Consider the following 121,896-nt stretch of genomic DNA (forward strand, 5'->3'; position numbering starts at 1 on the left):
GCTCTTCTCCTTAAATAGTGTCCAATTTAATGTGCTGAGCTGAAGAGAAGCAGGACTTTAGTCAAGGCTTGTGCCAGTAGGGATGTTAGTATTAAATTAAATGTTACTTGGTCTGAGTCTCCTGTTCTTTAGAATAAACAGCCACACTGTTCAGACCCTGTAAGTTCATGGGAAACAGCGTCCCCTTTTGGAGAGCAACAGCACAGCTTTAAGGAGCGGCCCCCATTAAAGTGATTTGTGACCTTGCACTCAATTACTGTATATGTATTATGTCCTGCAGTCATGAAGTTTAACTTTGTATGATTGTATTTTAGTTTCTTGATTGTCACATTTTTTGAGAGTGGACTAATTGCCCCGCTCTTAATTGTCCCTTCCTTTGCTCAAAATATTATACAACACCCCAGTGAAGACAGCTGAGACTGAGCTTTCTATTGTTCCTCTCGTCTCTTGTCGCCGCCGCAGCTCCTCAGTCTCCTTTACACTCCCTGGGCATCGCATAGCCAGCAGATTAATTAGACGAGTGATAGCAATGTTCTCTCTTAGTGCTGGCCCACTGAGTTTTGTTTTTCTTTTTCACTTCTTGTAAGCCTCTAATTTCTCTCTTTACATTAATGGAGCTTACTCGGTGTGCTGACCCATGGGAGAGGAAAATTAAGTCTCTTTTTCCCTCTGAGGAGGGGGGGGGGCTGCAGTTTATTCCAGAACTAGTTTGTTTCATGCATTTGGAGAGGAAACATATTTTACCACAGTATTATGTAGGATCGTAGACATCCTGAATTTAAAAACAAACAAACAAACAAACAAACAAACAAACAAACAAAAAAACGAATATCAACCATCTATAAGAACAAGCATATTGTATTTTGTGAAAGCGGGCTCTGTTTTAATGCTCCTCCATTCAATGTCTGTCAACCCTCTCTGGACAAGGGTCCTGGTTGGTTGCCTTGGAAACGAGCATATGACTATTCTGAGAGTGAGAGACGAAGCGAGTGTAGTAAAGGTAAGTCACTCAAGGACCCTCTGGTCAACCTGATAAAGTGTGATGAAAATCAAAGGCCACAACTCAGCAACGCCTGCGATTCAGCAGAGAAAGAAGAGAGCGAGCGAGAGGAATAAAAAGTTGTTTCTTTCCTGAAAGATTTGAAAAGAAGCGAGCACAATGGAGCAAATATTGCACCGCTTTGAGAAACATGTTTTATAAAGTGTAGGAATCAATAGGAAAAGATCTTCTTTTTCATCCCATGTACGAACACAGTCAGCGCTGTCATGTGTGACCGACTCTCTGTCACTTATTTTCCTATGCACATTTCTTACATACGTCTCTGCACAATATGTGCATTCATTACACGTGTTTGGAGTTCAAGCCACCCTCTTTACACTAAACCGTTATGTATGAGTCCAGGTCTCAGGCTCCAATGCTTTTTATTCATGTTCTTTGAGGAGGCTGTCAGGCATAATTACGACAACATGCTTCCAACCAGCATGTTTGGAGAGCCTCTGCTTCCCAGCCCCCTCCTCCTCACACTTCGCTCTCTGCTTGAATTTGCTGCTGCTAATGCACATGTTAGTATGTATCACAAAGCGCATGTAAATGGATGGTAACAGTGACTACAGTGCTGTGGTTTTAGTTAAGGCAACACAAAGCAGGAAACTGTTACGTGTTGCACTTGTTAACGCCTCACATCTTATTTAGTGAACAGCAGTGCAAGGATTTAATAGCATAAAACCCATCTGAGAACTTGTTGCAGCTCTCCTACTATGCCTCGTGTATGAGTAAGATAAAGTGAATCAAGGTTGCGGTGAAAAAATAGAGCAAGAATAAAAAACAGGATGAAAGAAAGGATACTCTATTACTTTTGTCATAGTAGCCATTCCTGCTGCATGTCATGGAGTTATACACATGCGTATACAAAGCTGCCATGAGGTCAGCGTTTGCTTTCCGCCTTTTGTCTTCATCTTCCTTCTACCCTTGTGATCCAAGGTGACAGTGCAGGGCCAGGGTGAAGAGGGAGAGCGAGCAAGTGCAGTGCAAGGGCAGAGAGACTGGCCTGGGCAGCTTGGATTGGGAAACGTGGGGCCTGTTGGTGACAGCTCAGTATCTAGATGGGGGGCCGATAGAGCCACTCCAGAGGGCATAATTCAATCGCAACTTAACCATGATAAAGACAGAGAGACAGAGTTGGGGGAATAAACCGAGAGAGAGTTGGAGGCAGAAGAGTAGAGAGCAGATAGAGTCATGAGTAGAAAGAATCAGATTACCATGCTTTTAAATGGGAGGGCTCGATGACACTCATCCGACCTGATTTAAACGACAGAAGCGTAAGGAATGAAGTCTTCAGCTTGTCTGTCCCCTGACCCTGCCGGCGAGCGATGAGAGCGCGAGAGGGGAGCAAAAGAATCGCTCATGCTTGGAGTGAGATGGTGCCTAATCGTCCAGTGGCTGGGACTGAGTAACTGTGACTGGATGCATGCACCGTGGACGACGGGCAGGGACGATCTGAAAAGCTAAAAAGTCCTAATCAGGTTTTTTACGCAAATGGGCGATCTGCACGCGGACCGCTCGGGGCTATATGTGATGAGGCCGTCAGCTGCTAGTGGTCCACAGACATGACACAAGTCATTTCACCTCAGCTCCGCTCAGCTCATGCACATTCACAGGATGCTAATCGTGCCCTGCTTTCCCCGGCTGATGCTGTCTGTGTGAATGTAGCCAGTCTGTGTAGCTGGTTGGCTGGATTGAGGGCTTTTAGTCTTCTTATCTGAAAATATATATTTTTTCCCATTTCACCCTCAGTTCCAGACGCTCTTTGCTTTTGGGCTATCTATTTTTACCTGTCCTCAACAATCAGGTATCAAATACTGTGAGAAACAGTTTTGCCCCTACAGTAAGAGCCCCTGTGATTATAGTTGAAGGGCCTGGATATTTTCCTTCAAGGTGTGCGGTGTGTGCGTTTGCCTGAGTTTATGTCAGTGTGCGTGCGTTTATGCCTGCACATGTTTGTCTTAGACTATTGATCTGGCCAGCACACAGCAGGCATTAAATGAGAAGAGGCTGTGGCCGACAGATAAAGAGGGAAAGAGTGATGGGTGGCAATAAAAGAAGGGGATCTGTAGGCAGGGAGAAAAAAAATCACCTTTTTTGAATTAAAAAAAGCTTTAAAGATATAACTTTGAATTTTTTTCTCTTTATTTCTTTTTTTTTCTTTGCAGTTTTCCATGTTCCTGGATTCTCACTGTGGTTCCTGCATCAAGCTCAGTCACACCTGCACAAAGTTACGAGCTGTGGACAATGATATGGTACATGACAAAAACAGTTTCTCATAAACCCTCCATAGTCTTTACAAGCACACAAAATGTGTACCCCTCAACAAACACATAATGAATGTGCTCTTATAAATCAATTTGGCTCCACGATACAACCGGATCTTGGCAAGTGGCTCGGAAATATCAAAACAACCTTGGGGACTTTGGGTTCACTATGAATGTTGTGTGCCTCCACTATGTGTGCTCTTTATATCTGCTCTTTATTCAATCAATCTGCTCCCTACTCTTTCATCCATTAATTTGGCCTCTCTCTCTCTCTCTCCTTCTCTTTCTCCATCCATTATTTCTGTCATTGTGCTGTTTGTCCTGTTCAGTGGGCATCATAAAGCAGTCAGGAAGACTAACTTGCATGTGATGCTCGCAGAGCAGGCAGTGGAAATGTCACAGTATTTCAGGTACCGAGGCTTATTAACGAGGGGACAGGAAATGAGCAGGTTCTCCTTAACTGCTATCGTAAAGATGATAGATGTGTGATTCCACTTAGAAATGCATGGAAAAACATGCATGCATGGAGAAACCTTTATAGCTGGGGTTCTCAAACTTAGCAAACAGCCTCTAAAGCCAGAAAAAATGAACTCAAAGCCAAACTCTGTCTGTTCACATGAAAAGAGAGACATGTTTGTCAGTTGTTTGCAGCTTATTCGTACAATGTACTTCACTCACGGGAGGTCAAGAGCACCATCTGTGCATGTTCAATTCTTAATTAGATTCACAACAACTGAATAATGTATTTGTGCGACCAAAATAGATTTGAGGTGGGGAATACCTGAGATTACGATAGGAGTCTGTTTTTGGCACATTTCCTCATTGACATCTTGGAAGTCGTCGTGTTTATTTTTTTCTATTTCAGGCACAGCTTGTCACGTGTCAAGCCAATTAGTCGATCTCATTAACCAATGCTGTCAACCAGAAGACTGCGGTTTGAGTCTTGTTTGTGAGTTCTGTTTCTTGCATTCTCTTTTTTATCCCCTCACAGTTTACTTTATATTCACATTCTGTTTGGTTAGCTATAGGCATCAAATATACTTGGTTAGTTTTAATGAAATATCACAGTTTGGGTAAAGCTTCAAAACTCCCACCGACAAATGATGGCCAAGCAAAGATATGTGGCCATTTTCCAGTGGTCCGGTTCATTTAACTCAAAGGTTTGCATGATATTAAAGTGATTTTCCCCACAAAATGTATTCCCTCTCTCATGCACACCCTCTCTTATTGTGGATTTAGCTATGATAGCTAATGACCGGAGTGTGTTTACACTGGAGTAACCCTGTTGTGGCTGCCTTGTTCACCCATTGACTTCTCATTGGCACTCACACAGTATCTTTTTGGCATTAACATGCACTTTAGTCCAACAGAGTTCAATAGAAGCTTCTTTACATCTGAAATATGTAGCTGTGACAAGTCTGTGGGCAAAAAAGTGGTCTGCTGTTTTCCTCTCTGTCATAGATGCCACACTGTGGTAAACAAGGGAACCTTTTTAATGTGTAGTTAAACTGAGCAGACTTAGTTCCAAAATCTAACCCCACAGTGAAAACAAACAAGTTTACTAAAATAAACGACATGAAAAAGTACAAATATATAAATATTTTTTATAAAGAGTTGCCATTATACAATATTGTACCATCATTCCTTATACCTAGTGTTAGGAAGGTTGTTGCTACAGTCGCACTAGAAGAAAACAGCGGCTGAGACCAATTTATTGCCTTTATGATGGAACCAGGTGTGAGAGCGCCCACAGTTAGCTGCTATGCTCAGAGACAGTGATAAAACAGCAACAATCGCATTGGTCTGCTATCAGTCTGTGATAACATGGAGATTAAGATAAGATAAGATAAGATAAGATAGAACTTTATTAATCCCTCGGGTAGGTTCCTCTGGGAAATTTGTTTTCCAAAAAGCACAGCACCGACAGAAGTTACAGAGTCAAGAATATTATATATATATATATATATATATATATATATATATATATATATATATACACACACACACACACATATATATAAATACAAAGACATATATAGATAAAATATACAAAGGGGATAAATAGAATAAATAGGAATAAAAATAAAAATAAAAATAAAAATACAAGTGAATTGCACATTTCAAGTATGATTGTTAACAAAAAGTATTGCACAAAGGTATTACACAGTGAAGTGGAGAGACACTACAGCTTAGTTGTTCCCCCCTCCTTTGTCCTCCTGTTTCCCCTCCCTCTCCCCTCCAGAGAGGAGTTAAACAGTTTGATGGCGTGTGGGACAAAGGAGTTTTTGAGTCTGTTGGTTCTTGTCTTTGGGAGAAGCAACCTGTCACTGAACAGACTCTTCTGGTTGTTTATGGCCGTGTGCAGAGGATGCCCAGCATTGTCCATAATATCCAGCAGCTTCTTTAGTGTCCTTTTCTCTGCCACTGTCACCAGAGTGTCCAGCTTCATGCCAACCACAGAGCCAGCCTTCCTGATCAGTTTTTCCAGCCTGGATGAGTCCTTCTTTGCTGTGCTGCTCCCCCAGCACACCACAGCATAGAAAAGTACTCCAGCAACCACCGACTGGTAAAACATCCTCAGGAGCTTCGTGCAGATGTTAAAAGACCTCAGCCTCCTGAGGAAGTACAGTCGGCTTTGGGCTTTTTTGTACAGGTGCTTTGTGTTGCATGACCAGTCCAGTTTATTGTCCACCCACAGCCCGAGGTACTTGTACTTGTTGACCACCTCCACCTCCTCCCCCTCTATCTGAACCGGCAGTGGACCTTCTCTGGACCTCCCAAAGTCCACAACCAGTTCCTTAGTCTTTGAGGTGTTGAGTTGCAGGTGGTTTGTGTGACTCCATGTGACAAAGTTCCTCACCAGACTTCTGTACTCCTCTTCCTGATCATCCCAGATACACCCCATGATGGCTGTGTCGTCTGCAAACTTCTGAATGTGACATAATTCAGAGTTGTAGCAGAAGTCAGAGGTGTACAGGGTGAAGAGAAGAGGGGACAGCACAGTTCCCTGTGGTGCTCCTGTGCTGCTGACCACAGTGTCAGACGTGATAACTGTGATAAATCACTGAAAATTGCAAGTCTGCTGTCAGACTTAAGATAAGGTACGCTAATCAGCACAGAGTGTCTGCGTTTATAAATTAGGAGGAAATTATTGGTAAACCTTGACTAATTTGTCTGAGACTCCACTCAATCTGAGTCAGACTGCAGTTGTTTGGAGGTTGCCTCCCACCAGGTGACCTGTGCAATCGCCCTTGCATCGTAAAATGGTCATGCAGAAGTTTCTGAGCGCTTCCACGCTCAACCTCTGGGTGACCAGCTGGTCAGTTCAGCAACTTGCAATCAGCTGCCAAATGCAAAAAAATTCAGATTCAGATGACTTCATTAATCTACAAAAAGGGCAATGTGTTTGCAGCTTACCTACACAACCTACAGCCTTTAAACACCAAAGACAAACACTGTTACATGTGAGGTCGAGGAAAGAAAAAATAAATTAAAAATAAATTTTAGTTGCAAGGAGGTTGCCGTTCTTATTTAATTATTTAAGTGTGACATGTCCATATAATACATGCCTTTTTTGTTGTTTTTCTGTTTGTTACCGAGAAAAGAGTTAAAATGGACTGTGATGCAGGAGGACTTTAAAGGAATCGGAAATCTAAAGTGTGAAATTTGAGCTAGTTAAAGCTCCCCACAGCTGCTCATTTCAGTCAATGAGATTAAAACCACCTCTTCAGCCTGCAAAGGGGCGCTGTTTTTACTGACTTACACCACATTTGCCACTTAATACTTGATCACTTGCCGTCATTATGCATCTGACAGATGGCAGAAGATGACTAATGACTATTTGCACATTAATGCTTTTTGTGTGATGAAGAAGTTGATTCATCGCTACCAAAGTCATAGTGTGTCACAGAGTGTAAGCGCAGGTTATGTAAAAAGTGTGTCAGCTTTGCATCTGTTCTAAACTGCATGCAAAACAATGCCGAGCTGTGCAGCAAACAGATATTGTACCAAAATTCAAAAAGGAGGAGCTTTGTAATGCCGGTGTATCTCCTCGCTGTCAGCGCTGACACGCTCATAAAACACAAGGCCTCATTTTAAGTCAAACAGGAAATAGCCTGCACAATCCTGGGAACAAACAAGAGAGGACAGCGTTGCGGTTTGATTGGACCGTGAACGGTCGCTGTCGTTACAAAGCACCACTGTAAGCTCCATCGATTATCAAAGGGCTCCGAGCTCAGACGGGGAGTCTACTGATCTTTCCCAAGCTCAGACATGAAAAGCCCCCGGTGACAGCTCATAGCCTGGGCTAGATCATACCGCTGAGCTGAGGAGGGAGGGGGCTTCTGTGTTGCCTGTTTTCTAACCACCTGCTCCACAGGCCGTGGCTGTGTTTTCTTGTTTTCTCTCTCTTAACGCTCCGCTTTGTCAGAGGCGACGAGGATGCGCTTTCATGCGAACTCGGGGCCAGCAATGACATCGGCGTGTGAGAGACACTTGGTACAACAACGAAAGGCAACCTTTTATTACGGCTATGCCTCATTACTTTTTAACCAGCGTAATCGTATGTGCTGCTCCTCATGAATTATTCACAGGTGAGCTCTCGTCACAAAATGACAGGGGGAGATGGCAGAGAGCTGCAAATGAAAAAAACAACAACCAGAAAACAAGCATGAAAATAGGAGATGGTATATGTCAAGAACGTGAGGCTCCGATACGTTTCCTCATGCTTGCCATTAACTTTCTTTGCAGAGGTGTGAGCTCACAACACTGTAGAAAACATACAGACACGGGTTTCACAATATGGATCACATGCTAAGAGTTTGTTTGTTGCTTTCAAATGAAACAAACCAATCTGAAAAGTGGTATGAGGCTTTAGCTCCAGTGTGTTCGCCTTTCATCAGCAGCAGCTTGGCAGCGAATGGAAAATATAAAAAGAAAGAAGGAGTTTCCGCCAGTGCCTGTCTACACAGAGACTGCTCCCTAATAGTGCCAGCGTGCAGCAATTCATCTACGGCGCACTTGCGGGATAGTCTTCAGTGAGTAGGAGTGAATGGAGCTGCAACAGCTGAAAAAATTATTTACACCTTATTATTTTATGTTTTTACAAATATAGTACATCAAATTTTCAAATTCAAAATTGAGTTTAGCAAAGCACTTATGTGTTTTTGTTTTCCCCCACAGAGAGGCCGCTGTTCATTAGCATTACGCTAATGTATGCTGATTGGTCGGTCAGCATTCACTTCAACTGTGAATTGATGGCTTCAATCAAAACAAACGCGCGCGCGCGCGTGTGTATGAAGCAGACAGCTGTGGTGATCAAATTTGCCGACGGCTGAAATTCTATTGCGGGGCTAAAGAAAGGTCAGAAGATCACCTGAGGTGCTCAGGTAAAGAGTTTTTAGCAGTGTTGAGGAGTTTGTGTGTGTTTGAGAGAAAAGGAAAGCTGAAAGCAGTCAAACCCTCCATCACTGCTCTCTCAGTCAGCTTCCCCTCATAATTTATTGTTCTTCTCACTCCTTTAACTTCCACATCTTCTAAGTCCTTGGATCAGATCTTGCAAAAAAAAGCTCTTTATGAATCCCTCTAATAAAAAAAAGTGAAACTGGAGTTTCTGCAACTTTATTAACTGAACAAAAATCTGAAATGTAAGACATGTTAAAGTTGCCTGAGCTGTTTTTTGTACAGCTGTGTGGGGCAATATTCATAGACTTTCGCTGACTCTGAGGCACCCCTGAGCGTCTGCTGGTGCTATCACACACACCCCTGAGGATCACAGCTTTCTAAAACATCCATGATCAATTAGACACCAATTAAACAACGTGTTAATGAGCTGCCTAATGACTTAACAGCCATATTTCCTCTGTGAGCTTTCTCTGCACAGGCTTAGGATGCCTCCCTTGTGGGCAAAGACCGAGTGCCAGGAGTCATAGAGTGGCTTAATTTTGGTGTTATTACATCTTATTCTCTTCACCCCCTCTCTCCATTATGTTTTGGTAGAAGATGCCGTTTGATCCCTTTAATCGTGTGTCGGCTGTTTGAAATGTCTTAAAGTGCTTGGTGGAATGGCTCGCGAAGGATCTGAGGAGCATACTGTAAAGATTTGTAGTAGCACAGGAATAACATATTGGCGTTTCTTACATAATGTGGCCTACTGCTAAATTCGATCCTGCATGACTTGCAATGTGCAATATTGGAGCTCCGCATTAGTCGTTCTACTGACCAGCAGTGCCCACGTGGGTTAGCGCAGCCAGGGCTACACACAAGCTGCCGTGACTCAGAACTCAAAAGTGTGAGAAAGTACAATAAAATTAAAGGTGAGTTCTGAAACCTCTAGTTCACCCGTGCTATTCTCTCGCTCCACTCCTCCACTCCTCTGAGTCAACCGCCTGCTTTTCAAGGCTTTTATCCACAGAATGCAGAGTGAATCACTCCGTTTATATCATTAGATTTTTTTTTTTTTTTTTTTTTTGGCCAAACTTTGTTTTAAAAAGTTGAAAATGCTAATGTTATGTAGGGGAGTGAGAAAAGAAAAGGAGCTCAGAGGGAGATGACCCACTTAGTGTAATTATCACTAACGAAGAGATGGGAAAGTTGCGAGCTGGGGAAAAACACCCGGGCCTAAATGCGTTAAATTAATCCAGATAATTCAATAGGCGATGATGAAAGGCCACAATCAAGCCCCTTCTGGCTGTGGTGTTTGACTAATAGTGCACTCGCCTGTTTTATGCAAATAGTTTTCTATAACCTTCCTCTTGTTCTCTGTGTCAGGTGGTGTGGCTGTGGTCACTGCTGCTGGGGTGTGCCACACCACAAGCGCATTTACATCAACGTATTAACACGCGCGCACGCACAAGGATAAGCACACCACCGTATATTGTCACCCTCGGACATTTCCGGAGCCTCATGTGAGATTCATACAATGCGTTCAACCGTGGCTTTCCCCCCGGGGATATGCAAGTGCAGCGTCTTGAGGTTTAGTAACAAGATCATTAAAATAATCAAATTATGATAAGAGAAAGTCATTCGTGCTGAAACTAGTTGTTTTGAGTCCATCAGAAGCGATGCTGTTAGTGCGCAGAGCGACGACCGAGGAGAGGGCATCATCAACATTAGCTGACAGCATGGGAAAAAGCCTGCGGTGGGTCTGAGCAATAATAGCATTACCAGCGCTTTCTCACAATAATAACGTCGCAGGAATAAAAGAAAAGTTCCCCTTTTTTTGTAAGTTAAGTGTCCCACTTTTAAGCCTTGGAGCAAAACAATCTTCACTCATCAGATCCTGTCTTAATATCTTGTCAGAGGAGATGTCTGACTGGCTCACCTCCTGTTAGCAGGCTGCTGGTCTCTTTCTGGAGGCAATGCAAAACAAAAGCGTCTCTTCTTAATTCTTCAGCGCGAAAACAGAGAGGGGAAGGAGGCGAGACTCGCGAGTGTCTGCACCTTTATCTCCACTGCAAATATTTGCCTAATGAGAAACATATTATTCCACCTTTAATTACAAATGTGCCTTTCCCTTCTGCTTACAAACATCTCCTTTGAGACGTTGTCTTATTACAATTGCTGTTTAATCTGAGACGGAATTAAAGCAGCAGTAATTAGTTTATAGAGGAGTCTAATTGTCTTACTGTGCCTTTAAAAAAAACATTGCTTCATCTCCTCAGGAACTTTGAAAGTAGGATAGTGTCTCCCCGCTTGCAACCCCGCCACCTCCCCCCAATTCAACTTCTTTACTGCAGCTGTGCAACAAAACTATTAATTTAAACCAATAATCTCTAAGTCATTACCACTTATCAAAAGGGCTGCAAATTAATTATGTTAACTGCTGGAATTTTTCATTAGATCTTTAAATGTGTGCACTTCATCAGTTCTGAGAACTCAGCAATTTGATTACAGTTGATTTCTCTCCATTTAATGAAGCGAGCGTTTTGTTTTTTTTTCCCCGCTGTCCTTTTTGTCCGTCTCCCTCTTTTTTTTTCATTAATTGGATTATGATCAATGCGAGCTTTAATGTTATGGAAAACTTAGCCAAAGCCTCTATCTGCTATGACACAGTTTCCCGCCAGAAGATTAGAGAATGCCGTATCTTCGGTCGTCAAATATCAAACTGTCTTTCCTTAACGATGTAAGAGTGAAACGTTGCTAATCACTGCTGACGAACGCACACTGCTGTTCTACAAAGATAATGAGTCTGCCAGAGTCAAGGGGAGAAACAAACAGCCGAAAGAGAGAGGAGAGGAGATGGGGAGAGACGAAATGTGACAGATCAACAAAACACAGATACTACAAGTGCAAGCGCAGACTGACAACTCATGTGTACAAAAACACAGAAGGAAATGAAATAAAGGGAGATATGTAAAAGGGTGTGAGGTGTTGGTGGGGGGAGAGACCGTCACATTGTTTCAGGTTAGAGAGCTGACCTAAATGAAGCTGTGAGACAGAGCTGGAGAGACAGAGTCAGAGACATTACTGAGACATGTGTCAACCACCAGGGGATGTAAGGTGTGAAAGAGAGAAACAGAGTGAAGAAGGGTGAGAAAAGGGGGGAAAACTGAGGGAAGAGGAGGGCGAAGCGGCAGCCGTAAGGGATGAAGACCGACTCTGAAATCGTTGGCGAGAAAGAAGAGAGCCAAGTGAGCCTTCTCTTTTGTGTCCACTTTTGAGAACTTTTTTGCATCAGTCGAGACCTAAATAGAGGATTTCCCACATGAATCGCTGAATTTAATTACACCTGCTCGTCACTGCTTTGGTTTGGCTGTAAAATCAAACCGCCGATCCACACCAGCTAAGAACTTTAAAGTCCTGATGATCTGTACACGTTTCACATCCCCACAACTCGCACAAAGTTGATTTATAGACTTGTGAAATGCACCTGTGTGCTTTAGCCTCCTCCACCCTGGACCCGAAATGTCACCCGGACGCATAAACACACACAGACACACATGAGCGGACGCATCTACACACATGCACAGGTGCTGCCGGGTGGACCGTGGGGAAGAGGTGAGAGCGCTCTCGCTCCACTGAGTGGAAAACCTGATCTTCTTACCTCAGCAACTTCAGATGGAGCAACTCAGTGGAGAGACATCTGTGTGAGCGCGAGTGTGTGTTGCGCGAAGGGGAGCAAGGGCTGAGGAATAAACAGAGCGATTGAGGAGGAAGTGAGAGATAGGCAGACGGAGCTGGAGACACTGGGCCCTCAGCTGTTGTCATAGCAACACATTAGCGAGCCTTAGGGTAAACAGGTGTCTCCTTTTAACTTAATAAGTCCAGCTAAATGAGCTAATCAGCACTTGTGATATGAGCCGCAGGCCTGAGGAGGAGCTGAAAAACTCCTTGAGCCTCCCTGAACCCAACCTTGTTTCTCACCAGCGTGTCCGGCGGCCAGCCTGTCCGGGGTCAAATGGATTTACACAGCAGCCCGCCATTCAATTGAGTCAGCACTGAACCACCAGCTACTGCTGTTTCTGTGTATGACCACCCACTACTGTCATTAGCATCAGAGAGAGAGAGAGTACCAGTTTGTGTGGATTATCATTGCTACGCGTGCCATTATCATAACAGTTACGATAGCTACGCCTTGTTGAATGGATAATCAGCAAGGTATTATGTGCTGGGATAATAGCACCATGTGAAAATGGGAGATGCACTCCCGGCTAACGTGCACAACCGTACCAATTATTACGAGCAGGGTTCATGCTGCATTTCGTTAAAGCTGTATATCAGCGCAGATCTGATTACGATAACAACAGAGTGTCCTGTGAAGATGGTTATTAGGATCGTTGCGGCAATGATGAGGGTGTTATTTCAAGGGAGGAACTTACCTTTGTGAGTTCAACAGCTTTGCGTGTATGTCTGTGTGTGTCTTACCCACTGAAAATCATTGTGAATCTGTCACAAGACCAGCATTATCGTTTGAACAAAACACTTTGTCTGAATGGTTGAATTATTTAGTTTAAATAAAGTCCTTCTCCAAGCAAGTTTTCACACTCAGCCACCATCTTAGCAAAACCGTTATTTAATGTTAACAAAGACCAAGCTCCTTACTAAATGGGGGACATGTGGCACTTGTGGCACAAAAATGAATGTATACAACTACCAGTTAAATCTGGTGAAAACTGCATTAAACATTTGGTAAGTGTGAATGCCGCAGTTTAGATGATTGAATTGAATTTGATTACATTTGATTTATATAGCGCCAAATCACAACAATGGTCACCTCAAGGTGCTTTATATTGTCAGGTAAAGACCTACAATAACACCGAGAAAATCCCAACAATCAGGCAAAACCTGTGTGCAAGCATATGGTGACAGCGGGAAGAAAAAACTCCCTTTTAACAGGAAGAAACTTGCAGCAGCACCAGGCTCAGGGAGGGGCGGCCATCTGCCACGGCCAGTTCATGGTGAGGGGAGGGAGACAAGACAAAAGTCTTTTTTCCCCCCTTCCCCTTCTTCCACAGGTGAGACATAGCAAAGAACAAATGCTTTCTGTTACTGTGCTTAAGTAGAAAATTCAAGTATCATGTTTTTGTTTTTTTTTACTTTTATTTCTTACTCCCTAATACTAATATCTCTACTTTCTGCTCTTTATATTTTCAGTCCAGTTTAAGTTTAAGAATGATTATTTCTCATCATATTTCTCAGATATCTAATTTATTTGAATCTAAATGGAGGGAACAACAGCAGATAAATCTTATTGGTGTATCCATCATCAGAGCTTATTGCACAAGAAAAGATGAAAGAGACAAAAATGTAATTTATGCATCATTTTTGGCACTATACTTAGTGGTTTACATGGTCAAAATGATTCAGAACAGCATTTATGGTGCAGATGTCCATAAATTGTGGTGGCGGTACCTCAGCATCTAGCTGGATTATTGCACCATATTTACAGTACACATCATCTGGCCTAAGTGAAGGAAAAGCTTAAGCTTAAAAAAAAAAGAAAAAACAACTGCAGGGGGGAAAGAAAAAAAATAATCAGGAATCTCCAACTTAAACATGACACCCATCTCAGTGGCAGTACAGCCACTGAAACCGTGATCCAACTATTAATACCTCTCAGGAGGAGCTGCAACTCCCGTCAGTTGATCCTCCCCCTCCAGGAAATAACAATTAACCAACTAAACCACACCAGTGCTCAATCTATCACTGAAAATACAACTTCAACAGTGAACAGTGGCAAAATTGATGTAGTTATATTAAGAGAAAGTACTCAATATGTAACACCTTAAAATCAACACATCCTTCAAACCTCAGAGAACAGTCTTCCTGCTTCATACCACACCTGGCACGTCCCAGAAACTTCACCATAAAAGATGTCCTAAAGGACCTGGACTGGTTTGGCACTTCCTGAGTCTGAAGTCCAGGTGCAGTCTGAAGAACAGTTGAAAAACAAATAAATTACTCAAACACAAACATTAAAACAAGCAATTTTAGTAAGACTCTATTTAGCATTTCTTGTTTCTTGTTGATTTGATGCACAGGCATACAGCACAGCTCGGTTAAAACCATTATGTATTGTGCATAGAGGTCTCAGGCTTCCCCATGGCAGTGATTTCTGCACAATAAGACAAAGGTTTAGTATATTAGATATTGGATTTGTGTTAGTTTGCATAGGTATTTGCCTATGCAGAGTCTACACAGAGGGGTATACATCCAGTGTAAACATGTTTGCGTGCAGTTCTCCAGTTGCTTGACGTTGATGACGCAGTGCATAGGTCAAAATCTGATTGGATTAAAAGTGGAACGGTAAAATAAAAAGCAACAGAGTTCACGTGAACTGGATAAGCAACAAACAGCTACTACAGTGGTCTGCACAGCTTTCTGTAGAGCTTATATACGCTATTCTAGTTTCTGTCCACTGAGGTTCACTTGGGTCAGAGTGATGGAGATTTTGTAAACCTGACTGTGATGTCTCCAGGTCATGTCCCCAAAAGAGTATAACTGTCATTTATGGTTTAAGGAATTTCCTTGTGTACTTAAGTTAATCACTCACATAATTAATATATATCTATCTATATATACACAACCATCCTAACGCCACCATTTTTTTGAAATTCTCCCATAGATTTCCCATTCAGGAACCTCCAAGCGTCATGACTAAAACCTCATAATTTCTTGTGTTCTCACTTTGCAAAGTCCATAAAATCTGTTTGTGCGTGAGACGCCTGCATCTGTGGGACTTGTAACTATTGTTAGCAGCTGTCATTAGGAGAGACTTTGCCTTAATTATCTCATCACTGTCTGCCTCATGGGATTTGCATATATCCTGCAAAAGCTAAGAAAGCCAAAGGAGGGGGGGGGGGGGGGGGATTCATAGCCATTTCAGTTCTTTATTGGCTTTAATTTTCAACACAAAGGTGCAGACACGTGATGACAAAAATATGATACTGAACAAAAGCGTTTGGCAGGTGAAATCACAGACTTGCTGTTTTTCAGTTGAATCTGCTGAAACGGGAGGTTCACTCTTCTCATCTCATTTTAAGAGGGCAGCATTTTTGTTGCCTTATATCTTGCCGCCTCTGTGGGCATGTACACATTATTAAGCTGCTCAGGCCTCTCACCAGCACCAGGCCTCCACCCCTCTACCCCGCCATCACTCTCCTACCCAGGTCCCCAGAGATAATCACGGTATTACAAATGAAAAGTCAGAGCCATAAATCAGTACTCCTCCACCCCCGGCCCACCTCACAACACCACCGCAGGTTCTCCGCATTCCTCCCCATCTCCCTCACTCTCCTCTCCAGCCTTCATTTAACCTGGGAAATTGCCGGCTTCGCCCGTTTTATTGTTGCAAAAAAGAAACACACACAAAACCAGAGAAAGGAAAGAGGGACGGATTGGGGGCTGGGAGGGCTGAGTAATCCGGGATTTCCACTGTGTGACTTCAGCAGTTGGCCCATGGTATCCATCAAACTCGCATCTGTGTCACATCCATCCCTGTGTGTGTGTGTGTGTGTGTGTGTGTGTGTGTGTGTGTGTGTGTGTGTGTGTGTGTGTGTGTGTGTGTGTGTGTATAAGTGTGAGAGAGTGTGAGAGTGTGAGTGAGTAAAAGAGAGAGAGCTTTGCAATCCTGCATGACTCAGATGCAGCTGGTCTGCTGAAGTGGATGTGCAGGGACAGTCGAGGGTGGAAAAATACACAAAAAAATATAAACCAATTTTAGGAATCTAATGTCCTGTGTGGAAATCACGCATCAGACTAATACGATTTTAGATTTAGACAAAAGAAGAACAAATGGCACAGATCGGGAGAAATCAGTGCATCATAGATAATAATATACTCTTGTTTTATTCACGCCTTTAACAACCCGTGTTGTAAAAAGTGCCAAATGAAGACACCTTTCTTCCCAGCTAGTAGCACTCTAGACACAAGTTGATGAAAAACTGATGTAGAACGGTTGAAGGCGTCAGACGTCGCTGGCTACAGATGAAAAGTTGCTGCTGTTGTATCAAACAAATGAGGACAGAGGGACTGACATGCAGGCTGATCCAGGTGTCAGGCTGTGCAGTACAGCAGCTAATAGCAAGAGAGAAGGAGAGAACAAGAAAGGCAAGGAAGAATAGATAGCAGGAGGGAGGGATGTCTCCCCCCCCTCCCCAGCTTGTCAGTCAGTCACAGAGGGGGAGAACGACAGGCCACAATGGGGCCCTTCAACGGCTGGCTGAAAGTTGTAATTTAGCATGAAGAGCCATCGAGGGGCGAGCCTAAATATAGCTCCACATATACATTGTGTCTTGTAGAGAGAATAGCAATTAACAGCCAATTAAATGAATGACTGGGGTCAGCAGCAGCAGCAAACTAATGGTGGGTGTGTTGCTGCGCTACCGGATAATCCGAAGAGACAAAGAGAGAGGTTTGGGAGTGAGAGAGGGCGCGTTTCTCAACATTTTCTTTTGAGCAAGGCAGCATAATGAGATTTGAAGGGTTCCAGTAATGCGTCACCTGTGCATCAAAATAAATTGCGTGCTTGTATAAAGAACTCATATAATAACTACTTTATGCATGTCATCCTATATGCATGCACTCAGACATCAATGCACTGTGAACTGGGACTTGCAATGGAAATGCAGGGCCTCCAGCTCCAGCAGTAGCTTTTGCAAGTCGAGGGTCTTTATTGGTAACAAAAGACCTTTAATCAGGTGTAGCAGAGCTAATGTCATATTCAACTAAGGAGGTTGATTCAACAGAGGACCTAGCGTTGATTTGATTTGAGCATGATCACTTAGTTCATTATATTGCCCCACACTGGGCTGTTTTATTCTATACTGTTGTTTTAGGAGCAGTAGATCATTATTTAGTGTGGTTTTTAAAAATTAATAGAACTCGGTGTGACAACACTTGCACAGGTTACTTTGACTATTATAATTACCTTGTCCTGGGTGACACACATAGGGTACAAAAGCATGTATGTGATCTTCATTCAGATTACAAAGAGGTCGTATGCTCATGTGTCAGTGTACTCATAGCCTGTATATAAAAGATAGAGACCGCCTACTTACTGGTTTCTGGACTCTACATTACAGAGTTTTGGTTTCTTTATACCTTTATACCTTATAAAACTAATGAGTGATGTGGCAAGTTAGCATGTTCCAAAAAAAGCATAGAAACACAGTAGCCACATTCAGGTATCACTAGCAAAACCAAGTATTTTTGTCTTTTGCACTTAAAAACAGGTCTGCAGCACATTCAAGGATAGAGTCTGGTCAGTGCTCTATGCATGGCTTATTTTAAGAATCACAAATACACATCAATAGCAGTACAGAGTTTACGTGGATGGTGGCAGTACAGAGTGCCACCATCTTGGATTGCTAACCCGGGGTATTCGACAAAAACACATCTTAGTGGGAACTGGAATTTCCAGGAAAGCACCATTATCCGGAGCAGAAGATACCATATTTGAACAAAAATATTAAAAACAGCATTATTCAATTTAGGTTTAGTTGTATAGCATCAAGTCACGCAAAAAGATTCTACAGTGTTCATGGAAAAAGCCCCAAGGATCAGATGGTCTCCTGTGAGCAGCACTTTGCAACACTGGGGAGGAAAAACTTGCTTTTAACAGGTTTTAAGAAACCTGTGGGAGAGCCAGGGTCAGGGTGGGGCAGCTGTTTGCCCCTTTCAATCTTTTCAAGGTGAGACGATAAAGCAGAGGAAAGACAGGGATACGGAGCAGAACATGCACTGTGGGAGAGAGAAGACGAGTGTTAACAACTTGCAGTGGTGGTGTGTAAACATGTGGGGACTGAAAAAAGCTGAGTGGAGAAGATATACTCAGCGCACCACAGTGTATCAGCTAAGCAAGCTTAGTTACACCCTATAGTTAATAAAATCCAAATGGGTAAGTTATAAACATTCACTCATGGCATGCAGTCGCTATGAAGGGATAAACTGTCCACTGAGACCAGACTGTGCTGTGAAGTTGGGCTTTTTAATGTTACAGTCTACAGGGATTGAGCAGCTTGTTGAACAAGCCTCAAGTGGCCATTAGAGGAACTGGTTAACGAATGAGTGGAGGACACATGATGACTCATAAGAATCTGTAATTTTTTTTTAATTAATTTAATTTTGGGCATCTGTGTTATCATTTCCATAACTCTCCATTTCTGTCTGTCGAAGCTAATGCACAATCCCAGAGTTTTAAGGATCCTGAAAATGGTGGACTAACGTGGAGTCCAGGATTAACACATCAAAAGCTACGGGTTTACGAAAAAACATATTTGTGTGGACGTGGCTCGAGTCACTGCGGTAGCCGAAGAACATCGAAACAAGTCCCCCTCTAATTGCTTCGCCTTTGAAAAGGCAACTACTTGCTTCAAAAAAACAAGGCAAGTCATTAACGCTGTTCTGGCAGCAATCCCACCTCCCCTCCTCATCCCCACTTCTCCTGCTCTCTCTCTCCGCTGCAGCTGATAACACCTTGTTCAGAGCCAGTGATCAAGGCAGAATCATCTCCTTCTCACCCCCATCTTTTCTGCAACTCCACCTGCGTAATTGCCGCACCTAACCTTTTCAGCGCTGCCTCCGCTGGGAGTCAGCCAGCCAGCCCAATTGGGCTGCGGGTATTAATAGAATCTCATTTCATGCCTCCATCGGATAAAACAAAGGTTGGGTTTCACCGAGCAAGTTTGATCTTTTTACTGCGACTGTTGAAAAGGTAACTGCGCAGTGTGGATTCAGAAAAGCGTGTTCTCCTGTGTGTGTGTGAGAGAGGGAGAAAGTCGGCAGGGCCACGTTGGGGTTTGGCGCGGGCAGCTGGGTGGGCAGGAGGGTTAGCCAACAAAGTGTATAATCATGGTAAAAATCCATCAACAACTCCTGCAGATTACATGATAAGATACATAATTTGCTCTTGCCCTCTAGAATGACACCGAGTCTGGTATTTGCTTTTGCCTTTCTCTCTTCCTACTCCTGAAAAACAAATCTGTTTAGGCACAAAAACAACTTGGTTAGACGATTCTGGCAAAACGAATTCATAATTATGGCGACAGAATCACAGCATCTAGGGATTCTCAAGGGAAATCACCTCAACATCAGGGATTACAGTGACTTAAATGTAAACAGGGGACCTCATATAAACTTAGTTCATGAATAAAAGTATCACTGACTGGTATTTGTACAATGTGGTACACAACCAGCCTTTTGTCTCATTCCTACAGTCCAATTATAATGTAGTCACCTGTTTTCATTGCTTTTACAGCTGCTTTGTTGCCTCTTATATTATTGTGGGCATTTTTAAAATATATATATTCTCCCATTTTGCAGTACATATCAATAATGTCTGATTGTGAGGAGAAACTGCTGTCTGGGCACTCGTGCAGTCATAGCGTTGCCCACGCTGTACTCTGTGGAGCAACCATAGTTAGTCCTTCAGTTTGACTGTCAGCCTCATTATCTTTAAATATATATATACATATATATATATATATATATATATATATATATATGGTGTATATATATTACACCTCCTGGATGAATCCACACTTTGTCACACATGTTTGTATATGGTCTAATTATGCCTTTTGCCCTTTGTGGTTTTAATATCCTGGATTGCCACAGTGGTTGAAAATGGATCTGTATGTTATTTCATGGTGAAATGGACCCAGGCTGAAGTTTCTGACCTTTCTGTGCTGAAGTTAAATGAAACTCATTAGTGGCTAAATACTCCATGACGTATTCTCTGTGTTAACACATTCTTCTTTTATTTATTTATTTATTTTCACTGAGCTTCTTCAATGTGACTTCTTTTAATTAAGCTCCAAATTAGGGCTGGATTGTCTAGTTTGTAATTATGCCACAAAAAGCCGTTCCTGCTCACAAATCATATGATTTTTCCAAAGATCACGGCATAATCAGCGGTGTTTAAAGGTGCTCTAAAGGATATTTCAGGTTGCGTGACATGTCGTTTTTTTTCTTAGCTTAATATGAGGTTGCTTAAATGGCCTTTATTTAACACAGAGCCCTTTGACAAACCATATTGTAACAGTATTGTCCTCCTATTTAGAGATCAATGCAGCCTCACCACGCACACTCTGATGTGAGCTGCTTGTGCCTGAGATGCATCTTGGGAAATCTCTTTAATGAACAAACAAAGCGATCAGCAGAACAAGCTTTCTGGTTAGCAGTCACATTACTAACATACTGAGGAATGCGTGCCCACATCACCATTTAAAACCTTTGCCTTTTATCATTAGTCTCTTTCTGTCTTTTTCCCTGCTTTTTCTTCTTGTTTCTTGCTGCTTTGTGTCTTTCAGCCCTGTAACCAAGGCTGTGGCAGACACTTTGCGGGCTGTTTTTTCCAGCCTTAATAATGCATAGATGTTGTGGATGATGTGGCAAAGACATCTTTGTTCAGGGAATCCCTGGTGTGACACAAATTGATGGAGATCTATGAGAATCCAGCTTGTTACGAGGGAGCCAGGGCTATTTATGAGGTGGGTGTTAGTGGGGAGGGGTGTAAGGGGGCAGATACAAGGCAGAGGAGAAGGAAGGGCGCAGCAGGTCTCCGAAGACCAGGCAGCGACTCTCATTTAAAAAGCGATCGAGAACGAGCAAAAAGTTTGCTTTCATCCAGGAACAGAGTAGAAATCATTATACGACATAAGCATACACCCTATGCGCGATTCACACACAAACACACACGCGTGCACGGTCGCACAGTTCAGTGAGTCTGCTATCCTCAGCTCAAAGCTCAGTAAATTAAAAGTCTGACCAGAAAAAGGATTTATGTGCAATATGTGCAATAAGGAGGTGTGTGGGTGGGTGGGCTGCTGTCTTAATTGGGAATTAATGAGGGGGACAGGGTGACAGAGGAAGTGGGGGCTGAGAGAAGGTTTGTAGGGAGAGTGCGACAGAGAGAAAGAAGCAGAGGAGGGGATTACCTTGGAACAGTATGGTGAGTGGGAGGGCTTTTCCTGTCAGTCCTGCCCTCTGGTACGCTGTTGGGACAGGGATCTCCCTTGAAACAGCTAAGATTTTCCTGTCAGTCCTGCCCTCTGGTAGGCTGTTGGGACAGGGATCTCCCCTGAAACAGCTGCCACACCCTTCTTTTCTGATGACACATTAAGTTTCTACCTGATTAAGACTTTTGAACAAGTAAAACAGTAAAAAATGGAAACACATGAAGAAAATTGTTGCTGTGTTATGGAGCCACCTTTGGGCTTGGGTTACACAGATTATTTGCAGCCCTTTTTAAAGTCTGTAGGAATGGCTTCATAATCCCTCATTTTTATTCAAATCAGAATAGATTAATGAGAAATGAGAGTCTGACTTATACTTCATGTTTCAGAGAATACTAAATGTGATTATTCATATAGCAGTTTTCTTTCACTCCTCCTATCCTTTCATCTCCCGCTCTCTTTCCTCAACTCTGTTTCCAAACCATCTTCATTGGTTCCTTTCTCCCGTCTATATTTATGTACTCCATATTGAAAAGTTCTTCTGCGCTCAGAGCGAAGCTGTGCGTGGCTCCTCACTGCAATTACTGATTAATTACAGGGAATTAAAGCAATTAGAACTGCTGAGATATACAATTAACGAACACACGCTTCATGACGCCACGCACAGGCTGTGCAATCACTAGATTGCAATGCAAATACGTCTCTCTTTTAATCTCCCTCACAGTTATTCTTTCATTTTCTCATTCTGCTCTCTAGCACTTGCCCAACACGTACACACACACACACACACACACACAACAGGGAGGCAGGTTTTCCAGTTCATTAAATAGTATTTAATTTGAAAATACCTCTGTGCAGAGGGAGATGTGAGAACCCCGAGGGACAAAAACTAAAGCAGGAGTGGGCAACGACAAAGGGATTCCTCCATCTGTCGCCCTCGATCCTGTGAACTGGGGAAGGCAGGAAACAACAGCGCTTCAGCAACCACAGAAAAGTGGTGAAGAGATCTTTGTGATGGCATTTTAGGGCACAGAGGGCAGGGCCACCTATTCAAATGTATGGCCAATTTAGATTTGCCCAGAAAACATAACCCCATCCATGTCTTTGGACTGTGGGAGGAAGCTGGAGTAACCAGAAAGAGCCCGCCCAGACATGGGGAGAACATGCAAACCCCAGACAGAAAAGCCCCAGCTAGCAAGTAAGGGATTCAAACCCAGTGAGGCAAACCACCGCACCACCACGTTGTCATGATCTAAGGTGTGCCAGGCTGTAATTGTGGAGCAAAAATGGCAAAAACAGGGAAATTTCAGGAAACTTGCTTATTTTCTTTCTTGCTCATTGAATGTAGAACACCAAGAACGATCATGTTTGTAGGGTAAATATGAAGACAGAGCCAGTAACCAGTTTGCAAAGATGAAGGATGGAAATATAAAGTAAACTTGACCACAGACAGTATATGAGAGTCTAGATTGCAGAAGTGAATTAAATCTATATTCTTTTTCATGTGGCTGCTAAAAATAGATGCGTAGAAGTCTAAGCAAGAAAATGAGTCTACTTCTGTCTCATTAAACATTTTCCTGGAGGCTTCACTTTCACACTCTAAGTTTCAAGTTTTGTTTAACATAGAAGTATATTTATTCTGTACAGCACTTGTTAGAGTAGAGTTCACCTCAATGCAAGGTATGGCTGAGGGCGTGGCTACACTGTGACTGGTAGATGCTGCTTTATGAGAGTGAAGAATCCTCAATTTGTTAGACCCGGTCTAGCTGAAATGCATAAGCTGGGGATTTAAAAATATCCATGAATCTGACTTTAGCTTCGTCTCAAAAACCAATGGATTATATCTATCTTTTGTATACAGATTATAGGTTTGATGCCCTGCAGTTTAAAAAGCTTCAAGAAACTGGACCAAACGCAAAGCAAATGCACTTCTTCTTTTTCACTTGTCTTTGTAAGATGTGTTTAACTTATTTTGGATATTTTTGCGATCAACCTGGTGTCAGGCCCATTTTATAAGCACTCTTTAAACCAGCGTAACACCATTACTGTTTGTGCTAAAGAGAAAATTCAAACCGTTTCGGAAAGAAAATGAGATCAGCTTTACGAGGATATTTGGTACATCAAGGTAGCAGAAAACATTCACAAGGTAGTGCTTTCTGAACACAGACAGAAAAATCAGATCTGCCCTAATTTTAACATGTGTGCTTCACATTACCGTAACTCCTCAACCAGTTTGGGTTAGAGTGAAAAATGGCTCCTGGAAGATGAGAATTATTTTGTAATTTTACAAAATTACAAAATAAGTCCAGACGGCCTGCATAATTCTTCTGAGATGTAGTCAGCGGTTCACAAGAGTGTAGCTGCATGAAAAAACACCACGCCTGGCTCATATTAACACCATTCATTCAGTGTTTTGTTGATTAATTTAACGTTCACTCATAAAGGTGTCATGGTGCCATAAACTGCTTCAGATTGCTTGATTCCCAGACTGCTGTACGGGTTTCCTCATGATGCTCTGTTTCCCTCCCACACTCCAAACATCATTAGGTAAGAACCGCAATGTGACTATGAGTGCGAGAGCGTGTTTGTCTGTCTGTGGTGGCCCTGTGAATGTCTGACTGGTGATCCTTCCCGAATCCCTGGTGACTGTGCAAAAAGATTGAGTGGGTAGAGACTATAAATGAAGTTGTGACTTTCTCACCCAGTTCAGAGGAAATGGGATTGTGTAAGTGTTTCTCAGGCTGTGGTTGGAGCGACGCACCAAGATTTCCATCATCTGTTCTGTCGGGATGCAACGATTAATTTCAAACGCAGGGAAAAATGGTTGCAGAGGAGCAGAGGTACATGAAAAGGAGAGCATACAGTAGCAAACACACAATTCACTGAACTAATATAAGCATAAACTATACTGTTATTGTACAGTAAGTGAAAACTGACAAGGATAACTCTGACAGCCCAAAGACAAAAAGAGAGACTTGCAGCTTGGGGGACTTATTGTGCCCTCTCTTGAGTTTCCACAACAATGACATACTTTCACATACAACAATACGTGATTTGAAAAGCAGGGAGGTTGAAGGGAAAACAATTCGTAAAACAAATAAAACTTGAAGTGGAGAGATTGATAGGTGACAAGATGCTCCTCTACTCCTCTGTCTCCCTCTTTCTGGCACGCTGAGTGTGATGCCCTGAGGCGGTGCCCACGGATATACTCTCCTTTTTTCCCACCTAACCTCTTTGCCTTCACTTAACAAAAAAGCACACCATCTCCATGACTCGTATGAACTTTCTCTTAAAAACTTTTCTCACCTGCACGTATACATCCTGTGCGTTCACACCTATCAAAAACTGTACACTGAGATAAACCATTTCAAAGTGTATTATAATTTCCAAAACAAACCCTCACTCTTTCCGAGCTTATATAAATGCTGAAATATTCATATACATACATATTTCTTCTCTTCATTTTTTTTCCCGTTTGCCGAGTTTCAAAAAGGAACATTTTTCTGCACTTTAGGATTTGCTATATTTATGAGGAGTGCAGGAAGTGTCCCCAAGGCAACACAGTGACTCATCTCATGGTCCTGCAGCAGTGAAGAGATGAACCTTAGACCACATACTCACACCTTCTGCAGCACACAAATACAAATGCACGGAAAATGTTATGAGTGGAGAGAAGAGGTCGGCGTTCTTTGAAAGCGAAGGAGGAATACTCGCAGTCAGCGTCATAAAAGAGGAAAAGAATGTGTCAGTAATATAAAGCTGATTAGCCTGGTATCTCTACTACCCACAGAGAGAAGGATTTGCCTTTAAATCTATGCGGATCCTTTATACTCGACTTAAAATCAAAGGGTAATGAAAACAAGCGGCTAATGGAAATGAGTTCAGGTTGGTCACTGGTAAAAAATAAAACCACAACCTGTCTAGCGTTGATGCCTTTAAAGACAAGTCTGTAGCTTGCTGAAGCAAAAAAAGATGAGGCTTATTTAATGTCATCAGTTCTGCAGAAATGTAGTAACAAATCAAATAAAAATTAACCTGAGACTGACACTATAAAAAGATCCCCTCTTGAGATTTTCAGCACCTCTAATTGATTTTTCTTATTCGTAAAACATTTGCAAAGCAAGTATTTTAAATCCTGCGTTGCTGTACCAGCTAGCGGTCTTCACAATCTTTATTTATATGGACAACGTTTGGTACTCTGGGCTTTACCCTCAGTAGATTCCCTGCTGCTTTATCCTATTGATGCTTTAGCCTTTACTGGGTCTAATCACAATTGTCACTTGTGCTGAACACATAAGCTGGTTGGGAGCGGGTTATGTTAGGAGTTTTGGTTTAAAATCAGCCGTGGACGCCCAAGCCGTCACACTGCCTCCACCATGTTTTGGATCATGAGCTGTTCCATGACTTCTCTATACTTTTTCTTGCCATTATTCTGGTAGAGGCTGATCTTGATTTTATCTGCCCAAAAATGTGGCACATGTTAAGGAGCTGAAACTTCTAAACCCTTCATCCAATCGAATGTGGATGCCCTCAAATGAAGGCCGAGAGTCTACACATAATGTCCATGTCAATTATATACCTATAATGGACCTAGCTGTAAACTATTGACAATAAATTGGACTGAATTGAAAACACCACTGCGCTGTGCTGAAAAGGTCAGACCTGTCTCTATTTTCTGAGGCGGCTGAGGTCTTTTAACATCTGTCGGACGATGCTCAGGATTTTCTTTGAGTCTGTTGTAGCTAGTGCTATACTCTATGCTGTTGCACTGAGGCAGCAACTGAGGGTTGTGGATGCCAACAGACTAAATAAACCGACCGGCAAGCCCACAACACTTTGGGGTCGGAGAAGGACTCTCTAAAGGTGGTGTTGGAGAGGCGGCTATTGCAGATAACTTAAGGACAATGCTGGCTAGCCACAGGAGCACATTCAGTGAGAGACTGAGATTACCCAGATGCACCACTGAACGACCACAGGAGATCATTCGTGCCTGAAACAGACCGCACAGCTCAACAGCTAAAGTTGATAATCATCTCCAGCCGATCACTGTAAAAAGTGACGCAGAAATGTCTCCTCCACCCGGAGGGTGCCTGGCTGCAGGACAGGTCTTTAATCCTTTCTCCTTTATGTTAGTGAATGGAACAAGGGCCAAACTAAAACAAGAAGTGTTCACCACAGATGCATTACTACTTATTATGCAGTACTTTACTTAATTACTCACTGGAAAAAGTACTTTGGCTTTACTCTGTAAATGACCTGAAATGCACAAACTGCCACAGTCCCACCAACATCAGTGCAAATCCCTAAACAAATGAGGACACACGTATAACTTTTATTGTGCTTTTTACATATGAAAAAAAAACCTGACACCACAAAGCAAAGTCAAAAACCTTTCCGAAAAGATTTAAAGGTTTTGCCATAGTAATTCTACAGTAGAAACATATAAAGGTAGAAATTGAAGCAACGGTGCTGCTAGCCTCATCACTGCCTTTGTTACCTGCTCGAGTTCAGGTAACCCCGAACCGTCCCTTAGTTAAGCTGTAATAGGCTTAGCCATATACTGCTGGGCGGTTTACCATGATTCACTGATTGTTTTTTGTTCACTGATCTCTTTTCACTCTGTTTACTGCATTAAATCATTAGCAATTGTCAAACTCTTTCCCCTCACCCTCACCCAGTTGCGGCAGATTGCTGCCCCTCGGTGAGCCTGGTTCTGCCAGAGCTTTCTTCCTATTAAAAGGAGTTCTTCTTTCCCACTGTCACCAAGTGCTTGCTCATGGGGCAGGTCATGTGACTGATGAGATTTCTTTTTTAAAAAATTGTGTTTTGTGGATAAGCGTCAAACCTTGTCAAAGGATTGACCTAAATTTCATATTTTTCTTTTCTCTGCCCTCTCCTAGTGATGATAGAATAATGCAGCATTTACAGCCACCGTTTACATTATATTTCTGTACTTTAATTTGCATTCGGTCATTTTCCAGGCAGTCGTATCAAAGATTGATGAGTTGTTCATTGAAATGCTGCCAAATTCAAGGGTAGAGCTGTGTAAGTCTGCCACTGCTCTTGGCTCATTTGTGCACAGTCCCCTCAACACTGGTAGTGCAGTGAAGAGCGCTGATCTGGGTGCTCTGTCCTCTCTGTTTGCACCTCTATCCTAATGTTTCTTTCCTCCACTGAACACATTTCATATGTCTACTTTGTCTCTCTAAACTATCTAAGGTGCTGTGATTTATGCTACATGACTTAACCTTTGTGCAAAGTTCTGGCTCACACTCTCTTCAGGATGCTGAAGAGAAGAGTGGCTTCCCTAATTTACTGGCAACTCCTTTCACTGTGGTGGATCTTGGATATCTCTGCTTTTCCTCTGTGGAAGTGGCATCGGGATTAAGAGGGAAAAAATTGGCCTAAATTGTTGTGAAGCATAAAAATGTATGCTTCACAACAATTTAAGACAAGCTCCCAATACTTGACTCATGTCTTCTTAAATCTGAAATGTGTGCCACTGGATCACTGGCATCGATGCAACACACACACACAGCTCTCCATCCACACACTCCTTCCCCACCAGTTTAAATTATTAGTCTGTTTTACATTGGGAAACTGACGCTACTAGATACCCAGCTTTTATTAGGCTATTTTATGCTGTTTATAGATTGTCGTCACCATTTTATCATCGTCATCTGATAGTATCTCAGACTGAAAAAGAGTCACATGATGCATGAAACACCAGTTTTTTATGAGCCTGTGTGGGCGAGAAACCTGAAGCAGAACACACAGCTCAACAGCTAAAGTTGATAATTGTCTCCAGCCGATCACTGTAAAAAGTCTCCTCCACCCCGAGGGTGCCTGGCTGCAGGACAGGTCTTTAATCCTTTCTCCTTCATCTTAGTGAATGGAACAAGGGTCAAACTAAAACAAGAAGTGTTCACCACAGATGCGTTTTTCCCAAAGATGCTTTATGCCATTGTGAGTAGGTTTTACTGTCTTTGGGGGTCTGTTTTATGATAAGTTTGATTTTAATTACTGGGTGCTGTAAAACTGGAGTGTAAGGTGAAGGCTTTGACTGACAACGGCAGTGACAGATTAACGTGCCTATTTGTGTTCAGTAATTGCAGCTAGTGGGAGGAAGTGGAGCCAGGTCGTCCATCTTTTATCAACCCAAAGTTGTTTAAAACAAGCCACAGACATGAGCCGATCTGTTGGCTGAGGGCGGCTTATGTTTAGACGCTACATCCAGAATCACATTCAAAATCCTTCTACTCCAGTGTTGCGGTCATTACTCAAAAATACTAATGTATTGTATGCTACGGATTACTTTTTTTGAAAGTATGTCATTCTTGAAGAGCTTTGCAAGTTAATCATTTAAGCCACATGTTGCCTAGATTCTTACACTGTGAATTCACATCTGTCAGATAAATGCATAGTGTCTTTACTGAGCTTTGAGAAGATGCTGGATAGACTCAAGATAGAGCATCTGCTGCAAGGGCCGATGCTGCCAGTTGGTACAGAAGCCTGACTCGGATGGCCGTGCCTAAGACCAAACTCATATCTGCCTCATCGCTGATTAACGTTCACCGCTCACGCCATCCTTGAGTGTGACTGCAGGGCTTAACACATGCAAGGGACCAGTTGAAGATGTCAGGTCCTCGGTGAATCCACTAAAACAGATAACCATTCTGTGCATGGCATGCTTTGCACAAATGTTTTTTGTTCAGCTGGAAGGAGCATCGTTTATAAACCCTCCACAACCTACAGACAGATGGAAGGCGGGGAGTCTTGGGTTTGTTTTGTTTTTATTAATGAGACTGTCTCAGATTTGTGCACAGGAAAAACTGCTTCCTGTTTGGTTGCTCAGGAGCTGCAATTTTTGTTTTTTGATAGTTTGGTGTGCCCTTGACTGTTGTAGTTGTTGCCGGCTAATCTGCTGTATCATGTTGCTTCTGACATGTTAGTAAATTAATTTGGTTTCTTGGGTAGTGAATCAAATCTAGTACAGAGCTGCCTTCTTAGAGTTGCAGAGATTATTGAAAAGAATACAGGATTAACTAAACACTTAAAAAGTATTTTGTGAGTGTGTGAATGACTGTAGATTTATTACTGTAAAAATTAAAGCAGTAATAAGCATGCTGATTCCTAATTATAATTTACTGTTAAGTGAAGATGAGGAAAATTTGTTTTTAAAACAATGTTAAGATTTTAAATATTATCATTAAATGATTTTGCACATGTCTGTTGGTCTTCAGTCTTAGACTAAACCATGTTTACTGATTGCAAAGCATTGCAAATAAAATACATTGAAAATGATACAAGTATCTGACTGCGTATCCAGCTATGAAAGCAGACTGACAAATATGTAATGTTTTTGTTTAAGGCAGTGGTTCCCAAAGTGGGGGGTGCAGAGCCATTGCAGGAGGGGCACGGTATGAATTAAAAAGAAAAAAAAAATAATAATGCTTGGACACTACTAGCATAATGGACAGGTTTTTGACGGGGAAAAGCAAAGGATGATGCATCGCCAAGTATGGTTCCAAGCCAGCTTCCTTCCCCTAAGCCAAAGACGGGAAAATATGATGAAGCATATCTTGTGTCCCTGACAGAATTTGTCCCCTGTGTCCAGGAACCACTGGTTTAAGGAGACTTTCTTGCTTGCAGCCAATTGGCTCTGGGGGGGGGAGGAGGTTGACATTTATTTTTTTTCAAATAACAAAACATAAAAAAATTAAATCTAATAGTTTTCTCAAGTATTTTTTCTTAAATTACTTACATATCTTTTGCCTGTCTATTACTGTGTAATGCGCAACTACTGCCAGAAGGGGGCAGTGATTTACATTTACGCGGTTTGCTAATAGCTACAAAATCAAACCACAAAAAAGACGATGAAACCGTCAAATCTTTGAGGCACTAAGAGATTAGACGCTACTTTACAAAAAGGTGAAAAATAAAAAGCCGAAGTACACTCATTTGAGATCAGTGGCAGTTTTAAATGTCGAACAGTATTTTTGCTTGACATCGAACCTCTCAGTTAAATGTTACAATTTTTTTCAACAACCAAAATCTCAATGTCTTCTTTGACTGGTTTTGGTGACTTATTCATTTATAGATATTGATAATGCTAATTTAGCATTAGGGAAGGACAGACCCAAGTATCCTTCCTTGACTCCTTGGTACAGTTCATTTGCCTCTGAATATAGTCCAGGGAGGAATAACATTTACTGTGACAGCATAATTGGGAAAATGATCCCAATTATATTGTAATATTTGAACAGAAAGTGATATCTAGAGGACAGTGCTGAAATTGTCAAAACTGAGAGGTTAGTGCCAGTGAACGCTTTACTTTTTGTTTTAGTATCAACATTATAAAAAGGCATGTAAATGAGATGTAGATTTGTAGCACAATAATATGACCTTAAAGGCAAAAAAGAGCACTGCTGTTTAAAAATTTGCATTTGAGTGCCAAGGCCATATTTCCATATTGTTTAGATCTGCGTGTGTTTGTTCTTGTTCATGTGTTTGCAGTTAAAAAAAATGGTAATCTGTCTAATGTCATATATATTCTTACAGCTGTCACTGTTAAGAGCAGATTTAGTGTATATTAAGGTTGCACCATCATACGCAGACCAGCTAAAAACGCCACAGTCGCTCAGCGGTGAATACAAAAAAGAATGACAAGAGGCCATTTTCCCTATTTTCATCTCCCCGTTAATCCTCACTCCTCTTTGCACGCAAGCTGCGGAATACTTTAACAGCGCCGTAAATGGAATGCAGTTTACCATCACTCTCCCTCCCTCTGTCCCCCTCCTGTCCCACTGTTTCCCACAGAACAGTTTAACACATTATGACCGCACTGGCATACACTCGCTCAAATGACATCTAATGCATTCAGCTCGGATAATGTGCACCGTGGCATGTTGCATTTCCATACCGCTGCTTAGTACATCACCGTCACAGGAAGCCATTATGGTAATACAGCACCTGAGGGAAGAGAGACGGAAAGAGGGAAGAAGTTGTCAGAGAGTTGGAGGGAAGGGGAAAGATGGAAGAGAGGAAGACGCAGGCTTACACAGATTAGAGAAGGGTTAATGGGTACTCGCAGGGGAAAATGGTGTGCAAAGACAAGGACGTGTGATGTTCTGATGTGATTTGTAGGCTCATAAAGTAAGTTTGCTCGCAGGTGAACAATAAATGTGATACTGTAGCTTTTGAACTTGAGTACAAAAACTACTTAGGTTCCAAGAATGTGCTGTACACATTCTTGACTAAAAATCTATTTTTGAACTTGTCCTCGGTTCATGTGAACTCTCGGCCATCAGTCTCAGCTACAGTAAATATTAAACTTCAATACTGAAGGCACTCTGGTCTTGGTCGAGACTCATTTAGGTTGAACCAGCCTTTGCTCAGAGTCATTTGCTCATCTCTGAAGTCTTGGACTAAAATTCTTTACAGTAACACTGGTCTACATGCATGAGTCATCATGCAGAAGAGCATGTAATGCCTTAATACCAAGTGACATCATGACTTTAAATGTGTTATACACCAGCATGTGGCATAATGAGATACTTTTATAAAAACAATTCAACCTTTTAATTTCTATAATCAAATAGAGCATAGAGCATTCACGTTCAAAGTCATTTAGCTTGTCCTTCTTCTCCATTCTCATGCTGATTTTGAACTTCAGCAGGTGATCTTGATCATGTCTACAAGCATAAAAGCTTGGCCTTGTTGCTGTGTGATTGGCTGATTAGATATTTGCACTAGCAAGATTTTGTACAGGTGTGCCTCACAAAGTGAGGGAACATTCCCTTTAATATCACCTTGAAGTATGGATGCACTTTTAAGATAAGACCACTTTTATTAGTCCCACACGTGGGAAATTTGTTTTGTTACAGCAGAAAGTGGACAGTGCAAAGTTACATAGCAAAAATTAGAAAAACACTGGAATAAGATAAGATGATAAGAATAAGAATAAGATACTGTACACAATAGAATAAAATAAAATTAACAAATTTACAGCCAGGCTAGCTAGGCTAGCGACACAAACACGTGTTCATGTTCAAATATATTAAATTGAAACAATTATGCTGCTTGCCTGTTCCTTTTAGGACACATTTTAAAAATGTATTGCCTGCCCTCACAGCCCGGCTCCCACTTACCTGGCAGACCTTCTACACATACACAACCCACAAAGGTCTCAGACTGGCTGACTAGTCGCTTCTTGTTGTCCCCACGGCAACACGGAAACACCGGGGAGACCAAACTTTTGCTGTGGACATATTTCAATGTCTATTTTAATTCTATTTTTCCATGTTTCACTGTTATTATTTTTCCTTTTAAAGTGGATTAACATGCATTTTGTATTTTACTGCTGGAAAGCCCATTGATCTAATATGCAGGGTTTTTTTTAAAGTGCTCTATAAATATAGTTGGATCAGAATAATGCCAGACCCAAGCCATCAAGACATTATCTCATTGAGAGACATAATTATGGCTTCATCCATCTTTTATACAGTAATGTTAATACAATGCAGAGAAGTGTATTTTGATTCGGTGCTTGCACAGGCATTGATAGTAGAGATATTTTTCACCTCTTTGCTTAAGTTTAGGGAAAAGGACTTGGTGAGGGTTATAGGCAGAGTTTTAATTAAAGGAAATCATCCTCAAACAACAACCGACACAAGGTTTAGGTTTTGGGAGCAAAATGTACATTATGCATTGCTTTAAAATGGAAGAGGAGAACAATCGCTTTTGTAACCAATTCACAATTACTCTGACCACAGGAGGAAGCTGTCAGTATAAAAAATATTGTATTGGGTGATTTAGTTTTTCTTTTCTTTTCTTTTTTATTTTGAAGGACAGTCAGGCTCTCATGGACAAAATTTTAATGCCCAGCTGTGGATTCTTCAGGCCGCTACATGCTTTTTGCATACTGCCCTTGAAAATAAAGCTACAACACAATACTAGAAAATGCAACTTTATCACCTCTGATGCTACATCACTCTACTTAACTCGCTCCTGATCCTCACTCTTTCCATGCGCCATTATCACAGTCTCACCTTTACTCGCTTCCTTTTCAGTTTCTCCTCCTCTTCTCCGTCTCTCGTTCTATCAGTCAATAACACACAGTGACAGCTTATGTAACGTGTCAAGTTCCAAACTGAACTCAACTCTCCTTGATCTGCAGCCTTTTCCCTCTTCTAAATGACTCACTTCTGTTATAACACTTCAGCCCGAGTGAGAGACACAGCGGAGAGGGCGGGAGGAGAGGGGTGGCAGACAGAGACATGACATGAGAGAAGAGGAAACGCAGGTTTAATTATTCATACCTACTGCAGCAAAAAGAGAGCAAGAGAGGGAGAGAGAGACACCGAGGGGAAAGACAAAAAGAGAGGGCGATAAAGGAGAGCGGGGTTGACCCAAATGGGAAGGTATTCCTAGTGCAGTAGTGCACTCTGGGAGCCAAAGCTGTGCCGCCCTGGGGCCATGAATGTGAGGGAACTCCACCTCAAGCTGCCAGAAGGCCGCAGAGAGAAATCAAGTGGGAGAGGAGAGAGATACTCATGAAATCTATGAGAAGTAGCCCATTAGTTGTATTATGCTTCCTTAGCTCAGTCTGGCTGTTATCTATATTGAATTCCCTTTTTACTTTCCCTCGAGCCTAACATACCCTATGAGCACGAATACAGCAGAGAGTGGAAGTTTTAGTCGTAATTTTCACTTGGGACCGTATCCACCAAGGTGTGTGTGTGTGTAATGCACTTATGAAGCGGGGAAAATGTGAACCAAAGTTCCCAAATCCCACCGACCTACCCCGGAGACATCTCATCACGAGAGATGACGCGCCACTGCGGGGAATTAGCGCCAAGAGAGCGCAGGGCCCCCCCATTCATCTGCGGTGCTCCCTCGAGACCAGCTCCCTTTCATCTCCTCACATCCTCGGGGTGCCCAACAACAAACCTCCGATGGAGAAAGAGGGGAAAGAAGCACGGAGTAAGAAGAAAAGGGAAGCTGTGGCCTGAGGTGGGATGACAGCAAAGCCTGAGCATTCCCAGCTAGGGGTCAACCTGTTCTGTTTATCCTAGTTTGGCTGGTGTGCTCACGAGCCGGGTGTCAACATAACCTTATTTTCCTCTCTCTTACCAGAGGTTATGTATGCGAAACCGAGGAGGTTCTGTGTGGAAGTCAAAGCACAATTGTCTTTATTTTAACACCGATCCGCTCACTGAGAGCAACAGCGGCTGCCCGGCCGAAGACGCCGAAACCGTATTTAATATTCCAGAAGGAGAAGAAAGTGGGCCTGTGTGGTGGTAGGCCAGCTGATTAGCTGTGATGTGTCTTTGTTGATGGTGGGAGTGAGGGAGGATGGGAACGGGAGGAAGAGGGAAGGGAGTTTTACGGAGATGAGTTGTGGCAGGTGTTGGACAATGACGGGAACAAAAGAGAGATTTGAACATTGTACTTCAAAAAACTCTTTCCCCTTTCTATTCTGTGTGAGTCTTTCTTCCTCTCCCTTCTTCCTCTCTTAATTGCTGCTCGCCGAGTCCCTTGTTCTTTCTTCTCATCCCCTCTGTGTTCTCCTGTGTCTCCCTGCTCGGCTCCCCTCAGTCCTCATCCATCTCCCTGCTCTCATTTTAATGTTGTCCTCTTGAAACCCCCCCTCACTTCGTCTCCTCTGTTCTAACTCTCTCCGCTCCATCTCTCATCTCCTTCATCCTTCTCTCCTTGGCTTTGCGCTCCTCCGCGATGAGACGCTCACAAATGGCTTTTGAGGAGGCAGCGAGTCGTCACGGACGCAGTGACTAAACTTCCGATAAAATCAATGTTTAATTCAGATGACTGCAGGCCATTGACAGAAAAAGTGGAACCCTTTCATCTATATAAGGACTGCGAAAGAGGGGGGGGGATTGAGAGAGATGGAGGGAGAGGACTGACAGGATTAATGGAATTGTCATCAGTTGTTTCTTTAGCAGTGAGAAGGAACCATCAGCCTGCTGTTGCCACCTCTCAATAACATGTATTTACGAGCGTGTGTGTGTGTGTGTGTGCAAGTACGTAAATGATTTTTCCTCTCACCTGCTGTTCGTTCTTCCTCCTGTCTTCCTGCATCCATCTGAATCATCCCCGCCTGACATTTATCTCATGTCATTCACAACACTCATCTCTTTCTTTTGGCATTTTTAGGATTCACATATATATATATAATACTGATCAAATGCTGCTCTCAAATCTACCTGTAAAATGTGAAGCAAGGCTTCAAAGCTCGACCGGCTCATACGTCAAATATGAAACCGCACAACTAGGGCGAGCCATTTCAGGTCAGGTTACAAACATGCCGAAATGTCTCGTGCACGCATGTGTATTTGCATCACGTGTACGTGAAGATCAACCCTTCTGGCTCCGCGTTCAAATGTCAGACCTTTAACCTTTTAAAATTTGACCCGAGGCGGCACCCGGGCATGTCAGTCGCCAACTGCCACGTGCCGGAGAAAAAATGAGACGTAGAAATGAGATGAAAATGCCAGCACTCGATCCTTCTATGTGCTGAAGAACAGATTGAAGTGTCATGTGGAGAGAGGAGAGAATCTGTTCCCATACAGGTGGTGAACAGAAGGTGAAGGCTGAGGGGAGGACGGGGTGGAGAGAGGGAGGCGAGGAGTGAGAGCAGAGGAGAAAAGAGGTGCGGGAGGAGGGCTGTTACTCTCATTACATAATGAATGAGGTGAGAAGCCACACATTTGCTGTAGAGGCTTTAGTCGTTTTTATTCTGATGCAGACTGAAGCTTTTGAATCCAGCACCTTTATGCGCTCTCACTTGTCTGAAAAAATACATGCAGGGACACTGAATATGAGGCATAAATCTAACCCTAAAACACTGCCAGGTGCACGTGTCTCTACATTTTCATTGCATGCATGCATAATGATATAGTATATAAGGTATTACCACAATTATAGTGAGAGCAGACATGCATGTGGAAAATGTGCATGTGTGCTGCGTCTTTATGTGTGCACATACAATTGTGTCAGTGCGAGCGATTGGCTGACAGACAGCTCAAAGAATGACAGGTGACCACGCTACAAAGATAGAGATGTCTAGCTCAGCTGGGGGTTGAGAGGCGGAGGGGCAGGGTGGGGAACGGCAGGAAGCCCGGAGTGATGACTACATCGCCGCAGCCCCTGTCACTTCCCATTAGCGGCCCATACACACGAGCACAGTGGCTGTGATTGTAATTAATGCCGGTTTGGGTTCTGTGTTTGTTGCCGTTTGTGCACGTGGCAGCGCACGAACCAGCGTAGATGTGTGTGTGAAAGACCTGAGAGCCTCTGTGAAGAATGAAAGCTGACAGAATTTATGGTGGCGTGCTGTGTGTAACAGCAACAGGATGCTGCCGCACACACTGTGACACCATTACCCCTCTGCACGTCCTGTCATGCCGACTTATGGGTCTTGTGTTACCCACCGGTCAGCTCTACAACTTCCACTGAGCACGTACCAGAAGGAGCAGGTAGCACGGTGAGGCGCTGACTGGAAACTTAGTCAAGTGAATTTTTCATCTTCTATCCTACTTTTATAGCTTACGGGTTTACTATCGTTATTGTGTTGTTGGCAGGTGTTCAGACAAATGTTTCTTGAGGTATCACTGAGACAGTGACATATGAGGAGTGGCTACAATGTTTCGCCCATAACTGGTTTAAATCTAATTGATTGTTCTGTCAAGAAAGTGACTTTGTGGACTTCCAGACTGCTTCCAGGATAGCTTCAAATTTAGATTGCTCCCTGGAAGATCCTTTCTGACCACTGGATTTTAATTTGAGGAAGAGACTTCGTAGGGAGGCCGCTCTGGCATGTAGTGCAGCTGGTGAGAGAAGGCTGTACTTGTGTGGAAGAATACTCTGGATTTAAAAATGACTGCACGCCGCTGCACAATGGGGTGCATTACAGTTCGGGTTGTTTGCGCTGAATGTTTTCCCTCAGATGCCTGAAGATGATACAATACAACTCAACATTGACAGTTTGACCCTGTGGGAAAAAATGTAACGCATATTTCACAACATAGCTGGTGAAAAGAAGAGAGAGAAAAAAGTAGGGCCTCTTTGTTGTGCTCCTCTCTGCTTCTCCACTGAAAAATGCTGCCTGGTCACTGGGTCATAGCTCTCATTGCTTTGATGTAAAATTCAGGTCAGGTTTACGCAGACGTGGATGTTTTCTACCTGTTCAAGTTTGAGGTCCTTGGTAAAACTGCAGATTCGCATATGGAAATTGTTCAAAACGTGGCTTTCTGGGACCAATCAGAAAAAAAACTGCAGCAGTGGTGGAAACGGTCCAGAAATATACAAGGAGAATGCTTTTTATGGGGAGAGCAGCCAGATTTAATCAAGTATGGTATTTTATTTTTAATATCAGAACACCAGGACTGCACCTTGTACAATACACATGGTCCAGGTTGAATGAAAGATCCAAGAGGTTGAAAGCTCCTAAGACACCTGCATTGTGGAGGTATAATACTCTGAGACTGTGCAAAAAAGGTTTAAAGTTATTCCAGCAGAATCCACCTGAAAGAAGTGTGCCTCAGGTCTAGAAGAGCCAAACATCCAAGGTGTTTACAGGAGCTACCGGGGAACTAACCATTAACCCTGCATTTTTAAAGCATCCACTCTTCCTGACACACTGACCCTGACACATCACCACACTGACCCTGAGCATGAGTTAGAACTGTGGAAAAGCACATGCAAACTTATTTTTATTATTAGTTCTTTTTTAAATATGTAAAGTTTAGGACCCTCTCTGTGGTTGTGTATATCTGTACATTTGTTGTTTGTTGTTTTCACTGTGGTCTTTGTTTGCTGTCGCTGTAGCAGCCCGGTTTTTCTGCCATAGGAGACACTGGAAATAATTACCAAGGGACTGCTTTGTTTTCTGAACTACGCGGACTTAAACAGACCCCCCCCCCCCACCCCCCAATTGAGAAAACAGGACTACAGGCAAAAGATTTTCGCAGTGCACAAGAATTTAAATCTTTATTCTACTTCTATTTGAACACACAGCTTAGTCTCGTACCCACAAAGATGCACTAACAACACAAGCCAAGCCAAGAGTCAGATACACAGAAAGGTGACATCCCTGTTTTCAAAGGAGAGCAGAAACAATATGATATCATGGACGAGCGTGCTCCAAAACAAAACAAAACCTCTGTGTCAGATCCAGGTCTGCCCAGAAATCTGTGGGTGGTGCTTCACGAGTAAGGCCCACTAATCTGAGAGCGGGCTCTGACCCAGATCTCACTGAGTGGGAACCACCCTGACCATCTGTGGGTCTCCACACCCTCCTGGCATCGCACACACATGCTCGTACAATAACGATTCTTTCCTCAAAAAGTAAGGCGAAGAGGAAGAAGGACGGGGCGGCTTGAAAGAGAAGAGGCAGAAAAAGGAGACTGCGAAAGAGAGGAAGAGCAATACGGCTTAGAAAAATGTCACATTCCTCCGGTCGGTTTAATAGAAGGGCACTGCTATAAATCCACCTGCTCAACGACATACATGGCACAAGCTGGCTTTCAATACCATTTTTTGGCTCTCTTTTTCTTCCTGGCATTGAAGTGTGGGTCTGGAAGGCGGCATTGCAGGGCAGGCAGGCGGCACGGTCGAGTCGACCTTCTGCAGTGGCTGGGCAGGAGGGCAGGAGGACACCCTGCGCCCCAGCCCAGGCCTGCCGAGAGGCCATCTGGACAGGGGGAAACACATGCAGAGTACCTGGCCAGACCTGGAGCTCAACTCTGACTCACACACACGCGCTCACTTACACACTTACACATGTATATATACACATAGCAGCACTCGTACGACAATTAGGAACAGACACACACACAGAGAAGTATAAATGTGGATCCCGATATGTTCGGCTGCTGAACGTTCACAGTCGATGTATATCTGTGGGTGAGTATATGACACACAAAATGCTCTTGGTAGATTATATGTATAATCAAGACTACATCAGTAGACTATATCCAGCTTGATACTCCCACTCAAACCCACACATGCTTTCCACACGGCACTCGTGAGTCTATGGTGATGTTAACGTTAAGCCCCTCAGATTCTGCCTGCCAACGAGTGTTTTACATTTGGTTAAAACAGATTCTGCCTGTGTTGCTTTGGAGAGTGCTACATTTGGTTAAAAGCCATTATTATGGTAATGTGAGGGTGCTTGAGATAATGGCAAGATGAGAGCAGCTCGACTGCCTCTGACATAACAACCCTACTCTATCTATCTCTTCAGCTTCTTTTCGCTCGCCCTCTCTCTCGCTATACTGTACCCTGCCCACCCTCCCCTCCTCTATACCTCACAGTTTCTCTCCCTGACTCACCTCTCTCGCTGATCGCAAAGGTGTGGTTTTTTTCCTCCCTTTTCCTGCTTGCAGAATAGCTGTTTTGTCATTAAAATCGAACATTATTGCGGGAGAGCTTTTGCTGTGGCCACAATTCAACTGTTTTTAAATGGACGCTTTTTGCACAATGCTGTTTTGGGGGGGCGTTTTTGCACCGAGGGTTAACATTACACTCTATCTTCTATCTGTTGTCATCTATCCCGGGTCCTACCTGTGTGACAAGGGTTTTTCCCCTTGGAGGAGGGTGGATGGCAGATTTAGTGCTGCGAGCAGAAAACAGAGGATCAACTCAGAGAAGAGGAAAATATAAGTCACTGGTTAGGAGTTTTTCAGGTCACTGGCGATGAAAAATCAGGAGGCAATGATGATGATGACAGAAGAGGGACAGGGAGAAATGGAGGAAGAAAGTCAAAGAAAGAATGAGGGAGAGAAGAGCAGAAAGGGGGTAAAGGGGGTGGGGGGGTGGGAAAGGGAGATTGGGAGCAATGTAATGCCATCCACATCGAATTTCCCTTAATATGATTTTGTGTTCTGTGTCTATTCAAGTCAGCCCTGATTTGGTTGTGTGTATAATCGCATCAGAGCAGGGATTTGCTTTGGCTTTTTCACTGCTGTTGTGTTGTTTTTTTCCCTCTTATTGGAGTTGGCATCAGCCTTCATGACACAAATCCCTTCTGATAAATTAAAAATGATTGATTCAGAGTCAAAGATGGAAACTGCAACTCAGAGAGCGAGCAAGCGAGCGATCGTACCCCCCCTAACTCGTGTCTGCACACAAGCGCATGCTTTTAAGTGCATGCATGTGCACGGATGCTGCGCTGCCCTTTTTCGGTTCATGCAAGCGTGCGAGCCTTGTCGCCGTGGACAATGTGTTAGCAGGGCCCCTACAGTACGCATGTACATTTGCGGGTAATGCAAAACGAAGGATTGGCTTATGACACCGTATTCCTGACACCTTTAAAGAATGTGCGAAGATTGCAGATATCTGACGTGTGAACCTCAAAGCCATCAGTGTGCATTTAATGCTCTGAGCCGCGTATCTTGCCAACATCGACTAAAAGCGTGAAATTCGAGACCAAAAAAGTGTGAAAATCCACCAAGAACATGGAGTGAGCTGCGAATATCTACATGATCTCTATTACATACACCAACATACAATGTGAAGGCTTAATTGAGTGAGCATCTATATAAGTCTACTTTGTCTTACATTCACTTACTCCAACTAAAACAGATGCACATGCTTTCTGACACACACTCTCTGGTTGTGGGCTCTGGCTCTCCCAATTAAGCAGAGGAGTGTTGTGGAGCATCGGTGTCGGGGGATTCTGCTTTCTTCTCCTCTGTCAGGACCCATCACAAAGGCTCCTCATTAGTGTCAACCTCAGCTGTGCCACCACTTTCTCCTTCCCTCTTCCTCTCTCCCTCTCCCCTATCTTCTTGACTTTTCCTTTCTCCCTCTACATCTCCATCTCTCTCCTGTTTGACTTATTCACATTTTTATTGATTGCTGAATACCTCTCGGAAAAGCTGCCACCGATGGCCCCGTTGTTACCCCCGTTGGGTGCGCCGTGGCTCCGTCTGGCTCTCTCCGCAGTGGATCTCATCTCTCATACAGACAGAGCAGAGCCGTCGGCTGCACTGTGCTCCCGTGACAAACAGCAACAAACAGGTGTGTTTTCACAGCACTTTAATGACAACGAGTGAAGAAACATTTCAGCGAAAAGACGGGGTTACAAAGTTGGTCTGTTCATTAGACCAGCAGAGATGGTTCGGAAGAAAAGTTGATTTGTTGAATCGACGTGTGGTATCATAGACACATAATGATGTTAATGATCAGCGCGCAGCGAACGAAGCGGCGGCAACAACATGTAAACAAGGCGACAGGGGAGTTGGCGTGGAAGCGCGGAGTTCAAAGATCACTCGATGCACTCAGAGGGCGAGATGTGGAGAAAAGGCAGATAAAACAGATGATTGTTGTTTGTTGTTGCAGTTTTCCCCTGAGCAAACCGCTTCCTCTTCCCCTTTACCCCCTACTGCTACGTAGTTCTTCTGGTCCTATAATATAATAAAAATCCCATTCTGTTTGTGTGTGTCTCATTTCATTCTGCAATTAAGAAATTGAGCTTTGATTTCAAGGAAGGGTTACGGGTGCCATATTGGGATGCAGTATGAGATCCTCCACTCACCAAGTTCCACTCCCCAAGTCCCAGCCTGAGCCTCCCCATCGCTCGCTCCGTCTGACTCGGCTCACTTTTTCTGCACAATTTGGTATCAAAGACATGATAATTAGGCTGAACAGAAGTTCATCTGGCTTCTATTATTTCTCTTTAATTAATAGTGTATAATAATGACTTACAGTTACTCCGGTGCACTTTGTGACTCATTGTGTGTGTCTCTGTGTGCGTGTGAGCGAGAGAAAGAGAGTGTGAACTGGAGCCTGCGCATGAATATCTTTTAGAGCACACATAACTTTAGATGCCGCACAGATAAAAGGCGGCAAGTGTCAAAAGCTCCCAAACTTTTCTCCGTTTTCTTCTATGTCTCCTCTCCTCTCCTTTCCTCTCCTAACCTCCTTCCCTACCCCGCATTTGGAGACCTAATGAGGACATTTCTGTCACGCTCCTCAATCACACGCACAGCTGCAAGCCCCAGCCGGCTATAAGTCCCAGGTATCTGAGACTTCACTCCCCCCCAGATGAAAAACAACAAATAAATAAATAAACAAATAAAAGCACATTTAATGTAATGCGGCGATGTGAAGAAGAAGAGGAAGGGGGAGTATAAGAGAGAAGACTTAAAAGGAGACACAGTGGGAACAGAGCAAGGCTGAATTCACTAATCTCCGAAGAGGCATAAAGTGAACATGCCAACCACCTTCGGCTCCAAGGAGAGAAAAAAAAAAACAAATTCCACTGGTTTGGTGATAAATAGGATTTAAGTTATGGTGACAGCTCTTCTGTATGTATGCGTATGCATGCTGTGAGCTTGACTGTAAGTGCATGTTTGTGTGTTTTTGTGCGCCTAAGCACATTCAACTGATACGCAGCAATGGGCATCCTTCCAGCGAGCCCCGGATGCTTTGCTCCGCGTTCGTTGTGACTTATCTCTCAGAAACAAAGATGGATGTGTCAGTGCGCTTATTAAAACATGCTTTTAGCCCTGGCCGCCACTCTTCAGGAGGAAATCGCTTTCTGGCGGAGATTGACAGAACAGAAAAGAGAAAACAACATCCTCATTTAGGCCCAACATCTCGGACATGATTGCTCGCTTTAAGCTGGGTGTTCCTATTGAGGTTTTTTAATTGTTGTTTGCTTCTTTTGCTCATAGCTACATATTCACCAGCCAGGCAGTCATGGTTGGAATCTTTAATTACCTTCAATACTCATCCCCTTATTTCAAACAATTGCGTGATTAAATGGGCGCTGCATATATATGCGTTCCTCCTTTCTGCGTCCTCAAAAACAGCACAGTTTAGTCAACATTTTACATTTTTTTCAGTTAGTTGGCTTGTTTGTTAAACTGTTGAGCTTGTGTTTTGTTTTTTAAAGCCACAGTGCACAAGCCCACAAAGACTCCACTCGTACAGTGGCATAGTGGCGGCCCGGCTTTTTTGAACGCACCCTGCTCAGATTCAATCCGGCTTCGCCTCTATCACATTATCGCACAGACATGATGGTGTCAGCTTACAGAGAAAATAAAAAGATTGTTGTTGACAAATCAACGCTGACAAGAGTAGCTGAGGAGATCCCTCCAGCTTCACACAGGATTAGCTGTGTGCCATCTTAAAGACAAACACAGTGGCCCATGTGTTGCTATTTCTATCAGGGATGAAAACAAAGGCAAAGGGGGGGAAGAGGAAGGCTTGTCTTAAGTCTTGGCGAGATGATGGGCTTTCTTCATTCAGTATTAGCAGATTAGACATGTTTTATGAGCCAATCACTCCGGATGATGTGCTGCTGTGGGTAAACGCAGGAACACAGCATGGTTTGGTTCACTTATGGATTCATAATTAAAGAAGAAATACAATATGGAACGGGAAATGTTGTCATCTGTTGAGATGGAGCTCTGCAGCGATGTATCTGCTCCAGCTCCGTCTTCTGTCAGCTGAGCTGAAATTCGGTGCACGTTTGATCTTAAATGGATACTTTATTCATGAACTGTGCAGCTAAACTGCAGTTTGCACACATATAGCTGTCAGTCTCGTCCTTAACGTTCGCATGCATCTGACACGTTTAAGAAAGAAAAGAGAAAAAAAAAAGAATCTTTTGTTTGACCAAAGTATATTCCTCTCTGTGTGATGGCAGATGCCCACTAGCTATGATAGCGCTACACTTTTAGTCATGCAACAGTAATTCTTCGCTTGCTTGCTTTCTCCCTGTTTACTGATTTGCTTCTGATGTCTTGCCAGAGTAATCGAGGTAATCTCTGGGAGGAGAAGAGAAGATGAGGAGAGTGGGGAACAGGCAGAAAGGGTCTGCCAGCACATGAAATCAGAGCTTATATAAGTGTAGCTAAAACTCCTGAAATTCACCTCTCGCACACGGTCTTGGCCCACCGACGACCAAGGTTTAGGTTTTTTGTGCTTAATTAAATGCAAAGCTGCCTCATTGGAGTGAATGGAAATCCTACAAACAGCCTTCTCTGATTGCGTTGACACATTGCAACATAATGTGTGAATCTGAAACTTTTCATTCCATCTCTCCTGATATCGGTTCTTAACGAAGTAGGAACAGGATCAGTCCATGCATGGAAATTGGCTTGACAGAAATCCAGCCAACAAAGACTTGGTGATGAATCAATCAAGAAATCAGAGTTGGGTTTCAACTCTGGGCTCACAATCAGTTAGTGAATCAGTCAGTAATTATATCTTCAGCACCTTTTGTACAAGTTAGTGCAGTCCCTAATGCGTTACAGATGACTGACAATCCAATAATAACACAGTGCAATTACAAACTGTTTGAACCAGTTTAAGACTAACATGAGCAACAACAACAAAAAGAATTACAAAACAAAAACTTTGATTATGAAACTAATACAATTAGTAAAAGGCAGTCCCAAATTAAATATTTGAACTTTTTATACTACAAATCACAAGAATGAAACTTGAATGTAAAAACATATACAACGAGGCCAATGTTGAAAATGGTCATATTAATATTTTAAAAACAAGCAATATAAAATAGGATTTCTTTTACAGCAGACAAGATGTTGGCTATAACAACAACAGCTGGTTATAAGCTAATGCTATTTCAGCTAACGCTAGGCTCAAGTGTCCTAAAAATCGCATTTTCAGTCTGATAAACAGTTTCATTACATTCTCACATGCATGAAAGTTTAACTGCCTGACTCTGAAAGCATTAGATCCACTTCAATGAAAGTTTCAGTAACACTGGCTAACAACGGCTAACACCGCTAGAAGAAACACCAACACCTACTCACAGAGAAATTCAGGAGATCTTCAACAACAATTGCTGTCGTCACATGGAAGTGAGCTTCACTGACCAATTGTTCCATACTGGACTATTTTAAGAATAAGTACATGCTTCACACCCACATTTTGACAGCTGAGGTAAACACTGACCTGTCAAACTACACTCACTACTGATGAGCACCAGCCAGTGTTGGAGGTGACTTGCATTAGAAACACACTAATTAGAAACACACTAATTAAACTATTTAATTGACACACATTTTTCCTGATTTATTATGTCAGTGTTTTTCAAATATATTCAAATATAGTGTCTGGAAAAAGTTTTTCATACAGACAACAGGAGAAACATCAGCTGATTACAGCTGTCATAGCCGACAGAGGCTTATTTAATGCTACGAAATGTTCATTTTGTGATTTATACATGTAGTTTTGGTCAGTTTCCTCATTTCTGTTGTCAGATCTACTGCCATTTGTGATTTCTGATTCCAAATATCTAATATGGTTCAATTCAATTCAGTTTATTAATATCAGTTTATTAATATCGCACCAAATCACAACAACAGTCTCCAACAGTGCTTTACATTGTAAGGTAAGACAAGACAAGACTGAGACAATAATAGAGATAAAATGCCAACAATCAGACACGGCCTTGTGAACAAGCACTTGGCAACAGTGGGAAGAAAAAACTCCCTTTTAACAGGAAAGTGCAGGGAGGGAGACAAGACAAAAACTAAGTGAGGGTTCACAGCAGTGTTAATTTCATTGATTGTTAACTTTTGTCATAGTTTTCATGAACAGCCCTTTTTTTCATACGAAAACAAGATGATAACCGAATAAAACCTAATGCACAAGGACAAAATCTACATTAACGTGTATTGACACTTTCATCAGTGAATAAAAAAGATGAAAATCAGTACTAATTAAATAGTGTGGAAAGACAGAAGCCTAAGCTTTAAAGTGAAGAGCATCTCCTGAATTTCAATGGGACCTGGTTCCACAAAAGAGGGGACTGAAGCACGGTCGCAGCTAAAATGCTAAAGTCAAGGCTTTAAAGCAGGACTTCTCAGTCCAGTGGATGATAGCCCAGTGGTAATCTTTTTTATACAGTGTATAAACATGATGAATAAGTTGTACGTCTGCACAACACAACAGCACCACTTATATACACACTCACTCACGTGGCTTTTTTCTTCTGGCCTCTTAACCTTTATTTTGCTGCATTAACTGATTAACGTTTACTACAACAACCACACAGCCTAAATCCTCTTATTCCTATCTTAACACTAAACTTACTAAACACTTACTTGAAGAACTGAGTGTTTCATGTACATAGACATACAGCAACAGGTAACACACACACATATGTGCGCACACGTCTCTGTCAGGTCAGCCTTCATTATCAGCTTATAATCAGTTTTGTCAGTCTTTAATGTGGCTCCGTGTTTATAATAGGTCAAGTTGTGGTGGGTACAGCTTGCTGCCCATGATAGAAACGCCTCTGTCTGCTTCCTGCCATGTCCAGGGGGGACAGCCTGTACAAGCCAGCCCCGGCCTATCCCGTGCCCTCATGTGCCACCCTGCCTAGTCGTGTGGACATCTGCCATTCTGACTGGTGTCAGCGCCCGTTGCCTCACTTTGGCTAACGGCTTGTGACACTCCGGCACCCCCCGGGCACCACGCTGCGCTGAGTGGTGGGCATTTCATTTGTGTAGCGCATTTACAAACCAGCAGACACATTGACCTATTCTTCTGGCTTTAGCATCAATGTCAGACTGCTGCCCGCCGCTTGTTCACTCCAAACACCTCCAGATAGACCCAGATGCCAGATAACCCCATCAGTGGAAAACATCAAAGAGACAAATAAGCGTGCCGCCGAACACGCCTATCAGGGGAGTAGTGGAGTTAACCCTTTCAGCGGAGCACCTTTGGGAAAACTTCAAACGCTTAACGATGCCATGGGCAGGAACAGCTAGTGATTACCGCAGCAGCTGCCTACAGTGGTTGCTATAGAGACAGCTGAGGAACCAAGGAAAGTCTAAACTCAGGCCTGTTCGAGCTGGTGGAGTTCTGATAGCAAAGTACAAACTTTCACAGAAGTGCTATCAGCAGAAGTTTCTTCTAAACTTTGAGGCAGTGGAAAATGTTGTGGGATGCATATGCGCATCAGCACATCGGGTTCCTACAGGCCTGTATTAAATGACTCTACTGTTGACCAGCAAAAGTATGGATCCTCTGTGTGCCATATATCCTAGACATATCGTTATATAAGTGTTAGCCTGGGGGCAGCTCACTCTCCTGTCTGTCTGCCAGTCCTGCTTTCACACTCACCCTGAGCACATATCTTGTATCAAACGACACAGCGTGCTTCTATTTCTGTGCACGCTGCTATGAAGACATGGTTTTAATGCTCCTGTTCCCTGAAGCGATCCCTCAGTGTAAACACACAGAAAGATGAGGAAAATATAGCACAGATGTTTTTTTGTGTCTTTTTCAATCTATGCAGCTCGTGTCCAGCACAGAAATGCGACACAGTCCGGAGACTGAAAAGAGCACCTGGTTACTGAATATTCCCGCTGGCTTCAAGACTATCAAGCCCTTTCATGTAGCCTCTATATTACATTACTGTATACACATTATTAGAGAGAAGGGGCCAAGGTGTATTTGTATGAGTCCCAGGTATGGGAAGTTATGATTACCTATGGTGGGATAATTCTCAGCTTCATAAAGATGGTGGGTGCGGAGCAGCATCCTTAGGTGCGTGCGAGTGCAAGCAGTCATGTATGCATTGGCATGTGTGTGAGTGTTAGGAGGCCGTGACCACACCAAAAGATCCATTTAGAGGTAATATGGTCTTTCTTTCTAAAGGTGAGAAAGACCGAGGGAGAACGAGGCAGGATGAGAGAATGTGTGGACTTAAAAGCCTCTGGGCCTTTAAGAGATTACTACCTTATTGCTTTGAGACTATCCAATCTGACATCAGCTGTGTAGCACTAAGAACAGCTGACCACACACACACAGACACACATAAACATACACACACAGAGTAATAAAGAGTGAAACGCAGGCTTAAAGCAATGACGCACAAAGAGATGGCCAAAAAGAAACAAAGCAGCATCTTTGATCGCCGTAGAAAAGTTAGTGCTGTTGCACTTTATACAGACGTATATCGGTGAACTGTGGGGGGCAGCGTGGGGTAGGGGTCTATGACAGAGAAAGCTTGCATGAAGGACAGAATGAATAGAGAAGAAAGAAAGCTAAAAAGGGAACAGGCGGGTGGGTGTAGAGGTTGAGATACTGGAGAAAAGGTCTTTCCTCAGACTACTGTGGAGTTCGGAAATCTCCATTCAAGAGCAGAGGGTAGGAGGCCAGCGTGGGTGAGCGACCGAGGAAAACCCATAGAAGAAACCGAGTCGAGGGAGCGCGAGATGACGGGACTGGCGTTGGAAAAAAGTTAAAGATTGTGTAGGTGGGAAAAAGAGAAAAGAAGAAGAAGAAGAAAGGACAACAGGCACAGGAAGGGGGAGTGGATGTGAGCTGGAGAGACGGAGAGGGAGAGCGGTAGTCCCGTCCATCGCCCCCTCAGCCCAGTTACAGTGTCATGAGGAGAGAGGAGAGCCTAGCTGCTGGTAGCCACCCACAGAGCAACAGTAACCAGGGGAGCCCTGCTTCTGCCTGCCTGCCTCCCACTCTACATCCAGTAACAGCCAGTACCTTTCCTCCCACCACATTCTACTTACAGCTTCTACTTATTACCTCACCCCCACACACACACACACTCTCACTCCACACTCTGGCAGACGGATGATTAGTCAATAATGGTGAGAACGAACTGATAAACAAATGGTGTGAAAACTGTCATATGACATGGAGGTGTACTGCTCCTCCGTGGGGTTTCCTCTGGTATTTTACAGAGTGGGTGTCACATTGACACGTAAATTCTTGCAGCAAGTTTTTGTTTTTATGGATGCAGGTAGGATGATGAAACTGTGTTGTTAGTTTTAATGACTGTGGATAAACTAGAACAAGCCAGACAACAGGATGTTGCACTAGCTAATGATACAGAGTCAGAGCAGAGAGGATCATGTTCTCGTATTTTTTCCACTGATAAATCTTAATCCAGTTTCATATTTAATGCATTTAGCTGTTTTAGTCTTTACTCTTTAAACAGTCAGAAACCATTTCTGAACTCGGTGACAGTGTCAGGTAAATCATATCAGAACATTATCTAGAGCTGCCTTTCCTGTAGCACACAGCAGGCTCTAGTCTGCGTTCTCACTACTGGAAATACTCCATTTGGTTTCGTTGAGGTTACCTCCTGGGTAGATCATGCATTTGACATTCACTGTATTAACTGTATAGCTGTGAACATTAGGTTTTCACATGGGTTCAATCATCGATCACATAGGCTGCTGGCAGGGTGAAGATCCTGACTTGGAATTGTACTTTCTTACATATGGCTCCACTGGGTTATTGTTAGCAAAGCATGCAGTGCATGTGTGAAAACAGCTTTAGTTTAATTGGGGTCACATAAGGAGCTTTCAGAGTTGATGGTGGTTTAACAAAAAGCGGTAAAGAATAACCACAGCTGTCAGGATAACCCACTTGAAGAACAAAGCACATTTCAAGTTCATATCCACAATTATTTTTTTAAAACAATGTAGCAACATTAAAAGCAAACCATCCAAACTCGTGAACTTTTAAAATATTACAGCAGTCCTTCTCATAGTTATTTTAATGGAAACTAAAGTATGAACTGACAAGGCAACATTGCCTTCTCAATGCAAATAAAAATCTATTAAAAGTTAATGCTGTGTAGACTGAAAATAGTTTTCATTTAGCCTTAAATACTAAGTACTTTGTATATTTGTCATGCTTAAAAAAATACATTTTAACATTAGAAAGCGATAACCCAAAACCAAATGCAGTTTTTTAAATGAGGATTGCATTTATTAAGGGGAAAAAGCTACCTGAACCTACCTGAAGTATGAATTAACTGTGATTAATCACATTTTTTGGTTTGGGTTACAAAGACATTTCTAAGGCTTTTGTTATGGAACGGCTGTGTGCAGACAGGAATAGGACCCAAGGTGCAGACACTCGGAGGCAAAACTTAAACTCAAAAAAGCTTTAATGTTAAACTCAAAAAAGTATCCAAAATAAACTTGCACAGAGAGACTGACAGAACACACAGGTAGATAACCGGTAGATCGCGAAACGGACACATAGAAACACAGGGCTTAAATACACAGAGGGAGCAATCAGGGAATGGGTAACAGGAGGGAAACACAGCTGGGGCAAATCAGGCCTAACGAGACAAGGGGAAGCGAAACCAGATACATTAACATCAGACAACAACCTTCAAAATAAAACAGGAAACATGACACAGACTGAACTAAAGACACAGACTAACACGCACGCACTGCAACAGAGGGAACAGAGACGTGGGACCAGGGCAGACACAGACACTGACTGGACACGGGGATATAGCAGACAGGGGAGACAGCAACTAAGGATTACACAGAGACAAACCATAAGACATAACTCTAACGAAGAAACCAAAGAATAGAAAAGATAAATAATACAATAAACTCAAAACCCTGGGTCAACGAACCAGGCATCCTAACAGCTTTGGGACGAGTTAACAATACTGAGAGACCTTATCCACAAATAAAGAAAACTGGAACAGTGGTGAGCCTTCCTAGAGTTACTCCAAGAATGCATCAACGACTCATCCAGAAAGCAACAAAAGAAATCAAACATCTAAAGAACTGCAGACCTCACTTGCCTCAGTTGAGGTCAGAGTTCATCATTCAACAATAAGAATGAAGCTGGGCTAGAACAGCATCCATGGGAAAGATTCAAGGAGAACAGAGAGGTTTGCCAATAAACAGCTTGATCATAAAGAGTTGGGAAAACATTCTGTGGACTCACAAGCACAAGTTGATCTTTCTGGAAGGTAGGAGTCCGGTTACATCTGGCATAAAACTAACATTGCAGTTCATGAAAAGAACATCATACCAGAAGTCAAACATGGTGGTGGCAGTGTGATGGTCTGGGGCTGCGTTGCTTCTTTAACACCTGGATGACTTGCTGTAGTATGAAGTACGAATTTTGATCTCTACCATCTTCAATGGATTCAACAAAAATGGAAAACCTGTTGCTGGTGTTTTCCTTTAATGCACTCTTGCTGATACTTTGCTAGGAATGCAGTACACAGTTTTAAAGCCTGTCTCTGGATATACCTTCGATATTTAATGGCATGCAACTCTAAAAGCAAAAGCCCAAGTATATATTAAATCTAGATAGAGATTCCAGGGTACCTTATCAACAGTCTACCAAAGAAATTATCCCAGTATTTAGGGGTCATATGATTGATACCATTTAATGGCATTTGAGTCATCATTTATAAGAGCTGGGCGTGGTACCGATCTGCAGCTTTTAGGTCAACAAAGGCTATTAAAAAAGGGGTTCTTCTTTTCTTTGTTGTTTAAATGGCATCATGAGTAAAAATGCTGTGTTCCCCTGCACACACACATACACACACATGCACCACTATGCTCTTTCCCACAGTAGTTGAGCTCCAGAGTGAAAAAACAGAACTCAAGCCTTGTCTGTGCCCTTAGGATGTGGAGAAAAGAGGGGGAAAACGAGAAAGGGCAGAGCGAGGGGAAGAAAGAGACAGAGAACATTTGAGAAATCCAGAGGCTGATGGCTTTGCAAAATATGAGCACAAAAGCACACACAATGATGCACAGACTCACACAGAGGGAGGGAGCTATGCACAGACAGGTATCCAGACACACTGAGTGGTTAGCCCTTGGGCTTTCCCCGGAAAACTGCAGCTTCATTACAAGAGTAAACAGACACACACACACAGACAGATGTACAAAGGGCTTCCTCGATGCTGTAACAGCTGTGAGGCCTGTCAAACAACAACACCTATAGACACCAGAGAGCAGGTGAAACGTAAAGCATGCATTATTCAGTGAATCAACCGATGATCCACACACATATGTAGACTATAAGCAAATAAATATGGTGAACAGTGTGTGACAGAGTTGTGTGTGAGCCTCACAACATCCAGAGTGCTACTCACAAGGTGTTTTTTTTACCAGGAGTTTTTTTTTTGTTTGTCTAGCTGCTTTGAATAAATAAGGAGGCAGGATTACGTGGAAGGAAAACCCATTAATGTCAGATTATTGATGTAATATTTATGAAGCCATATCAAGAGGGTCGTGTTCATTATTCAAAGCTACAGTTTTAGTACGTGTGTGTGTGTGTGTATGTGTGTGTGTGTGTGTGTGTGTAGGTGTGTGTGGACTTGCTAACAGACTGCAAGAGCAGATGTGGGTGGAAAAGGGCTTTCCCGGTGCCATGAAACAGTGAAATGCCTGCTACTCTTATGTAAACATGGACTCAAAGGATCTTTTCTGTAAAGCACACACCTACACACACACGCAAATAAACAGCCAATCTGGATTCATGTCAGATGCTTAGGGCAACTGTTACATAAAGACAAATAATAAAATGCCTCCCTTAAATAATGCACACCGAAGTCGCACACGCGTCGACGATCGTGAACAAACACAGACTATACAACGCACTTGAGTACATTAGTAACACACAAACACAGTGACGTTAAGCTGAAATGCCACAAGAGGGGGGAAAAGTCACAGACAAAAAATCACACCAACAAGGACGAAACAAGATTTAACACCTAAGCAAAGTGTTAAAGCTGCTGCCCAAACTGGAGCTGCTTCAATAACAAAAGTTTCCACGTGCAGCAGAAATGCGCTCGTATATCACAGGTTATCTCTTGGATCTGATCTGCCGTAAAGGGCAGACATTTAGCAAAAAAGTAACAGCAGATTTCGACTCGCTCCTTCATGACACAGTCTCAAAAAAAGCTGCATGTCAGCACTTTCGCAAAGTCTTTAATCACAACACGGCAACAACAACAGCAGCAGCAGCACAGAAACCTGGAGCCCTGAGCCGAGCAGAAGTTTTGCCACAGCTACTCGATGTGAAGCGAAGAAATGGAAATTTGCATCACTGTTGGCTGAAATCTGTCGTCTTGATTAAATGTTCAGGAAAGAAGCAGATTTCACATTCATTTCCATCTTAGTGTAAGGACAAGAAAGACATTGTGGACAAAAACAAGACACCCTCCATAATCTTTAGTTACAATAGTATATTTGGTTAAATGTTCTGATTGTTCAAATATGTTATTTTCTTTGGTTGTTGTAAAATAATGTGTGCCCCAGTCTCCAGAAAGACATCGTGCGGGAAGGGTAGTTATTCCTCCGTTACACCACAAGAGAGAGTATCCCCTAAAATGAGCAGCTCTAGCGGGAGTAAATAAGCCCAGCTACTAACCATAAGGCAGTGCGTCTAAAAGAGCTATGAGAGGTTGTACAACTGTATAACGATGCACTATGTCTATACATTTGCAGGTAAGCAGATACAAAATAGGAAAAGAACTCGAAATGTATCTCAAGATAAGTCCCCAGGGTTGATGAGAATGTGGGCAAGTTGGCCGTTGATCCCCACAATGTGTCATTAGTATAGAAGTTATTGGTAGCTATGTAGATTAGCTGTGAAGCTAACGATTAGAAGCTAGAGCTAATTCACTAGTTTGTGTGGAAACCTTGTGGCGCTGTTGTGGATCTATACCTGTACCGGGCTGTAATCACAGCGAATGAAGACTGGTGAATCACACTATCTTTTATTTATGTTTATTTCATTGATGTACTGTAAGAAGTTTTAGTGTTTTGGGTTTATACATGTCTATACATTTGCAGTAAAGGCGAACTCACAAAGCTACACTGGTTTCGATTCATCTTAATCCAAGTGTGCAACATAAGTTTTTTAAGAACATTATAAGAGACCGTTCTAAATGAACTGAACTGGGAGGCAGCTAATTGTTTTATGTACTTATATATTTCAAATATTCTGAAGATGGCAAGAATTTTTTGTGTTTGATTTGTGCATTTTGACTACTTGGGGGCAGCAAAAAGAGCTTTTTTTTTTTTTTCATTTTCTGTGCTTATCAAGTGAAATAATCCCGTATTTCCAGAAATGTTTTACTGACATTTGCATAACATCAACCTTTAAGTCGAATATTCAAATTTTTTTAATCCCTTCCCACCTGTAAGCGTAAGCGTCTCTTTAGGAGCCAAATACTCCACCATGTTGCTAACTAGCAGCTAACTACATCCTTTTTGCACATAGCTCACGTTTAAACGATCTCCGTGAACTCCTTCGCACTTGTTTTCATGTTGCACTGTTAAACAAGCGTCAAGTCAGCCTTTCTTTTGGCAACTTAGCAACAGAGTCACAAGAAACACACCTCGCTGCTACTCACACTGACTGATGACATCAATTCACGCTCACTTCTACACTTCCTGGCACTAAAACAAATTAGCAGTGTGTACAAAATTTTTTTTTTTTTTTTTTGCCTGTCCCATTTGGTTCTTTAGCCGTCAGAATTGTTGTCTGAAGACCAACAAGGATACCCAATGGATTTGTTTTGCCAAATGGATCATCATGGCATTGCCATATTGCCGTATTGGTCCATTTGATCGACCTTTGTTTTTATTATTTATTTTATTTTATTTTCAGTTGTTACAGACGGGACAGACATGAGTGAGGGATAGGAAAGGGAGAAAGAAAGAGGAAGGAAAAGAAAAACAGAAGGTGAGAGGGACAGTGAGAAAGGGGGGAAAAAAAAAAATATCTCCGGGATCACCTGTTGAGAGAAAAAGAATAGAAAACAAGCAAAAAAACCAAAACAAAGCAACATACTATACACAACACCATCGCATTAATCTAGCTAAGTGTAAACAGCAGTAAATACTAAATATTGAATGTTGTTGTGCAGCACGCAGGACAGACAGCGCACAATGTGCTTTGAAGTAGCAGCCAAGAAAGGTGTGATTTAAGTCTACGAACAGTGAACACCCGTGTGCACACCTGTGTGGATCGGCGCGCTTGTATTCAAATGGTTTCCCCATGTAATGGTCTGCAAGAGGATGTAGAGAGCCATAGCCCTGTCCCCCAGGGAATGAAGCAGGCATGGAGGAGATCCAGGCCCCAGACATCCAGAGGCCCCAGAGTGCAAGAGCCCAAGGAGGACCACCGGAGGGGCATCTGTGCCACCTTCATGGGAAGGGCTGAGGATCCCCAGACGAGGGGTCACCCAGTAGCCACCGGGCAGAAGCTAGAGGGGGCTGCACCGGCGTGCCCGCCGGCTCCGCCAGCAGCCAGCTGTGCCAGAGTGAACCGAGCCGCAGGCACAGAGGCCGGAGGCCCGAGGGCCCCCCGCGCCCCGGAAGAGGCCTGACCGAGCAGCAGGTGCCAGGCCCCGCCAAGTAGCCACCGGGAGTGAGCTGGCACATGACCTGAGCGCCCAGCCCCGGACACCAAGAACCAACAATGCACCGACCCCTGAGGGCATCAGTCACCGGCAGGGAGTGTGGTGAGGGGAGATAGGCCTCCACACTTGGAGGGCCTGGGATATCCCAGAGAGGTGGAGTCTAAGACCCAACCTGACATATAGACACAGACAAACAGGCACACACAGACACAGACATGCATTCCCACCCTCATGCACACATATACAAACACTCAGCACTCACCCAACATAGGAATAAACGTAAATGGACATGTACAAAATATTTTCAAAATAAAACGACAACACAATTAGAAAGTATTCCCCTTTTTAAATCTATAAGAGTTCAGTTAAAATGTGGATTGTCTTATTTTTCGGGCACAACATTCACATTGTCACTTGATATCATTATAGGAATAGAGATTGGTACTTTTTCAACCATAAGTCTCACAAGCAATTAATCAGGTTAACCAAAGATGAGACTGGGAAGAGAATCATAAAAATATTTAAACTTGCTGTGTCAGTAGAATAATCATTAGGTTTACATTAAACTATGTAATCAAGCTTTTTGTTTGGTATAAAACTCATGCGATGGTTTTACTACAGACGCAGATGATCCTGTATGTCCTGTATGTGTATGTATTTCAACTCAGATGTAACGCACTAATGACAAAGCCAAACAAATAAGGGCAGATGTTGTGCTTTAAAGAGAAATATTACGTCAGTTTTACCGTAATTTCACAGTCGCATTAATGAATGTTATTGTAGACTCAATTGCTACATTTTGCATCTGCCTCTCAGTGTCAATGCAGTCCAGTGTTACATTATACTCATTTGTTACTGTTTGTTGGTTTTCTACAGACACACACATGCACACACACACAGGCAGGTGTTAATGCTACAATTTGTCTGCTCTGTTCTTTAGATCAGTGTGATTCATTTGCTCTGTTGTCTTTGAAATTCTCTCTTCTTCATTATTGATGAACGCTGCAGTACTTTCTTAGCTTGTGGTGCACGGTAAATCAAGCTTGGTGTGTGTGCGTGTGTGTGTGAGTCTTACATGCAAATGAAATGTCCCCATAGTAATAACAGCCTTATTAAAGCGCAGATTACTTTAAATGTTAATTAAATTCCTCTTTAAGTTGCATTATTATGTATTTATGCTACACTCCAACTGCAGTATCACTTTCTTTGCCCCCCCCCCCCCCCCCCCACACACACACACACATCCAGTAATTATGTCGCCTCGCCAACATGGCGATCGTTGTCCCTTCATTTCTCCTCCTTTTCTTAACCTCCTGCTCTTCTCTGCCTCCTCCAGTCCCTTCTTCCTGCGTCTTTTTCGTTCCTGTCTGTTCAGCACATTAAAGCTCAGCGAATGCCCCGAGTTCTCGTGACTCACCCCTCCTGTGTGCCTGCGTGTGTTTGTTTATGCGCGCGTGTGTGCGTGTAGGCTCATCGGCCTGGCATGGAGAAACAAATTGTTTTCAGTCCTCTGCCCCACGCCCAGAGAGGTCTTCAAGGCGACTGTCGGGATGATCCCGTGTCTGACATACACGCCTCAGCAGGATCTCCTCATTCATTATATACGTTCAGATTACTATTAGTATGTCCAGAGCTTCTGTGTAGTGTGTATGTTTATTAGACGTGCAAAAATGAGCCATAAAAACATTTTTGCTGCTTGGAGCAAAACTGTAGTCATGATCTTAACCATAACAAATATACTAAAATGTTAATTATTTATTTAATCATTTTCAAAGAAAATGTGCCCCGGATCCCTAAAATGTAAGGAAACTCTACAGTCAGCTTAGCTGTGATCTCTACGGTCTTTTTAGTGCATATTTTTGTTTTTCCTGCTCTTATTTAAATGTCAGACCATGGTACAGAATCCCCAGAGGTTTTGGATTCGTGGGAAGTGGCCAACTGAAATGTAAAAACACAAATTTGGCAACAATCCGATGGATTTTTTCACTAATCTATCATTTTTGGTGAATCAGATTAACTCAACCATACAGCCATGGATGCTGCTGAGGAAGCTTTAACCTGTAAACTCGAAATCTCTCTACATTAAATATCTGCATGTTTTTTCTGTCACATGGATTTTGGTAAGTATGCATGTTGATAACAGTGATTTTTTTTTTTCCCCCAGCAAAACTTCCTTGACTTGAAAATTCAGTTTCGCTGATTTCTCTGTCGCTTTGTGCCTCTCGCACAAAGCTGCAGTAAAAATTAGCATTAAAAAGCACTCACAAATGACATGAACAAGATTTATTTCTCCGCAGTGGCAGCGAGCACAACACGCAGGGCTGCCGATAAATGTGCCGCATTCACAGGTTAACAAGATATTTAGGGCAAATGATAGCTAACGAATAGTAACTGAGACTCGCCCCACAGAGAAGAACATCAGAGAGCTGCTCATAGGAGACCTGCTAGCGCTCAGTGATAACACAGGTACCCACACAGAAAGTTTTTCATAAGTGCTTCTAACCAGTGTCAAAGCTCTGCCGCACTCTTTGTCTTTACGGTGAAGAAAATGAGTGATATCGACGCTTCTTCTGGCTGTTTAGCAGTTGCTGTCAGCGCCATGTCACAGCCATGGTCTGACTATAGGAGCTCACTTTAGTCCTCAATGTCTGTTGGCCCATGAGGCCACACTTTGTAGAGTTTGCCACCTCATTACCCTGCTGCATTTACTTATTGTGCTTGTAATAAATAAGACAGGCTTCTAGCTGGATGTGAAGAATAAAATTACCGTGACACTAAAAGAAAACAACAAAGAACGCTCTCTCCTGTGTAAGATCTTTAAAGTGTTGAACATAAAGACTTATTGTAGAAAGAGATTTTTCAAAGATTGAAAGGAAGAAGCTGTTTTTTTCCCTTGCTTGACTCTCTACAGACTCTTTATTCCAGAGTTTAGGAGTATTGATCACAAAGGCTCGATTACCAGATCTCGACCTTGGGAACGAGGAGAAGAAACGCATCCTCAGAACTTAGGTGGTGTGGGGAAACCTTTTTTTAGCAGCTCAGTAATATGAAAAATGCAAAGGTCCTGTGTTTAGCTTTAGTTTTTACAAACACTTAAATTTCTGTTCTGTGAAACAGGATCTCGCTTCTTAGTTCAACTTGAGATCCTGGCAGCTGAGTAGAAAAATATAATTCTACTGGTGCCAGTAAGTTTGGCAACAGTAGTCAAGATGGAGAACAAATTAATGCATAAATTACAGTCTCCAGATTTTTAGCAGAAAGCAGTGTTCTAATCTTAGAGCTGTTCCTGAGAAAATAGAAAGCCTAAGCAGCACTAGTGTAATGTAACACCAACAATCCTGCAGCCATGGGCTGAGGAACGGGACGGCGAGCCAATTCCGCTCGAAATCTGCCAGCAGATATGACGGTATGTGCCACGATGGGAAAGTGTACATGTTATTAAGTTAGTTTTGTTATTTAATATGTGGATCCGTATCATATCAAACGAAAAGTGCCGCATCTCTGCTGCATTGCCGAATTGCCCCCCGGCGTTGAAAAGAAACGGGAACCTCGCCGTGGCCCCTTGTTAAAACTCCCCATGTGTGCACCGCTCAGCAGCGAGGGAGAGGGTATCCTCCTGTCTGCGCGCACGCATCAAAAAATTACACACCGCACACCTCACCCCTGGCCAATGCGCCGGCACCCCCACCCACCCCCGCAAATCTGTGTCGGTTATGTAAAACGTGGGGCGAGGAGTATGGGAAAAGGTCCCCGGAGAGCGACATTGTCATCATACATTAAACAGCACCCCAGGTCTGACTAAACACCCGCTCATTAATAAACAATGAGGGAAGCGGTTAAAAATAGATCCCTCTCTCCACACCTCTTTCCCCCCCTGGTTCTCCCCTTCTGACAGCAGCCTCTCCATATGGAGAGGCCTGCCCCGCTCTGCTCTACTCTGGGCTCCTTCATGTAGGGATCAGCACCATGGAGAGCGCCACTGTCACGGCTGCCTGTGTGTGTGTGTTTGCGTGTGTTGACAGCTCACCAGGTGTCCTCTCAGTATGAGTTCCACAGTAAACACGAGCAGAGCAGTAAACACAAGCCCCGCTGACGGTAATGATGTCAAACCCACATCTAACCTTATCCCTCGTCTTCTCGCTCTCTCTGTCCATCCTCTTCCTCATCTGTCTGTGAGCTTTGTTTTTTTGGGGTTTTTTTGTTCTTTAACTCGATGCCATCTAAACGCAACTCTCACTCCTCACCTCACTTTTGCTGCCCTTTTTGACTCAGCCCTCTCCATCTTGCATTCCCTTCTTATCCTCGCCGTCCGCATAATGTCTACAGGTTATTCTTCTCCCATCATGAAGCATTTCAGTGCACCACAGTGCTCCCATCAACACTTCAGGTCGCCCTGGTCTGCGTTTTTCCTCTATGTTAACGAACTCTATCTATTCTGCTGTCTAATTTGAGATGCAGGGCTATTTTTTACCCTTTCCCCCAAAGGGCAGATGGATTTTCTTTTTTCATGAACCTGGAGAAGAAGAATGATGAGGAGAATTTGAAAGCCCAAAATGTGTTAGTGGGGTTAACATAGAAGAAGAGGGTGACAGTGCAGACATTTTGGCAATCTTCAGTTCTTTGGAAGAAAGCAGGACAAACATGAGCGGTGCATTTAGACTTTTTTTTTCAGTTACATTTGGATGTCAGAGAACAAGAAAACAGAAACAGGTTGTGCTGATGCATGGAGACATTACTTTTGAGTATTTCCTTTTTTCCTTTGGGGTCACTTGTTGATTTTAAACCATTAGTGCTTCCTTTTGAAACAACTTGACAACACAGAGACAGAGATCAAAAAGGAGAGACGCCAGACAGCAACTCAAAGGATCTTTCCACATCTGAGGAAATGCAGTCGGTAACTGTTGTGCGGCTAACTGCGGCTAATGCTGGCTTGATAATGTGAAGGTGTTTAAAATAAAATGTGTAATATATAGGACTTCTCTGAATGATCAAAATACTTTTGAGTTTTTGAAACCTTCATTAATTTCTTTTCTTTATCAAATCCAAGGGAGTGGAAACAAGATGGAAACGCAAGTATGGCATTTTTAAAGTTGAGGTAAAGATTATTAATAATTTAGTCGTGTTTGTGCCCACCTGATTCATGTGATTCTCTCTGTTCACCTCTTTCTAAGAAAATTATCAGGATGTTCAGCTACTAAATGCTCCAGCTGTGTTTGATATAGAGCTGGTATTGTGTTAATGGGAGTTTTTAGAGCTATTTTAATGCACTGAGTATCAAAACATTAAAGCTAAACAATGATCTTAAACCCAATATAAAGCTTTGTAACGTTGATTTCTAGTGATACGTGATCATTTTCTGGAGGCTCATGACACCGAGTGTCACCTTTGACATAATCACAGTGTTTTACTGTTATCATATCATCCATCCATTTTCTTGCGTTTATTAAATTCAGGTTTGCGGCGTTGCCGGAAGTTGTGCCAGACGTCATAGGGCAAGAGGCAAGGTACATCCTTACACTGGCTGCTGTTCAGTTTTAGAATTGATTTTCAGATTTTGTTGTTTTTAAGGCAGAGGTTGGCCCCTCCTTGCCTCTCTGATCCTTTAAGCTTGCAAACTCCCAGTAGATCACTCAGATCTGCAGAGCAAGTGCTCCTAGCAGTGCCGAGGTCCAGATTAAAACATAGAGACAATCGGGACTTTATAGCAGCTGCTCGAAAATTGTGGAACAAACTACCTCTTCATGTCAGGACCTTTATTCCCTGACATTTAAAATACAGTGAGCTCTTTTGTTGTTTTCTCATTTTATGTCTTTTATTTTATATCATGCTTTATTTTATTTTATTTTATTCCTTTAGCTGTCAGCAACTGTTGTTTTTGTATCTGCTATACAAATAAACTTGACTTGACTTGACCCCAGACAGGCTGCCAGTCTGTAACAGAGCATGCGACAGGCTGATATGACACAGAGACACCATTCACAAATGTCTTACACACTGTAGACTGTATGTAAAATTAACAAGGCTTGTTTTGTAGCCTGGAGTTTAACATTTTGGCTACGAGTGTTTTCACCTCTCATCTTCAATAGTCATCACTGTTGTTATTTAGCAGGAAAAAAAATCTTCATCCAGCTCCAGGGCCTTCTAGCTAGTTTGCAACCCTATTTTTGTAAAGTACTGATGCTTCTGTTGAGTTTTTGGTGTTTATGTACTTTAACTTCCGTCTTCACTTCAGAAAAATGTGGCTTATCTGTGCGGCCAGATCTCAAAAGGTGTAAATGATCACAAATTGTGATAGCTAAACAATCACAGTCAAGCGCAGAGAATAAAGTGATACAGAAGTATGAAACAGTAAGCAGTGTACAGTACAAGAGGCCAACTAGCTAACAGAGATAGTTAATGAAATGAAACCCTGTGATAACCCCTTTAGATGTTTCTGTTGCAAACCTGTGAACCTACCATTTCGAAATTATAAAAGAGCAGCTGAGTGTAGGTTTTTTTTTTTGCTTGTTAAAATTTATTCTTAAAAAACCCAACAGAAATATATTTTAATTTGCCCGCAGAGATAGAGCCCAGAATTATTCATTTTTTATGTTTAAAACTCTCCTGTTTATCACTGCCATCGAGACCTCTACGTGCCTGTGAACATTTCCAGGTAAGTTAATCACACGCTGCTGCGGACTCCTGGAGGCTTTGAAGGTCAAAAGCTCCACCTCTGGTTGGCAGCCAGCTGTCAGTCTGCCCAGTCAGGTGGAGGGAGGGAGAGTTTTTAGGGATGGCAGCCAAGCCTTCTTGCAATAAATAAAACCAAAAAGAAAGAAAGAAAGAAATCACAGGGTGATGAGCACATGAGATCGGGTATTAAAGTAAGTGTGAGAGGAAGGTATGAAGAAGGGAAAGGGCAAAGGAGAGGAATGAAGAGAGGGGGGAGGAGGCAAGTAGAGAAAGAGGGGTGAAGGTGGAGAAGCAAAGTTGTCAGCAGAGGAGGAAAAAGAGCGAGGGATCATGGAGGAGAGGGTGGCAGATGATGCAGGAAGATGAGCCAATCGTCCTGCTCACTTGACCCTTCCAATTACCACGGCGACGGTTAATTAGCGCCGAGGTAAGCTCCGGTAATTACCACATTGTGTCTCGGACAAGAGGCTACGCACGCAGATCACACACACAACACGCACACACTCACAACATGCGCGCAAACATGTTGCTATGGATACTCGCAATCCTTTCTATCACTGTGCTGAAAAAAAAGTAGATAGAAATAGATAAAAGAGATGAGAGGAGATAACAAGAGCAGAAACAAGAAGCAAGGAGAAAGCAAACAAAAGCTCTACAAAGGCAAAAGAAGTAGGAACAGTGCTTAGTTCAAAGGGGGTGGTTGGTTCTGTGTGTGTCAGCCACATTGTCAGAGACACAGTTTAACAACAACTCTCACTGTCTAGGAATGACAGGTGAAAAAAAGAAGAAGAAGAAACTATAAATCGGTCACCAGGCGCACACAATAGCTATTAAACTCTAAAGTGCAGTTTTCTTCTCAGGGACGACAGGAAACTTAAGCAGGCCAACTGTACTCCAATGCCTCTTGATAGATAAAGTTCAAAAAATATCTGCTGTTGGTGCCATCAGATTGTTAGTGGCATTTTCACCTCCTCAGTGTTACACCAGGGGTTTGTCTGGATATTTGAACCTTTTGGTAGGCTCTGACATACTGATCCCCTGCCACACACACACAGGATACAGTGCATCTGTGCACGCAGTCACACATGAACAGATGCAGGTGCATGTGTGGCACCGCACGGGCCGCCTCGCACGGCCACAGATGCGACAGATAGGTCCTGACACTCTGACCCGAATCTTCACCCCTGCCAACACCTTAAACCCTGATGCTGTATGTCCTGAAACACTCCTGTGCGCATACACACACGCCGAAACGTCTCCCCTGTTTAGCTGACAAGTTACATAAGCTGTCGAAAGCTGTATTTCTCATAGGCAGGGAGTAGTAGAAACAGTAGCCTCCTTACACGTCAGTGGATATGTGCTCAAGCAACCTCTGACAGGCCAGTTTATGGGGCCATGTTTGGGTTAAAAGACATCGGCTTACTGGTTAGGAGGATGAAGCGTATGACTTCGAGTCTGATCAAGCTTTAATGTAGTTGTAGTTAATATATTTGGAATCAAATGAATGGCTACTTAGTGAAAGTAATAAGTCAGTTCCGATCAATTTCCTCACAGTTTTCAATTAAATCAGATATCACATTAAGCCAAATGCTCACCACAGCTCAGACATGCTGCCGCACGCAGAGGAGAGCCTCTCCTCGGTTTCTTTGTTGGTAAGACAGCGCCACCATGTGTTCAATGCTTCTATTGAATCTGTTCCTAATGGTAACTATATTCTGATTTGCACTCAGACTGAAATGTTAAAGCCTTTTTATATTTTTATATGACACATCCTCAACAACAGATATGGACAAAAGCGTGAAAAAAAGATGGAAAAATTGGAAAAAAAACACAGAATATTATGAAAAAACTCAAGCAGCTGTGATTTTCAGTCACTTGCTGCTTGCTTATTGGTATGTATGCAAATCCTCCTGTAGTGTAGTAGATAGTAGTGAGAAGGAAAAGACCTGGTTTGTCTCTGATGATGTTAGAGGTTAGAGTAAATGCCTTGAAGGGGGAGCTCTGCATCATTTATATTTTCTAGCAGTAGGGTCCACTGTTTGCAAGCCCTTGGCAGTCAGATCACTGAGCCATATTGTGATAGATTGAGGCTGTATTCTCAGTGCTCTCTATAGAACAGTGGTAGCAGTTACCTCCTCCAAAGCCTTTCAGCTTCCTTATAAATAACTGTGTTGGCTGAGCTGAAGAACCAGGAGAGGGATTCAAGTTCCTGGGTGAGTTAGACACAAAATGAAGCTGCTCCTTCTCTCAACAGCTGGACGGCGCAGTCAGAGGTCTCAGGGCTAGTTCAGAATTATAGGACATGTCCCCACAAATGTGAAAATAATCCATGCCTTTACACTTACAAAAGGTCAAATGTAAAACCTAATTGAAAAAATATGCATACAAAATATTTAAAATACAAAGCAGTTGTTGAGCACACCCTAAAAATCTTGCTTAAATCCTTGTTGTCGTCACAGGGGGAGTCAAAATTGTTAACTGTACTGCAACATAGAAATTAAGTTTTTAAGTTCAGGACTATAAGGAATGAAGCTTGTATACTTTAAATAAGTAAATGAAAAATTAATTACTGTAAATAAAACTAGTTTGCAAAATTCAAGATACAAGATTAGCTATTCCATTCTAATCTAATTGCCAATATTGCCACTTCTAAGAACAATTGGTGGAGAGTCCCCGATTTTTGCTCCCTTCATTGGCTCCCTGTTAAATCCAGAATTGAATTCAAAATCCTGCCCCTCACATACAAGGTCTTAAATAATCAGGCCCCATCTTATCTTAATGACCTTGTAGTACCATATCACCCTATTAGAGCACTTTGCTCTCGCACTGCAGGCCTAATTGTTGTTCCTAGAGAATTTAAAAGTAGAATGGGAGGAAGAGCCTTCAGGTTTCAATTCAATTCAATTCAATTTTATTTCTATAGCGCTAAATCACAACAACAGTCACCTCAAGGCGCTTTATATTATACAGTAGATATAATAATAGATACAGAGAAAACCCATCATATGACCCCGTATGAACAAGCACTTTGGCGACAGTGGGAAGGAAAAACTCCCTTTTAACAGGAGTAAACCTCCAGCAGAACCAGGCTCAGGGAGGGGAGGCCATCTTCTGCAACCGATTGGGGTGAGAGAAGGAAGACAGGATAGAAGACATGTTGTGGAAGTCTTGGAATGCTGTTTTCAGGACTCTCTTCTATGGAACCAGCTTCCAGTTTTTCCTTCCCAAAGTGCTTGCTCATAGGGGGTCATATGATTGTTGGGTTTTTCTCTGTATGTATTATTATAGGATCTACTGTATAATATAAAGCGCCTTGAGGCGACTGTTGTTGTGATTTGGCGCTATATAAATAAAATTGAATTGAATTGAATTGAATTTTTAAGCCCTGTTGGGAGTTTCCCTAAGAGGTTCGTGGACCCCCTATGGATCCTCTGCCTAATCACATGAACCAAGGTGTGAAAATGGGTGTGGGTCACAATCAGCCAAGTTTTTGGGTGAACCCATTGTGAAACTTAGCCCCACCCTATCATGTGATTTCCTGAGGTCAAATGACCCAGGATATGTGTGGGTGTTAAGGCGTCTGGGAAGGGATCTCAAAACTGGATTGTAGATGGCAGACACTTGGTGTCGTAAGCCACCAAAGATGTTCAAAGATGGTCGTTCTCAGATGACTTCTTTCCCTCTGTCAAACCATCTGTCTTCTCTGTCCAAATGTGGACATTAGCATCCTCGAAAGAGTGACCACTGTCCTTCAATAACACAATGACCCAAGTGTCATTGACGTATCTGTACAAGTGGGTAGATAGTCTAGCTCCTTAGAACATGATGACCTCGATGACTGAGAGCCTTCACAGACAAGCTCAATATTAATTTCATCTCACTATAAACTTCTACTAGTAAGAGTAGATGTTACAGTTAGGCAATAAAATTTTGAAAAAGGCACTTGATAAAACATGTTATTACTATTTAATCAACATTACCATAAACATTTGATGACAAAAATGTGAGCACCCCTTCTTCCCATGTCCTTGTTAACCAGTATCAGTTTCTTTCTTCTGGACAAAGGTTCAAGATTAGAAACAGTTTTGTTCCAGCAGCCATAACTCAGGTAAATAAATCACAGTTTTACTTCATACATGATGCTCTGCGGATCATTTATTTATTCATTTATTCATTGTGTTGTATTATGCTTATCTGTTGTCAGTATTGGTTTTGAAAATGCATGTGAGGATGTAAAACTCATCTATGGTAGACCATTTCTACCTGCAGGTACAAACAAAGTCCTTTCAGTTGCACGTATCCTGATGGACCAGCTTCATTCAGGACTCACTGCATTCCTGCCGTTTTATTTGAGGCTGGACCCATTGTTACACATACACATGGATGATGGATGGATGGATGTCTATGTGTGTGTGAATGACATTACAGAAACAAACACATTCCTGCTGTTCAACCTGTGACTACCTGATTAGCCCTTGATTTACTCTGTGGGTGTATGTGTGTGTGTGTGTGTGTGATTGACATGATGTACATTAACAGAAACAAAAGCATTCCTCTAGTCTAACCTGAGGGTGGAGTTATAGATGCCTGTTTAAGCCTACAAACAATCTGACATCGTGGTGCCAGGATAACAAACTCCAGCCGAACGTCTGCAAGACCAAGGAGCTGCTGGTGGACTTCAGAAGGAGTAAGCACAGAGTCTACAAGCGTCTTGTGATCAATGAAGCTCCAGTGGAGAGGGTGCAGTCTTTCAAGTACCTCGGGGTCTCTGTGTCATAACAACTAATATTAATACGAATTATTAAGAATTTATGTGATACCAGTGCCGTTATCATTTCTGATTGTATGCGCAAGAGCATTACTGCTAGCACTTGAAAATGATGAAAAAGTGATGAAAATCACTTTCCCTTAATACTGCAAATGATTCTATTGGTGTGAAATATGCCTTCTCATCTTAATATGTTCAGTTCTGATGCCAAAAAAGCAAACACAGGATGAAAAACTTGAAGCCACAGTGCACAAACTAGTGGCTACATGTCCTTTACAGCCTGCAGTCTGTGGTGTTGTGTTCTTGAGTTGTGCAGGGACATTCACAGTTTTTGTGTTAAAAGGACGAGAGGGACGCGGACATTTTTCTGCAATGGCTCTGCTTAAAAGCTGTTTGCTTGCATTAAAGCTGGCAGAGCTCACACTATGTGGTGGTTTATCATGTAGCATTATCAAATAACACTGACCTCACAATATTTGTGGTCATTTACTCAAATCTGAGTCCTGTATTTCATTTTCTTTTTAATAATGTCATCTTCAATTATTTTGGCCCCTGTTCCTTTGTCTATCCCAAAACTGATTTCAGATCAGGCCCCCTTACATCGCCCTCAATGAAAATACTGGAAAGATTTTAAGACAAACTGAGCATGTGCTTGAATCTATGCGACTTGCAGCTTATTAACCACATGGTACAGAACTCTTGTTAAAAATGTTCTCATATTAAATAATTATTTGTTGATCTTTCTTCATCGTTCAACACAAACAGACTCTTATTTTAATCAGAAGGTGTTTGGAACAATTTGACCTGAAGAGCAATCTTGATTTGACAATGTTGATTTTTAACAGGAATCGAACAGTCGGCCTACACGGGTTACAATTAAACATTTCTAACACAAATGATATGATCACTGGTTTTATAAAATGCACTTATAAACAAGATGAGAGACAGAGAAAAGTGTGTGAAAAAACATCTGTGTTTATCATGAATGAGCCAGTTGGTGTGTCGTGAGAGGAGAAGTGAGGATTTCAGTCAAATCTCACATTGGTATAGGATTGTTTTCATGTGTTTCTCTATGAAAGGCTCCGAGACAAGTAACTGATTAAACCTTCACACAGAATAATTATCAGGAAGTGAAAAAGGACTCAATAAAAAGTCAAGCCTACAGGAGAAATTTATATTGGCACTGGTGTCAATACAACTGTGAACAAAACAGAGAAACTATCAGTATTTTATTCTGACATTCTGGGTTTATAAAATGCACTCATACACAAGATGTCACATTAATAAGAGTCAGACAGTAAAAAAAAAGTTCAGCCTTACAAATATCTTGGAACAATTATTGAGTCTAAACTGAACTTTGAAACAAACTAAAGCTGTGTGCAAAAATCGACATCATCGTCTGTCATGTTGGAGGAAACTTTCTCATTTCACACTGGATTTCATTTCCAGCTGCTTTTACTGAGCTTGTTTTCTCTTTGGTGTCCGGATTGTGAAAGTTACCTTTAAAAAAAACAAAATCTCATTCAGTGAAATTGTTAAATTCAGATCTGTGAGTTGAATCCAGAATCCCTGTATAACAGACAGTTACAGAGGTTGGCTGTTTTGATTTTATTAGACCATTCAACTCTTTTTACAAGTGTAGGTTTTATATTTCTGGAGGCTAAGTCCCAAAACTGCAGAACAAAAAAGTTTTAAAACAGCTTTATAAATAAATCATAGTTTTACGTTACATATGATGATGTGTGGATTCTCTATTATTACTTATTAATTGATTTTACATATTTTCTTATGCTGATCATTTGTCTGTGTTTATATTGAACATATGCATGTTGGGATGGGGTACTAGTCTATGGCAGACCATTTTCACCATTTCTAATAAAGTCATTTGAACTTCACCCTGAATTTCTTCCTGCTGCAAACATGATGATGTACCAGCGTCATTCAGGACTTATGGGACTGGGCCTCCTGGGTTAACCTCCAGTGGGCAGGCACTCTCAGCAAATCAGGAGCCACAAGAGCCAACTCTGAAAAGAGACTTCCCATAAGGCTTCCTTCAGGACTCATGGGTTACCAGTGGGCAGGAACTCTCAGATGTGTCCCTCTCCCAGGCCTGCCCACCAGGGTGGGGCCCCAGTGGTTCTGATACGGGTGAATTTGCTTAAATCCTTGTTGTTGTCACAGGGGAATCAAAATTGTTAACTGCAATATGAAAATTACGTTTTCAAGTTCAGGACTATTAGGAATGCAACTTATATACTTAAGTAAGTGTAAGTAACAAGCTTCTAGAGATAAAACTAGTTTGCAAAATTCAAGATGCAAGCTAATTGGCAAAATATATCAAATAATTCCAAGAAATGGAAGACCAAACAGGAAACCATGAAGCCATGGGGGGACAATTAATGTTCCCAAGAAATGAGAAACAAAAATGTTTGTGGAGAGCTGCATCAATAAACTCAATATTAATTTTATCTCTGTATAAACTTCTACTAGTAGCAGTAGATGTTACAGTTTAATTTGGTATGTTGGCCAAGATCCTCCGCAGCTTCTACAGCTGCACTGTGGAGAGCACATTGACCAGCTGCATCATTGCATGGTACAGCAGCACTACTGCTATGGACCGCAAAAGCCTGCAGAGAGTGATAACCACTGCGGAGAAGATCATCGGGACTCTGCTGCCTGTGCTGAAGAATTTCATTGCACAGAGAAATGCTTTTTTTTGTACGTACGCCAATAAACGCTTTCAATCTTGAATCTTGAATGAAAATTTGAAAAAAGCACATGATAAAACATTTTATTGCCATTTAATCAACATTACCATAAACATTTGCCAACAAATATGAGCACCCCTTCTTTCCACGTCCTTGTTCACTAGGATCAGTTTCTTCCTTCTGGACGAAGGTTTAAGATTAGAAACATCTTTGTTCCAGCAGCCATAACTCAGGTAAATAAATCATAATTTTACTTCATACATAATGCTCTGCGGATCATTTACTTATTCATTTATTCAGTGTGCTGTATTATGCTTTTCTGTTGTCCGTGTTTGTTTTGAAAATGCATGTGAAATGGTCTATGGTTGACCATTTCTATCTGTAGGTACAAACAAAATTCTTTCAGTTGCACGTATCCTGATGGACCAGCTTCATTCAGGACTCACTGCATTCCTGCAGTTTCACCTGAGGCTGGACCCATTGTTACACATGCACATGGATGATTGATGGATGTCTGTGTGTGTGTAAATGACATTTCAGTTACTGACATTACAGAAACGAAAGCATTTCTGCTGTTCAACCCGTGGCTGTACCTGATTAGCCCTAGATTTGCATTGTGTGTTAACATTAACAGAAACAGTCGTTTCTGTTAATGTTAATGTTTCTGTTTCTGTCATGTTCTCTAGTCGAGTCTGAGGCTAGAGCCATAGATGCCCGTTTAAGCCTACAAACATCTTACAAAGATTTACTTTGCACATCTTTTGTATGCATGTGTCTGACTCTCAGGATGTACAATAGCAAAACCTTAAAACTGGAATGAAGATTTAAAACAAAAATACAAATATTACAAGTTATTTTAAAAATTTTGGAAAAAATCAGCTACAGCCAAAGAATGAGTTGCATGTTCAGATTATATGGTAATCTATTACAAGGTAATTCACCAAAAAATCATTTAGATTTTATTCTAAATGTCATAGTTTGTGTTCACAGGGCTGTGTAGTAGTAGTGTGTAGCAGCTGGATAGTGTAGTGCTAAGACTACACACCTTGGAGCGGCAGTCGCAAGTTCGGTTTCCACCCTGTATCCAGTAAAGGTCCTGGCTAGACCCCCCTCCCCCCCCCCCCCCCAATCCCCCCCCCCCCCCCCCATGCTAAAACCAAGCCTGTAGCACGGCTATGTCTGCATCCTGTCCGCAGCTCGGGCACAACCTGTTCACTATATGCTGCACTGTATATGTGACAAAATGGTATGAAACATGGTATGAAAACAACATGGTATGAAAAGTTGATCCTGGATGTAGCGTTTTAAGAATTATTAGGAATTCATGTGATACCAGTTATTATTTCTAGATGTTTTTTCACACACTTTTCTTTGTAAAGGGGGCCTGATCTGAAATTCGCTTTGAGAAAGATAGAATAAGGAACAGGGGCCAAAATAATTGAGGTAAGATGACATTTTTAAAAGAAATTAAATGAAATACAGGACTCAGATTTGAGTAAATGACCACAAATATCGTAAGGTCAGTGTTATTTGATAATGCTACATGATAAACCACCACATAATATGAGCTCTGCCAGCTTTAATGCAAGCAAACAGCTTTTAAGCAGAGCCATTGCAGAAAAATGTCCGCGTCCCTCTCGTCCTTTTAACACAAACACTGTGAATGTCCCTGCACAACTCAAGAACACAACACCACCGACTGCAGGTTGTAAAGGACATGTAGCCACTAGTTTATGCACTGTGGCTTCCAGGCTTTCATCTTGTGTTTTTTTTTTTTCCATCAGAATTGAACATATTAAGATGAGAAGGCATATTGCACACACCAATAGAATCAGGCAGGAATTATGGTCCATTTGCATTACTGAGGCAAACTGATTTTCATGAAGTACTAGCTGCACTCTTGCACCTACAATCAGAAATAATAACTGGTATCACATGAATTCCTAATAATTCTTAAAACGCTACATCCAGGATCAACTTTTCATACCATGTTGTAGAAGATTACAACTTTTGTCACATATACAGTGCAGCATATAGTGAACAGGTTGTGCCCAAGCTGCGGACAGGATGCAGACATAGCCGTGCTACAGGCTTGGTTTTAGCATGGGGGGGTGTCTAGCGAGGACCCTTACTGGACGACTGCCGCTCCAAGGTGTGTAGTCTTAGCACTACACTATCCAGCTGCTACACACTACTACTACACAGCCCTGTGAACACAAACTATGACATTTAGAATATAATCTAAATGATTTTTTGGTGAATTACCTTGTAATAGATTACCATATAATCTGAACATGCAACTCATTCTTTGGCTGTAGCTGATTTTTTTCCAAAATGTTTAAAATAACTTGTAATATTTGTATTTTTGTTTTAAATCTTCATTCCAGTTTTAAGGTTTTGCTATTGTACATCCTGAGAGTAAGACACATGCATACAAAAGATGTGCAAAGTAAATCTTTGTAAGATGTTTGTAGGCTTAAACGGGCATCTATGGCTCTAGCCTCAGACTCGACTAGAGAACATGACAGAAACAGAAACATTAAAATTAACAGAAATAACCGTTTCTGTTAATGTACATCATGTCAGTCAAACACACACACATTCACACACAAAGCAAATCTAGGGCTAATCAGCTACAGCCACAGGTTGAACAGCAGAAATGCTTTCGTTTCTGTAATGTCAGTAACTGAAATGTCATTCACACACACACAGACATCCATCAATCATCCATGTGTATGTGTAACAATGGGTCCAGCCTCAGGTGAAACTGCAGGAATGCAGTGAGTCCTGAATGAAGCTGGTCCATCAGGATACGTGCAACTGAAAGAATTTCAGGACTTTGTTTGTACCTACAGATAGAAATGGTCAACCATAGACCATTTCACATGCATTTTCAAAACAAACACGGACAACAGATAAGTGTAATACAGCACACTACGTAAATGAATAAGTAAATGATCTGCAGAGCATGAAGTAAAATTATGATTTATTTAGAAAACGAAAAAAGTGAAAGGAAAAATAAAAACAATAGTTAAAGGTAATTTGTAAAAAAAAAAAAAAAAAAAAAAACATCTTAAAAATAATTCTAAAGTCTTGATTCTTTGGTAAAATGTTACAAAGTAATATGTCGGTAATTAACAAATTCAACATGTGACATATTCTATTCAAGGCAATTGACTCTAGATGGAGTCTTCAGCTCATTGTATCGATGATAGGCCTTAATGTTGTTGTATTGATTTATATTTAGTTCTACACATGATCCTGTTGTTTAAGTTTGGATGTTTTGAATCTGTAGAGCAGGGAAATGGATCTGGTACACCTCAGATTTACATTGTTCTGAGTGGAAAGATTTGTGAATTGTTGTGACAGACAGTGACTGACTATGTCTGTAATGATTTCACAATCTGGCAAGTAATTACAAATGTCACATTTTTCATTCATGATTCTCAAATCTTGATTGTTTAGTAAAATATTACAAAGTAAAGTGTCTGTAATTAATTTAGAACCCACTAAATGATATAAAATTCAACATGTGACAGATTTTATTCAAGGATGATTCTGTTTTTTGGGTTTTTTTTTTAATGTTGTGCAACTGTAGAGCAGAGAAAGGGGGCATGTTACACCTCAGATTTACATTTCTCAGGTCAGCTGAAATTAAACTTGAAATGAATGATAATGAATTTTAGTTACATTGATATCAGTTTTATCATATCAGAGTAAAATATTGATATTTTTGCTGTTTTGTTCGCAGTTGTATTGATACCAGTGCCAAAATAATTTTTTCAGCAATAAATATCTCAAAATGACAAAAATGATTATAAGAAATTCAGAGAGGTATCTTCATAACACAATATAGGTTTTCAGTATAAACATTAAATTAAGAACAAAAGAGACTGGTTTTTGACTTTTGGCCATAAAATAATCCAAAACACAACCAAAAAGCATAACCATGATGTGAAAGAGTGAGACCTGAACGTGGCAGAGCCAGACTCACTGAGAGGAAACAGTCTTTTTGGGCCCAAAGGCTGAGCAGAACTCAGTTGGGCGGTCTCTGTGACCGATGATGATTATTTTAAGAAACATAACTTTTCTTTGCAGTGTTCCATACTGCAACTCTAAATATTAATATCAGTTGTTGTTGTTTTGACTTCCAAGCAGAAAGTGCAACCATCAACACTTTCGTTTTGTTGTTGAAATCTGAAACTAATCGAGACACTGAAGCAGGTTGTCTTTGTTAGCGTTACCTTTGCAGAGGCTTCAGTTAGTATTACAGAGCTGGACAACAGCCCACAGACTCTTTGTCAAAAAGAGTCTGTAAACCCAAAATAATAATAGATAATAAAAGATAACTTTGACATCATGTAGTATTTATGAAAGATTGCATGGTCACAGAATGTGAGTCAAATTTTTCCATTACACCCTTCAGCCCTGACAATCAGCATTCTAGCAGTACACGTAATGAAACTGCATTGGCCAATTGGAGAGGCTCACAGAGTATATATGTAGGCAGCCTCAGTAAGTAAGCCTTAAGAGGAATAATGAATAATAACAATAATAATAAGGATATGAGAAAGGTGAGTGCAGCATAAATTCATCCTATTTCTCACAATTCATTGTTTTTTATAGACAGTACAAAAGTGCGGTGGTAGATTTGAACTTATTTAATATTGTATATTTATCCAGAAAAAGTTTAGAGCTGCAGGAGTTTCTGCAATATTAGGACTTTTGTTCCTTTGCGGTCTTCTTGCAATCAAGGTGAGTGGTTATTTCTCTCTGTTTTGTTACAAAATGTAACAAAACTAAACAGCAGATTCAGTACTTTTCAGATCACAATGTTATATGATTTGGGTTTCAGTGAAATTTGTAATAAGTATTAATAAACACATTTATTCTTCCCTCAGTGGTTTAACACCCCTGGGCTTGTGGCTCTGTATTCGGTTCTGGCAAATTTAATGAAGTATTGTTTTTTGGAGTTAACCGCAAAAACTATATTTAATGGTAAGTATTAAGACCAGAAGAAGTCATCACATGTAGCTTTGAAAGAAGTTTTGAAAGAGATGTTCATTTTTATCACTAAAAATACAAGACAGAATAAAATTGTTTGCAGCTTACAAATATGATGTACTTTTCAGAAATCGTGGAGCAAAACGCTCCAAAACTGACCTGATGAATATGACTAAGAAGAATCTGACCTGATGAATTCGACTCATAAACTATTTGATTTTTTTTTTAATTCAAATGGCTTTCTGAATTTGAGTCTTTATTACAAAATAAATATTTTTTTTAAAATCCACTTTGTGCTGTTTCTCTTCTCATTAACAAAATGTACTACTGGTGTTTATCCAATTGAATCAAATTAACTGTGTAAAGTTAATTTGATTCAAATGTGTGCTTTTATTCTTTTTATTAACAAACTGTGTGGCTCCTGTTCAACAAGTTGAAATAAGAAACTGCAGATCTTGTAGGGAATCAGATTACATTACAGTGTAAAAAGGTCAAATTGATTCATGTTGAATTATTACATTTCCTATTGTTCCCCCAAAAACCGATTTGGCTGAATTAGCTGAGTCAGCAATTCAATTAATTAACACATAAATTCAAGATGAGCCAGGTGTTCACCAACAACCAGACATCTGCTTCAGGGTCAGACCAAATGAACTGTCAACTTTGACAAGGGCTCATTCAGCTAAGGTCATTTTACTATTCCATTAAAAAAAATAAAAATAAAAAAATGCTTGCATTCACACACTATTCATAATTACAACCATACCACAACAGTAGACTCAGAGAAATGTAACCACAGTTTAAAAAAAGAAAACTCCAAAACTATCTGTTAAACGTTCTCTCAAAGTGAATCATTGAACAAATTAATCCCTAATATTGTAGTGCCTGCCTTACAATATACAGTGACTTTAACACTTCTACACTGTAAAATCTAATTAGTTCACAGAACTCAAAAAAACTATGCAAACTCGTTGTGTCAAAAAAACTAAGTAAAGCTTACTTAAGATGACTGTTAGGACAACGTATTCATTGCAAGTCTGCAGTATTAAGAATAACTTGATATTTCTGACTGTACAATACTAATTGTTTACCTACTGACAAACATTTCAAGTTCAACTAAATTAAAAACAATTTGTGGTAACCTGAATATGATTAAAAATAATTAACAACACTTTTTGTAATGATGTTAAAATCAGCCCAACTTTTATTTTCAAATGCAAAAAAGTATAACAGCCAACATACTGGACACTGTTCTGCTGAACAACAAACTATTATATTGCCATTACTGTTATAATCTTACAATGAAAAAAAGTCTCAGATTTAATTATTAAGAAAATAAGTTTAGGCCTAAAACAAGTTTGTTTTGTACTTCCATTACTTATATAATCAAAATAAAATATTTGTTGTTCTGTCACAAGTGCAGTCTCTGATTTAAACAACACATTTGTTTTTCATTCCAACACATGAGCTGGAATGTTGTAATATTTTAAGGATGGCTTGTTTCCAGTCCAGGCATTACTGCCTGAATGACTATCATGGATCGAGGTGATCCAAATGTAAGTGCAGAAGAAAGTCTTTAACTTCCCTTAAGTACAGTGGCAGTGGATGTGGGTTGGAGATGCAATAAGCTTGAACCTGCAGGCGACCATCTTCACTGACCACACCATCTGTGACGGAGGACTCATCTCTCCTGGTGTCCTGCAAGCAAACAATCATATTTTTTGGAACATGAACTTAATTGCTTTCTTAAAACATTTTTTTTCTGCATTTGGTATAAAACAGACTCCAATTTAGACAATCTCAGGCTCCCTCCCCGCCGGACAGGTGTCATTCAATTGTCTAGATAGCCGTGACCACCACCAAACACACAATAATGTCATGAAAGCATCATTTTAAAAAGGGCTATGCAAACATAGCCAATAACTTTCATTCTAATGATCTGAAAAATGATTTGGGCACAAAACAAATTTTGCTGTTAGAAAACTTGCAGACTTCACTATATACAGTGTAGACCCTCTAAACTAAGTTTGGGGGATGTGATCTTTCAAGAAATGCAGACCAAACTGTTGTTGTTTGTTTACTTACACAGCATGTCTTGTAGAATTAACTGGAGTCACCAGCAACAGCATAATGCAGTCATATCTCAAGTCTAATAACAGAAGACAGGAAAAGATCAGTAAAGAAACAACTTCCCCAAACCAAAGCACAAATAAAACAATAAGTAAAACAGGCTGATCTAAAGTATGATTAAAGTTCAGCCTAATTAATATAAATGTTACTGACAATTGCTAATATATTGGAAAACCAAAATACTTACCACTGAGTTGAAGTCTTTCTGTCCAACAGCAGGAGTGCTGGTCCCGAGCCTCAAAGACAATAAGAAGCAAGCAGAGGGAGAAAAAACAGAATTTTTTTTAGAAGCTGATTTGATCCTTAATGGCTGTGCAGTCATTATGACTTACAACACAGAAGGTCAATGTGGACCCCATACAACCAAATTAGACTAACACATATAGTATTAAAAACACCATCTACTACTGTGTCTGAATGTGTAGTATTGGCACTGTCAGTTTAGAATAAGAATACAATAATAACAGGCAGTTTTAGTTTTAAAAAAATGTTCAGATTATTTGGTAATCTATTACAAGAAAATATTCAATTACATTTTTTACAGTATGTAGTGCCAAATCAGTTGCTTCAAGGCATTTCATACTCTAAAGTAAAGACCGGACAATAATGGAGAGAATGACACTTGGCAACAGCGGGAATGAAAAACTCCCTTTTAACAAGAAGAAACCTCCAGCAGAACCAAGCTCACGTAGAAGAAGCCACCTGCTGCAAATGTGGCTTAGGGGAGGAAGACAGCACAACAGACACACTGTGGGAGAGAACCAGAGATTAATATTGACTTATGAGGAAATGCCGAATGGTGTATAGACACACAGTGAGTGTAAAAGGACAGTAAAGAAGAAAATCATCATGGGAAGCCTCCTGCAGCCTAAGCATTTTGCAGCATAGCTAAGGGAGGATTCGTGGTCACCTGATCAAGCTGATCTAACTACATGCTTTATTGAAAACAAAAATGTAAAGTCTGATCTTAACCCTCTGGTTCCTATCTGGCCATTTTTGGCCACTTTCTTTATTCGGTTTTCAACCATTTTTGTTCTGTTAATGCAAATGGAATGAAACTTTCCAAAGGTGTGCATTTTTTAAAAATTTTTTAATTTTCAACATTTCAACTTAAAAGTGGAGCTGTTGTCTGTCTCTTTGAGGTGACAGACAGATATTGAGGTGTGCACTTTCTCTTGCTTTCCAAAAGCACCAGAATCTATGGCAGTTTGTATGCTGGTCTAAGCGGCTTTGCCACCTTTACTTATTCTGGCCTTCCCACACTGGTTAACAAATGTACTTAGCACGCGCACAAATAAAAGATGCCCTCAGCAACACAGAGGGAACCTGGACAAGAAGTGTTGTGCAGCGACAATAACTATTTTATGAAACAATACTTTTCTGTGCTGTGTTAATTACTTAATTTTCACTATAAATACTTCCTAGCAAAGATCGACAAGAAACTGGTGCTTGGTTGCCCCAACCCTTCAGCCTTGACAAACAGCATTCCAGCAGCATGCGTAATGAAACACAGCAGCAGTGACAGATTCTCCAACTAGAGGGGCAGCTGCTCCAAGAACCACCAGTAAGCCAGGTATCATCAGGCCTTATCCCGCGGTGAGGCCCTGTGAGGGTGACTTCCCGGTGGATGAGAGATCAAAGTACCTCTCAGATTCAGAGACTGAGGACTGTCTCCTTCTATGTTCTAAGGGCAGAATAATCCCTTATCAGGACTGAGGGTAGTCTACCCCTGTGATGTCCAGCGTTCTGACAACACTGTTCTTCTATGTTTAAAGTACTTTTGTTAAAGGGGGAGATGTTGTGAGATTCAGACTGTGTGTGTATGTATGTTACTGAAAATGAATGTACCATTCTGGTAAAGGTTGAGCTCAATTTTATCTGACCAAAGAATGTTTGTCCAGAACTGGAATGTCTGAACTAGCACAGTTACTCCAACCTTTCTATTCTTGAGGTTTATGAGGTGTTTGCACTTTGCAGTGATCCTTCTGTATTTACTTTCATGCGGTCTTCTCTTTATATTAGGTGGAAATGCTACCATTACATTGGTCTTGATGAAAATGGTTCAAGATAGATTTTAAGGCAAACTGGACATGTGCTTAACTCCATACAGTTTGTTTGTAAACCACATAATCTTTGTCAAACTAATCGATGAACACTCAGAGTAAAAAGATTCTCATATTCAATTAATGTTTGTTGATTTGTCTTCAGCCCTCAACATACTCAATCTTGATGGCTGGATTCTTGACTTTTTAACTGACAGGATACAAACAGTTGATATAAATGGACTTATGTCCGATCAAGATCATCAGCAGCTCCCTGATGTCAAGATGTCACAAAAATAAGACTCAGACAGTGAAATATGTTCAGTCTTACAAATATCTTGGAACAATTATTGTGTATACTGAACTTTGAAACAAACTGAAGCTGTCCACAAAAAGACACCAGTGTCTGTCATGTTGGAGGCACACTGGATTTCATTTCCAGCTGCTTGTTTTGTCTTTGGTGTCAGAGTCTTGAATGTTATCTGAAAAATTTTATTCATATTATAGTCCATGTTTAGAAAGGTATGATCAAATTGAGGGTTGTATGTTTTTGATTTTAATCAAAGCTTATGAATGGTATGTAAAATATGATGCTATCACAGTTTTGACATACACAATACCTTGGGGACTTTGTGGACCAGGTTACTTTAATGAGCTTTCATCTAAAGACATCATGAATCCTAAGAGTCCTTTCAAGTCTTGTGTTGAGGAATATGAGAACATTCCCTACAAACTGGATTATAAGAATTTAAATACAATTTTAGAAAACCATGGAATATTGAAGCAATTGTCATGTGGTGAGGACAATGAAAGAATTAAAGTTGCTCGTAAGGCTCTATTGAAGCTGGCAGAAGGATCAACTGCGCTATGTAAAGATTTCTTGGAGCTTGGAGATAAGAAAATTGATTCTTTCATATTTCTATCAGAGAACATTGAACCTATTCTGAAGAAGTTGTGGAGAGAAAATGTTAACAATAGTTTTGTGTCATTGGTTAAAGAAAATATTACAACAATATTTAACCAAAAAGTAGATGATCTTTTTACACAGGACCTAGAGTCACAACCTGGAATCAACAGCTTCATCCAGCTTCACCAGCTTCATCATCCAGTAAAATTAATAGATGAATACAGACAAATCTTTTAAATTCAGATTTGTATTTTGTCTATGATTAAATAAAACAGAATTGTGATAACCAACTCTGGTATTTTTTTCCTCCTCAACAAATTGTACACTATCTTCCTGCTTACACAATTAAAGCAATGATACAAAGATGGATGAGAACAAAACACTTTTAGATTTTAAGATACAAAGAAAAGAACCCACTAATAAATTAAACCAAGAGATAGTGTGAACCTCCAGAGTCAGCTACCAAAGTTTGCTGTCTTTGAGGGTTAAATGTGTTTTTTGATTGTTTGTTTTGTTTTAATCTAGTTTTTAAATTCTAGTTTTTGGGTTTTCATACTGTCTTGGAAGTTTTCATACTGTCTTTCTTCACTGAGGCTGCTCAGAAAGATTTAACAGGCACACAGAGCTCTGTAAAGAAAGTTTGCTTTCAACCATAATGGACACAATGCAGAGAAACACAAAAAATTTGTGTTTTTTTATTAGTATTTTATTTACCATTACAAGACTTTGTTAGGTACCATTGTGCTGTCACATGAAATTATTCTTTTGATATGGAGCTTTGAGAGTTGGCACTAACAAGACATAAATAAACATCCCTGTATACAAGACAATATGTAAAAATGGCACAAGATAAAAACACAGAGTGACATCCTCTTAACACAAGATATATTTTCAGCATGAGATGTCTTTTTATTCAGTGTAAACAGAGATGGGAAGTAACAGCATGCAAATACTTTGCTACTGTACTTAAGTAATATTTTCAGGTATCTCTACTCTATCTCTACTATACTTGAGTAGTTCTTAAAACTACTTTTTAGTTTTTCTCATTAGATTTTCAAACAAGTATCTGCACGTTTTATTACATTTTCAAAACAGGCTACTGTTACTTTTGGTTTAACCCATTTGGGAGGGGTAAATATTTCGCTGCTGCGACACTGTGATCAAGTGAGCCCTCACATGTGAAGTGACAGTCAAGCTAGCCACACCCCCAGCCGCACCTACAATATGGCTTAGAAACAGTCTTCTATGTCCTGCCATAATTTTTACTATTGTATTATTCAATCCACCTCAACAAATATAATATATATATATATATATATATATATATATATATTTCTATTCAACCTGACCTTATCCCCAGCTAAGTAAAATTGCAGTGCTATATTTTTGATATTGTGTATTTTTTTTTAATTTTATTACAGGAAAACTGTTAGAGGTGAGGCAAGTATTTCACTGGATTCTTAATCTGGGTTACCCCCATTCTTCCTCTTGTGCCTAACAGCTCTTTGAACAGTATGGTTTAAGACAAAATGAAAAGTAAACTCCAAAATTACAGTACTGTACTTCAAACATTCTCATCTTTGAGCGATATTACAGGGAAACTGTTAGAGGTGACGCAAATATTTTATGGGTTCTTACTCTGGATTACCCTCACCCTTCCTCTTCCTGCTTATAGCCCAACTGTATGGTTTCACAGAAAGTTATACATAGAGAGAGAGATGCTGTATTTATCCTGCCACATAATGAAGAGTTATTGTACACTTTTACAGAGAGAACAATAATGATTTCCTGAACTATTCTTTATGGCTGAAATGTTGAATCAGTTACTGGGAGAAGGAAGTCTGCTGCTTCACAAGAGTGGAATGGAGCAGGTGTGATTGTCCACAATGGAGTCCCGCAGTCAGCTGAGACTGAAGAAGCCACTTAGATGATTGACAAAACATTTCTCCCACTGAAAATGCTACGTCCGGATGAACAGAATCAACATTTAGGAATTTAGTTCATTAATATTGGTTAATATTGACATTTGAAGCCAGAATATAACAGCCCATTGTGTAGCTGGTTCATAATCTTTTACTTTTATTTGTTGTTACTAAGACTCGCATCTCCCTTACTTGTAGTAAGTTGTTCTTTATTCAAATTTTTGTACTCCAATTCTTTGTCATTTTCTATGTAGATTTATACATCCATAAGAGCACATTATAGTCTCTACACAAAAACAACAAACACCCAACCAGTAGAAGTAGTAGATGGCTGCTCCTCCCTAAATCTCATCCTGATGGAGGTCTCTCCCTGTTAAAAGGGAGTTCTTCCTTCCTGTCATCTCTTGCTCACAGGAGATTTTCTGATTGCTGATGTTCTCCTTAACATAGCTGGGTCTGCCTTACAATATACAGTGTCTTAAGACCGCTGTTGTGAATAGAAGTTATATAAATAAACTCAGTTTGTTGATGAAACGGATAACAAAGTGTATATCATCTCTCTGTTTACGGAATCATCATGTGGGTTAGATGATGACTAACTATATCAAGAGACAGGGTGAGGCTCCAGAGTGAGCTACCAGACTTTGAAATGAATGAATGATGAGATATTAGGGGAAAAACAAACAAACAAAACAAAAACATACATTTCTGAAAGCACAGTTAAAATACAGTTTACATATTTTTTACAACCCTACCCATCAAAATCAGTGTGTCTTTCTTCAGTGAGGTCTGAGAGGCTTTGCCATTACTAGAAACAACTGTGCTACTCCCACTTAGTGGCTGCTGTGTAGATGATTTGCTTTGAGCTGCACAAAAATCAACAGAAACAGACAAATTTAATGTTCTTTATTAGTATTTTATTAACCATTACATGACCTTATAAGGTACCACTGTGCCGGCACATGAAATTATCCTCTTTGATGTGGAGCTTTGATAACTGACACAAACAAGATACAAATGAACGTCCCTGTATATAATACTGATTTTAAACTCAAAATAATCAGCAATAAATATCTCAAAATGACACAAGATAAAAATGAAGAACGTTCTCTTCATAACACAAAATGTCTTTTCAGTATGTGATGTGTTTTTATTCAGTGTAAACATTAAATTAAGGAGAAGAAAAAAAAAAGTCTTGTTTCCAACTTTTGGCCCTAAAATACCAAAAATAAAATGTAAATTTACAAGCTGATTCCCTACACTGAGATGGAGTTAAATGTCTCAAGGAGAAAAGTAAACATGTTAATTTAAAATTCAATAATCACTTCTACTACCAGAAGTCTTTACTGAAAGTCTGAGGTTCCTCTGGTCTCAGTCAGAACGTGTGATTTGTCAAGACTAAGAATGAAAAATACACAGAAATGATTAAAAACTAATTTAAGCCCAGAGAATGAATAAGGCAAGCAAGCTCATACTGTATATACAGTCAAGGTTACTATTTACATGTTGGTGTTTACATGTGGTTCAGCAACTTCAGCTAACAGTGGAGGTGAGCTTTGGCTCCCCCTACTGGTTCAAGAGTCACACTGCTGACAGCAATAATGAGCACTGACCACCTCTCATGCTCTCGTGTACCCAGTATACCTAATGCAGTGGCTGACAACCAGAAGTCCAGTAACTTTAGAAACACCCACAGCCTGCTCTCACTCTCCCTCCATATCTGAGACTAAAATGATCACTCGCAGTAGTTTTATTTGTGTCACTATTCATATATTTCTGTAGTCCATCCAAGCTTCCAGTGTGCAGAAATGCTATTTATCAGGTCAAGTGTCACCACACAGCTGGATAGAAGGAGTAAAAGAAATCGCAGAGGTGCTGGGTCACTGTGTAATGTTAAAAAGAAATGATATACAAACATCCCCTTTGTAGTGAAAGCAGATAAGTTAGCCCAAAAACACCAGCATGAAAGCCATCACTCATTGGCAGCATTGCCTTCACAGATCCAGCTGAGCACAGCTGATCATATTAATTACTAACATCACAGATCATAGTTACATATGACCTCAGAGTAGCGTCCAGATCGAGGATCACAAAACCAGCACTGAACAAATAATTCATCATCAGCACTGTGTGTGATGTGAAAGAGTGAGACCTGAACGTGGCAGAGCCAGACTCACTCAGAGGAAACAGACTGAGGACAAGCTAACAATGAAACTTTGGACGCAAAAAAAAAAAGAATTAGTTTAACATTAAACAAAGACAGGATACACTGCTGTAAAAGAGTGAAGGCAGGCTGGTCCTGAGTGACAGGTGTGCTGAGCTTAACAGCAGTAAGGATGGAAACACTCATCCACTCATTAATTAATGTAGGCCTCAAAGGAGATTTTGCCTTTTTCTCCTTAGTTTAAAATGATGGCAAAATACTGAGAGCCCAGAGTTCCCAGTTTTCAGTGCTTCAAAAGACAAACTTTGGATGATTTCTACCACACGGTCAGGTCAAGATTAGCTGAAGACTGTGGCCTGTGTGAAATTAAAAAGAAAAAAAAAAGTCTCAGTCTCAGTTAAATCTCAGCTAAATTCTCCTTAAAGAGAACGAGACTTCATAAACAAGGGCCTGTAACTTTAAAAGAACTGTATTTAAAATGAATGTATGTATGTAAAGTGTATATGTGCGCTTGTGTGGACACCAAACAGGAGGAAGGGACTGCAGGCTGTGGGTGGAGCGAGTGGAGGCCAGTGCATGTGTGGGCTGCAGGACTCATGGTGGCGTCTCTGCGTTATTAGTTGTCGTCTTCTTCTTCACTGGCTTTTTCACTGTTTTGTTTTGAGTCTGGCCGCAGAAGAAGAAAATAAAGAGAGAGATTACTAAAGCTGATCAATCAAAGACTGGGAAAATGAGTGGTTTCACTAACAAGAGTACGAGTTATTAGTTGCATTGTAACTGCTGCTCAAAGCATGTTTAATCTGTGTAAACAGTGAAAATAAAGTCTCCATAAAGAGCAGCGTGCCATTTCTGAGTGAACTGTTGATGCTGCAAAACACCACAGGAACATCTGATGTATATACAGTTGGTGCAGGTAGTATCACTTGCCTGTGTAATTACAGGTATGATTATGTGAACTCACAGGCCACTTAATTGCTTGTGAAAGCATACATGTAATCTGTGGGTCAGAACTAAATGTAGGTCAAGAGGTAATGTGTGCAACATGAAATCATTTATCGCCGTTTTACTGGAAATGAACTGTGCTATTAGTAATGAAATGCATACATTACTATTACCAAATTAAAGTAGGTTAATTGTTGAGGAAGAAAAAAATATTAGGAAATACTGACAATGCTACACCTATTGGTCAGATTATTAGGTACACGTTGCTAGTACAGGGCTGGGGCCTCGTCTGCCTTCAGAATTCTTCAAGGCACAGATTCAACAAGGTGCTGGAAGATTTCTGTCCACACCCATTCCCCCACATCCCAAAGACGCTCTATAGGACTAAGATCGGATGACTGTAGAGCCCCTGGATATTTTCTCTTTTTCAGACCAGTCTCTGTAAACCTTAGAGATGAATGTGTGGGAGAACCTCAGCAGTTTCCGAAATACTCTGACCAACCCATCTGGCACCAACCAACAAACAAATCACTTTCAAAGTCACTTAAACAACATTTTCCCTCGTTCTGATGCTTAGTTTGAACTTCAGCAGGTCATTTTGACCATGTCTACATGGCTAAATGCAGTTGCTGGGTAATGAGCATTTGAAGGTGCACTTAAAGTGGCTAGTGACTGTTGTAATATTGTATATATACACAATGTAAGAAAATTGCCCTGTGATTGACAAATCTACAAAGCGTGTATGCCCTACCTCTGTCTTAGCAGCAGCAGGCTTCTTGGTTGCCTTGACACTGGTACTGCGTTTGTGCCCTTTATCTCCCACATCCTCATCAGAGTGTTCGGTCCTTGTGTCTGACAGGTCAGAGCTGTGTTGGGACGATGTGTCATCAATAAGGGACGCGGCTGCCACAGAGCGAGCTGCGGGACAGGACAGAGATTGATGGACAGTCAGTGAGAGTAGCTGAGTGTTCAGAGTGACATCACCACATGATCTGAGAGACACCAAACATCACACGTCTGCATTTTACTGCTGCCACAGAACTGCTGAATTTACAGATTTATTTAGTGTAGCCTTGAACCAGTGCATCATCACAGACAGAGCCTTTAACGCCACCTAGTGGACACTTCAATGTATCTATTTTTTTTAATAATATACAGCCACCAGTTTTAAAATAAAGAGAAAAAAAGGAGTCACTTCCATCTTTTTAAGTGTTTGTTTTTTTGTTTTGTTGTTTTCATTTGCCCATTTTCCAGAGACTCAAATTAGCTTGTGAAATCATTTTTATCCTTTGCTTTTGGGAGACATAAAATCAGAAGAAGTGGTCCATTAGATTACAAAGTTTTCTTTGCAAATGTTAAATTAGGAAGGAAACTAAACTGTTTGTGTGACATCTAAAATAGAAAAAGTGTTTTATTGAGTAAAATTAGAAAAATCCCAAACAGCAACTTTAGGTGCTGTGCAAAGCTACAACTCGTTACTTTAGTGATGAACTGCAGATCATTTAGAATAAAAAAAAAAAAAAAAAAGAAAAGAAAAGTAATCCAAAATAAATAATTTTGAACTTGCTAGTTCATAAAAGTTAGGGTCTACTCATTTACTAACGCCACTGCAGATTTCAGTTGAACTCTGACTTCAGTGTTTTGTTTCAGCTGTTTTCAGTCTGGTTTTAGAAGTCATGTGTAAATGAACAAAAAGAAAACAAAAAGCATTGTACATATTAAAATGCACCACTCGGCCCCATGACTTCATTGTTTCAGTGTCTCTCTGTATTCAGCTCACAGCTTGTACCCACACAGTTAGCCAGCCGGCGGTGCAGCGAGACACAAAGAGACCTCCTTCCAAGCCTCCCCTCCCACTGGAATCACATGTTTTCACCCCGGCTCAATCCTCTTTGCACGGCCTCCCTCAGCCACCCTTCTTTCCCCACCCTTTCTTCCCACCCTGCAGTGCTTTAAATCACATGACTCCACTTGGCCGAAGTAGTCCCAGTCCTGCTCTGAAGTTAAATAAAGGAAGACTTCGTCGTCACGCTCTGGGTCAGTCAGCAAGCTGCAAACACAGCTTGTGTGTATTCATGCACTTGTGTACGACTCCGTGTTTCTCTACGTGAAGCTGCTGCTGATGTCATGCGGGAGATGCGTGTTGTGCGGCCTTACTCTGCCGTGCAGCGGTGCTCTTGGCCCGGGGCAGCGTGCTCGCGCCCGAGCTCATCTCATCCATGGGGTCCCGTCTCATGCGGGCATCGGGAGTGTGCAGAGCCAGCTCGTCATCAGCGTTGATGAGAGTGAGGTCCTGCATGCTGAAACTCCGCAACTTGTCTGACAACACGCCCTGCCCCTGGGCGTCACAGCAGGAACAAAAACAGGCATATTAGATATGCAAAACCACCATTACTCAGAAGAAAACTGTTTTCAAAACTTCATTTTTTAAAAATCTGCCAATGATTATGTGGTGAAGCTGATTAATATTTGGAAGACCCCACTTTGGATTCTGGGAAAGTGAGATGACCAATTTTGGCTACAATTATTTAACTTACTAAACAGAATAATCAACAGGGTAATCAATATGAAAATAAATTCCAAGTGGAGCGCTAATAAAAAGAAGCTGCACGGACAATATTTGCCTTTACAAACAAATGCGTTTGAATACTTGAGGACATTGATAAATGCGATCTGTGATCCTGTGTTTGGGACAAATGACAAATGTTAGAGAGTGCATGTTTAACTAATATGGAATTTTGTATTAAGGAACAAACAACAAGCTTTACTATAAATATAGAACAAGTGTCTGCAGCAGCTATAAGCCTTTAGTACAGAATGATTTAGTAGCGCCAACTTCCTGTTTCGCAGCTTACAAGAACAACTGTTCAGTATCTGATAGCACGCTTCACTATTACAGTTGCACAGCTAATCTGACGAAAGTCAGAAAAAGTTATTTAGTCCAATCACCTGGTCACATAAAATGCACATCCACCATGAAAGGTCATCCTAGTTATTTATTGGTTGAAAACCAACAAAAAAAAAGCCTTAAACCTTAGAAACTGTGATTCTTACAAATGTGTTGTGTACAGTCAACAAATAGAAAGATTTCAAATATCATGTCACAACCTCTGACCTCTCCTTCAAGATCTATACATTGATCTGAAGGTCAAAGTGCTAATAATGATATGTAGAGCTATTTAAAACTATTATATGAAAGCATACACATCTGGGGATGTAGAGATGATATATAGGGACCTGTCACTTTATTATGTACATTACAGTAAGAGGTCCCATTAAAGTAAATACTGCCCACAGAGTGAGCTGGCTTGGTGGAGGTTTGTTAATGTTCTTCCATGAATAGAACAAAAAACTCATTTAGAAAATAAATTCAGAGCCCACTTAATTATGAGACTAATCGTTAGAGGAAGCTCAACTACTGACAGTCATCTCAGTCCTCTTTTCTAGCTGTACAAGTGAGTTAATAACAACATTATTTACCATTTGGCCGAGGTTTGTATTTCACATGCAAACAGAAAAGCAGAGGCATCTATGTGGGGACTTTGTAATAACGTTAACAAGTAAATAAACACATAAAATATTAACTGAACAGGTGTTAGCCATGATCTACTTTAAAGATACTTGAAGACAGAGCAAACGTTAACATTTAAGCACAGTCACCTTGGTGGCTGCAGTGACGGCAGCGTTAGCAGCCAGGTTGAGACCCCGTTTTCCAAACTTCATCATGGTCTCATAACTTCTGTCTTTGGCCTGTGCGATGTATTCATCTATCTCCTGCAGCACAAAGGACAGTACACAGGGAGGAGTTAGAGACGACACTTTGAGTCGTCAGGACAAAGAGTCATATCATTTCAGATTTTGATGGGCTTTTTCTTTTTACCTTCTCTTTATTTGACAGGGTGGGGTGGACAAACTTGCGGTAGAGGACACTGGAGCCCTTGGTGTACGGAGACAGCAGCCAGATCACAAACGCAATCTTTAGCTCAAAGTAAAATGGAAACCTGGATAATTAAACACAGAGTTAATCAGTCAGCAGCGACGTAAAGGAAACAACACACTGAGCAAAAGGTATGCATTAGTGGTGTATAGATTAGGATGCTAAAGTAGGAAAGGAAAACAAAAAAGATCCTTCAAGAGATTATTGTATTAAAAATCAGCAGCAGAACATTAAAGCATCTATTGATGTTTTATTTTACAAGTGGTTCATTTATTATAAGCGCGTGAAGAAAAAGAGGGTTACAATCACAAGCAGCTCCCGACTCACCATGATAGGAGCAGGTCTGTGACTGTTTCTGCTGTGCTGAACAATGCAAACACTATCCAGTACATCATCCACTTCACCTGGACACACACACACACACAAAGGTGAAGGGAGAGAACATGATTAAAAGTAGCACACAAAAATCCACAGCATCCAGTTCGCATGTGCTGAGACACGTGGCACTAAACAGAGGTTACGCACACAGACATCCCTACACAGAAATCGGACACACGCTTCAGTCCATTCGCATCACATCACTATGCATGGGCACATCTGAGACAAAGAGAGATGTGAGTCATCTTCTAAACTGGTCATTTACAGGCAAATTTACTTTGTAGCTAATATCAGATAAATCATCAGTTATCAAATACACTGATATATTCAACATAAGAACAGCTCTGAGTGGTAATGGTGCATTTAAAGGCATTAACAGGCCGCCGGCACGTAGCCGCGAGAATGCACCAAACGGCGAATCATTCGGCTCGTTAGAAATGAGCCAAACAAGAGAAGAACGGGGATGAGAGCAGCTCTAAAAATGGCGTCTCCCTTCTCTCCCCCTCTCACACTTCCCCGCCCCATATTCGCTCCTTCTGTGGCCGTCTGCCTGAGCAGCGACTGAGAGGGTGGGTTGCCATAGTAACCAGCCAGGAGGAGACTATTCTCCCGTGCAAATCTAGGCTGAGGGCCAGAGTGCTGCCATCTCCCCACCTCTCTCTCGCATACAGTGATGAGGTAATCAGGAAGAGCCCCAATCAGCTGTGTTTAAAAATATCCACAGTGATCAAAAACCCAGGCACTTTCCGAACGATAAAACATTATCGTATTAAAGGGTTGGCCGGTTTCATACAATCTTCATCCTTTGGATTTTAGTCCAAACATCCAATAGACTGACTGAGCCCTTTACAGGGAACCTTTATTTCACTTTAAACCAAAGCAAATCATTCATGTGGAATCTCATCATATATGTTTCTTTTTTAAAAAGTCAGTTAAACTTCAGGGATATCAATCTGTCCATTTAGGAAGCTTAAACCATTGTGAGTCAGGTGCAGGTGCTTTCAACGGGCCCACAGGAGAGGCAACAACAAGACCACCTGGATACAGACAACAGTCTAGCATCCTCTCCTGACTGATCAGTGTCCAGCTTTGCTTTTTGCTACACTCGTTGTCACCAATTATAGCATGAAAAGGTACATTCATGTTCAAAGCTCCTCCGGGATGGCACATCATGTTTATGAGTTAAACTTGTGCCCCTGAATTATTTTGAGCAATGCAATACAGTCTGCTATTCAGTGCTGGATCCAGCACAGACATCCATTTAAAAATATGACAATTTTTAGAGGTCTGAATCATTTGCAATTGAGAAATAAATAAATAATGTTTAACTATTAAAACAAAATACATTCTGGGGTCTAAAATGATGAAGAAAAAATGAAAACAAATTGAATGTTTGAGGATTTGAAATTTTGAAAAGTAAAAACAGTTTCATGCTCCAGTGTTTCTTCCTGGTTTATTGTTGTAATCTTAGTCTCCCCACCACCCCACCCCCACTTCATTCTGAATGTTTTCAGGGCTTTCTGCATTTCATTCTCTGTCTCGACTGAGTTCCCCAGGGCCTTATTTTCCCTCTTCCTAGTGTGAATTTAGGACAAATTCCAACAACCCCAATAACACCTCTACTCACACACACCGCTCACTCCTCTTGTGTTTGCATGGAGAGTCCACTATGTCGAGTGCTGTGGAAGTGGGCTGTAAAGCTCTCCAGCACTAACTCTGCACTGACGCAGATTTTCCAACCACACTCTGAAGCTGCAGCACCTGTTTTGTTTTGATTTGTATTTTCCAGCAAGTGATGAACACGATCATAATGCATCCATCTGATAGGGGTATGAAATTGCCGAAGATTGTGTTCCTGTTTCCATCGGAGAGAGGTGAGGTCAGAGCAAAGCTTGCTAATGCATTTCCATCCAACCCTTGAAGAGACCCTTCAGCATCCATGAGAGAGACTGCATGGAGATTTGAGTATTTTCCTAATCTGGATTTCCTCTTCTGCATCTTTGTTAGGCTGTGATCTAGTCTTCCTCTTGTTTCTCCAGTTAACTCCTGTGCATTTGCACCCCCCCCCCCCCCCTTCTTTTCTGTCACTGTTGCCCTAGCCCATAGATTACAAAAGATAAGATTTGTAGATGTAGATCAAACTGACACTGAAACATGTTTGTGGGGTGGTTTTGCCTCCACTGCATCAACTTTACCCAAGTGCACTCTGTGCTTAACATGCTAAACCCTTCAGTTGGTGCTCTTTTTTTTTTTTTTAGAAAGACTCCTACAGCAGCTGAATAAATCACCCAACCACATCTCTTTGCAAGAACTACGACTAGACCAAAAAGAAGACTGAAGAGTGTCGATTGTCACGGACTTTCATCCACAGTCACCAGATCTCAACTTGAAAGCACTTGAAAAATGAGGAAGCCAAACATTGCAGATAGCCAAAGAAGCTCTTTGGGACATCATCTAATCATCCTAACAAGAATTAAAGGATTTGCTTTAACCTTTAAAGACAACCTTTCATTGTCTTTAACAACCAGCTATTTGTCTAGTGCTCAGTCCAATTCATCCCGATAGGCTCTCACAATACAGTGCACAACATGACCCTGCAATTATCAGGAGCTGCATGTAAATTCATATAATGTTTGCAAGGGTTGTGTTAAAATACCCTGAACTAAGTCCCACATTTTAAGGTCCTGTCACAATAAATGCTTCAGGTTTATAAATCAGAACTTCATAAAGATCTACGCAGAACGGAAAAAGAATCAGGAAGAATCCAAAGTGCAGGATTTGTTCCGTCTTTTAGTGTTTTTATGGTGCATAAACGCCCTTCTTTTATGAAGGTTGGTGTGTCCTAGTTAAACTGCAATCCCATGCCTCTGGCCTTGTCTGGAACACCCCGATCATTAAGCATGATTCCTATTTTTGTTAGTCTTCAAATGATAACGGCCAAAGAAACGGAACAGGCATTGCAGAAAACATGACAACAGAAATTACTCCAAGTAATTAATAAGCTTGCTCTGATGAAACCGAGCATTTCTCTGCCTCATGTTGATTCTCAACACATTAGAGGAGAAATAGCTGGCAGGCGCTCAGGGCAAAACACCCTAAAAGTCAAACAGAGCAGACAGAGCTCAAAAATGGTTTGCTGAAGTTTAGTAACCAGGGGTTATACTCACATATTCCTTCACATTCTTCGTTTTGACGGCCTTATACGAGGAGTACGCCGGGTAGAGCGTCCCAAAGGCAAGGCTGCAAAAAAAGCAGACAAGACTGGGTCAGAGGAAGGGGCTTCAGCTAGAGAACATGGCCTCTGGGTGTTGACTCTGACACCTCACAAACCCACTCCCACACAGCAGCCACATCTGCTCTGAGCTTCTGTGAAACACAAAAGGGCGACATGTACTTGAGCAGAGCGAGTGTCTATGTGGTTTTAATCCGCATGGCGATGCCACAAAAGAAGTGCTGGGCAGTGACTTGTCAAAACAAAGTGGCCTGATAATGAGTAGAAACAATGTAATGGAGTCAGGAAGACTGCAGTGAGCTAAAATGGAAAAAACACAGTTTCCACCAGGGGTGGGTCACCATGTGTTAGAACACGTGCACACTGGGACATTGTGCAAACACAGCCTTGTTTTTGATGTGCATTTGATCTCATCCTCTGCCACTGTGCCAATTTGTGCTGATTTGACAGGATACTGAACGCTGAGTGAGGCGACAGCAGGGAGAGCACAGATCAGAAGGGCCGTGCAAGTGTGCCTACAGTGCAAACCAATAGCTGGATTTAAACCCTTAATGTAAATCAAGGTTGAATGCCAATTACAGAGGTAGCCTAGCATCTATTTTTTTCCCCCTTCCTTAAGTAGGTCTTCTGTCCTAGTGTTCGACTACGCTGCTCAGTGATGTGTGCAGCTCTGTACAGTGAGCCGACATGACTCGTAGCAGGCCTCCAAGCCAGCGGGCTCCCAGAGCAGACGCCCTGTGCCTCTTTGTGTCCTCATTGAAAGCCCACTACTGACCTTACGGTCACTCCATCCTCTTGTTCAGTCTAGGAAATATTTTAGTGTTCACTTCTTTAGGTTAGACTAATAAACTAGCTGTAAAAACAGGATAAAAGAAACAGGCTGGCCACCCTATAGAAACTGGGCCAGATGCACATTTAAAGCACAAAAGACAAGAAATGACTAATCTTGTGTGCTGGATAATCAGCGGGCATTATGATGCATATTCAAGTCACATTGTTTGCCTTCAGTAGACACATGACTACCTGAGGTGTAGTGAAGTGGAAGATGCAGGCAGCTGGAAGCCAATAACAGTAACAGTTTGCTTATGTAATCAAGGAAAAGCAGAACATTTATAGGGATGAAGCATCATTTCTACACCTGGGCCTTCCAAAGGCATCATGATGTTCGACTTTAAGGTTAGCAGTTGATGAGCACACAGTACCTGGACATTTCACTAGAGATGGGACAGCACCATGAAGTGTCTGCATAATGGATCAAGATAATGACAGCTGGTTTTGGTTGAGTCATCCACACAGTGTGGATGTGGCGTGTTCAGGTGGAGGCTAGGAGTGATCTGCTGATACCGCTTGTCCGTCTTATTAAGCCCCACTGCTGGTGGCATATGAATGGATGGACACACATCCCTGGCTGGGCTGTTGGGCTTCTTTAGCCTTGCACCACATTTTACCAACTCGTGTTGGTACGGCGCCTAGTTACATTCACAGAGGGCTATTTAAAAGTAAAAAGCAGTGGCTGGCAGCTCGGAGTCTGTTTACTTGTGTGCAGCGAGGCTGGCATGTTAAACAGGCTGCACTTTCCCTGCCAACACATTATCTGTCAGGTGGTTACAGTTACTGACTAGCCAGCCCGCGTTAGCTACGAGCGGCTAGCAAGCGCTGGATGCAGATTGTGCTGCATCATTGTGCTGATTAAAGAAACGGCAGCGGTTATTGAACACAGGAGCTTTAAACGCCCCTGTCTGAATGCCAGGATAGCTAATGTATTTATTTTTCCCCTACATGTGAAGTGTGTGTATAAAAAGGACAAGAAACGGACAGCCTAGCTGGTCGGCGTTCAGCATCACGCAGCTGATGAAAGGAGCCGTTATGGTGTTTAAGAATAAAAAAAATAGATGCAGCCCTGCCCATACTCACACAACTATCCTCGAGATAATCCAGGATACCATCTTGCTGGACCGCCAGCCTTCGAGGCTTTCCCCCCAGCTTCTAGGAAATCTAGTCGGCTAGTAAGCGGGCTAGGTGGCCCCCATTCCCCTCCAGGACGAGCTGTGATGAGAGCCAGAAGGCTGCTGTGCCGTCAGGTAGGCTAACAGCAGCTGGAGATGTGCTCTGCAGTGTGTAACTCCAGACTGCTCTGCTCTCTATCACCACCAACACCACCGCTGATGAACAAGACTGGCTCTTAAAGGGCCAGAGTCACTCTGATAAATCTGTAGTTTTAGCTTCAAAATGTGGCCCATGGTGCTCCTCTTAGTTAACCAACAGTGGCGCACAATACAACCTTAGTCATCTACATTAGGTTATTAAACTACTAAAGAACTGATTTAATCTTTTTCTTTCATAATTTTGCTGTGAAATCCCAATCTGCTCACTGACAAGGACCAAAGCCAAGCACAGTCATACCAGGTTTATCCTAGTGAAAACCCACACAGTGCTGGTCTCCTTTTTATGATCATTATTTTTTATTATGTCCATGAGACCGATCTGTGGATAAATGATTTAGGCTCATAAGAGGGATTCAACATTTCTCTGAAGACTTAAAGATGTAAACACACTAAACACAGTCCCACAAGATACTGAGTTTAAACATTTGATAACAGTTACTCAGTTAAGCAGAAAACTGAGTGAAGTGGTTAACTTATCAAAAAGTAGCCTGTGGAGTCCCATTGATTACCTTATATTTTGTCTCTAAGGAACCAGACTTCCTGTGGGTCTTTCAAAGTTTTTATTTTGAAAGTGGCTGCTTCTTTAGCGATTTTCAATCCAGTCCTTGTACCCGACCATTGTCAGAGGAATGTTTGTGTTGTTTTCAATTAAGCCACTTAACACTAACATATGAAACATTTACAAGGGATTTACCAGTGTTGCATCTTCCAAGTCAAACAAGGACTGGTTTGGGGCTGCACTTCAGCCAATGCAAACATACTGCCAATGCAGTAAAGACATACAATAGAACTATCAGTCATGGATTGGCCTCCCCAGAGCCCCAAACCTCAACATTATTGAAGCAGTGTGGGATCATCATGACAGAGAACGAAACAAAAGGCATCTCTGAATGTTGTTTAAGAAGCCTGGAGAAGTATTCCTGAAGAATACTTGGTATCACTGCACCCGATTTACATTTTCCCAGCAAATTATAAAGAAATGGGTGATTCAAGACTTTTGCAGAGCACAACATAACTGCGAACTGCATCTCTTTTTCAGGATGTTTGACCAAACAGGCAATCAGATACCAGCAAACTTGTATTTTAATACCATCTACATCTTAGAGAGGCTTTGGGTAGAGGCTTTATAGGTTAAAAAAAAAAAAAAAAGATCAGAGAAGCAGCAGTTTTTGTAAATTTTATTGTGAAAAATCAAACAGACTGCTAGATCAATATATATATTGATACAATGTTAATGGCCAGTAGTTCTGTTCAGCTGCAATTGTGATTCTTGAACCATGTTGGAAGTCTGCAGTTCATTCAGCTCACATGACAAAGACAAGTGAAAAAAAACTGCCCTCCTTTGAAGCCCCACCCAACCAATTATTACCTTGTGGTGTATAAAAAAAAAAAAAAAAAGACTTCTTACTCTAAAAGTGAAATAAGAAAACTAAAAATACAAAACTTTGGTCTGCTTCCCTTGACTGGCTGTTTTCACAAATTCATTTCAGCCACAGAGGGCAGAAACAATCAGCTGTTTAAAAACTTAAACAGAAAAAAAGTCTACAAAAAACAGGTTAACCTCGCTCCTATTGAAGAAAGATAATATCAATGTCATCAAAATAGGAAAGTTAGCCCAGTACTCACATTTTTGTCAGTTGCTTATATTGTAGCTGAACCTCTGCTTCAAAGGCACGTCAGCTTTTACCTCCCTTACTCTCACGTCTTACATGTACAATGAAAACAGAACAAACACACTGACCTTAAATACAGAGTTAACCAAAATCAGAAAAAAAAAAAGGAAAACAACTAGACAAGTTTGAGCGTACTGTGTAACAGCGATAAAGGACTTCCTTCATCGAAGCGCTGATTTGTCCCTCCCCATCTAATCAAATGTACAGTCTTCCCAAACTCAAACCTTCACTGCCCCCAAAACAACCTACACTATCTCTGTACTCTGCGCTGTGCAGCTGGTACTTGTTTATGTAGGTATGAAATGTATGCGCTGTGTGCATGTAGTGGAGTGGTCTTCAGAGGCCAGCGGTTTGAGGAGACGAGTAAGGGCGCGTTAGTTTGGATTCGTGGGCCTTCAGCGTCCCAATGGCGTCCTTCACTGCGTGATAGATGATGTTCTTCACCTGAGGGTAAAAAATACAACAAAACCGCAGGTGAGACAACACCAGACACAAAACACCTCACACCGATAAGAAATGATAACTTTTCAATGCTGCTGTGAGAGAAAAAAAAAGTTCTCTTATTATCTTACTTTGAAGAGTATCATCGTGCTTTTCCTTTTATTTAACAAAAACATAGCATTGTTATATGTAAACACAGGCTGTGCTGTGTTTGACTATAAAACAGAGACAGAACAATCAGCTTTTCCCACTGAGAACTCTATAAACATGCTGCTGCGTTATAGTGAAGAATGGCCTCTAATATAAACATCCACCTTTGTAACAGTGTATACACTCACTGATCACTTTGTTACACCTGTTCAGCTGCTGGTTAATGCAAATATCAAATCAGCCAATCGCATGGCAGTAATTCAGTGGAGCTACGTGTGTAGACATGGTCAAACTGAGTATCTGAATGGGCAAGAAAGGTGATTTAGGTGACTTTAAACATTTATCTGCTGGGATTTTCCCACACAACAATCTCCTGGGCTTACAGGGAACGGGTCTGAAAAAAGTCGGCATTTCAAAGAGCATGAAAACATGGATCCATCCAACTTTAGGCCACTCAGTACTAGCTGAGCAACACTGAAGCAATCTCACAAAGCACTAATCATCTCAAACAGGTTTTTCAAACATGACCAAGAGTTCACTGCACTCAAACAACCTCCACAGTTAACAGATCCCAATCCAATAGAGCACCTGATGTGGTAGAACAGAAGATTCCCATCATGGATGTAGAAACTGTGTGATGCTGTCATGTCAATGTGAAAGAAAATCTGAGGAATGTTTCCAGCACCTTGTTGAATCTATGCCATGAAAAATTAAAACGAATCTAAAGACAACCCCATTACCAGCCAGGTATAACTAATGAAGTGTCCGCTGAGTGTGTATATATACACAAGGGTTAACAGAACAGACACAAGAGTGTATGAAAGGTAAACTATATAATATGTACCCGTTTCTTTAAACCCTTCAACTTTTAACACTTTATAATGCTGCTCAGGCTTCAGCCCCAGTTTATAGATAACATACTGGTAACCAATCTTAATTTTATAGTTTTTAAATAACTGTCAGCAACTAATAAACTCTTTGTTCCAATAAAAAGATCATAAAAGTGTGAACGCAGAGTTAAGTAAACTATAGCCTACAGCTTCAAGCGACACAAGCAAACATCGTCCTCTAGTATAAACCATCCAAATAAGACATAAAACTACACACTGAGAGGAAAAACACACCCACCTGGAGTTTATCTTCATGGTTTGTGTGAGTAGTGGACAGGTGTCTGAACTCCTGGGTCAGCCTGAAACAGTGCCTCACATGCTCGGGAGACACAAAGTCCTCCGCCACCTTGATACAGCTGTACAGGTTGTGCACCTGAGCGTGCAGAAAGGACAAATGTGTTCATGGAGGTGTGAGGAAAATCACAAAAAACAGGCAGGTCTGTTGAATCACAGGGTATGTGTACAGCTGTACTTTTCATATAAAAACAGTCTGACCTGGTGGGGAGCTCCAGCAGGGATAAATACAGCATCTCCTAAGAACTGTACAATGGCCCAACCCTGGACGCCATATTCTTCGTAGAGCCTGCGGCGGAGCACCTGGTCCAGGTACCAGCTCTGGTCATGAATCGGGTCGTGATCTGGCGGGTTCTCTTGACCTTGTTCTTCTCCCACCTGCGAAAGGTCAGGACAAGCCATTGCTTAGAAAGGATGAGCTTTTAACTAAAGTTCCCCGGCCGGCTAATTTTTGTTTGTGAACTTTAATCATCTTCCGCAGAAATCAAGCTATCGTTCTACCCCAGTTTTATTTATCCAATGACAATCCTGTCCTCACAGTTTATGGTTACAAAATGTTACGGCTACAGCTAGCCTGAAAAAGATCTGCCGGCTTGCTGACCTTGCGAAGCAGCTCCCTGATTTTCTCTGCGTCCTTGGCAGCATAGATGTGCCAGAGAGCTCCAGGCTTCTCCTTTCCCTCGTGCACCCTCCTCTTCGTCATTTCATCCACATCGCCCTCCTCAATGGTGGTCAAGACCTCTGGAGACCAAACATAAACAAACAACAGTTGTAATCAGCACTGTCTCTATAACAGCTGTAACAGAAGTTAGTTTATTTGACTTTTAGTGGCCTCTTTAAATTAGCTTTTGCACTGTGATTGTTAAATTTTTCCACAACACTTTAAACACTACTGTGTTTTACTCGATTCCATTTCCATGAATGACTAAGCTAAGTGCTGGGACCGTAATCAGGATTATTAAATCTACATATTTTTTCTTTAAATAGAACAATTTCATTCATATACATCCATCACAGACTTTTTTCTTGGCAGAAACGGTGCAGGGTTGTAGTTCTCAACTGGTGACAAATGACCTAAGAGGACATCAATGCTGTAAGAGTTTTATTCTGAAGTGCACTAAAAGCTCAGAATCTGCATCTTCCATGACACAAGCATGCCAAGCAGCAGGCCTGTGTGCTCATGGGTTTTCAATGAACTGTGACCACCGTATTTCCTCAAATACTGACCATGACTTTTATGTACCTCAACTGCTGAAGCAGGTCTGTATCAAGAGGCAGGTTTACTTTCTAATGTCTTGTTTGTTTGTTTGTTTTTTTAAAAAGGTATTTTTGGTCTTGTCTCAGTAGGAATACTTTTTTAAAGTTAGTGCATTATTGTACTTCAAATTAAAAGCCCTTTAGTATTGCAGTGCACAGAAACACTTTGATTTTAAAGGCATACAATAATACAAGAGAACCCAGACAGGCTAATTTCTTCATGCTGATCACGTCCCCCAGGCATTATTGGAGGCGCTCCTTTTAGCTGAATAAGGGTTTTCACTTGAGAAAATACGGTAATTAATATAAATGCGGCTTAAGCATTCATATTATTGAGATCCAAATCTTTATTATTATTATTATTATTATTATTATTATTATTATTATTATTATTATTATATTTAATAAACTATGTTTCTAGTGCATGAAAGCATTGTACATTTCCTAACTACTAACTACTTTTTTTGGAAATATGTCGCTACTGAAAATGTAAATCCTGTGGTCAGACCAGTTGAGAACTACTGGGGCAAAGGACAGGACAAGCTGCAGACTACACAATCACATTTATGACACATAAACATTCACATTCACAGCCTACTGCTGACTTACACAGCAGCTAAAACTACTGCCTTAATAAGAGTCCACTGGACTCTCGCCATAATACTGACAGACCTTTGATTCATTAACATGAATCGAAACAACCGCGTGTAATAAAATCTGTCGCGTCAGTGGACTTTCATCTTTCCCTCACCAAAAACCTGGCTGTGGTCAAAGTTTCTCATTGAAATCTAAACGTGTTTGCATTCAGCTGTAATAAACGTGCCCGTGTACGACTGCAGTTTTTTTCTCTCTAGTCCATCATAAATAACTTCTTTACAGCTATAAGTTCAGCTCCTAGGCTACAACAGTCCTTTTATGTTTATGTTATTGGGGTCTTTATGTATAAAAGGAAGGATACTAAGGATTTGTCTTAAACTGACTTACTAATAATGATGTGCTCATTAGAGTAATATTCTTTGGACTGTAATCACAGTGCAATAAAATAAATCCTAATAAAAGTTTCAGGTGGTTTAATGCTTCAAAATGAAAAGAAACATCCGGCTGATTCTTCCTAAACTTTTCCACTGAACATTGAAAAAGCTGGGAAACTAAAGTACAATAACCCATCCAGTTTTATCCTGCACAGAGTGGCTTTCCTGACTGCAAAAATATATACAACTTAAAAAGAAAGTAGTAATTTCAGCATAATTAACGTTTGAAAGATAAATCACCAGCTGGATGTGGAGGTTCTATTCCTAATGTTCTTTTTTGCTAATTTTGCTCAATAATGCATAGCAAATCTCTTCCCTCTACTACTCACTTATGTCTTTGCTATAAGTTTAAAACCTCATTAACTAATTAAGAATATTAGATAAGCACACTACAGGAAAATGTAGTTTCCTACATTTCCTACTTATCCCTAATTGCGTGTGTGCAGGAGCATGAGAGTCACTCAGATGAGTGAAAAGAAGCCTGCAGAGGGGAACAGGTAATGCCAAATCTAGATGCCCTTCATTCAAACTTTTCTCCCACAGGGTAAGGACCAGAGCACAGTGCACCCAAAACTACCAAATCTCCAACCAAATGTGTTACATTTATCTAACCCAACACTGAAAATACACAGAAGGGAAATAAAACAAAAAACACGGATCTCCAGAGAGCAGCAATGCGGAAAATTTAAATGCCATATGTGGTTACTTAGTTTAATAAAGCATGTATTTACATAGAAATCTGGAAAAAGCGTACAAAAATGCAGCAGCAGAAACTAGCAAACGGTTCCCAGTGCTCTGGCCCCTACTGCACAGATAACAGAAGGATGGAGTGGAGGAGTGAAGAAGGGGAGTTAGTCAAGAAGAAGGGCATGCTACTCAAGTTATACAACTGAAAGTCTACAGACCTTTGCGTCCAGAGATTTCTGCCTCTGTGAATGAGAAATTTTGCCACAATGTAAATGAGCAAGACCCACTGAAGGGTCTTATCAGAGTCCAAGCCAAGACAACTAAAACAGTGTAGCTATAATGTTTAGGATGAGGTTGTGGAAATACTGACAAGGTTGTTCAAGAGCGATAAAGTGAGGAATGAGTGATGAAGTGTCTCAAGAAGAAAGTTCGTTAACTTGTACTCCACTTAATGCTTCACAGGATAATATGGCTTTAGTGTGCAAGGTGTGTAATATTGTTACAGAAATACTCTCACATTACAAAAATGTGTGTTTTTGGAAGTCAGGATGGATTTCAAAAACATTCATATATTACAGTAACACATTTTTACTATCAGGAACAGATATACGTGTAAATCTCACTGTCACAAGTCTGGAAAATAAAACAAAACCCTGACATTTAAAGCTTATTCCCATTTATTACTATAGCTGATTAAGTTTCTCTTTGCTTATATGGTTTTGCACGTTTACTTTTAAGCCATAAATCTGACAGAGACTCCAGATATCTGACCTGTAGTGCTAAATCTGGATGTTCGGGGTTATTTACATGATGGAGTCATACCAGCTAATGTACACTGTCCCTTCTTAAATCAAATGAGCAGCAGAGGCAACAGCGTCGGAGCACCAATGTGACTCTCTTCCATTTACGGAGAGACCACAGAGGTAAAATTTTTAGCTCCTATTTGGTTCATTCTATTGGAAATCGGTTAAATAAAACAATCCTGATCTTCAATGAGTTTGTTGAAGACAGAAAGCAAGACCGTAAAAAAAGGAGACAAAGTGTGTTTAAGTCTACCAACCTTCCTCCTGGTTGTCTTCTCCGTGAGGGATGCCAACATAGACCATGACGTTGACCGCATCAGACACATCCAGGTGGAGGTTAGTGGTTCCCACCTTCCGGTCTTCAGTCGATATTAAGCCTGCAGGTTAAAATAGAGGGGAAAGAGTGATGCGAGATGAATAAATTATATCGCACATAAGGAGAGAAAGACAAAATAATTCCATCAGACGTTGTTCTTACCATAAGCGTTGTACATCTTCGGTCCAAGGTCAGGACGCACAAAAAAGTTAGGGAGGCGCGAAGCGAGATTTAGACGACCGTCTCTTTTTGTGTACTCGGGCAAAGGGAGGTTGTCCATTAAATCGTCAAACCTGGGAAAGGTACAAGAAACCCATCAATAACAGACCTTACATAAATACAAACAGGCAGAATTTACAGCTTCAAAGCATGAAAATACAAAGAAGAGATAAAATCAGTTAGCTCCTCTATGTGCTTATAAACCAAGCGGTACTATTTCATGTTCATGTAATTGTATGTCTCAGGCACATATCAGATGGCTATAACATGCCAATCGGAAATATATTATTTGAGCCAAGTGTAAACCATAAATAAAAAATTAGCTATAGTTCCATTTGGATGGCTGAAGCGATGCTCGTGAGAGCGAACAACCGTAGAACATCACTGAAACGCTTTCTCTGTAAATGTTTTTGTGTTCCTCACCGTGTGGGCATCATGTCCCTGAAGTCTTCACCTGGAGGCCAGTCCTTTAATTTTAACACCATGGGCAGGCCATCGGCATCTTGCAGTCGCTCTGCATTCATAAAAAACACATTTAGTGACATCTGTCCAGCATCAGAGAAAAACATGCTAGATACAATAATTGGTGATCTCATGGATCCAAGTAACAAATAAAATAATTGAGGAAAAAGAGAGTTTGGATACTCACTGGAAATAACCTCAAAGCCATCCCAGAACTCTCGCACCTTTACATCAGAGATAATAGCACAATTTCTACAATTGACCAGGTCTACGTCCTGGTCTCCAAACTCCTCGCTGAAAGCATCAGGCCGCCACAACTCACTCTTCAGACGTTTATGTATCCCTGACACCAACACAGGCTGGCCACAAAACAGAGGTAATCAGACAGTAACGGGTGAGTTACATCAATCAATGCAATAGAATTTCAACCCATAGCTCAGTAACATCCATCTCTGCATAATTTTAACACAAAAATCAAAGAATTGGATGAAACATGAAGTTATGCTAATCATAATTCTTACCTGACCCTGCTTCCAGCACTCTCTGAAGATCTTCCAGTTGTTGCTGTTGCTGGGATCCTGTAGGCAAAGGAGTCGGCCATCACAGAGCCAGGAGTGTGAGGTATGTGGCTCCAAAACACTAAGGCCCATCACGCCGTCTTTGCGAGACCCTAACGCTCCGAGTTCTCCGCCTTCAGAGGCCCCGGTGCGACGGCCCTCGGCCTTCTTGGTCTCCACAACTGAGGCGATGATGTGATCCAGGAAGTTTGGAAGGCTGCTCTTCAGCTTGTCGCTCTGTCAGGTCACATAAAGATTTTGGGTTACCCAGCTATGTAGTTTTATTTGTAGCTAGCCGATACTATTGTTGAAGGAGTACAGTTTCAGCAGTTTATACACTAAAATTTACAAAGAATCAGTAGATGGTGGTAATTTTTTAATGATTTACTCCACAACTTGTGCACTTCAGAAATCTGTTGCTTGCTGAAATACAACAAATAGTATTCCTGTTTTCAGCATCTAAATTTCCATATTTAAATGGACTTGAAGTATAATTTCAAGTTCAGAAACTTAGCTGAAGTTTTTGTGTTGATACATACGTTTGAAAAAAAATGATCAACACTATATCATCATATGGAAAAATGAAAACATTTTACTTACGCCTGCTGAGGTAAAAACAGAGGGGAATGGTACCCCACTCTCTCCAGGGCCTTGGGGCAGTTTTCCTGGTCCGGAGTTGAGCAGGTCCCGGAGACTTGATCCCTCAGGTTTAGACTGGGCCATGCTGGAGCCCAGTAAAAGGCTGTTAAATAGCTTAGGGCTAGAAGCAGAAGGCTTTGACAGAGCACTGAGGGAGTCCAGGCCGAAGGGAGGTCGACTGTCTCGACTCATTATGGAGCGAAGCGAACCGGATTCTGGAGAAAGATGGGAGGAAGGAGCGACGTTATTCAGATCCTAGGTTGATGTAATCTTTTTCATGCACTAAGATTTTACGCACTCAACACTTGTAACCCACTTCTTACTTACCCTTGGTGTCATCCTTGGCTTTCTGTGTGGCCAAGTCTGCCAGCCAGTGCAGAGCAGAGCTGTTGCCTTCTCCTGATGAGCGCGACTCCTTGACAGAGGACTGTGTGAGGTTACAGGGGGAGGACGTACCACTGGTGGAGGTACTGGTACTGCCCACACTTTCTCCACCCCCACTGTCTGACGATACTGGTGTCTGTGTGGTTTCTGTTTTGATTGCTGATGTTTCTCCCTCTGATTTTGGAGTGATGCCTGTACCAGAGGTTGCACCTGCGAGGCCACCCCCACTGCCCGGTGTGGACTGCTGAGACACACATAACAAGATAGCAGAGTCGTCAGTTTAGGAGCTTTCAAAGTGTAGACATGAGAAAAGAAAGCTCGGAAAGTTGTAAAACTGTACCTGTGAAATCCCATTTGGGGCAGTAGGGCGCACTAGAGGCTTAGTGTGTCGATTGGCACAGGGACAGTTGGCTTTAATACCCCACTTGCCTCTTGCTGAGTGCACCATGTCTCCTATATTGTAAAGAGCTGGAAGAGAAGGACAGTACGATCATCACACCTTTTACTGTAGCAATATTTGATCACGGGTAACATTTAATGTTCCTGCGATGGGGGAGTTGATCATAATGTACATGTTACCTGTTCCAGGTATAATTTGTGTAGGCATGAGGTTTTGTGGCTCGTGAGGTTGGCCTTTGGCACACTTCAACCAAGAGAAAACTTCATCCTCCGGAGTTTCGTCTACATCTGAAGGAAAGAATAAAGTCAACCATGTATTTCCAACACAATAAGCTAAATAAGGAATAAAATAAGACACACTAAACAGCCCTAAAGTTACTCTAATATCACTGCAGTGACTCACCCTCCCTTGGCCTGTTCCTGCGAAGCCGGTAGCAGTCCAGACACACTCCAAACCCACATTTACGACAGACCCAGTGGATGTTGAACAGGGTGGTCTCACACACATCGCACATTTCTCTGACGCCTCGCACGGCACGTTTCCAGGCCACTTTCTCTGCAGGACAATCAAAAAATAAGCGGATTAGACTCGTGGCAAACAAAACTCTAATGAGAAAACATGAGCTTGGAAAGATGTCTTTATACTTACGGTGAGGCTCCACCATCATCATGGCCTCCTTCTCAGACATCACCAACTGACAAAACTGATCTCCCACATTGGCCAGGATGTACTTGGATGTGTCGAGGTCGAGGCCTTCATGGACAGCGGGCACAGGTAGCCACAGTCCCATAGCCATAGAATCACTCTGCTGGGGACTTAAGAAACCTTCCACACGCAGCACACCTTTACGAGTGAAAGCCAGCCTAGTCACGAGTTAAAAGAGTAAAACATTAAGGTCAAAACACACATTTTTTTTGAAAATAAAGAAATACATAAATAAAATTATAAAGAAAGACAAAGCTGTGTGATCCGTACCTTCTGAAATGGAAAAAACGACAGGCTACATTCGGATCATCGTCGTCGTCGCTCTCTTCGCCCGTATTCCGATATTTCCGATAACGTTCCAGGCGGCATTCGCGGCACTTGTGCAAGTGAGGGGCCACATTGATGCAGGAGCCATCTTGAAGAAAGGACTCACCAGACTGCTTTAGACGACGCACCTTGCTCTGATCTTTAAGTACAGACTGACCCACTGGAAAAGAGAGTTTAGTGTTACCTCTCTTGGTAAGCTTGTTTATCACCATTTTAAAAAGTGAGAAGGGGACAAGTCTTACCTTTGAAAGGCTTGTTACGTGGACGGCTCTTAGCGGCCCCCTGGACCTTATTTTTCTGCATGATGGCTCCATCCTTGGCAGAAACAGGTCCTCCTGGGATTTGACCTTTCTCCAGGCCCTCTTCATTATCACTCAGATCTGAGAGGTCACTGTTGCTGCTGGACTCAGAGTCATGTTTAGATGACTGGCCTCTGTCTTCCAAGCTAAACTTCTGAGACTGGCTCTGGTCGAAGGGCACGGGCACCTCCTCCATTCCGCCAGGGCCAGCGTTTCCAAACATCGGGCAGTCTGAGGTGGATGATGGAATCTCGCTAACGTCTTGCTCCTCCTTTATCTCAGTCCCTTTACTTTGTAACGTCTGAGACGAGGCTGGTGCCGGAGAGGGGGAAGTGCTGGTTGAAGCAGCTGCTGACGATGCTGGGAAAGGAGAAGACAGAATCCCCTTAGGTGGCTCTGCCATAGTGAACAGGTTCGGCTTGCTGTCCAGCGCAGGACCCATGGACTGTGGCTCGGACCCAGTTAGGCCAACGAAAGCTGTGAGGGAGGATTTTTCCCCGTATGCCAAAAATGGATTAGCAGACTCCTTGGAGTTCTGTAGAAAAAGGTTCTGGTGACTCTCTGCAGAATTAAAACCAGACTGCAGCCCTAAGCCAACTACTGAACTTCCATTATTACTGTTCTTTTTAGAAGCACTTTGGGCTCCAGAGGACACTGCTGGACCACCCACATTTAAGCCAGAGCTCCGTCCTCCTGGAGAGCCCCCCATGCCCTGGAAGGGTGATGATGATTTGTTGAACACACCATTTCCCGTTTGCTGGACCTCAGGCACTTTAGGCTGCTCAGGCTTTTTCAGCCCTTCAGTGGGGGCTGCTGGCTTGAAAAGGCTTGGAGGCTCTTTACTCAGGCTCTCAGACACTGCAGTAAAGTAATTGGTGTCCTTGGATTGGGTCTGATCAGCAGTTAGATTTAGGCTGGTGACAGACTTCTGCGACATGCACTGGAAAAACAGGTTCTGGTCTGGCTTAGGCTGAGCCTCAGTCTTTGCTCCACCAAAACTGAAGCCAAAAGGCTTGGGAGCATCCTGAGAGGCTGTGGTAGTGGTAGGAGCTCCGTTGGTCTGTGAGGTAACATCTCCAAATACAGGAGCAGTAGATCCAGCTTGGGACAAACGAAAGCCTGATGCCGTTTTAGATCCCTGAGGAACAGAAACACAACACGGTTAAGTCAAATAATAGAGATAACAGATTGCAAAGAGCAATTTGTTGGAAATGTGTATACAGTATTGATGGTACTTGTTACATCATTGGTTTTACCTCCGTCTGGCTTCCCCAGTTAGAAGTTTTAGAGCTAAAACCCACAGAAGCTGAAAGCGAAACACTGGGAACGCTGTCTTGTGACCAAGAAATGGTGACAGGTCCTGGGGAAACAAGAGCAGCTGATTTGGAATAAGCTGCCTGGTTGCCCTCCTCTCGTTCGAGCTGGGGGGATGAGGAGGCCTTGGGGGCTGGTGCTCCAGGAACCAAGACTGGCATCTGGCCTAGTGAGGGAAAAGACGCAGTGGAAAAGGGGGAAGGGGCTGGTTTGAGGGGAGGAGGAGTGGGTGTAATGGTGGTGGTCGAGTCTGCTGCTCCCTGCGTGGCGACTGCGCGACCGTTTTCTTTGATGTGGCCGGGATAGCGAGGAGAACTAGCGTTTGACTGGTCCATCTGGAGCGAGGAATTAATTGTTGGGGGCGAACCTCGGCCCTGAGGAAAGGTTCCATCTGAAGAGCTTCCATTTTTGGTTGTGCTGCTGACTCTTTCACCAGAGTCTCCAGCCCAAATCCCCATCGCGTCCACTGCAGTTTTGCTGGTGTCGCCGCAGTTTTGTGCGTCCGCTCCGGTATCTGCTGCTCCTTTAAACCGTTTCAAGTTCAAGTCATCCTCACCTTCTGAGGCAGTCCTGCGTCTGCGTCCGCTGTCCCCTTTCATTGTTTCGCTGTCCTTCCTTCGCCGCCCATTCTTGCCAAGCTAAAGGCAGAAAATATCCAGAAATAATTAAAAATCTAAATCTCAAATGACTTTTTAACTAAACATACAGCACACAGCATGAGGAGAATTTGACGGATATCAACTACTGAAACAACCCTACCTCCTCCTCTGTCAGCATGACGTGTATCACACGAGGATCAACCATCTGATTTTCTTCTCCCTGCAGCGCAAAAAAAAGAAAAAAAGTGTAGTCATTAAGTAACATTTATTTACACCATGAACAGTAGAATTTAATTAAGGAACACATAAACATTACCTTATCCAAGGTAATCTCCATAATGTGAGAGATAGGGTCGTGCTGTGAGACCAGTCCAGTCGCCCAGCACTCTTCAAACTCCGGCTGGTACACACGAACTTTGCGTCCTTGAATAGTGTATGAACCTGAGGACAGGTACAATAGGAAAACAGGACTTGAGAGAATTAAATCTATATCCCTCGCATGTCATTTAAATCTGGCAGACAGACATGTTGCTTTTAAATAAAACACAGATGTTTTTTATTCTGAACTCAAATTCCTTCATTCCTCTAACAATACGGGTGACATTGTCCAACCTGTGAAAGAGACCAGCCCAATAGAGGACTTTGTAAAATGTGAAAAATACAGAGGAGGGCGGCATAATATTTAGGCTTTCCACTATAATTTGCACTAAACAAATTGCAGCAAAGGTATCGCTTAATGGGAATAGTTGTCTGCACTGTTATAGCCCATTTCCACTAGTACCTACTCAGGTCAGATTGGCTTGAGTCAACTTTAAGGATTTTCCAGTAGGTGGTGGTACCTGGTACTTTTTTAGTACCTACTCAGCCGGGGTTCAAACTGATCTGAGGTCATCTGAAAACAGACTGCATGCCACCGATTAGCTAGTCAGTGGGAAGCTAATTAACTCAAGCAGCTGTGTGCCAATGTGCTTGTCTGAGTTGCTGTTGTACCAAACGTGTAAATCACTACACTACAAAGCTACCCAAACGCCACATCAAATAAATCATAACCAGCAATTACTGGGCTTAACTTAAATAAGTGCCACTGATTAGGACTCCTTTCAATTTTAATTATGTGACAAACACCCTTAAGACACAACGTCCCAGATGTGAAATCGAGATAAAGGAAACTGGTGAAGGTTGAAACTTACCCTTCCTGAATATCTCCTGCAGTTCAAAGTCAGTACGCCAGCTGGAGATGGCAGCCTGCAGAGATGGCTGCTCCAACAGCAAAGGGTGTCTTACATCTTTATCAACCTGCAAAAGGACAGAAACCAAACTGATCTGAAGCAGCGCTCGCAGTAGAGCTGAAATGTAGAACAAAACATGTATGCAGCTTCACCCTAGATTATTAAGTAAGAAGCACTTAATGAAAACACAAAATAATTCAGTTGTTTTACATTTAAACATGTCAGTGACATTAACATGTATCCTGAGTGATAAATAGTCAATCTGTTTAATGATTGCATAAAACAGAAAACACCAGACGCTAAATCACAAAATGTTGTTGGTACTGTTTGATATACAAGTTCACAAACTTCTTTAACAAAGGCTAGAATTTTTGTATACCTCAAACCTTTGGACAGTTTTGTTGTCGGGCAGGAACTCGAAATTTTTGTTTCCAAAATACTCTACAGGAACCAAGGATCCTAAACCAACTCTGTCCACCAGAGAGCGGAAAGTCTGTGGAAAAGGCGAGAGCATGTAATGAGATAAATACAGGGAGAGAACTTACATTAGGTTTATTCAGCTCAACAACCAAAAGGAGTAACAAAAGTATGCATTTATGAATTCTTTTGTATGTTATACAATTTTGTAGATCAGTCTAATAGTCCACCACCAGTTACTTGCCACTATATTTGGTATAATCAGCACCTCGGTGCATTTAGGTGTGCAGACATGGTTAATACAACCTTCTTAAGTTCAAACTGAGCATCAGAATGGAGGAAAAATGGTCATTCAACTGACTGAATGAGGCATAGTTATTGGTTGTTGGTGTCAGACAGGCTGGACTGGGTATTTCAGACACTGCTGATCTACTGGGATTTACCCACAGGACCATCTCTAGCACTTACGGAGAATGGTCGGCAACAGTAACTTGATGAACCAAGATATGCAGAAGAGCATCTCTGAATGCAGAACACATTGAACCTTGACGCAGATGGGCAACATCAGAAGGCTCTTGGGTCTTATTTCTGTCAGCTAAGAACAGGAAACAGAGTCTACGATTCACATAGGCTCACCAAAATTGAACAACAAAGGATTGGAAATATGTTGCCTGGTCTGATGAGTCTCAATTTCTGCTGGAAAATCAATCGGCAGGGTCAGAACTTGGCATAAACAGCATGAAGACATTGATCATTCCTGCCTTGCAGGCTATTGGGTTGGGTTTAATGGTGTGGGGATATTTTCTAGGCATACTCTAATCATCTTATAGCAACAGAGTATCGTATAAATGCCACAGCCTGCCTGAGTACTGTTGCTGACCAGCTGTATCCTTTTATGCCCACGGTGTGACCATCTTCTGATGGCTGCTTCAAGCAGGACACACCATGTCAAAAAATCTCAAGTCATGTCTAACTGGTTACCTGAACATGACAATGAGTTCACTGTATTGAAATGGCCTCGTTAGACACCAAATCTCAATCCGATAGAGCACCTTTGGGATGTGGTGAAACAGGAGATTTACATCACGGATGTATTAGATGTATGCATTAGTTCTGCAGCTATCAATTATTTTAGTTATCGAGTGTTCGATCAATTATCTGATTAACTGAATATTACTTTGTCATATCAATGAGCAACGATAAATATTCAAAAGAGAGGAAACTGATCTTTCAAACTGCACTACTAATTGCAATTTCTAAAATGGAAACCAATGTTTTAATAGTGTAACTGAATAGAAGGTCTGCCAAAACAATTCAAACCTCTCGTTGTATTTAAATATCATATTAAAATCATATTTTAAAGAAAACAATTTCTTAAATCCAAGGTAACAGTAATTTCAAAAAAAAAGAAGAAAAAAAGGTATATACACAACCTAAGCTGAGGCACAGAATAAAACTGTCTTCTTTCAATGTGTTCTTCCATTAATAGGAGGCAAAAAGAGTTCTGACTGTACTGTATCACCTGGACGTAGTAGATCTGGTGGGTGTTCAGGCGTATGTGTTTTCTGTGTGTGTGCTCGTGTGTCTGTAAATGATGACTGCAATGAAGAAAAGCAAGCATGTCCACATTTTTAAAACTGAAGTTTTCCCTGGGCTTTTAAATGCAATATTTTCTACTGCAGAAAACAGACGTTCTAACGGTGTAGATGTAATAATTAATGGTAATAGTTGATGTCAATAATTCAGTGTCCATGTCGGCAGCCTCGAGTTTTACAGGCCCATGTATATTTTTACTGGTCTGCAGTAAAAATATTTTAAATCACAAATGTGGGTGACACATTCGCATTTACATAGTGACAACTGAGCGCTACCAAGTTGCTGGATTAACCCAAAGCATTGAACCAAAAAAATGCATCAACCAATTTTTTAAGATTATTGAAGGTATTCAATGATTTAACGCAGCTCTAATGTGTAACCAACAAATCTGTAGCAACTACCAATAGGAACCAGAATATTCCAGGAATGACACCATTACTTTGTTGAATCTATACCATGAAATATTAGGGACAGTTCTGGAGGCACTTGCAAGATGTAACTAATGAAGTGGCGAGTGGATGTATAAACTGGCCAATTTGAAAACCGAAACGTCTATGAAAGGGTAAAACAGACTGCACATTGACCTGGCCTTCTGTTTACTATCTGGAAGATAAGTAACATAAGCAGTTAATGATGTCCTGACTTTCCTGTCTGCCCTCAAGGTGATCATTAAGCCAGTTGTATGTATGTACTAAGAGTCCATGCGTGAACACATGCAAGCATTTTCCTTGTTTTATGGTTGTTGTTTTTTAACGTGCATGTAGACAATATTTTGCAATTGCACTCAAACCATGCAGATCATTTTTTGTTAATTCTTTGTCATACATTGGTCCCAAAATGTTGATGTTGAGTCATTTTCATATAAATAAGAAAACAGCACTCTCACACTGATTACACAAAGAAATATAGAAACAAATAATACAATTATAACGTGCTTTATGCATTTACATTAAACATGGATGCTCTGATCTTATGCAAGTAAAACATCAAGCACTGAATCAAACTCCATAGTAATTGACTCATTTTGTAGTTATCATTGCCAATATCCAGCTGCAAGTGTTAGCTGTTCAAAACACGTACCAGGTGATGGTAACCTTCAGATTGGACATTATTATACTTATAAGCAAATGTGCACTGCAGAGCGAACAACAATGACTAAAATAACTCCCAGTGTGGATGTGGAAGGTGAGCAACATGTAAATGGCGCTTTAATTTGTTTTTTGTCTCCTCTCGATGAGTCGGGAGACACCAGTGTGGGATCAGGTGCACACTTTATTTTCAAATGAATTTCAATGACCAAAAGAGTTATCCAACTTCCATTCACTTTACATTCCAAGCATAAATCTGATCTAAGTACAGCTCACTCTATTCCCCATTCACAGATGGAGCCCAGACTATTTGGATGGTTAATGGTTTTGCTTGTTTCCAGCTGAGCACTCACCAGAGCAGGCCAGGCTGGTGCCGAGGCTCCGCTTGTGTCGGTAACGTCGCTACGACGGGCCCAAACAATGGAGTCTTCTACCAGCACAGCTTTCACCCCCTCGTCATACACCTGCACCCAAGAACAGCGCTGCGAAGCATTCTCAAACTCCACAAATACCTGCAAAATCAACCAGAACATACACACAAGGACTGTGAAGTGATGAAGCAAGTGAAATTACTGCAGACTCTCACACTTTCAGGAAATCGCAAGTCTAAACAAACAAAGCAAATCTGATTCCTTACAAAGGTATTAAAATATCAAATTCGATACAAAGTTAATTAATATATTACCATCACAGGATGTTAAACTGTATTTTGGTCTTGTGAATTAAGTGAACTGCATGCTCCAACAGGTTTATATAACCTATATGTATAATGTGTGTAAAATATGTATAATCCACATTTAATTTAACTTAAACTTCAAGGAGGCTGAGTACTGCTAGAGGAAAACTTGAGATATCTTTTGTTATGTTTTCAGGTTAGCCCTCAAAACCCCGGGCTGCTGTTTGGCATTTCTAAGTGAAAAAACATCTGCACATTTACTCAGTAACATCATCTGTGGAAAAGAAAAACTTGGTAAGGTTTTGAAAAGTCCCCTTAACCATGCTGTCCAGCCCAGTGAGAAATCTGAAAAAAGATGTGTGATTTGGAGAGTAAATAACAGCCATACAAGTATGAGTCAGTCAACACTCGCTATAGAAGTGAAGAACACCAAATGGTAAGTCCACTTTAGTTCTTGCAGTTCTGGGTGCTACTCTACTATGAATGTGCCCTGCTTGAAAAATAGTACTGGCTGTGGATACCAAGAACAAGATTTATAAAACTGTCATATTCTGTCCAAATGGTATTAATTTCATTTGTCTTTTTCCCCAGTAACCATAACTGTATTTGCTAGTTCTGAAAAACAAATAAACAGAACCAGACACGGGATATTACCATCACAATCAGCCTTAATAGTAGTCATTATGGCTGCCACGATTAGTCGACTAGTCAGGATTACATCAACTATCAAAATAGTCGACGACTAATTTAATAGTCGACGTGTCGTTTGAAGCTTTTTAATCATCCCAAAAGACGCAGAAATAAGTAGTAGGATTTAAGAGTGTAATAACGGACTGAAATAGAAGATGGCAGCACTGCACGTACAAGGATTCCAGCTGCCGTTAAACCCTGAAGAAGAAGAAGCAGTGTCCGGTATCGTGGCTGTGTTCAAATTCAGGAACCGGATACTCCTGAACTTGCATTTGTAGGCCAATTACGTTACAGCAACACAACAAAGGCTGTTGAATTCGAAGACTCCTCCAAATCCGCCCTTCATTTCCCCAGATTTGAAGGATGGGTCGGATGCATCTTTCGTGGCCCAACCTATCCCAGAATTCATAGCACGGCCCTGCTCAGTTTCCTACAATGGCGGCAGCTACTTAGTTTTAATATTTCTTTTATTATTCTTTCTGGGTCAAAAAGTAAACTTTTAACATATTTTCAGGCGAGAATGTAGCTGTGTAAACTTCAAATATCTGCTCAGTTTACCAAGACATCACATATTTTCAAAAGCACTCCGACGTTTTTGGAGACGTCTGTTACCCACCAGCTTGATAGCTAGCCGGGGTTCAAGGCTCACTAGAGAAGGTGAGAACACCGGACTCCCGGCAAATCGTTTTCGACCCACCGCCGTCTTTCGCTACTCAGGTTAAACATAGATAACTTCGATAACTTAAAAATGTTAGTGTTTGGCTTTTTTCAGTGTTTTATTTGTTCCTGAGTAAATCGGTTTGGCTGAGATTAAAGTTATAGTTTTTACACAGCTGAATAAAGGTCAAGCAGACAACTGATTATCAGAAGTGTGAGATGCTCGAGAATATACTCCGGTGTCCTGTTATATTTAAGATAGCAATGAGCAGATGGCTGAGTTTATTAAACTCCACCGAAACAATATATTTAATTAAAACTATCATCTTGTCTTCATTTTTAGTTAGCACATATCTTAAACACTTCAAGCTGTAAGCTAATAATAGTTATATAAGAGCAGATATTCTGGTGCAATAAGCTGTACGTTTTACGTTCAACTGATGCATGATCTGATTAGTCGACTAATTGCAAAAATAATCGGTGACTAGTCGACTATCAAAATAATAGTTTGTGGCAGCCCTGGTAGTCATACTATTTTTCTTTGGAGAAAACGAATTGTAGATGCTCACAAAACACGAGCTGGATATACAAAGTTATTACAGCTGCTCCAAGAGTCAAGAACTGGAGTGAGAAGTGTCGTCAAGAAATTCAAAGATTGCCACACAGTACAGAACAAGGACAACCTGGTGAAACATTATGCACACTGGAAGCGTGACCTTTGGCCACATGAGATGAAACTGGAGCTTTTTGATCACAGACACTCAGCTTATGTTTGGAGAAAGAACATCAAGCCCACAGTGAAACATGGTGGTGGGAGTATTATGCTGAGATGACGCTTCAGTGCTTCTGGAACTAGGAATCTCGTCCCACGGAATAGTGAAGAAAGAAGGATACGTAAAGATTTTGAATGAAAACCTTTTTTACAAATGTAAAAAGAACATTTTCATAGAGACATGATTATTACGTCATCTGTTACTTTATGCAAATATGCACAATGGTTGATCGTTGCCAAAGTTCACATTCAAATGATCAGCTACACAAAGTGACAAAGTAAACATAAGAACACCAGAGCTCCCACTTCTCACAAAGGACTACAGCTGTTTAATGGAGATTCCAGTCTTCCAGACTCCCACCATCTCTTCTTCTGGTCACATTTGTTTACACTTGGGGTGGGAATATTACAGCATGTTATTGATTAACACTATCTATGAAACTGATCAGCAACGACCCAGTTTTAATAGGAAAGGTTTTCCCCAACCTTTTAAGCAGTGCATTTGCATAATGACTGAAACTAGCACCAGTGACAAACAATGGGCTGTGAGGTCAGTTTCTTGATCATTAATTTGCAAGAGAGAATGAGAGAGCCCGAATGGCAGCACCAGGTACTAGTAAGCTGCCCCCTCGAATACAAACCTCAAAAACTGCCTGTTGTTCATTTGTATAGCCACGTGAAAATAAGCATCTGTTAGACTGCTGGCTGCAAACCAATCTCACGGGCCAACTTCATTCAAAAGCTGTCTGAGTGTCAGCATCTTGAACTTGCACGTTCGTAGCTATTTGTTTAAGACTCACAGGTCGAGTATGGGACAAAGCTCTCCCCCTTTTTTTCTGACAACAAAATAACAACTGTACCAACCTTTTTCTTACTCCGAAGGGGAGAATATTGGTATTGTTTTGTTCTGTAATTGCGCACTTGTTTCCTCTCTTAGTATCACTGCTGCTTCCTTGCAAACACAGGTTTGTACAATTCTGTGGAAACAAGGCGGCTTGGCCCGGAACTGCAAACGGTAACAAGGAGTGCCTAAGCATCCTTAATTGATTGTAACACTGGAACATGCAAGTTCATACAGTTTGTTGCAGGCACCTTTATTCGGGCACACCAATGAAATACAGTGGGGACGCTTGATGTGACATCGGCACCTGATGTTTTAACACACCCAAACTGGGAGTTACAACCTGAGACATTTTGTGTGCAGGGGCTTTGTGCTTGGGAGACGGTGCTGGGAAAGTACAACGCCTTCTAGGACTGATGCTAGGACTGCGCCTCTTATTGTATCCTTGCCACTGGAGCCCCTCTCCGCTCAATCCCACACCTAGGAGGACTAAGGCTTTTTCATCCTTGGCGTTGGGTCCTACCGGGAGCTTGAATGTGGACCTTTGCTCCAATCCGACTGGCGTGGAACTCGAGCCGGAGGCTGCGCTCTCACTGAAGGTTCACCACAGCAGGAGTGGGTGCTGCTCTTGCCCGGCAGCAGAGGAGCAGTAGGACTGTGAGAGCTAGTTAGTATGGGCTTGGTATGACGTCTGGGGATGATGTCACGCAGTGCCTCTGTTTGCTTCTTCCACAGATCAAAGCCTTAATGGCTTTGATTGATTGCCCAAATAACTCGGCAGCAAATACTCACCCCTGTCATCATGCACATATCATCACAAGTCAAGACGTAAACAGAGGTTTCCTCTTCTAATATACACGGAGGGATGAAATCCTGTACTGTATGTGTTGTACCGAGTGAATCAACTGAAAGGGAACTATAATTTTATAGGTGAAATGTAGCCATACTTATTTGGATGCCTGGACATATACTCTGAAGGCAGCAAACTTGCAGAGACAATACCAAGCAAACTGCTTAACCTTCAGGTAGTGATGTTTTGCCACTGTGCAAGACAATTCATTCTCAAACAACAGAGAAAAACGTTCCAAAACCTTGGTACATCCCACGCAAAAGGCAACAGATTTTCTAACTTTGTCCATGTGGCATCAAGCTTTATGGTAATTGTTCAGATTTTAAGGTTTTGCTGCACTCGTCTCATGTATCTGCAGCCTGCCAAATACAGTACTCTATGAAATCCACAGATCTCAGTGTCAAAAGCTTTCACTGGTCCAAATAAATCACAGGTAATAACCGCTTGTCTGCAGCACATATGGAGAGTATTTGCGGCGAGTAAGTGATCCATGATTTCCATGGTTCTTCAGTTTTACTTTTCCAAAGGTAACAAGGAATAAAAATCACCAACATGTCAAGGATTAATGACTTAAAAAAAAAAAAAAATCAACCAAAACCAGTCTCTTCTCAACTTCATCAGATATCTTCACAATCCAGTGTTTCTCTGTATAGACAGGTGCATATGCATTAATGACTAAATACCTATACTCCACCTCCACAGTGTTAGACTGCAGCTCCAAACTACTGTGGCCCTGGAGCTTGTAGTGCATCCACCACAGCTGAAGGTCTAGCATCACCACCTGCCGTCCAAGACAGTGATGTTGGAGTACATGTGACAAAAGAAGCATCCTCTCTGGAGAATTATCTGAATGATAGAGGGCCCCTGCAACAGCAACCTGGCAAGCGATCCGGTGCGTAGGGAAAACAGAAGACAGGACAGCCAGGACAGCCAGGACTAGCAGGTTCGCAGCCACTGGAGTTTCATGGTAACTGCAAGGAGTCTGTCCACTTGTAAACTGACTGCAAAGAAACTCAGCCTCTCAGACAGACTTTGAAAAACTGCCAGATACAACAAAAAGGCCATCTGTTTTCATTTATACAATAAGCGCCATATGTTAAAATCATGAACTGCCAAAGGTCTAAAATGCAGGAATGCAGAAACTTTACTAAAATTAGTTTATTGCTTGATTTTAGTCACTTTTGCCACTATTCTGACAATCTGTTTTTGTCAGAACACCAGCTGCAACAACTTGGTTAGTACTGTTTTAGCTTTTTAAGTTTGCACATATAAGTACCATGCTCCTAGGGGATCTAATGTCATTCAATGAAGCAGGAACGACCACAAAGTGAGCTTTGAGTACCCTACCAAATGCCGCTTGTTGCAAAACCTTCTTAATCTAAATTTGGTGTTGCTTTTTATGAATACAGAGCATACGTTCTTCTTTCTTTGTTGTTAGGATCTGGTCCTGACAGCCTGCACTGACATCTATGAGATAAGATAATCAGAAAGCACGTGTGATAAAACGTATCGGATGGTTAAAGATGATAAGAAGCAAAAATTCATAGATTTCTGTATGGCATCTACGACTATCAGTCATCTTAGTGGCTGGATCATTAATGTAATTTCATTTGCCTGCCTATTTAATAAATCTTGTGTACCTTCAAGTCCAGATCAAGCTGGGACGACAGGAAGAGAACCTATGATCAACAAGGAGAAGCCATACTAAGGTTTCTGCAGGTTCACCTAGGGAAGGATCATTAACGATTGCCTCCGGCTGTCTTTGTCTCCACGTTACCAGGGTGCCTGGTCCAGTCTGCCATCAGCAGCACACACTAAAGGTGTTGGATGGCTCTTGGCCTAATCCCCTGTCAGCAACTGAGGAAGGCTTGACTCTCTGTTACTTTACTAGTGACTTCCTTGCAGGTCTTCCAGCTGTGTGGTGCAACTAGGGCCTCTCGTCAGCTGTCTACACCCAGAGAACACCTGCAGTGGAGGCAATGGTTTTTGAGTTGTTAGTTGAAATATGACCCCAACTAGCCCATATGACCCTATATTGAAGTCACTGGACCCTTACCTGTATTCGCAAATGGGCTCAATCGGACTTCGCTCAGACCTTGTAACAGGAAGAGAGCGTTTATGTCCGATCACACTTCTGATTGAACATGTTCTCATATCCACATCTTGTGGGAAACATGTAGAAAGGTTCAGGGCTACAGGGCATATATGGTCTAGTGTGGATCTAACTGATAAAATGTGTCCCTTCACAACACGTTTTCATTTATTTATTTGGGTTTCAGTTCAAATACACTCAAAGTTTAGATAAATTCAATGTTTAAAAGACACTGTGCTCTTTTGAAAGTTAACTTAATATTGACCAAAAATCATTGTAGTGGGATTTTTTTCTGATCATGGATGAGCGCTGCCCTACAAAGAAGAAAAAACATTACAACTACCAATCTATCCTCCATCTTCTTCACTAGACCACTGACTCACGCCTGCCAGCTACACCTCTTTAAAAAGGTTAGGACATAAACAAGCTTTTCACACGTTTTTAGACTGATCAGTTAGCCCACCTATTTTTTCAAAGCTCAGATTTTCTGACATGTCCTTACATGTTCACTGGGTGGTGGGGCTCGGAGAAGTAAACACCGGTGGCATAAACCCTCCAAGCTGGACAGACCCCTGACACATACAGCAAGGTTTAAAAGCATAAAAGGGTGTGCAGTACCACATGTCCAAGTCCTTTTGTTTATCACTGATGGAGCAGGTTATCAGACCAGGAGACAAACATGGATAGAAGATGTTTTTCATGATGTTTTTATAATTATGCATCGACATGCAAGATAAGGGCAGAGCACAGGAACAAGTTCTCACACAAGAAGGAAATTCCTCAGTTTAAGATTTATTTCCCAAGGGAAAAAAACAACATACAATTAGGAAATGCACACCTAAGGTCAATAAGTAGTATTGCTACTCTTTAGATAAAAGCAAAAAAAAAAAAAAAGAGGACTAAGGGCTACATTTTTTGTCGTAGCTTGCTTTTTCTAATAAACAAAAAGATAAAACATCGGAAGCGATTACATTTTTTTCTTAAAACTACATTTTTACTTTACTTGATAAACAACAGTAGACAGATTAGACATAAATGCAATCCTCATGCTAATTGTTTAATTAAAAAACGATGTGTTATCTGTTAATGTCAATTCAAATGCATGCTACTGTAATAACCCGCATTTGGACTACAAAGTGCAGCTGTCATGTAGGTCAACCACCTCCACCCAGTTTTCAAAAACTCTCCCAATTGTTGGGCTCGGCAACACTACACTTTCATTCATTCATTCTAATTACCACCCCGAGCAACAGTGTGAATACTTAATAATCTGGACGCAGAGTACGCTCGCAGGGATTCCTGGTTCGCCCCTTTATGAACTTGTAAGGCCTTTAACTAGACAAGCCTCAGCCAACGGTGGAAGCTCCTCAACCTTTACGGTTACTCTGTGACTGCCGGCGATTTGTTTCAGTGCAATGAACGCTTAGTTAGCTCTAACGTATCGATGCTTTCCAAATTCGTGCTAAATAGTTAATGAATAACACTGAAGCTGGGTGTCAGAGAGCTGAAAAGCGAACAAAGCAAAGGCCAAAAAAAATCCCCGGCCTCGAGTTTAGCTGCGCCCCAGTGGCTGCGACTTGGAGCTAGCCAGTATGTCCAAAAGCTAACATAAAATACTAGCAAATGTAGCATCGGTGCTAGGTAAAAATGTGTTCGCTAATGTAGAGCACATAATAAACAGCTGGTACACTGTGCATGTATGCTAACTGTTGTGTATTTAGCTATGCAGGACGGCGTCAGCTGAATGTAAACACTGACCGTTAGCCCCGCTGCAGTGGTTGTTGTTGTCGCCTCCCCGACGCTAACCTCCGGGGCGGCCAGGCCGATGACACTCACTGCCCGCACAGTTCCCCGAAGCCAGTCCCGGGCCCAGGCAGCCTGCTCCGACTCGGATCCATTCGCGGACCTGCCGTCGTCGAGGAGCAAAAGCAAACGCTTCCCTATCAATTCAAGAGAGTCCTCCATGGTTTGCTCACAGGCTAGCTGCCTCTAGTAAGCCACCATAAACAGTGTTAACTTCTCCGCTTGGGATGGGAACTCAAGAAAGCTAAGGTTAGGGTACGATCGCAAAACAGCTTTAAGCTCGGTGCACAATACGGCTCGATTCGACGGTTGCGCTGCACCCCGGGGACACGCGGCTGAGGACCGGGTCACGCCAGGAATTCACCCAGTCGAAACGTTTTTGTCCTCGGTGTTAACGCGACTATCCAGCTCTGTCCGCCATTTAGCCCTGCAACAATCAAACGCACTCCTCGTATTCAGGCAGCACTGCGGAGACACGGAGAAAGTGTGCGCAAACAGCGACCTCTAGCGACAGGACCGCAGAGCACCTCAAAGATAGCTGCTTTATTTTTCAGGATTTTCCGCAGTGTTAACCAGAGATAGCTGGACCAGCCCAACTACACTGCAAATGGTTAAAATACTTTTATCAAAACGATTATTTACATTATTTATATTTAATTTGATTCAACAACCTATTGGTTTATTTTACAGGGATATTCACTTGTTACAAAGATCACAGAAATAACATATGTAAATTTGTTGTTAAAATTTAAGTCTTCAATTGTACAAAAATACTGCCAGTAAACAAGGAAATAAGCTTGGAGTAAGCGCACAATGTGTCATCTAATGAATACATGTATTTCTGTGATTGAAATTATTTTTCATGAGGATCACTGTGGTTATT

At 41.6% G+C, this 121,896-nt stretch overlaps 3 protein-coding genes and 1 long non-coding RNA gene across 6 annotated transcripts; 2 read left to right on the top strand and 2 right to left on the bottom strand.

Moving 5' to 3' along the window:
• The first annotated feature begins 74,533 nt into the window (after positions 1 to 74,533).
• Positions 74,534 to 75,325, top strand: LOC148106134 (uncharacterized). Its single transcript, XR_015720779.1, has 3 exons — positions 74,534 to 74,606; positions 74,716 to 74,787; positions 74,934 to 75,325. It is a non-coding gene; the product is annotated as an uncharacterized LOC148106134 (long non-coding RNA).
• Positions 75,326 to 79,683: 4,358 nt separating this feature from the next.
• LOC148106135 (uncharacterized) lies at positions 79,684 to 80,352 on the top strand. The gene has a single exon (XM_087851801.1). The coding sequence runs from the start codon at positions 79,684 to 79,686 to the stop codon at positions 80,350 to 80,352; it is 669 nt and encodes a 222-aa protein (XP_087707927.1).
• A 3,450-nt stretch (positions 80,353 to 83,802) lies between these two features.
• On the bottom strand, positions 83,803 to 94,849 carry reep2 (receptor accessory protein 2). Its single transcript, XM_006781509.3, has 8 exons — positions 94,605 to 94,849; positions 92,626 to 92,698; positions 89,408 to 89,484; positions 89,024 to 89,144; positions 88,804 to 88,917; positions 87,301 to 87,481; positions 85,895 to 86,061; positions 83,803 to 84,867 (listed from the first exon to the last, which is right to left on the bottom strand). Exons 1-8 carry the CDS (start codon positions 94,634 to 94,636, stop codon positions 84,796 to 84,798), a joined length of 837 nt encoding a protein of 278 aa, XP_006781572.1. The 5' UTR covers positions 94,637 to 94,849; the 3' UTR covers positions 83,803 to 84,795.
• Positions 94,850 to 96,018: 1,169 nt separating this feature from the next.
• On the bottom strand, positions 96,019 to 121,467 carry kdm3b (lysine (K)-specific demethylase 3B). Of its 3 annotated transcripts, none has more exons than XM_006781507.3 (25): positions 120,969 to 121,467; positions 112,986 to 113,144; positions 109,911 to 110,024; positions 109,493 to 109,598; positions 108,619 to 108,743; positions 108,463 to 108,522; positions 107,646 to 108,341; positions 106,333 to 107,527; positions 106,034 to 106,250; positions 105,707 to 105,921; positions 105,461 to 105,613; positions 105,238 to 105,345; positions 104,999 to 105,126; positions 104,602 to 104,899; positions 104,236 to 104,489; positions 103,600 to 103,872; positions 103,266 to 103,437; positions 103,040 to 103,130; positions 102,560 to 102,690; positions 102,339 to 102,458; positions 101,497 to 101,520; positions 98,905 to 99,044; positions 98,505 to 98,681; positions 98,248 to 98,382; positions 96,019 to 96,972 (listed from the first exon to the last, which is right to left on the bottom strand). In XM_006781507.3, exons 1-25 carry the CDS (start codon positions 121,173 to 121,175, stop codon positions 96,865 to 96,867), a joined length of 5,406 nt encoding a protein of 1,801 aa, XP_006781570.2. In that variant the 5' UTR covers positions 121,176 to 121,467; the 3' UTR covers positions 96,019 to 96,864. The 3 variants fall into 3 exon arrangements, with proteins under 3 accessions (XP_006781570.2, XP_006781569.2, XP_006781571.2); XM_006781506.3 differs by having other exon boundaries at positions 104,602 to 104,902; XM_006781508.3 differs by lacking the exon at positions 101,497 to 101,520 and having other exon boundaries at positions 104,602 to 104,902.
• Between the last annotated feature and the right edge of the window lie 429 nt (positions 121,468 to 121,896).

The sequence above is a fragment of the Neolamprologus brichardi genome, chromosome 2 (genome assembly GCF_056152115.1).
Source record: "Neolamprologus brichardi isolate AB-2024 chromosome 2, ASM5615211v1, whole genome shotgun sequence".
Classification (NCBI taxonomy): domain Eukaryota; kingdom Metazoa; phylum Chordata; class Actinopteri; order Cichliformes; family Cichlidae; genus Neolamprologus; species Neolamprologus brichardi.

What these genes read in the sequence shown, in the direction of transcription:
- LOC148106135 (XM_087851801.1), top strand. Translation starts at nt 79,684, where the DNA reads ATGTTATCTGAAAAATTTTATTCATATTATAGTCCATGTTTAGAAAGG.
- reep2 (XM_006781509.3), bottom strand. Translation starts at nt 94,636, where the DNA reads ATGGTATCCTGGATTATCTCGAGGATAGTTGT. An exon ending in ACAGACCTGCTCCTATCATG is followed by an intron (nt 89,145 to 89,407) that starts GTGAGTCGGGAG and finishes TTAATTATCCAG; the next exon opens with GTTTCCATTTTACTTTGAGC. An exon ending in CCGTCACTGCAGCCACCAAG is followed by an intron (nt 87,482 to 88,803) that starts GTGACTGTGCTT and finishes TGTGACGCCCAG; the next exon opens with GGGCAGGGCGTGTTGTCAGA.
- kdm3b (XM_006781506.3), bottom strand. Translation starts at nt 121,175, where the DNA reads ATGGAGGACTCTCTTGAATTGATAGGGAAGCGTTTGCTTTTGCTCCTC. An exon ending in GCAGGAGATATTCAGGAAGG is followed by an intron (nt 108,744 to 109,492) that starts GTAAGTTTCAAC and finishes ACCTGTCCTCAG; the next exon opens with GTTCATACACTATTCAAGGA. An exon ending in CCCCAAATGGGATTTCACAG is followed by an intron (nt 104,903 to 104,998) that starts GTACAGTTTTAC and finishes TGTGTGTCTCAG; the next exon opens with CAGTCCACACCGGGCAGTGG.